The sequence below is a fragment of the Pongo pygmaeus genome, chromosome 1 (genome assembly GCF_028885625.2).
Source record: "Pongo pygmaeus isolate AG05252 chromosome 1, NHGRI_mPonPyg2-v2.0_pri, whole genome shotgun sequence".
Lineage (NCBI taxonomy): Eukaryota > Metazoa > Chordata > Mammalia > Primates > Hominidae > Pongo > Pongo pygmaeus.
Genome location: NC_072373.2, coordinates 145,388,313 through 145,532,491, shown reverse-complemented (window position 1 = coordinate 145,532,491; position 144,179 = coordinate 145,388,313). Strand labels below are relative to the sequence as shown.

Genomic DNA, 144,179 nt, shown 5'->3' with positions numbered 1-144,179 from the left:
TTCAGGAGGAGAGCATGAGCATTTTAAGACCATAGGCTTTCTGATCTGTGACTCAGATCTGTGTTTAAAAGAGGATTTACTCACTTTAAAAAGAAGTCCATAACCCTAGAAGATTCTGATCATGATGGAAGAAGAATTTGCACTGTTCTCACTGATTAGACATGGAAAATCATTAGTTTTGCTTCTAGGGAAGAATTTAAACAATTGAGAAAGCTATGGATTTTGTAGTCACAGCAGGGAGAAAGTGGAGGAAAAACATTTAAACAAGCAAAATTATTGATAAGAAATGGGCCCCTGTCTGGTTTCTATAACTTAGTTCTTCTGACTCATAGATGTTATAAAAAGCACCCTGCCTGAGTCAGAAATTTATTTTGGAGATATTACAGCTGCTCCCTTACTGTTGAAAGGCACTTGTGAAAAAACTGTATATGACTAAAGACTTATATCAGCATTAGAAATGGTCGAGGCCAGGTGTACCCGTTATACTAGCACTTTGGGAGACCAAGGTGGATCACTTGAGGCCAGGAGTTCAAGGCCAGCATGGGCAACATGGCAAAACCTCGTCTCTACAAACAAACACCCCAAAAAAGAAAAATTAGCCAGGCATGGTAGCACACACCTGTAGTCTCAGCTGCTCAAGAGTCTGAGGTGAGAAATTCACTTGAGCCTGGGAGGTCAAGGCTGCAGTGAGCCATGATTGTACCACTGGGCAACAGAGTTAAGACCCTGTCAAAAAAAAAGGAAGGAAGGAAGGAAGGAAAGAGAGAGAGAAATGGTCCAGAAGAAAGGTGAAAGTACAAAACAGAAGTGTGGGCCCTCTGGCTATTACCAATACTCAGAAAACTGCCTGTTCAAGAATTAGGCCAATTCCTGTTATATATCCAAGAGCTTGAACTATAGTCAATGGATATTCTATATTTGTTTAGAATGATTGGTTGAGTGAGGAATTTTTTTAAGAATAAGATTTGTTTATGCTCCCAGGGCTTGACAAGCCCCATTTTTATCTCAGGTCTCTAAACAAATTCTAAATGTAGACACAAACAATGGACAATTCATTATAGTATGCTCCATTATAGTACTTGATACAAAGGTAGATAAATCCTGTTCTAAGGAGCAGACAAACAGACCAGGAAAGTTAAAACATACAGCTCTAGGAATTATACTTTACTTAAGCCTCAATTTAGACAAATTAGACTATGTTAGTTAAGTTAGGAACAATAATATATTCTCATCACATGTGAATCTTCTGTAAGCTGTTTTGAAATAGAAGGTTAATAAAAGCTTAGAGGCCTAAGCATTCAATTCTGTTCTGATATTTTCAACACTTACTAACTATTTTTACTGGAACCTTTCATATGGGGTTTTCTTAAGACATTTTGGTTGTAGTAGAGGTGGTGAAATTAAAGCAAAAAAGAAAAACAAGTTGCTATTTCATTATAGGGGTGGGGACAGAACAAGACTGAAGGGGTAGGGACCGGGGTGAGGAAATGGGGCAGGCAATGACCACTCATTGGGAACATTTTGGTTAAAAAAATACCAATAATAGCACACAAATGGAGTAGGTGGGTAGTGTGACTCGGCAAACTCTGTGTGTTGAAGGTTTGACTTAAAATTATGCCCAACAGGAAGAGCATGGGGCTGGGGCAGGGTTGGGGTGTGGGAGGCAGAGGCATTGTGGGGAAACACTGAAGGCTGAAGATGTCTGGAAGAGGGTGAGTCCCGAGGAAATGAAGTCATGAGATGCAGAGCACGGGTGGAAGCTTCAATCCTGTGATCAGGAAAAAGGAGCAACTTGTGGGGAAAGCCTTGGTCTTAGAGGCTGGGAACCCAGCACAGGCCTGCACTGTTTGCTCAACAGACCACCCAAAACGCACTTGGACTCAACTCAAGTGTCTTCCCTTCTGAAGCTCTGTGCCCTTAGAATCCAGTTTGGACCAGGTAGGGCAGCTCACACCTGTAATCCTAGCACTTTGGGAGGCAGAGGCAGGTAGATTGCTTGAGCCCTGGAGTTCAAGACCAGCCTGGGCAACATGGCGAAACCCCATCTCTACAAAAAATACTAAAAATTAGCCAGGTGTGCTGGCATGTAGTCCCAGCTACTCAGGAGGCTAAGGTGGGAGGGTCACCTGAGTCTGGGGTGGTTGAGGCAGCAGTGAGCCATGATCATGCCACTGCACTTCAGCCTGGGTAAAAGAGCGAGACTCTATCTCAAAAAAAAGTCAATTTATACCACATAGATCTGATCATAAGCTTTTCTCCTTAAGTACTTCACTGCTGTTGTTTGTTTGTTTGTTTTGAGACAGAATCTCACTGTGTCGCCCAGGCTGGAGTGCAGTGGCACAATCTTGGCTCACTGCAGCCTCCACCTCCCAGGTTCAAGCAATTCTCCTGCTTCAGCCTCCCAAGTAACTGGGACTACAGGCACATGTCACCACACCCAGCTAATTTTTGTATTTTTAGTAGAGACAGGGTTTCACCATGTTGGCCAGGATGGTCTCAATCTCCTGACCTCATGATCCTCCCGCCTCGCCCTCCCAAAGTGCTGGGACTAGAGGCGTGAACCACCGTGCCCAGCCCATTGTTTTTAAATTATAAAGTCTAAACCGGCGAGCTAGCATATGAAGCCCAGTTCTGTTTCTCACCATTTTCCTCTAACCAATCCCACTCACTATGCTCTGGCCTCCCAGTGGTTTCAGAGTATGGTCCCTGGACTAGCAACATGAGTATCACCTGAGAACTTGTTTAAAATGCAAAGTTTCAGGCCCTACTTTAGATTTAATGAATCAGACACTCTGGAGGAGGGATCCAGCAATCTGCTTCTTAACAAGGCTTCCAGGGCCTTCAGGTGCAGGCTCAAGTTTGAGAACCACTGGGCAGGTTCTGCTGAACTACTGGCTCTTTCCTACGCAGCACTGTATGACATCTCCATGCGTTTGCACATGCTGTTCTCTCTGACCAAAAGTCTTTTCTCCCTTCCACTCCTTTTTTAAAAAGTTAAATCAAGGATTATTCCCTCTATAATTCATTTCCTGTTCAACTCTTTCTTTCCTGATTATGGTGACTGCCACTGTCACCCTTGCATCCACAGAAACCAGTGAAAATATCTATCATTCATATGCCATGCTTTGTTGTCCTCATGGTTTATGTGTCTGCTTCCTCAAAAGACAGCAAGCTCCCCAAGGTAGTGACCGTATTTGTCCTGGCACAGTGCTGGGGCTCAGAAAATGTTTGTTGAGGTGACATGTTACTGAAAAGCAAAGTGCAGAGAGGGGAGGGAAGAAAAGGGAAAGTGAAGAGTGTGCAAACGATCAACAACTACCACAATTAGAAAAGCTGGCACTGATTGAGTTCTATCTGTGTGCTAGGTTCTGTGCTAATGCTTCGCAGGGACTGTGTCATTTAATCTTCCCAACAATTCTGTAGGTTTGATTATCCTCAATTAACAAGAGATGGAAATTAAGGCATAGAGAAGTTATAGAATGTACCCAAGTTGCCCCTTGGTGTACACAGTAGAGCCAAGATTCACACATACAGTTTTCCTCCAGGGTCTATGCTTTTTTTGTTTTTCTGTTTTTTTGCTTTTTGAGGCAGAGTCTCACTCTGTAGCCCAGGCTAGAGTGCATTGGCATGATCATGGTTCACTGCAGCCTCGACCTCCTGAGCTCAAGGGATCCTCATGCTTCAGTTTCCCAAGAAGGTAGGACAACAGGTGCCACCACACCTGGCTAATCTTTAAATTATTTGCAGAGAAGGGGTCTCACTTTGTTGCCCAGGCTGATCTCAAACTCCTGGCCTCAAGTGATCCTCCTGCCTCTGTCTCCCAAAGTGGTGGTGTTATATGAGATAGAAAGAAATTATTTAGGTAGACAGTTAGGGTAAAGTGAGTCCCAGCAGAAAACTTTCCTTCTAATAAAAAGTAGCTCAGAAATAGCTCCCTTTCTAACCTCATGCAGTTCAAAGAAATCACTTCTAACAAAGAACAGCCTGAAAGATCAGGCTGTAAAAACACAGATAAACAACTCAGGCTTAGAAGGAGATGGGGAGTCTCCTAGGTAATCACCAAATTTCACACTTACACAATGGACCTCGGTAAAAACAGTGGGCCTTAATAAGCACATTCCTTTCCTTTTAGGCACACTAAGATAGGGAAGCTAAAAGTGGACTGGGGGGAGATGCCAGCAGCTGCAGGAAGATGTCTGGGAACAGACACAGAAATTCTCCCTCCCAGATAAGCAAAACAAAGCAGCACAAAGCAGCACAGACTAAGAGTCTGCCTACATGATCAAGGAGTGAGGTGAGAGCTGATAGAAAACTCTGCTCTATGCACATAGCACACCTGGTTCCAACTAAATCTTTGGGCCTCAGTAAGATAAGACACCCCGTCCTCACTAGCCCATTTATAAAAACCCTGACATTTTTACTACAATTTGGCAACCCGCTCAGGATCCCTCTCTGTGACAGAGAGCTGTTCTTTCCTTTTGCCTATTAAACTCCTGCTCCAGTCTCACTCTGTGGGTGTGTGTGTCTGCGACTTCAATTGCCTTGGCCATGAGACCAAGACCCTTGGTATTTACCCCAGACAACGAGGCTGCTTCATTTAGGGGGCCCGTCTGGGATTTGAAGGTGAAATCATTGGAACGGTGAGTAAAGGAGTGGACTCTCTACTTTCATTTCTGCGGCGTCTCGTCCCCAGTTTTTATTCTCTCAAAGAACTATAAAAAAAATTGGTCATCTGTCGGCTAATTAATGAGTCACAAGGGCTAGCCGCCAGTCTTAAAGACTCAGATGTGAAGCTTGCTGGGGAGGACTTAGTCAATCCTCCAGTGCCCTCAGGGTGCTGAGAATGTTGGCTCTGTCCAAACCAGCTTCCTTTCACGGAGAACTTTGCCATCACATGGGGCTGAAATAGGTCCTGGGGCAACTGAGGATTTCTGGCCAGGGCTACACCCTGGTGTTGTCCAAAGGCTTCTGGACTGACACCAGCCTCCGACTGCCCGACTGGGTGTCGGCCACAAGATTGCCAAGCTTTCCTATTGCAAATCTTATTTTCCTCATTTCCTTTCCGAGGTCACCATGTCTCCCATCCCCTCTCTTACACAATGCTGCGGGAATTTTTACAGCCCAGGGAAATAATTCAGTTAGGCAGGCTTAGCAACCACCTTCGCAACCAGGAATGCAGGTCAAGGGGATTGCTGTTTTTGTGACTTTCTACCGACAGGGGGATTTCGTGATCCAGATCTGAAAGACTATTTAACTCCTAATGATAGCACTTCCTGGGGCTGGGTAGAAGGTTATCTCCTCACCAATGAACATCCCTCTCTCCACGTAGGCTGTTTCTTTTCCCATGTGAAGAACCAGCACTACCCAGCCCGACTGGATAGTCCGTCTATGAGGCGAATTAACTTTCTCCTGCTAGGAGGCATGCTGTAGGAGTGGCCTGCCACATGTCAGACTTCCCTCTCTGTCCATATGGAGGCCAAGTTACTGCCTGGTATTTCAAAGCTTGCAGCGCCACCTAGTGGAATAGGAATCCTCTCCATCGGCAACCTCGTCTGCCCTTTGCCAAAAGCCTCTAGCTTTCCACTTTTTCTCCCTTTTACATCCCTCTAAAAGAGATCAAACCTTATGTCCCTCTGAGAGCAGGAGAACTCTGCTTTCAGCAGTGAGGAGAAAAATGTCCTCCAAAACCAAATTTTAGTCTCAATACTCTCTCTATTAGCAGGAAGGCTGCCATTTGACCCTTATATTCTCTTGAGACACCTATTCTGCTTGCAACTAGTATTTCATCTAAATAGAAAGGGGATTTTATGTTTGGAAATTAACTGGAACCACCATCTAAAAATAAATTCTCTAGTCCAGTCCATAATAGCAGAGTACAAAGCTCAGCCCAGTACACCCCCTCCATTAAGGGGCCTTGCTTAAATGCAACTGTCACATAATCTCTCCCGATACCCATCCATCAAGCAGTCACACAGATCACACAAGTCTGAGAGGTCAAAGGGCAATTATCAGGCAAAGGACTAAGGTCACATGGGTAAACGTGACTATCCCCATTACTTAGCTCCTCTGGGACCATGGTTTGAGGGTCACACCTGCAACCATGGGGAGGCACACACTGTGCTGGGACCCAGGGACCAAGGAGAGAGAACAGTCAGGGGGACACTCCCACTGTCGTCCCCTCCACCCTGGGTCACACCAAAAAGAACAAGGAGACTGAGGGATGCCTCACCTCTTGTCTCTTTTCCAGGATGGGTAGCAAGTCATTTTGGCTTGCACTCTGCTGGAGTACATTTTGAACTCCTTTGACACCCAAAATCTGAAGAAAAAGCGGCTCATTTTCTTTTGCACAAGGGTGTGGCCTTCTTACCCTCTCAGGAATGAACAGACCTGGCCAGCTAAAGGGAACCTTAACTTTAATCTTATCCAGCAATTATATCTCTTCTGTAGACGGAAGAGCAAATGGTCCAAGGTTCTCTATGTGCAGGCTTCCTTTGCCCTGCGAGACAACCCAGACCTTTGCAAGCATTGCACAACCAACTCAGCCCTCTTAGCAATCATATCAGGCAGGTCTGTGGAGAGTAGTTCCCCTAAGTCAGAAGAGCAAGTTTTGGAGGAGCCATTAGAGGCAGCTTCTAAGTGCCCCAGTCCTTCCAGTCCCCTTTATCCAGGGCCCCCTCCAGCTGCACCATCAGCTCCTCCAGCTCCACCATCTCCAAAGCTCCCCACTGCCCCTGCTTCATTCCTACCCCTACAAGAAATGCCAGATGGAAGGGGCACCATTAAGGTACTTATTCCCTTCTCATTGCAGGACCTTAGGCAGATAAACGGGCTGATTTCTTGATAACCCTAATAGATATATAGAGGCCTTCCAAAATTTAGCTGAAGTGTTTGACCTCACATGGAGGGATGTTGTGCGTTTCTCAGCCAAACCCTCACTGCAGCTGAAAAGCAGACAGCTCTGCAAGCAGCAGAAAAGTTTGGAGATGAACAACATTTTCCCTATAGTAGACCAAAAGGAAAGGGGAGATAAGGAAGGTGAGGAAATAACAGAAAAACCATTCTCAATAGGGAGAGAGGCTACACCTCTTGACAATCCTGACTGGAATCCCTGTGACCCCATAGATGAATGGAAAAGGAAATACTTTTTAATGTGCATATCAGAGGGCCTAAGAAGGACTAGGACCAAACCTCTTAATTACTCTAAACTGTCCTTATTGAATCAGAAACCAGATAAAAATCTCCCTACCTTTTTGGAAAGGCTGAGAGAAGCTTTAATAAAACACACCTCCCTGTCTTCCAATTCAACAAAAAACAGTTTCATCACTCAGGAAGCCCCTGATATCAAAAGGAAGTTGCTGAAACAGGCCATGTCTGTTTCTAGTTTTTCTCACTCTCAAGTTGAAACTTTGCAGTATGTAAATGACACTCTCCTCTGTGCCCCAATCAAGGAAGTCTCAGGAAGGCACTAAGACTCTCCTCAATTTCTTAGCTAAAAGGGAGTACAGGGTCTCAAAATCTAAAGCTCAGCTCTGTCAAACTTCAGTAAAGTACCTAGGCCTAATCTTATCAGAAGTGTGGGGGATCAGTCAGAGTGGTGAAAAAACTATAGGGAAAGGACGCAAACCTTCTGAAAGGTCGGAAGTTTCTGCAGAGCCCCAGGGGAGAATAGCTGAAGGCAGCTGTTCTATAACCCTGAGGCAGACGGCAAGGAGTAAGTACAAGGGAGTGTGGGGGAATTTGTCTTAAACCGGTTTGTTTACTTATGTTGACTAGGAACTGACCTTGGATCATCCCCGTGTAACATTCCCTGAAAGGGGAACAATAAATGTTAATTACCTGCAGCTTGTGTTGGCTCCAGGTTTTCGGCATTGTGCCTGCACTGAATAAAAGCAAGCAGCTCCAGCTTCTCAGGGCTGCTGTCTGGCCACTAGAGCCAGGCAGTCACCTAGCTGCTCTTACACTGCACACCTGTGTCTGAGTACTCATTTCATCCATCAGCCAGGGTCTGTGGGAAAGACACAGCACAGAAGGAACCAGAGTACCAGGTGAGGAAAAGATTAACCCCGTTTCCTTTAACAGTTAAGAAAATTATTGGGCATTACTGAATTTTGCAAAATGTGGGCATTACTGAATTTTGCAAAATGTGGGCACCTGGGTATGGTGAAATAGCTCATCCTTTATACCAACTCATAAAAGAGACTCAAGCAGCTCCCTAACTGGGGAACCTAAAACACAAAAGCCTTAAACCAGCTAAAGCAAGCCTTGCTTAAAGCACCAGTTCTCAGCCTTCCCATAGGGAAGGTATTTAATCTTTATGTATATCAGAAAGGAAGAAAATAGGCCTAGGAGTTTTGACTAAGACTGGAGGTCCAGCTCTACAGACAATGGGTTAACAATGGGGAATAACTTAACTGTTTAACTCCACACAATATAACAAGCCTACTGTCCTCTAAGGAAAGTCTCTGGCTAACAGACAATTGCCTCCTCAAATATCAAGCTTTGCTGCTAAAGGGATCTGCAGTCCAGCTGAAAACCTGCCGCTTCCTGAGCCCAGCCACTTTCTCCCAGAGAAAACTGGAGAACCTAAACATGATTGTGAACAAGTAGTGGTGCAAACTGGGGGGAAAATGGTAAGAATCACTGTTTATCTTCACTGTAAAGTTTTATTTGTGAAAAAGTATTTTCCTAAAGAGCACTCAGCTTAATTCAAAGTGGATATCAAACCTATGGGTATATTTAAAAGGCCTTTATGTTTTTCTCTTTATAGATCTTGTTTTCCTGGAAAAGGTCTTTTTTTTCTCAGTCCACTGAGAAAACTGTGTCTTACCACTCTTGGTGCATGCATGAAAGACCCTAGAATGACTTCTGGTGGCCTGGGACTCCTTGGGAAAACACAAAAGGTGCCACAAATCCCATTTTGGGAAAAATCTGTTTTCCTCATGGAACCCCTGGAATTAAAGGTGAATAAGTAGTTCTCAAAATCTATCTTTGTCTTCCAGCTTTGCTTGTTTATTAGGCCCTGGAAACTGTATTCCTAGTTCTGTTCTTAAAGGGTCTCACCAGGAGGCTAATAATCCAATTGGGAAATTAGCAAATGAAAAATTTTATAACCACTGGATCTTTTTCTGTTTGTCTGTGTGGTTATATATGTGTTATGTGTGTAATGTCTATTTGAAAAGAGCTCTAATTAATTGGACTAAGAAAAATAAGCACTTAAATAAAATATTTTTAAAGGAAAAGTAAAAGCTGTGGTACCTTTCAGTTCACACAACTTTAATCTTCAAAAATAAAAACAGTCTTAGAAACTATTGGTAAAACACAAATGTCTTCAGGATGTAAAAATGTGATCTAAATTATGCAGGTCAGATACTAGGTTTGATAAATGTTTTAAGGTTGTAACTGCTTTTTTTAGCCTTTAAATATTGTCTACTTGGCTGCTTCACAATTGGTAAGGCCTGGGAACATATGGAAGTAACTATGCCCCTAACGATGCTGAAAGCAGTCAAACTTTATCTGCATCTAGCACATAATTAAAACAACCTACCAGGTTTTACATCAAAGTTAAAAATTGCTAAGTGTTACCATTATGACATGTAATGAGACTACTGAACATGGATTTGCATGCAAGGTGTGTAAAAAAATAGTAAAAGCTGTTTTTAATTAAAGATAAGAAGGCATGGAAATGTACATTTTGCCTAGCAATAAAGGATTGTCTTAAATAAAATAAAGCAGAAGGTTTAAGCAAATTGTAAAAAGATTGTAAAAACTAATCTTGCGAAGGAAACTCTGTGTATGAACATATTAACTAATTTCAAAGGGGTATTATATAGTTTTATAAATTAAGGATTGACATACAAGCACAGGGTTTTCTTAAAATGCTGATCTACTCTTTAGCAAAATTTGTAGAGGGACATAAAAGGTTTGTGTAAATCTCACCTCATGGTCAAACTAGTTAAGATCGAATAGGATTGTCTATAAAGTTTCATTAAAAATCAGGGTTAATATTAATAGCAAACAAATGCAAGGGTGAAATTTAACATTCTCTCTTGAACAGGATTTTCATGTAATAGAAAGGGCTGATGAATGGTTTTTGCTTTTTCAAATTTTTGACTCATAATTTTGGCAAAACAAAAAACTTACAGTAATCTAATATCAAGTGTTTTAAATTTTGAACATATTTAACAGGCTTCCCAAAATCAAACTTTAGTTTCAAGGTTGTCTTTCCTAGCCCCTAGCTTTTGGTTCTGCACAGGGCTCCTGGAACATCCAGAAGAGAGGTAAATAGGATTATTTAACTTGTTTAGGTACATGGAATTGCCAAAATGATGTCTAATACTCTTCAGGTTATATTTTAGGGAATAATATTAACATATGTTCCAAAACTGTATGAAATGTCTAAGGTTCTAGTGTCTGAATAATACATGCTATTAATCACAATTAAGGTTGTTATGTTAGGTTATTGTAAGCCACAGAAATAACCAAATTTGTCAATCATGTTCTTGACTGTAACCACCCTGGACATTTTGTCATTTACAAACAATTATTGTCTTGTTTGAATCTTTTTCTTAAAAAAAAAAAGTTTCTAATCGGCTGTGGAACTTAAATAGGTGCTCTTAAATGCAGGTTTTTGATTAAAAAAATGTATAGGACTCATACAAAGCTGAAATGTTTATGAATAACAAGCAGACCAAGAGTTAATGGAATGGACTGAACTAATAGAAAACTAAAGCAATATTCTTGATTTATGCTTATAACACTGGTGATCCTTATTTTGTTTTTCAGAGTCAAGGAAACTTTCTTAAAAGCCTTTAAGAACTAAGTAAACTATACTCCTGTAAACAAGATTTGGAGCATGTTTGTTTCCCTCTGCCTAGTTCCTCTAGAATTTGGAAACTAGTTATAAGTATTCTTGAAGTACAACTATATAGTTATTTGCATCAGTGCAACAAGAATCCATTTTCTTTTGCAACAAAACACAATTGAAAAAAACTGGTTGTTTTACCAAGGCTTTGACTTCAAGGCTTTGACTTGCAGAGCCAATGAAAGCCCTTTGGAAAAACTGGCTGCATACCTTGTCTACACAGGCTCTGTACAGTGTTCCTGACCTGTGGTGAGTAAAGAATGTCACTTTCTAACAGGCCTGGAAACCCCATGCTCCTGGAACCTCAAGAAGAAAGAAGTTTATCCAACTCACAGGTATTTGAGGGTACAAACTCATGGCTGGGCTTGGTTTCAAAAAGTCCTATCCAAGATTCCTTGTGGAACAGAGTTCTATCAAAACCAATCAAAATACATACAGGTAATTATTCTTGCTGTACTTTTTGCAGATAATCAGGCCAAGTGTAGGACTAAAGTTTATTTTGCAACCAGCTCAGTCCTATCATAAGTTGTTTTTCATAAAAATGAGAACTGGAGAGAGAGAAATTATGTTCCAAACTTACTGTACATCTGTGATATAATTTGGCTCTATGTCCCCACCCAAATCTCATCTTGAATTGTACTCCCAGAATTGTGGGAAAGACCCAGTGGGAGATAATTGAATCATGGGGGCAGTTTTGCCCATACTGTTGTCATGGTAGTAGATAAATCTCATGAGATCTGATGGTTTGATAAAGGGAAACCTGTTTTGCTTGGCTCTCATTTCTCTCTTGCCACCACCATGTAAGACGTGCCTTTTGCCTTCCACCATGATTGTGAGGCCTTCCTAGCCATGTGGAACTGTAAGTCCATTAAACCTCCTTCTTTTGTAAATTGCCCAGTCTCAGGTATGTCTTTATCAGCAGCGTGAAAATGGACTAATACAATCTGTCATTGACTTCTAGTCTCATTAGTTGTTTGCAAGTTCTTGCCAACATTTTAAACTAATCATGCTTATTCCTGTAAACCAATCATCAATCTCCAGCTGTGGCTCCAAGGAGACAGAAAAGAATGGGTAATATAAAAATCTGGAACAATGTTCTAGTTCTGGGCACTTATCCTACAAATCCTGCCAGGTAACCTATAACCCCGAGGTTTCCTTTTCTGGGAGGGAAAGTAAGACCAAGGAAGCTAAACAAAGCCAGGCCCCATACACCCACTTACAGCAGCACAACCCATCTAAATGGCTCACAGATATCAAACAAACTCTGTTGTCATGGTTATGGCCTATAGTGCCTCACTGACAATGGTAATCTTATATATATTTGGACCCTATATTCTAAACCTCCTTGTAAAGTTTCTCTTCTCACCTAGAAACCATCAAGCTTCAGATGGTGCTGCAAATGGAGCCAAAAATGAAACCATCCTTCTACCAGGGACCCTTAGATCGACCCCAGGAGGAGCCCTAGATGCTGTTCCCACACCACGCCCTCTCCAGCGGGAAGTAGCCAGAAGTTGTTGTTGCCCAACTCCCCTAACAGCAGTTAGGGATTCCATTCCTGAGGGGGGAATATGTTATACAAGACAGACAGAATTTATTTAGGTAGACACTTAGGGTAAAGCAAGTCCCCAGCAGAAACTTTTCTTCTAACAAAAAGCAGCTCAGAAATAGCTCCCTTTCTAACCTCATGCAGTTCAAAGAAATCACTTCTCTTCTAACAAAGAACAGCCTGAAAGATCAGGCTGTAAAAACAAACAACTCGGGCACAGAAGGAGAGGGGCAGTCCCCTGGGTAATCACCAAACTTCACACTCCTACAATGGACCCCAGTAAAAACCATGGACCTTAATAAGCACATTCCTTTCCCTTTAGGCACACTAAGATAGGGAAACTAAAAGCGGATTGTGGGGAGATGCCTGCAGCTGCAGGAAGATGTCTGGGAACAGACACAGAGGCTCTCCCTCCCAGATAAGCAAAACAAAGCAGCACAAAGCAGCAAGGACTGAGTCTGCCTATGTGATCAAGGAATGAGGTAAGAACTGATAGAAAACTCTGCTCTATGCACATAGGACACCTGGTCCCAACTAAATCTTCGGGCCTTAGGAAGATAAGACACCCCCTCTTTTTTTTTTTTTTTTTTTTTTTTTTTGTTTGAGACGGAATCTCGCTCTGTCGCCAGGCTGGAGTGCAGTGGCATGATCTCGGCTCACTGCAACCTCCGCCTCCCAGGTTCAAGCAATTCTCCTGCCTCAGCCTTCCCAGTAGCTGGGACTACAGGCACGCGCCAGCACACCCAGCTGATTTTTGTATTTTTAGTAGAGACAGGGTTTCACCATGTTGGTCAGGACAGTCTCGATCTCTTGACCCCGTGATCCACCCGCCTCAGTCTCCCAAAGTGCTAAGATTACAGGTGTGAGCCACCGTGGCTGGCCAACCCTGACATTTTTACTAAAACTTGACAACCTGCTCTGGACCCTTCTCTGTGACAGAGAGCTGTTCTTTCCTTTTGCCTATTAAACTCCTGCTCCAATCTCACTCTGTGTGTGTGTCTGTGACCTCAATTTCCTTGACCGTGAGACCAAGAACCTTGGTATTTACCCCAGACAACGAGGCTCCTTCAGTGAGATTAGAAGCATGAGCTACCACATAGCCAGAGTCTATATACTCTTAACCCTCTGGTCTAAGAGAGGAGGCAGCTTTGGAGCCATTATCAATATTCACGAGTTCGACAAACATTGCCTCAGCAACTCCACCTTGCCAGACTGAGAATACAAATAGAAATGCAGAAAGGGTCAGATGCAATGACAGCTGCTTATATTCCTGTTCTCAAGGAGGGCACATTTTATCAGGAAAGAGAGATCTGTAATCAATAAATATGATTCCTCTAAGAATGTTAACCAAAGATTGTTCAAAGTGCTACTCAGAGCCAGCAGCAACCAGGATGGATTTGCTTTGCTAAGGATGATGTTGGATTTGGATATTGAAAGAGTAGCATAAGCTCACAAAGCAGAGAAAGGAGGAAGGGAGGAAGATAAGATTCAGGGCAGAAGGAAATGCAGAAATGACTTAAAGGAAGCCTTACCATCTTGGCAAGTCTGGCAAAGAATGACTTGTCTCATGAGGCTGGATTGAGAGATGTTTACCAGACACTCTGGATCGACTCACTCAACATCTGTTCCCAGTGTTCTGCCTATTCTACAGATCTAGAAATAAAGCCATATTTCCAGAATTCCTTGAAGCTATGGTTCTGGATGTGATTCTGCCAAACAGATCTACTTTGGAAGGCCTACCAGTCTGTGGTATGCAGTGGCAGAACAGTTATTTAAATTATCACTTGCAGGCCAGGCATGGTGGTTCATGCCTGTAATCCCAGCACTTTGGGAGGCCGAGGAGGGTGGATCACCTGAGGTCAGGAATTTGAGACCAGCCTGGCCAACATGCTGAAACCCCGTCTCTACTAAAAATACAAAAATTAGCCAGGAGTGGTGGCAGATGCCTGTAATCCCAGCTACTCAGGAGGCTGAGGCAGGAGAATCTCTTGAACCCAGGAGCCAGAAGTTGCAGTGAGCCAAGATCGCACCATTGCACTCCAGCCTGGGCAAGAAGACTGAAACTCCATCTCAAAATAAATAAATTATCACTTGTAGTTACCTGGGAGAAAAAGTACCCATGGAAATCAAAATGTTGGAAGGCCAAGTGGCTATGGTAATAAATCTTTATGGCAAGAGTGAAGAATTCAAAGATTGTGGGGTTGGCTAGCTTCTTGAATTCTTATGAACATAAAGAAAAACATAAGCATGGAGTGACCCGTAGCATCCCAGATCTGGTACCAAATTCTGTGTCAATCAGGATTAGGCACAGCAGCAAGGGACAGATACTCAGAATAACAGTGGCTTGACCAAGTTAGAGGTCTATTTCTGTTATGGAAACACCAGGGGTTCAGTCTAGGTCCTGCAGCACAGAAAGCCAATCACTGAGATGATAAGTATTGCCAAGGAAGAAGGCTTTAATCGGGTGCTGCAGCCAAGTTATGAGAGCTCAGTCTCAAATCCATCTCCCTGACTGACTAAATCTAGGGGCTTGCATAGCAGGGAAGATATGTAACAATGTTTAAGAAAACAGGAACTAGGGAGGGCAAGGAGGCATCTGGTGTCAGTTCTCTGATACTTTTTTGAGAGGCCTGAAGGTCCTTTCCTGAGGAGGGAACTCAGATAAAACAAATGCAGATTTCAAGCTAGGGGCCATTTCTATGTTTATCCCAAAACAACTGTTTATGGAACTGTTGGGCCCATTTCATTTCTCACAGAAAATTCCAGAGGTAGGTAGTCAGGCTGTGGCAGTTCTGCTCCATAGTACCTTCCAGCTTGCTGCTTCTCCTTCCCTTGGGTGTGATCCTCATGTTCATAGTCCAAGATGGTAGCCATCATGTCTGTATTCCAGGTTATAGGATGGAGAAGGGAACAAACAAAAAGGGAGGGCAAAGGACATGTGTTTGCTCCCTCCTGAAAAAGTTCTTGGAAACTCTCACATGATACTTCTGTTTACATTCCACTGTACAGAACTTTGTCACCTGGCCACATCTAACTGCAAAAGAGAGTAGGACATGTAATCAACAATCACTATTTTAATCAGGAAGATGAAGAGAATGTAAAATTGGGAGGCAATCATGGGATGCACGGCAGAGCGTATCAGAGGAGGTAGCTGGGATGATAGGCACCAGATGGGAAAGGACTTGATATGACAAGCCAAGGTGTTTGGACTTTATCCTACTGGCAATTAAGAATCATCAGACAGGTTTAAACAGCAGAGAGATATAAACTGAGCTGTTTTACTGCCGTCTCTCTAACAGCTATATGAAAGGGTTCTGGTGAAGTAATACCAAGCCCCAGAGACCTGTTAGAAAGCAGTTACCCCAAAATGACAGTTTCTTCAATAAATGGTGCTGGGGAAGCTGGATATCCACATGCAGAAGAATGAAACTAGACCCCTATTTCTTACCATATACAAAAATCAACTCAAAATGGATTGAAGATGTAAATGGAAGATCTAAAACTATAAAACTACTAGAGTAAAACATAGGGGAAATGCTTCATGACATTGGTCTGGGCAAGAATTTTTTGGATAGACCCTCTAAAGCACAGGCAACAAAAGCAAAAATAGACAAATGGGATTACATTAAACTGTAAAGCTTATGCACAGCAAAGGAAACCATCAACAAAGAGGCAACCTACACAACTGGAAAAAAATGTCTGCAAACTATGCACTGGTGTAATGGGTTAATATTCAGAATATGTAAGAAATTCAATCCCAGCACTTTGGGAGGCTGAGGTGGGTAGATCACTGAGGTTAGGAGATCGAGACCAGCCTGGCCAACGTGGTGAAACCCCATCTACACTAAAAATGCAAAAATTAGCTGGGTGTGGTGGCGGGCACCTGTAATCTCAGCTACTCGGGAGGCTGAGGTAGGAGAATTGCTTGAACCCAGGAGACGGAGGTTGCAGTGAGCCAAGATCACACCACTGTACTCCAGCCTGGGTGACAAGAGCAAGACTCCATCTTAAAAAAAAAAAAAAAAAAAGAAAGAAAAAAGAAACAGAATATGTAAGAAATTCAAACAACTCAATAGCAAAAAAAAAAAAAAAAAAAAGCCCATATAATCCAATTGAAAATGGGAATAAGACCTGAATAGACATTTCTCAAAAGAAGACATACATATATATATACATATATATATATATGAAAAAATGCTCAACATCAGTAATCATTAGGGAAATGCAAATGAAAACCACAATGAGATATCACTGCACCCCAGTCAGAATGGCAAAAAAAAAAGACAAAAAATAACAATTACTGTTCCTCAACAGTATTTGTTGTTGTTCCTCAACAGTATTCTCAACAGATGTGAAGAAAGGGGAACTCATATGCTGTTGGTGGGAATGTAAATTAGCATAGCCACTATGGAAAACAATATGGAAGTTCCTTAAAAAATTAAAAATAGGACTGCCATATGATTCAGCAATTCCACTACTGGATATATATCCAAAGGAATTGAAATCAATAAGTCAAAAGAGATATTGGTACTCCCATGTTCACTGCAGCACTATAGTAAGGGCTTAGCACAACATCCAAGAGATGAAATCAAGCTAAGTATCCATCAGTGCATGAGTGGATAAGGAAAACGTGAGAGATATATATATCTATATATCTATATCCATATATATGCAATACTATTCAGTCATAAAAAGGGACAAAAGCCTGTCATTTGCAACATTGTGGATGAACCTGGAGGACATCACATTAAGTGAAATAAGCCAAGCACAGAAAGACAAATGATCTCACTCACATGTGGAATCTATAAAAGCTGATCTCATAGAAGCAGAGGGTAGAACAATGGTGACCAAAGGCTCCGGAGGGGATGTTACAGTTAGATAGGAAAACTAATTTCTGGTGTTCTATGCATAGTAGGGTGACTATAGCTAATAACAATAACTGCCTTGTGCATTGCAAGATACCTAGGAAAGACCTTGAAAGTTATCACAAAAAAATGATAAAGGTTTGAGGTGATGGACAACTATTCTGATTTGATCATTACATAATATATACATGTATTAAAACATTACACTGTACCCACAGACATGTATACTTATTATCAATTATAAATAAAAATTTTTAATGGAAACAAAAAAGAAAGCAGTTGCCCTAGTCCAGGTAAGAAGTGATGAGAGCCTGAAATAGGGCAGTGACAATGGGATTGAAGCAAGATTGAATGGAAGGGTGAGATATGCTAGGGTAGGAGGGGACAGACTTTGGTGACCATTAGACAATGGAGGTGAAAGAAGAGTGTGGAGTTTAGGCTGACACCAGCGTTTTTGGCTTGAGCAGTTTGGTAAATGACACTGCTACTAACCAAAATAAAGGAATCAGAGAGTAAAGAAGGCTGCCAATAGCAAGCAGAATGTGATTAGTTTGATTTGGAATATGTTGAGTTTAAAGTGCTTGTTGTGTGGAAGATGTTTGGTGAGCAGAGATATACATGTGTCTGGAGCACTGAAGAGAAGTCAGGGCTGGAGGTACCAATTCAGGAGGTGTGTGGCTCTAAGTGACAGCTGCAGCCACAAGTCTGAGATGGCCTAACCTAGAAAAGAATGAAGGAACAGAGTCAAGGATGAAGCCTACGGAAGCACCAATGTTGTGTGAGTCTTCTGCAGAGTCCTTTCTGATGGAAGGTCCTTTGAGAAGCACAGTTCAAGAAATCTGAGGCTGCAAATGCATGCTGTTCCCCCAGACATCCAGGACCTGGATCAAAGTTTTCCATTTCAAGGCAAGATAAAACTGCTAAAGGGTTTTTCTTTCCCTGGTTGAAATACTTTAACACCAACTAATTTCAAGTTTGGAAAGAAAGTCATATTTAAGATTGAAGTTGTTATTTCTACTCTGTAATACAGTAGAGCCTGTGCCCAGAAAACCTCCTGCCTGTCTCATCATCCAGGGAGCTTCCTTGTATTTATTCTACCAGGCCTGCGGGTGGGACAATGTCAGCAGGTTGAGATATGAGCTACGCGTTGCAGGCATTGACAGATCAGGAGAGCTCTCCTACAAACTGCATGCCCTTCTTAATTGCTTTTAAGGCATGGGAAGATGAATGTTGTCCTAGTATCTGCTTCAGTTCTAGAAAAGGTTAAAAAAAATTGTTTGTATATAGTACGCCTTTCATTTCAATTGATTCTTATTGTGCTTCCCCTCAACTCATTTAAGTTGTTGGCTAGTACAACCCACCTTCAAAGCATTGCTTTTTTGAAATTCAATGATTATAATTTGGAAGAGACTTTAGGCCAAAGAGTATGATATCAAAATTCTCAGTTCTTTGGGTGGTCACCAGCAAAGTGCCTTCAACAGACAGGAATCCAAGTAAAAAGACCTTCAATTATAATACCTAGAAAGTACTGTAAAATTCAACAGAAACAAAAACAATCTCATCTAAAATTAAAGTAAATGGTAGTATACCTGTCTAATTTAGAAAGTGTGGTTGCAGGATTAGTATAAGATCCCAGAATTAGTATGAATTCAGCCAAATATCTAACATTTCTCACCTCAATGTTGTTGATACTATTCACTGTACTCAGCGTCATGGCCCTAAAATGTTAAAGACTAGGTCCCAGCAAATAAAGATTCAATTATAATCACTGGGCTGTAGTGACTAAGCCAGGCAAACGGGCAAAATGCAAGTTGGTAACAACATTTTCATTTTGGAAAAATGAAAAATTAAGGAAAATATGGCAAAATATTCTATAAGGTGAATTTCTTTTTTAAGAGACAGTCCTTTATTCTGAGATCATGTCCATTTCTTGTGGTCTACATGTCTTTCTTTTGTAAAAAGAGTAGTGCCAGTAGATGGCAGGTTCCTAACAATTTCATTTGACAAACCAAAAGCTGGCATACCATTGCCAATTCCTAAAGTTGTTTTGGAATTTTACTTGTTGGTGAAATGTTAAAGTCTGAGAATGTCCCTGGAGTAATGGCTCCCTGCTGCTGATCATACTGGCTGATGAAGTAGATACTCTACAGGAACTTACTAGAAATGGTTGATCCACAGGGAATGAAAGGCTTACACAGGGCTCTTGTTTGTTTCCTCCCTCTGTTACCAAAATGTTAAGCATTTTAATTTACCTTTAAAATTGTGATTAAAAAATACATGTATTTAAAATAAGTCACTTACATGTACAAAGTCAAACCAGAACACCCCTGCCCAGCAGCATGCCCAACAGGGGAGTCTCTCAGGCTTTGCACACACGCTTCTCACAAATGCCCCAGTGCAGGCTTTGGTTTAGGGTTCCATGTACTAAGAATACAGCATCAAAGGCTTTTCTGCTGGGAAAGAAAGGAAGAGACTTGTAATGTCTATATAGCTCCCAAAGACAAAAAGACTCTAGGTTGATTAGAACAAGCTTCAAATCAGAACTTGGGTTTTCTGCCTTCAAAAATCAAAGAAAATTTTCAAAATTGCTTTTGAAGACCCAAAAAGAGAAACAATGCGGCCGGGCACAGTGGCTCATGCCTGTAATTCCGGCACTTTGGGAGGCTGAGGCGGGCAGATCACTTGAGGTCAGGAGTTTGAGACCAGCCTGGCTAACATGGTGAAACCCCGTCTCTACTAAAAATACAAACATTAGCTGGGCGTTGTGGTGGGCGCCTGTAGTCCCAGCTACTTCGGACGCTGAGGCAGGAGAATCTCTTGAACCCGGGAGGCAGAGTTTGCACCTAGCCAAGATTGGAGATCATGTTCCTGCACTCCAGCCTGGGCAACAAAGCAAGACTCCATCTCAAAAAACAAAAACAAAAAACAAAACAAAACAGAAAAAAACAAGACAGAAAGAATGCCCCTTTGTAAAGGTTTTTTTAATTCACAGAGACTTGATAGCATCACCATTGTGTTTGTTATTTCCCAGAAGCCAGCATGGAACGTTCTCTGATTAATCTGCTCCTGGAGCTGGTAAAAATACAGGAAATAGCCAAGGGCATTATAATCATTAGTCACTGAGATACAAACCTTCAGTTCTGTTACCCAGGGGACCTAAAGTGCTGCTTGGTGTAGGTGGGAGATGATGAATCTCTCCGTGCACGATAAAAAGACTCAGAGCTGCCACCCGGAGTTAGTCTGTTTATGTAGAATGAGGACAGCCCCAAGAGCAGATGGGATTTAAAAATAGTAACAATTCTCCCCCAACCCCAAATACACCATTTCTGAATGTTGTGGAACATTCAGGAAACAAGAATCATTCATAATTCTACCCCTAGAAGTTACCAATGTTAACATTTTGATTAATACTGTAAACAGAAAAATCAAAGTCTATAAAATATCTCACTGAGGCTTAGTCAAGCCACTATGAGTAACCTCCGCCCCCGGAAAACACACCCAAGAAGCCTTGAGTAAGTGGTCCGGAGGCAGCCTCATGTGTTTGGTTTTATACATTTCAGGAGGGCAGGAGTTACAGGCGAAGATAGAAATCAATACAGGGCACATATACATTAGTTCAGCAGAAAAGGCAGGCTATCTTGAAGCAGGGGGCTTACAGATGTAAGCAGGGGTTTTATAGATTATAGGCAGATTCAGAGATTTTTAAATTTTTCATTAGAGGAGTAAGGCTCTAAAACTTGGAGTCAGCAGAAAGGACTGATTTTTTATTTTTATTTATTTATTTATTTGAGACAGAGTCTTGCTCTGTTGCCTGGCTGGAGTGCAGTAGCACAATCTCGGCTCACTCCAACCTCCGCCTCCCAGGTTCAAGTAATTCTCCTGCCTCGGCCTCCCAGACAGCTGGGACTACAGGCGCTTGCCACCACGCCCAGCTAATTTTTGTATTTTTAGTACAGACGGGGTTTCACCATGTTGGCCAGGATGGTCTCGATCTCTTGACCTCATGATCCGTCCGCCTCGGCCTCCCAAAGTGCTGGGATTACAGGCGTGAGCCACCGCTCCCGGCCGAAAGAACTGATTTTTTAAATATACACGTTATTTGAATTTTTCACAACTACATATTATTATGTATTATCTCCCTCCCTCCCTTCCGTCCTTCCTTCCTTTTTTGCAAAACCAATGCAATCACTCTTGGGGTCTTGGGGGCAATGGGATCACGTCAGGCGCGTGCTGGGTGAACAAGCCGCCTCCGGGCGAGGGTGGAGCTCCAGCGGGGAGGCTCTGGGCGCAGGAGGCTGGCCAAGAGGAGTCCGCGGCAGCCTGGGCCTGCCCCGCGGGCTGCTCTGGGCTACTGGGATCTCACCCCGCGCTCGGCGAGCGGGCCCGCGGCGCTCTCTGCAGGGAAGCGGGTAGAGCGCTGGGCGCTCCAGTATTTGTGGCGGGGTGGGCTTCTGGTTAGGGTAACACCTGCATCCCCGCTTCACAGCGTACAAGATTCCTTCCGCTCTGCGCTGGCTCTCCCGCGGCCCTGGGAGGGCTTCTGTCCTCCACTGGAGAGGACGCTGAGAATCGCCGTTCCTGGCTGAGTGCGAGAACGCACCAGTGCCCGGCTCCATGGCGCCCTCTGCCGGGGACGAGGGGCGGGGCACGCGGGCGGCCGAGCGGGCGGGCAGGGAGGGCCTCAGATCCCCCTATCCCCGCGGGAGGGGCCGCCAGCCTGGGTCAGCCACGCGTGGCTTCCCGAGACTGGGTTATGGCTATTTCTCACCTCCTTGCCTCTGCCTCCTTATTTCCCTCCACCTCTGTGTGTGTGTGTGTGTGTGTGTGTGTGTGTTTCTAAAGCAAAAACAATTATTTTTTTCTATTCTCCAAAGTAACGCTTATTCATTATAAAAATTTTTTTGCGGGGGGGAGAAAACACAGAAAGCATAAAAAAGAAAATGAAATACCTTTAATCTCATCATTCAGAGATAAATACATGTTTAGGGTATTTTCTCCTAGTGCCTTTTTCTATACACAATTATATATCATGATAAGTATATATTTAAACCAACCAGGCAATGCTGTCGAGGAGTTAGGCCCGGTGTCGAATTGGCTCCGTTGAAGATAACACAGAACGGCCAAGGGGCTCCCTGGCCTTAAAAACGGGGCCTTGCTGCTTCTTGGTTTGATAAACTGCTCTGGTTCCCAAGAAAGCTTGTCTTTTCCTCCTCAGCTGGGGGTCGCATAAGCTGAAGTTACCCCTTGGCTGGGGGTAAGTAGGTGGCGGTGGTCAGTGGGTCCCGGGAGGAAGAAAACTTGATCTCAGAGTTCACTTTCATAGCTAGAAGGCTCAGGCCGGACGCGGTGGCTCACGCCTGTAATCTCAGCACTTTGGGAAGCCGAGGGGGGCGGATCACTTGAGGTCAGTAGTTCAAGACCAGCCTGGCCAACATGGTGAAACCTCGTCTCTACTAAAAATACAAAAAATTAGCTGGGCATGATGGCGGGCGCCTGCAATCCCAGCTACTCGGGAGGCTGAGGCAGGAGAATCGCTTGAACCTGGGAGGTGGAGGTTGCAGTGAGCCGAGATCATGCCATTGCACTCCAGCCTGGGCAACAAGAGTGAAACAACGTCTCAAAATACAAAAATAAAAAACTAGAACGCTCAGAGAGAGTATTTCATCGTATGATGGAACTTCAGCCCCCATCCCAACCCCTAGACCCATGCTTCTTCCTGCTGAGTTTCACTGACTAGGTGCCTCCCTCCTAGGCTGTGAGTTCCCGACTGGAGGAACAGTCTGGGCCTTTGCACCTTTTTCCTTCACCTGGCAGAGTGCTGAAGTCTCTTTGGTCACTGTCTTTGTCTTTTTTTTCCTCCACACAAACACTCTTTCATATAGCCATGTTTCTGATTTGCCAATGTCACCCCAGATAAGCACAGAAGCTAAATGAAAACAATGTGTTTGCTTTGCACATGCAGTGTCAAAACAACGCACCCCCATTCCTTCCAGCTAGATTGGGCCCCCTAAGTGACACTCTTCCTTATGGAAATTCTGAACCCGCCTCTCTCTGCAGGATGTGGTTAGAGTTTGGATTACAGTCATTGATTTGGGAGTGGTGTATCTACTTCACTGTTTACATGTAGCATCCTAAGCTCTGCTTCTATCTCTCTCTCGCTCTCTCGCTCTCTCTCTCTCTCTCTCCCCCCTTCTTTCCTCTCTCTGTCTGGTCATCTGCAGCCTGACAGAGGCTGAGGCAGAGAGAAGAGCCTGTAGGAAAAAACCCATCTGTGGTGGTGATGATGATGTGGTGTGGGGAGATACAAAGTCACATTCTCCAATCTTTCTATCCCCATGAAATGAAGTCTCTAGTGAGATCAGCATTGCTCAGCAATGCTTAGTAGAGTATATTTTCCTGTGTGGAAGCATGAGGAAGGGGTGCATTCCCCTTCTGCTTGGTAAAAATAAAGGCATCAGGAAGTATTGGGTTGGTGCAAACATAATTGCAGTGTTTGCCATTAAAAGTAGTGGCCAAAACCACAATTAATTTTACACCAACCTAATACAAGCCAGCACCTGGGTGACACTGGTAAGACTGGTGGACCATGCCTGGTCTGGCCAGTTTGCCTTTTTTATAGAGTCAGCGAGTGGGGTAGAAAGTCTGCAGTATTCAGTTAAAGGCCCAAGTTCTTCTTAGGCTACTTACTAGCTATGTGCTTCTGAGTAAATTACCTAACCTCGCTTAAGCTTAGTTTGCTCATCCCAAAAGGAAATAAAAATATTACCTAAGAGTTATGTTTCCTGATTGCTGTGGGATTCAAATGAGCTAGAAGGAGGGAAGTTGTTGTCTTGAAGCTGCATTAGTAAATTTTCTAAACTTGATAGCATTACACCTCCTTACATTTGATTCTCCCAAGCCTCCTGGGTAGCTTGATGGAGGAGACGTGACAGAGCCTGACTGCACGTAGTGGCAGTAACTCACACTTGCCCAGATTTTGAACTGGAATCATCTTTATTGCAGTTGAAAAACTAGGTTTAGAGAGTTTGAACAACTTGCCCAAAGGAACACAGCTTGGCCATGAAAGGGCCAGTACCAGAATGTAGCACCTAAGACTTTCAGATGGTCCTTCCACCATCTCCAATAGAAGATGGGAAAGGAGTGTTCCTTGGGATTGCCCAGGGCATGACTGTCCCCTTGCAAGGGACACAGAGAAATGGGTGGAAGATGTCAGATTCTTAAGTGTTCACTAGTGGGAGGGTGAGCCCATTATTCTCTATGCACTTAGAATCTTTATCTCTTTAATAATGTTCTTCACATGCCATAACAAAGCTGAATATGCACTTAGAAGCCTTTTGAAAATTTTACAGAGTGAAATTTCAAAATAGACAACTTAATAGGCTGCTTTTATGTTAAATGAGTCACTTAAGATACAAGTTTCCTCTACATTTCTCAGAACTGGTGGGATGATTATCTCTCTCAGGGACTGTTTAGAGAGAGATACTCTGACCTGAACCTCTGTAACTATTAATTGACCAGTTTGATGTGCAACACTTTCTGGTGCAGCTTTATTTACCAGTTTCAAAGACTAAGCTCTGAGCTGAATGGGGACACAGAAGCAGTTTTTAAGACTTGGGTACTTACACTCGACCCCATAGAAGATGGTTATCTAATTCTGACCTGGCTGAGCAACCAGTATGAATTTTTCCATTAAGTCACATAGTTTACATCTTGCCTTGTTCTTTTTTTGGGGGGGCGGGGGTGGTTTCCCTCTTGTTTCCTAGGCTGGAGTGCAATGGCGCAATCTCGGCTCACCACAACCTCCGCCTCCCAGGTTCAAGCAATTCTCCTGCCTCAGCCTCCTGAGTAGCTGGGATTACAGGCACCCACCACCACACCTGGCTAATTTTTTATTTTTGGTAGGGACAGGGTTTATCCATGTTGGTCAGGCTGGTCTCAAACTCCTGACCTCAGGTGATCTGCCTGCCTTGGCCTCCCAAAGAGTTGGGATTACAGGTGTGAGCCACTGTGCCCGGCCACATCTTGCCTTATTCTTGTTTGTGCATTTTTTGGCTGTTTAAAAAGTATACACTCAAACATAAGAGAATTGCATCCCTCCTGTTACTCTAATTTGGCCATGTTATCCTAAAGGGCAAGGGCAGAGTCACCCCTTCTAGGATCAAACTGGACTGCAAGGACACCTATCCTCTGGCCCCCCAACACCCAAATTTCTCTTGGGATACACATGAGTGAAGAAAGATAGGCCCTCCAAGCTTGAAAATAAGAAGCAGGAACATTTAGAGATGACTTTTGAGGACAGGATAAGGTGAAATAACTCACCTAATGTCAGAACTTTCACATTAGGATTTAGTCTTCTCTTTTGCCCAGGTGCAGAGGATGATATACAGCTTTCTCACTGCCCGTGCTAAGTGTTCATTGTGTTCAGGTGTGAGTCTTATAGGCTGTGGCTCCTGTGACTACGAGCACCGCTCAAGGACCAGTTTGGACACTCAGCCACCGGGAATAGAGCTCAAGCCGCCATGCAGTTAATTGCTGTAGCTGAACCAATGTGTCCAGACAAAATGATCTAAGATGATGTTCATGTGCACACAGGCACACACCATGCTGTCCCTGAGGGATAGCCCTTTTGCTGTAGGCTTCTTTGAGAACCCCTTTTCCGAGCTCCCTTTCTCACTGCAGTTGGTGACAGTGGGGGAAGAGAACTTTGTGGGGCACAAGGACATCATGCACATGATCCTGTCCTCAGGGAGAGAAGAAAATGAGGCTCCTAGAGCAAGCCCCGCCAAACTGAGCCAATGCTAGCTCCATTTACCCAGATACTAAGTTAAGCCAATTATATGGTACAATAATTCATCTGAAAATTCACTCTCAGCCTTGGGGAGCTGCGAATAGGATTTCTGCAAAGGTTATTGTTTAAGGAGAGAGCCTTCTTCTCTCCAGTACGTATGAGCAGAGCAAAAGGTAGGTAGGGCCTGGAGGCAGCATTTTCAGAGCTTCTACTATCTCTCCTGCCATCAGCACTACTGCCCCCATTCCCCTCACTTTCCTTTGTAGTTTATTAGGGAAAAAAGGTGTTTCTCAGAAGGTGGATGTACATGCACAGGCAGCTTCCAGAAAGTACTCAATGCAACCCTAATATTCTGATTTGGGGTACCTCACTTCTGACCACCCTCCCCCAGCCAGGGTCAGGCAACAATGGGTTAAGCTAACTATTTTCTGCAGGAATTCCAGGAGAAACACTTTAGACAACTCCTTCCAAACCTCAATGAGGAGAATATCCTGGGACTTCAATGCAGAAGTGATCAATTTCAACCTGCAGGTAAAAAGCTGCTATGGTTTGAATGTGTCCCCTAAAAGTTTTGTGTTGGAAACCTAATCCCTCTGTTCTCATAAATCGATCAATGGTGGCTCCACTCTCATGAATGAATGGATGTCACCATCGTGGGAGTGGCTTTTTTTGTGAAAGCAATCTGTGGCTTTCTTGCCCTCTTACCATGTCATGCCCTCTGCTGTGTTATGATGCAGCAGGAAGGTCCTCACGGATGCCAGTGCCATACTCTTGGACTTCCCAGTTTCCAGAACTGTGAGCTAAATATACTTTTTTTCTTCATAAATTACCCAGTCTGTGGTATTCTGTTATAGCAACAGAAAAGGGACTAAAACAAGAGCCATCCAGTTCTGGAGAAAACCAACACCAGCAATCCATCAGTAGCCTGTGATCCAGGGGTATGTGGGATGTAGAGTTACTTCATTGCCATTACCATGGTCTCTGAGGTGGTGAGCTCTGGGCTCCTACAGGACTACTGCAGTGGGTCATTTCTGTTTCTTGTTTTTTGTTTCGTTTTTATTTAGTGGGTCATTTCTTGATAGCAGTCTTGCATCTCAGGTGAGTGGTTTTTTCCTCCAGTCCTCACCTGGTGATGTTTACACACGTCCTGCATGCTAATAGTTAGACCATACCTATCTGTCTCAAAAAAAAAGAAAAAAAACAACGAATAAACTGCAATTGTGTGGGAATAACAGTAAGGATATGCTTGAATTGGGCCTAAATCACATTAGAAAAATAATGCATTCACAAGCACTAATACTGTATTGTAGTTAATTTCCTGCCACATAGCTGTGGGTGAGAACCACTGGCCTGGTCCATGGGATTGGGTTTCTGCTCAGATGCTGTGAGGACCGGAACCTGAACATCGCCTGAAGTCCTGACCACTTCCATTGCCAACTCCATCTCCTGGTGGAATGAACCCTTTGCCTTGTATTTCCAAATGCAGGTTGGCATCCTACACTGCAGATTGGGTGGGCCACATTGCTAATGCACTTTCAGCGATTTGTTACAGACCTCAAAGCAAATGCAATGAAAATTTCATATTTCCGAGTCCATTTAAATTACAATTAAAGAGCTTCACCTAACCTCCAATTGGAAGTGATTAATTTGGAATGTAATGACATCCTAAATGACAAATATTAAGCCAAGAACCTAATTCTATAAACACCTTCCAAACAATAAATATGTTCAATTAAAATGATACGTTCATGGAAAGATGTTGGTATTAGGCAGAACCTATCTGTGTGAAAGGACATTTTTAAGGACGAAATATGTAAAATCTCATTGCAAGTTGACATTAACCAATTGAGATTTGCAATTAATTTTGATGATAGAGAAAAGTAACTTTAAAACTGATTACTTCTATTTTGTTATGAATTTCATCAATAAGAAAATTGTGGAAATTTGTTTTCTCTCTTGTTATGTAAGTAACTACATTAATATTCTCGATTTTACCTCTCGGTCAGCAAAGCTTAAAATATTTATTATCTGGCTCTTGAGAGAAAAAGCTTGCTAACCCAGCTGTAGTCTAATGTATCCTATGTACCTGGAACTGTGTCTAACATACAGTAGACACTCTGTCAACATTTATTGTATGACTCTGTTCTGATATTCTTATTGTAACAATTTTTCAAGAGGTCTAGAGTTGTAATCTAAACACTGTCAGTGGCACTAGGGTTCACTTTATGTATTTTATTATTTTAAGACATAATCAGCTGGACATAAATCATAAATAACAGCTTTTTAGAAAAACAAACCAAGTATATTTAACGTATACATTGAGCATAAAACATATTCCAGTTTCATAAACTTTAAAATGTTAAAATATTCACACACTTATATATATAGATATATATTAGTGTGTGTATATGTATGTGTATGTATGTATATACATGAACAAAAAATTAGGAAGTCAGATGATATTCCACATGTTCCCTGCAGTTTGGGAATAACCTTTAAGTCCAAGTAAAATAACTATCCCCGAGTCATCTAAGGACAGGAGCTGCAGTGCCAGGAGAATAAGAGTTTGTCTTGTCTCTTATCTAAGCCAAGGAAGAGGCTGTATATTCGATGTGATCGGAGTCCCCTCCACTTCCCAGAACTTGGCTGGGGAGGAAGTACTTATTAATAAATAAGTATATTATATATTATGTTAGAAATGATCATTGCAATAGGAAAAAAGATAAAGCAGAGAAAGGTAAAGGGATATCAGGAATGTCAGGGGTCGGGGGGTTGGTTTGCAATTTGAAGTAGGGTGGTCAGGGTAGGCCTCATTGAAAAGTAGTAAAGACTTGAAGTAGAAAAAATATAAGTGGCTAGTGAAAATGGGAAAAAAAAATCTTCAAGTTCAGGAGTAAAAGAAAAAAAAAGACAGGAAGAACAAGAGAATATTTTATTCATAAAACCAGCAAAGGTAACAACGTAAAAAATACCCAATAGTTCTATTGTGTAGTGCTAGTGGAAGTGTGAATTAATAACATTCTTTCTGAGGATCATTTGACAAAACATAACAAAAGCCTTAAAAATATGCATATTTTTTGGTTTAACAATTCCAGTTTCAGGAATTTATCCTAATCAAACAAATAAGCAAGTATGCAAAGATATATTCTTTAAAAATCTTTATTGTCTAACTAGGAAAAATTAAACAATTATTAACCATTCATGCACTGGACCACCAAGCAACAACTAATAATGATGTAGATCTATATGTTTTGACCTAAAATATCCCCACTAAACGTGTGTGTGTGTGTGTGTGTGTGTGTGTGTGTGTGTGTGTGTGTGAAACCCCCTGGAAACTCTCTGGATACTTGCAGGGTGATTCGCCTATATTTTTAAAGTTTTCTTCATGGAATATGGAAATACCATGGGTCGAAAGCAAATGCCATTTGGGGATAAGACTGCCATGCAAAGGACCTTGGACTTCCTGCAGGAGAGAAGAGGGTCACTGCTAGGACACTCCCCTCATGGTGTCGGTGAACATGGAGCCCTGACACCATGTAGTTTCTGAGGAATAAGCCAACGTTGACATGGTCCTGGCCCACTGGGTGTTGTTCACTCTGTTGATTACTTTTAGAAATTACTTTAGGTAAATGCCATGCTTGACAGTTGGTCTGTAATTTTAAACACAAGCTGCCTTTGGTTTGCTCTGATTATTCCACAATTACAATCACTTTCCGAAAAGTTTGTCTTCCTTAATTTTCCTGTATCAACCAGATGAAGGTGTTCACAGGGGGAAACTCAGAAGAGTGTATTAACAATAGCTCTGTCTACAAGTTGGCCGTTAGACACACTTATAAGGGATCCTGATGATCCAGGAAAGGATCCTGTGCTAACTGATGGGTGCCAAGGGTTCTGGTTTTCACTCTGCCTTACTAGGCCTCTCAGGTTCACAAGTGTTCTCAGAACAAATCCTTCAAGAGCCAATCCTTCAAGATGGATCCCAAATACCTAACTGGGCCAAAATTGTAAAGACAGCCAAGTGGCCAGGCCATTTGCTGACTAGAGCTCATATACTCAGAGTTTCCCTGGAAACCCCCAACCTCAGTTTAACAGTGGGGCTTTCAGAGCTCACCTAAAGCAGCCAATCAGAGCTCATCTGAAAGAACCAATTAGGGCTGAGTTCTATCCACTAATCAGAATGCAGCTGCATCAACCAATCAGAACTAAGCAAATTTAAAGCCTTCATTTGCATAAAATGGACCTGATTGGGAACCTGAGCATGAACTTTTACTATAAAACCAGGATCGTCTCTTTGTTCTCTGGAAAGTAACTGGTTTACACAGAAAGTTTGTGAACTGTTCCTGAATGAAGTCTTTCTTCCAAATTTCTCTTCAGAGAACTTTTGTTCACAGATCCATGCCAGGGTAGCTATGCTTTTATTCGATTCACCCAATGGGGCACATGCCAGCTAAATTAGGCCCCTCCCCTGAAATCTAGCCCAAGATAATGAAATGTGGAGACTAACTTAAAATTAATTATGGGGCGGGGGCAGGCGTGGTGGCTCACACCTGTAATCCCAGCACTTTGTGGGATCCCAAAGGAGCCCAAAGCAAGCAGATTGCTTGAGCCCAAGAGCTTAAAACCAGCTTGAGAAACATAGTGAAACCCCCTCTCTACAAAGAATTTTTAAAAATTAGTTGGGCATGGTAGTTGGCGCCAGTGATCCCACTGGGGTGGTCCCAGGAAGCTGAGGTGGGAGGATCTCTTGAACCTAGGCTAGTTGAGGTTGCAGTGAGCCGAGATCGCACCACTGCACTACAGCCTGCGTGACAGAATGAGACCATGTCTCAAAAATAAAAATAAAATTAATTATGGGGGTAAAGATATCATATCAAACAGTAAACTCCATGAAAAGACTGAAATCAACCTGCTCCCCTGGCAAACCTCTAAATGACAGGCAGGAATAGTGATGCAGTTTGTATTTTGTGAGCTCTGTCCTTTCTACTTCAAAAAGGATTTCCAGTGACGATAGATATGACTTAAAATACCAAAAGGATCAATATTCTAGAGAGTTGGCACATGAAATAGGGAAGGTTGACTTAAGAGGGCTGATTCTCGCTCCCTAACTAGTCCACACCCTTTGAGTGGGCCAATAGAATACAGCAAAGGTGATGGAATGGACATGGTTACATATGTGATGGACATGTCTGTGATTGCCTGCATGAGATTGCATGCATAACGTGGTAGGATGTGTCTTGGAGTCTCTTGTTGCTGGCTTTGGCAAAGCAAGCCGAAATGCATGGGCCACCTCTGTGGGCATAGTCAGGTGGCAAGGAATTGTGGGTGACCTCTAGGATCTGAGGGCAGCTCCCCCACCCCGCCCCACCGCATAGCTAGAAATAAACTGAAGCCCTCCATTCTACAGCTGCAAAGAACCGAATTTTGCAAACAACCTAGGTGAGCTTGGAAGCAGGGTCTTTCCCATGGAGCCTCAGTGGAGACCACAGCCTGGCTGACACCTTGATTGAAGCCTTGTGAGATCCCCCCGAGCAGTGGACCCAGGTAAACTGTGTACAGGCTGCTGACCCACAGGAACTGTGAAATAATAATGTGTTATTATAAGCCTCCAAGTTTGTGGTAACTTGTTGATGCTGCAATAGAAAAGGAATATAGTGAGCTATGGGGAAATGAAAGCTCCAGAAAATGTACAGGTGCATTGAGATAATAAACAGATGGTTAATTAAGTCAACGTCACTATGCTATAGGGAAATGCAGTTTTAATTTTATCTTGGGGTCTTTGACTTTCTTCTCTGTGTTCACATAGCATTTTTTAACATGCTACATCTCACATGGTAACTATTTTAGTGTCTGTTTCACCAAAGTTTCTTAATAATAGCAACCTTATCATGGAAAAGAGGATGGAATTTAATGACAACAAAAAAAGTATTCCTACAAGTACTGCTAGAAAATAAGTTGCTTTCGCTTAATGGAACTAGAGTGTTTTCCCTTTAAATATTCTTTCTGGGTCCACTCGTAGAGCTGTGAAGTCCATTACGAAAGCCTAAGTACCTGTGGCTATTGAGGCCTTGAAAGGTGGCTGGTCTGAACTGAGATGTGCTGTAAGTATAAAATATACACTGGATTTCAAAGATTGAGTATGAAAAAAATGTAAAATCAGTTGGTAATTTTACATTGATTATAGTTTGAAATGATAATAGTTTAGATATATTGGGTTAGATAAAACCTATCATTAAAGTGAATTCCACCTGTTTAATTTTACCTTGTTTAACTTGGCTCATGAAAAATGGAAACTTACCTATGTTGACAGTGTTGCATGTCTGACAACAGGTGATCTAAGTGATCGGGTCCTGGCTGAGCCACAACTACAGTCACTTGGGCATTGGGACCTGGCATTTTCCATGGCAGGTCACCATCGTGCCAGAAGAGCTATTTCTGAAGCAAAGAAGCATCAGTTCAATACAAATCCAGCAACAGCTTTCCATTTAACATCCCAACCTACATTTTTCTCTCTCAGCCTTACATATGTTCTACCATGGTTTAGATGGATACCAGAGTCCTGATCTTTCAGGTGTACTTCTGATCTTAAATATCAATTTTGCCCTATCATTCTGATGAAATACACAGTCTGATGAAATTTTTGAATAAGAACATATATGCTTACTTTTCTATGTCATAGAGCATGTTGGGTTTTTAATAATCTATAGATGAGTTGATTCTATTTTTTCTCTCTTTTTAGCTCCAGGCATTTTTTTAAAGTTTTAATTTTAAAAAGGCACAGAGAAACCTAGATTTTGGAGGCCCAATTCATATTGCATTTCTTGCAGAAAGCCTTTTTAGACTAGTATAACCAGGAGATACTACACTCAAGCTGCTATGAACAATTAACTTTCTGGCAGGTTATACACGACCATTATCACCATCCTCTAAGGACCAAAATGTCAAAGCCAACAGTGGACTTTGGCTGCCAGCAGAAACTTGTTCTAGATATGACAGCTGCCCAGCACTACCGATTATGAGACACACCAATCAGAGTGTGGTTACTGGGTGGTGGTAGCTGGGTGGTAGCTGGGTGGTAGCTGGGTGGTGCTGGTGGTCTCTCCCCAAGCTCTCCAGGGAGCACTACAGGGCTTCCCCACAGGCCCACATTCACCCAACATGGCCGCGAGCGGCCGAGGGACACCACCAATGATGGCAGTACAGACTCATCATTAGGAGTTTGCCAGGGGTCCAGTTTTAGTTCTTCCTCCTAGGATAATTCACCCATTATCTAGAACTAACCTGATTAAAATAATGCTAGTGGCTCTGTCCCTTTTCTTGATATTAATAATGGTAGGGATGAATAAACCTTCATGTCAATTAAATGTAGAAAACAGAAATGAATTCTTCCTGAGGTCCAGCTTAGTCATGTATATGACAGTAAAAAATTTGCCTTCTAATAAGTGCAATATATTGAGTCCTACAATGTATCTCAACTCTGAAACTAATTTTCAATTAGGGTATACTTCCCAATTTCCTGAAAAGCATGCATATGTCAGAAAGGTTCCCAGTATAAAAGTGTATTTTCCCAGATGGCTCATGATGGACCACATGCTCAGCTTGGAGAGAAAGAGGAAATTTACAAAAGCATAAAACATGGTTCTGTTTTTCTCAGGGACCTTAGTTAAGGCAGAAAAATAAACTCATAGCAACTGCAAATGAAAGAACTTTGTACCCACACACCCAAACACCAGGACTGGTGCATTAGTCGCCTAAGAGCCCTTCTTGCCCCCAGATCTGTTTCCCTTAGGTCATTCTCAGAACTGCCAAGTGAATTATTATTTAAAGTGTGAGTCATCTTTTTACTCCTCTGTATTACATCCTTCAGTGTTTCCAGGAAATGCCTTCAGGATAATGCCCAAGCTCCCCTTGAGGGATCAGATTCCAGACTTTCTTGCTGGCCTGGTGTCTGGTCCCCTGCTTTGCCCTTTATGCTACCCAAAACCCCACTGTGAGTGATGCCCTGGGCATATCCCTCCTGGTTCACTCCTACTTATCCTTTAAGATACAGCTCAGTACACACAACCATCCTGCCACTCTCATGAGGGACTGAGGAGTTCCCCTCCGCTGCACTCCCTCCAGGGAGACATCCACTCAAGATACAATCAATTACCTGGGTGTCTGCTTTTATACTGAGTTCATGAGGGCTCAGGACACAGCAGGTGCTCAATAAATATTGGTTAAATTAACTTAATTATTAACTTAAAATTATTAACTTAATTATTAACTTAAAATTAACTTAAATGCAGAGGAACCCCCCTTAAATTTACTAATGACCGCAATACTGCCAGCGTTTTTCTATTTATTGTTTTCTTTATAACATTTGAACTTCCTTGGAATTCTCTCCTTCCTAAGGGTGGCTTTTTTTTTTTTTTTTTTTTTTTTTTTGAGATGGGGTCTTGCTCTGTCATCTGGGCTGGAGTGCAGTGGTGCTATCACCACTCACTGCAGCCTCAACCTGACCTCCTGGGCTCAAGTGATCCCCGCTTCAGCCTTCCGAGTAACTGGGACTACAAGCACACCACCATGCCTAGCTAATTTTTGTATTTTTTATAGAGGGAGGGTTTCACTATGTTGCCCAGGCTTGTCTCAAACTCCTGGGCTCAAGCGATCCGCCTGCCTCAGCCTCCCAAAGTGCTGGGATTACAGACAAGAACCACCATGCCTGGCCTTGATATCTTCTTGATATTGGTTCTCAACTCTCTATCTCTTCACTCCATAAAAGAGCCTTTGCTTCCATATTTGCCTTTTCTTTTTTCTTTTTCTTTTCTCTTCTTTCTTTCTCAAGTAAAGACAGGGTCTCACTCTGTCGGCCAGGCTGTAGTGCAGTGGTGTGATCATAGCTCACTGCTGCCTTGAACTCCTGGGCTCAAGCAAACTTTCTGCCTCAGTTTCCCAAGTAGCTGGGACTATAGGCACATGCCACCGTGCCTGCACATTTGATTTTTGAATGCCAGTGATATCCAAGTCTCTACCTTCTGCTTCTCATTCTACCATCTATCTCTTTTTTGTACCTTGTGTATGCCCCTAGCTTCAGTAGCCACTTATGTATTGGCTCTCAGATCTCAATATCTATCCCAGACCTCTCTGTTGAGCTCCAAACTTATATATCCAATTGCCAACAGTAGGCATTCACATGGGTAGGCACTGCATACCTACCTGAGGACCCCTAATAAAAACCCAAGTTCATCCACACGAACTTGAATGGCTCAGAGACCCTTAAATTCAATATGTCCAGAACAATTCATTATCCCTGTGTCAGGGGTCCCTAAGATCACCCTTAAGCTTGATGAACTCACATGAACTAGAAGGACTCACAGGACTCAGAAAAGCTGTTATACTTGTGGTCATGATTTATTACCGCAAAAGGATACAGATTAAAATCAGCAAAGGGGCAGGCACCTGAGCAAAGTCATGGAGAAAGCAAGCACAAACTTCCAGGTATCCTCTCCCAGTGGAGTCACAGCAATATATGACAATACATGTGAAGTGTTGCCACAGAAGTTCACCCAAGACTTGGTGCTCAGGACTTGTATTGTTTTTATTGGGGGTCATCAGGTAGGTATGCAGTGCCTACCTAGGTAACTGATCTCAGCTACTCAGACTCCAGCCCACAGGCAAAAAAGGCATTCACCATAAATCACATTGTTAGGATAAACTTATCTAGTCACATCAGTACAGCATGGCCCAAGGCCTCAGGCGTGCAAAAGCACTCTTAGCAGGCAGAATGTGTAAGACTCAGAGGTCATTTTCCAGTCCTGAAGACAGACCTTTGCTGGGATTAACACACAGGCAACCCAGGTCTTCTGACTAGACTATTTCCTGCTCAATCCCCTAAAGCTGTTCTTCTGTAAGCCCTTTCATCCACCGCTATCCGAGCCAGAGATTGTTTTACTTAACACTGAATCCAATCAGAGTCTACCTGTAGGACCAGGCCTTCCTCTCAATCACTTCTTGCTTGGATTTCTGCAACCTGGTCTCATGTCCATTTTGCTTTCTTTTCAGCAATTCTCCATATGGAATTAGAATTGTGATAAATGCTATGACAGAAGGCTATGCAGTTAAAGCATTTGTAATAAATGCTTTAATAGAGGGATACTCACAATGCTATGACAAGGAGAGAGAGGGAACACTCTGGGTCACAGTTGTGCTTGACCAAGCACATCACTAAGCCTTCAGGGTAAATTTAACACTTCTTGAATCTGAGACCCTTTTAACCTGGCTCCTCTCTACCCCTTCCATTGGTCTCCCACACCCTTCACTTTGTTCATACAAAGCCATTTGTAATTTCCCTGAAGGTCATTTTGTTTCATACCTCTGACCTTGTATGTTCTGTTCCCTCTATCTGTACTGTTCACTCTTCAATACCTAGCTCAAGCATCCTCTCTGACCTCCTATTCCGTGGGCTAAACATGCTTCTCCCCCTCTTCCCTGCCTCAGAGACCTCCAAAACCTTTATTGGAGCACTTACTCAGGTGCCTTAAGTGGCCCATTGGCTTGTTTCCCCCAGTAGTTTGTTAGTTTCTGAGGACAATGGCCAAGTCACCTTCCATGTTAGAATCCCAGCACCTAGCATAGCAATCCTAATAAGTACTCAATAAATGTTTGCTGAATGAATAGAAGGGAGAAAGTTCAATTCTGAGAGCAGAGTTGTGACTGCCTCCCTACAGAGTCAGAAAAAGCTTTATAGATGTAAGAACCATTTAAGCTGATATTAAGGGAAAATAAAATGTCATCAATTTTTTATTTGCCCATAACCAAAACTTTATTGAAAAACACCAAAATAGGAGATCACTGCTCCATACCTTACAAAATCAAACACACTTACTTATCTTGGTAGATTAACCAGAATTACTGAACTTATGATAAGGCTTTCTGGGACATAACACAAATTCAGGATGTTGTGTGGATCATTAGTGTTGCTTTCTTCTAAATAAACACTCTTTTGTGAGCTTGGTGTTTCGTCCTGTAGGCTGGCACAACACTGTTGAATAACTTACACAAAGATCCACTGTCTGAGAGTAACTACCAAATGGGTTCATTTTGCCCACTGCCTATATAGAACCAATTTATCAATACAGAGGCGTTGTAACAGAGAAAGAGTTTAATTCACACAGAGGCAGCTGAACAGGATACTGGAGTCTTATTGTTACTCAAATCAGCATCCCTGAAAATTTGGAGGCTAGGGTTTTTCAAGGATGGTTTGGCAGGCAAGGGAATGAGTGCTGCTGATTGGTTAGGGGTGCAATCAGAGGGGTGTGCAGAATTTGCTTCTTGGTGGGGCCACAGGACTTGTTGGCAGGTCCAAGTGGAGCCATGGTAGTCAGAGATACAAAAGCCTGAAAAGACATCTCAAAAGACCAATCTTAGTTTCTACAATAGTGATGTTATCTGCAGGAGTAATTGGGGGAAGTTGCAAATCTTGTGACCTCCAGAATAATGGCTTATAATTGTTTAGGTCTACACCTTAGCAGAGTTCGTGCTCCTCTCATCCACCTAACCTGGTGGTCTTTCATTACAAAGGTGGTTTAGTTTGGAGGAAGGGCTGTTATCATTTAAACTATAAATTTCTCCCAAAGTTAGCTTGGCCCAAGCCCAGGAATGACAAAGGCAGTCTGGAGGTTCAAGGCAAGATGGGAATTGGTTAGATCAGATAGATCCCTTTCACTGTCATTGTTTTTTCATTGTTATAATTTTTGCAAAGATGGTTTCATGGGCATGGCTGAAAAACATGGTAGTCTTGTGGCAACTAGGACATGTTATATCCACAAAGTAAGAATTTGAACTTTTCACTGGCCATTCTTTTCTTTTCTTTTTCCAGGGATGGATGCAGTAAATCTCTAGCCAAAGGCATGTTGATCCTTTCGCAAGCTCAGCCTTTCCAGACCTGTCAGGCAACACCCCTAGTGAGCAGCATGCAATCAGGCACTTGCAGGTTAATCAGATCCAGTAGAAAATGTGCTATGATTCCTGGTGTTCACGTGCCTTCTTCACCACGTATTAGCTGTGTGGTGCTGGGCAAGTTTACCTTTCTTTGCATCAGTTTTCTCGTCTATAAAGTGAGTATAACAATAGCTTCTGCATAGAGAGTTATTGGGAAAAGTCAAAGAAATGGCTTATTAAGGCTTAGTATTGTGCCTGCCACAGCAAGGGCTTGATGTATTTTTGATGGTTGTTTTTAATTTTTAAAGTTTCTGTCCCTCAAATAATAATTTGTTACAGATGTGTAGAATCAAGAAAGCTGGCATGGAATTTTGAGAGGCTATCAGCAGTCAGCATATGGTAAGTGGAGGGACAAAAGGCGATCCTTTTCATCAGCTCTGCTTTAATACAACACATATATCCCTAAAAACCATGTTTTGCAGAATTATAGTAAAAATCACAGGACCTATGGGGAAAATGGAGTTAGGTGCACAGCATTAAAAAATTTCATCAGGGCTGGGCATGGTGGCTCACGCCTGTAATCCCAGTACTTTGGGAGGCCCAGGCGGGTGAATCACGAGGTCAGGAGACCAAGACCATCCTGGCTAACATGGTGAAACCCTGTCTCTACTAAAAATACAAAAAAATAGCCAGGTGTGATGGTGGGCACCTGTAGTCCCAGTACTAGGGAGGCTGAGGCAGGAGAATGGCATGAACCTAGGAGGGGGAGCTTTCAGTAAGCCGAGATCACGCCACTGCATTCCAGCCTGGGCGACAGAGCGAGACTCCATCTCAAAAACAAAAACAAAAAAAGTCATCCCTGACTCATTAAAAAATATCCTAATAAAAAATGGTAGCAGAGTTTTATACATGTTAAGTGGTTAAGAAATGCATAAACAATACCATAAACATGATACTTTACCTTGAAAAAAACTGGAAGTTAGCTTGTGGAAGTAGGGGTTGGAAGGGTTGTAGCTTGTATGTTGTGAAGTGGTAGAAGGAGAGTTGTCTGAAATCCCAGGGGAAAATTGTAATGTCAGATAGGGATGAGTATTGTTTATAACATACATGGGAAACTGAGATAGATGGTAGTGTTAGTGGCAGTGAATATCCAAATTACCAATGGGTCTGCAGCAACCTAAATTCTTGCTTCTTCAGAAGAAAGAACTCGACAGAGGGGCTTAAGGCAGAAAAAGAGACTGAGGCAAGTTTCAGAGCAGGAGTGGAACTTTATTAAAAAGCTTTAGAGCAGGAAAGAAAGGAAAGTACACATGGAAGAGACACAAGCAGGCGACTTGAAGGATAAGTGCGACATTTGGCCTTTTGACTTGGGGTTGAATATACTGGCATACTTCCGGGGTCTTGCGTCCCTTTTCCCATAATTCTTCCCTTAGGGTGGGCTGCTTGCATGCACAGTGCCCTCCTTGTGCTTGGGAGGTGAGCATGCACAGTGTGTTTAGGAAGTTGTAGCATGCTCACCTGAGGCTTTCTTCCTTCTTCTAGTGAAATGCCCCTGGGAGGCCATACTCCACCATTTTGTCTCTTAATGCATATGTTCAAGCTCACTCACCCAATTCCTGAGATTTTATTGGAAGCTGATTACCAATTTCAAGTGTTTTTAATCTGTTTGGGAAATTCCCTTTCCCTGATGCCTGCAATCAATTATCACGTTAGTGTGACAACTGTGAACCATCAGGAAATTGCCTCTCCTAGGCCTGGCTGCCAATGATCATTTTTAGAGAGGCAGTGTGGTAACTGCCATACCATTATCTGATGGTCGCCTGACCATCCTGGTGGGTGGTGGGGGAGCCCTCTCCTGCCCGGCTCATGCCTGACTACCTATCTACTGTAACAGTAGACATTTGAGATGTATATTTGTTTTGTGTGTTACTGTTTAGTTTGGATCAGCTGGGCACAGTTTTCTGCATTCACTTAGTGTTTCTCACTAACAGAATCACACATAAGCAAACACAAATTTTGCATTATGCTCAAATTGTTCCCTAATATGTCAACTGCATTGAGACAAACTTGTGCTTTTTTACATGGTGTTTATGAGTGTTATAGGAAAGCTGACTATATTAGGTTAGACCACAACTTGATTCCATCTTTTAGAAACTATACCTGAGGCATGAATTAAAGGAAGTAGCTTTGTAGAGATTAGGGTTTGTGAACCCAAAAATATCTGAGATAGGTATCAATTTAGAAAGTTTATTTTGCCAAAGTTAAGGACAGGCCCATGACATAGCTTCAGGAGGTCCTGATGACATGTGCCCAAAGTGTTCTGGGTGTGACTTGCTTTTACACTTTTTAAGAAGACATAATACATCAATCAATACCTGTAAGAAGTACATTGATTCAATCTGGAAAGGTGAGACAACTTGAAGCAGTGGCTTCCAGGTTAGAGGTAGATTTAAAAATTTTCTGATTGGCAATTTGTTGAATGAGTTAGTTTATTTTATTCTATTTTATTTTATTTTTGAGACAGAGTCTCTCTCTGTCACCCAGGCTGGAGTGCAATGGTGCGATCTCGCCTCACTGCAACCTCCGCCTCCTGGGTTCAAGCGATTCTCCTGCCTCAGCCTCCTGAGTAGCTGAGATTACAGGCACGCACCACCACGCCCAGCTAATTTTTGTATTTTTTTTTAGTAGAGATGGGGTTCCACCATGTTGGTCAGGCTGGTCTCAAACTCCTGACATCGTGATCCACCCACCTCAGCCTCCCAAAGTGCTGGGATTACAGGCGTGAGCCACCACACCCAGCCTGAATGAGTTATTATCTAAAGACTTGGAATCAATACAAAGAAATGTATGGGTTATGATGATAAGGGGCTGTGGAAACCAAAGTTTTATCATTCAGCCTCCAGGTAACAGCCTTCAGGGAGCATAGGTTGTAAATGTCTCTTGTAAGACTTAAGGTCTGTGTTGTTATTAATGCTGGTTAGCTTTTCCTGAATTCCAAGAGGAAGGAGGGTATAATCAGGCATGTCTGACCCTTCCTTCCCAACATGGCCTGAGCTAGTTTTTCAGGTTAACTTTGGAATGCCGTTGGCTGAGAGAAGGGGCCCATTCAAATAGTTGGGGGGCCTTAGGATTTTATTTTGGGTTTACAGGTTCAACAATCAAAACTCAAGTCAGAGTTATGCTTACTTGGACAGGGCTTCCATTATACACAGGGTTATCATTTGTCCCAATTTCCATTGTGGTACAGGCCTAATCATGAATAGCTCCCCATTTCACTATCAAAAGTTTCCCATTTGGATAACAATTTATAGTTACTCAAGCTATAATTAGTGAATCCCAGTTATACAGTGCTTGGGGGTCTGCAAAACAGAAGGCTACCAAGTCCAGAGAAACAGATCATTGAGTCAACAGGAATGTGCACCTTCAGATTTTGGGAAACCACACCACAAGCAACTGTGTCTCCAATGTATACCCCTTTCTGGCCCTCACTGCCAAGGCCAGAACCTGCTTCTGAGATTTACCATAGTCTTTTCGTTCCTTATCAAAGAATTTCAATTAAAAGCATTTATGAGGCCAGGCGTGGCGGCTCATGCCTCTAATCCCAGCACTTTGGGAGGCTGAGGCGGGCAGATCACTTGAGGTCAGGAGTTTGGGACCAGCCTTGCCAACATGGAGAAACCCTGTCTCTACTAAAAATACAAAAATTAACTGGGCATGGTGGTGCATGCATGAAATCCCAGTTACTTAGGAGGTTGAGGCAGAAGAATTGCTTGAACACGGCAGGCAGAGGTTGCAGTGAGCTGAGATCACGCTGCTGCACTCCAGCCTGGGCGACAGAGTAAGACTCTGCCTCCACAACAACAAAAAGCATTTATGAGTTGTTTCCTCAGATATTTGCCCTTGATAAAAATGAAGACAAGTGCTTTGGAAATAAAAAGGCGATGTGATTTTTAAAATTCCAGTTAAAATTTTTCATGGTTTAAGATCAAAATAGCTTCTTTAGAACATATGTGCCAAGGCTTTGTGTGGCTAGTTGTTGGATTTCTAGTTTTCTTTGGGGCATTAACACAGAATCTGAAAAACTATTTGTTTGGAAGAGTTTAATTTCACTGAGATCTAATTTATAGAGATTTTCCTATTTATTTATTTTTTATTTATTTATTTTCGAGACGAAGTCTTGCTCTTGTCCCCCAGGCTGGAGTACAATGGCGTGATCTCGGCTCACTGCAACCTACCCCTTCTGGGTTCAAGCAATTCTCCTGCCTCAGCCTCCCCAGTTGCTGGGATTACAGGCACCTGCCACCACACCCGGCTAATTTTTGTATTTTTAGTAGAGATGGCGTTTCACCATGTTGGCCAGGCTGATTTCAAACTCCTGACCTCAGGTGATCCGCCTGCCTTGGTCTCTCAAAGTGTTGGGATTACAGCCGTGAGCCACCGCACCCAGCCTTCCTTATTATTTAATACCTCTTTGCTTAAAAGGAATAATATTACAAAACCAAATCAACTAGTTATTAAGGTAAAAGATTTTCAAGATAAAAGAAACTAAAAGTGTTTAGAAATTAAACTGATATTCCACAAAAGCTTTATACTCTTGGGTGACTATTTGAAAATTGCATTTCGTTGAGCCTCTTCACTAATTAAAAATGTGAAATACAAGTTTAGTTTGAAATAATAGTTCTGGGCTGAGAATTACAGAAGAAAAAAATCTCAAGGTAGGGTAAATAAATTACAGCATGTTTTAGTCAAGTAAAAACTACACTTAGAGGTTAACAAAACCAGCCATAGTAGTCATGGCTAAGCACTAGCAGAGTCTAATCCTAGGGAACTCAGCTGTCTGATCCTATGCCTGGTTGGGATGAACAATTGACCACCTTGGTTTAGACATCATATATAATAGAAAATTGGATCAAGAGCCAGAATGGAGGGTAGGTTCTTGTTATCAGTTTTAGGGTTCTAGGGAATATGCAAATGTTTACTTTTTTCTAATGAGTACACTGGGCCGGGGTATGGTTTGCTTTAATAGAACACTGTAAAAAGGAATGAAATTGTCATGACAGACCAGAAACAAGAAAATCTATCTAAATGCAGATGCAACAGGGAAACTAGAAAATATCCAGCTGCCCTACATCAGCCATCTTCCTTCTAAAACTGAGTAAAAATATTCACGTTCCTTAATTCTAATTTTTCATGATAAAATCTCTGCAAAAGGTGACTGAACCTTTTGGACAAAATGAAGTATTTCTGGTCACTGTGACTGTAGCTACAGTGGGACACGGCACACAAAATGCCAAGAGTGAACAAAAAGGCAGGACAGAAAAATACAGGCTGGCCAGAGGCGGTGGCTCACGTCTGTAATCCCAACCCTTTGGGAGGCCAAGGCAGGGCGGATCAGTTGAGCCTGGGAGTTCGAGACCAGCCTGTCCAACATGGTAAGACCCCATCTCTATAAAAAATACAAAAAACTAGCCAGGTGTGGTGGCGCACATCTGTAGTCCCAGCTACTTGGAAGCCTGTGGTAGGAAGACTGCTTGAGCCCGGGAGAGCAAGGCTGCAGTGAGGCAAGATGGTGCCACTGCACTCCAGCCTGGGTGACGCTGTCACACACACACACACAAATTACAGGTGATCTAGACATAACTTCTGATTACTCAATGGCCTTTAGAGTATCATAAACTACTAAATTAGCTATTTCAATGAAATCCTTAGTATCTTAATTGCAAAAAGGTAGTGGTCCAACCCTGAATAGATCTGCCATGGTAACCAATCATAAAAAAATGAGGCCAAGTCTTGCACATGGACCAAATGATCACTACTTTTGATGTAGATTATAGGCAGCTAATGGGTGAAGAATTTCACTTAGAAAGCCCTACAAGCAGGCACTGCAGCGCTATGGGAAAAGGTGGAAATTTAGCAAACCTAAGATATGGGTTGCAGTCTGGTTATGTGACCTTGGGTTCATTATTTAACACTTGAGTCTGTTATCAACTCTAAAAATAGGAAGGTTAAGATTCCCTGATAGTTGAAAAATAAGTGTTCTGTGCACTGTAAGATACTTTAATAACTGAGTAAAACTACCATTTGAACATTCAGAAACTTGTATTATAAAAAGGTTAGAAAGTGAGGAGCTTTAAAATACATTCCTTCCAAAAATTAAGAATATTTGCTTTAATAATCAGCACTAAACCCCCCTGCAGAGTAATATGCATGGACGAAATATCTAGCATCAACTACATTCGGTAGCACACTGTAAGTGCTCACCAAATAGCTACATGTTCTATACCTCCCAGTCTTGTTTGCAGTGAGGCTGTAGGTGGAAGGAATGTCTCTTTCAGGTCTGGCCCTTAAAAATATCCTACACCATCTGCTAGTCTGCTCGCTCTCTGATTTGGCGATGTTGGAGACCATGCGTTCCAGATGGCATAGCTAAAAATGGAGGATTTCCCAGTTCACACTGGACATTTCATGAGCATAAATTTTATTAAGCCACACCGACTTAATGTTTAATTGCAGCATAACCTACCCTATCATGATACTCTATATGCAAGGAATTGAGATAGGGTTGGAAACACACATGCATATATTCATGACAAGGTTCTTACCCTCCTGAGAAAGAGGAGTTTTAGGATTCTAACCCCAAATTTATAGTCCATTCATTCCAGTAAAGAAATGTGTTGTTTCATCAGTGTATTTCTCATCAACAAATATTATGTGCTGTTAAGCATTATACTAGGTATATGTATTTCTGAAGCTCAAATATATGAATGAGGTGGATCTTTATCAGGAGCTTCATGTCACTGACATTACAGTACTTCCTGAGCTCTCAGGAATCCATTATTTGTAAATGTTCAAAAAAACCTCAACCAGTCATTTGATTTTATATGTCAAATAATTTAATCAATATCCACCCACTCTAATTTACATCCAGCTTGAAAAACACTGTATTTAGAAAAAGGATTAGAGTAAGCGATTTCATTATCCTTATCTGCATGGACCAAATCTTTGGGAATGCTTTTTCTACTAGATAATAATACACGTTCTTGAAGAGAGAAAATCCTACACTGCTTTGCAGGTCCACATTTTGATTGTAGAAAACAAAATCTAGCGAACAATCATCTGTTACATAGTACTTCACAAAGTAAATAATGGTGAGACTTATAAATGGAAGCCTAGCCATGTTACTGTTAAGAAACGAATGTGGCCTGGAGCAGACCCATCAGTCCATGTTTTATGAACAGACTGAATGTGTCAGTAGCATCCACCATTGTTTATTACAATGTAGGTTTAATAGTTGGTCTTCCACTCAGCTCAGATTCTCAATAGCAGGCAGCGTGCTTATCTGTCTTCGTATCACCAAGGATTGGAAAGCAGTAGTAAGCCTTGACATACAGCAGGTACTTCATAAATGCTTACCAAAAGACTGAAAAAGGACAAAAATAGGGAAAAGTATATTTACTAGACTTCCATAATCCATACTTACTTTAAATCCAATCTAGAAATAACATGACTTATATTAGGCAATATACTTTGAAGATCTGTACAACATCGTAATCACAGCAGGGTCTTGCTAACTCACAAATTTAGCATACATGCTGCAAAAACATCTCTCCTGGAGTCCCAGGGGCTTTCAAATGTTCCACCAGGGGCAGTCAAGACTAGATTCACGGTGCTCTCTTCATCATGCGCATGAAATGTGTTTTCCCATAACACCATATTATCACAAGTCTATGAACAATTCTGGTTAGCTAAGGTAGGCAGTATAGAACTCTTTCCAAATAACAGTATTTCAATTATGCCATGTAAGTAAAAAATTTGCTGTGAACTGTCCTGTGTATCTAATCATTTAATACATTGCTTCTATAAGAAAATACTATTTGTTAAATTTTAGTCATAATTTAATATCATTGTTTCTCATCATAGACTGCAGATGCAAACATTTAATAGTGAACAAAGTGTTTATCTCAATTTTTGACATTTTTATGCTTTGAAAATTCAGAATGGATAAAAACAAATGAAGTACAAAATATTTCAGATTTACATAGTGATAAACAAGAAAGCACTTAAGATTATCAGGAGGACTTACAATAGAAGTACACTCTAGAACCATCATCTATCATGGCTAAATGTGAGATTAGCACAGCTGTATTATTTGTACATTGCAAACACCTAGAAAGAGATGGGAAACAAAATCCTAGGAGTTTTGTGTGTGGAGTCCTGGGTTTTACAACAGACATCATTCCAGCATTCTGAGATTAGGGTGATTGGGGATCATGCTGGAGTTGGAATGTTCAACAAAAGTGATGTTGTTAGGTAAAATGTACAACTTCTGGATCTATGCAGACATTGAAGGTGCAATGAGTCTGGCTTTTACTCTGCTGTTTCTTTCACACTTTAGATTTTAAAGTAAGTCTCAAGGAATTTTTCTTTCCAATTTGAGAACTCAACTCACTTTAAAATGGAAACACACAACAAAAAACAGATGCTGCTTTCTAGAACTCCATTGTCATGAAATACAATATTTGCTAAAATAAGAGATTTACTTTAAAAATTAGAGAGCTTATGTCTTGCAAAGTACACCATAGAAAACCCTGGGGGGGAAATTCTTGCCAAATGTATCCATTAATTCTATTTAAAATTTCTGATTGCCTTTTTTGACCGTGTTATTGCTAAATAGCAAAACAAACAAACAAAAACAAAAACAACAACATAAAAGCCTATATCCCAGCTAGATTTCTTCCTTTAGCATATAGTAGTGTCTTCGATATTTTGTACAATGTGTAGTATTTTAAATAGTAAAGAAGTGACCATGCATCAAGCTGAAGGTAGTGAGTGACTAACGCTCAAGAGCTAGCTCTTTAAAACTGTAAATATGGTTACTATATTATGAGTATATCCACTAATGTCTCATAAGATACTCTTAATGATATCCTATCAGCCCTGAAAAAATGGCTGCTGCTACGCAACTCCAAAGAGTTACATAGTTACGTATAGTGAATGGATAACACAAATAGGTGGTTTTTTTTGTTGTTTTTTTTAATAATATGAATTTAAAATAGCCACAAACAGGGTGAGTGCATGTAAGTGGCTGAACTGCCAGTACAGGGGAAGGTAAATGGGCCTAAACTACGATACCTAGCAAGGGTTGGATCTGTGCAGGCTTCTATATACAGAGACAAGCAGGGTTAGGCACTTAAAGCTTTTTGATGAAAATCCTGGGAAAGAGCTGAGCCTACATTTATTATTATTACTATCAAAACAACAACATACTTTTCATGAAGAAACATGCAATCAGAAACATTACAGAGACTGAAGAGAGCCTAAGAGTTTTCTGAAAATGAAATGACATGTTTTTCCAGAGTATCATCTCAATTATAAAATTTGATGGTTTTACATTATCATATTTCTTCAGTGGTAAATACCTCATTAAAAAATTATTAAAAAATTATTGACAATACAAAGCCCTAGTTAGTATACGATATTACTATACTGGTACCCATCTTGTAAGGAAAATATCACCATCTAGATATCTTAAGTATCTTCTATCATCCAATATCTTAAACCAATTTCTTAAATTGTTTTATTCAAAGGTACTTTTGTTGTCTTGCCCCTATTCCTCTATCATCAATAGTCCTTTTAAAAATTATAATATCCTACATATACAAAATAAAAATCTAATGTCATAAAAATCTCAAAAATGTAATGTTAGTAGTGTTGATTATCTAAAGAACTCAGCTTCATGGAATACCTTTCAATATTTATTGCCCAGATGTATTAAAAAGAATTCTTAAATGTAATGCATCAATGGTCCTAATACATCTGTAAACAGAATACCACTAAAAAAATTTTACTGGCATGAAATACTATACTTATGGTTGTGTGAAACTTTTAAATCTTAAAGCCTCTTAACATAATCATGTATATCTATGTACAAAACATACATAAATTTCACTTTATTTAAAACATATGAAAGAGGTAATTTCAAATCACACTAAACATAATAAATATAGAACTCGCTTTGTTAAAAATCTACAGTATACATTCAAGTAAAGGCTAAACTTCCAATGCCAACTATATTTGAGACAAAATTAAACATTTACAATAATCAGTTTCCTAAAAGTGCTATTTTTAATACCTATAAGAGGAAACTCATTCTAGTGCTTTTGTTTCCATCCAAACATCTATACATTCCTTTATTCACAGAACCAGATGCTTCTGTTACTAAAAATACATATCCAAAGCTTTTATATCCTTTTAAATAGATTTAAGATTTCAACTCTTTGGGGGAAGACAGGGAAGTCCAAACAAACAACTTAGGCCATCTTAAGTTATTAGAGATAATTGACTTTATGACACGCCCTGTTTCAACTTAGATGTGAAATTTGATGAACACGTTAATGAAAAAAATTCCAGTCCACATGTCTAAGGTAAGTCATCTTTTTCTACATGAGAATTTGTGTAGCTCAAGGAGCATCCACTATAGCAACCTTCCTGTGATCCAGGTCTTGACGCCACACTCCATTTTTGACTTGTACATTCTCCTCCAACCTGATTTGGTTTAATTTCTTCAGCAGTTATATTCAGTACATTGATTGAACTGTTGGGAAAAGAAAGGCAGATCTTAGTGACTATCCTCTCCTTCTTTTATACTTTAACCTCATAATGTGGCAATCTTAAAAAAAATTAAGTTCCTTTTAATTCTAAAAATCTAGGCCAAAAATATAATTTAAAATTTTACTTGGAAAAAAAAAAAAAAAAAAAAAAAAAAAAAAAGGCTGGGAGCAGTGGCTCACACTTGTAATCCTAGCACTTTGGGAGGCTGAGGCAGCCGAACTGCTTGAGCCCAGGAATTCAGGACTAGCCTGAGTAACACGGTGAAACCTTGTCTCTACAAAAAATTAGCTGGGAGTAGTAGTGCATGCCTAGTTTAATCATTTGTACAAGGGATTCTGATGACCAAATTACTATAAATTTATTTACCAATACTTATAGTAATTCGGTCATCAGAATCCCTGTACAAATGATCAAACTAAGTTTTTTAAGTAACTTATGCACAAGTCTCCTTGCCTGGAATCTAAGGCACAGCCTTTATATAAAATTCCATTCTACAGTGAAGGCACAGCCTTTATGTAAAATTCCATTCTACAGTGAAGGAACAATGAGGATGTTGTAGAAATTAGCTACAAACACTCCTAATTATTTTGTTATAATATTAATATAAACCGAGATTCAAAATGCTTCAGGAGCAAGAGAACCAAGTTTATCCAATAATTTAAAATGTGAAAAACCAAGTCAGGCTGCACAGCTTCTCTATTAGTTATAAAACTTTTTTCTGTTTGTTTTATTCTTAGAGGCTAGTTAACAATGAATACCTTGAATTCCTTTAAGCTCCAAAATTATTTCTATGCCACTGATGTTGTTTAGTGGAGCACTCAGAAACAAAAAAAGCATGTTTATATTTGTTTACATATATTTTTATTTTTATAGTCTGTCACTAAATGTTTTTAAGTGCTTTACATATATTAACATTTAACTTGCAACAGCCTATGATTTAGGTACTAAATGCTGAACTTTATTAAACATAAAACAATGTCTTCAAGAAATATTTATGTCAAATATTTCACAACTAAAAATGATGTAAAAACCTAAATATTTAAAATATATAAAAACAATTGAGACAACTACGTTATGCTATCTCAGATATAAAATGCGTTATTTGTGAATGGTGGCTACAATTGCGTCTATATCTATACAGATAGTTCTGATTGGTCAAATTTGGAAGTCTGAATAACATTCTATGTAAGAAAATACTATAAGCTTACACATTATCTTTTGATTGTAAAATAAATAAACTTTCACTTCCCATATTCAACTCATCTACTGGTCTAACTTCAAAATAGATCCCAAATCCAAGCATTTCTTCCTTCACATTACGACCCTAGTCCAATTACCATTGTCTTTCATTTCCACTCCAATAGTGCCTCCTAACTGGATTTCCTGGTTTATATTACAGACTCCTACAATCTGTTTTCAATATTATAAACAGTAATCTTTTTAAAACTTAAGACTTTTTTTCACTCTCTTGCTTAAAACTAATGTTTTTTCTATTCCCCTTAGAACAATATTTGACCTGCAAATGCACACTAAAATATTCTGTAAATGAAATCCCAGATGTGTTGGGGCTGGGGTGGAGAGAGCAAGCAGAGTGGGATTATATATGAACAATATTGATCATGAGTTAGTAATTGCTGAATCTGAGTCATAGGTACACATGGGTTCACGATCTTATCCTCTCTGTATATTTGAACTTTTACATCTCTCCATCCTCATCTCACACCTCTAGGTCTTGGTCACCATTGCAAATGAGGTGTGTCCCACCTCAGCGTTCCTACACTTGGCTAGAGTGCTCTTACCTAGCTCTTTTTCATCCCCTCTAACATTTACTTGGAGTCCTAATCCCCCACCTCTTAAAAGTCAACTACAACTTATAATGTGTTCTCCTCCTTCTTTTAAAAGCTTCCTTTCTTGTTTTAAACTCCATCTATTTCATAATTCTCAGCCCAAGGGCCAGCTGGCTTCTTCGACACTTAGTTCCACTCCAGTCTCTAACACAGGCCGAGTTTGCTTCAGCTCTGACTGTTTTCCAAGGCCGTTGTCTCCTACTTTTAATTAAGAGCAAAGAGATTACCACCATACTTTCCAACTTACCCCTCTGATCTTTTCTATTCCTCCCTGTCTTACTAGGAATGTTCTACCTGCTTCTTCTGCTTCGTTTAAAACTAATCTTGGAATTGGCACTGAAGCAGAGTATTGATCTTATCTTAGAAAATGATATAATAACTTGAGATACAGGAAAACACCAAAATGTAGCAATTAAGAGCAACATATGGGTTTCCCAAGGTGGAGAGCCGTGTTTTTTTACACTGTCATCCTTGGGCACAAATCTTTTTCACTCAACAGGAACAAGCTTTTCTCAGTTCTTTGCCCTTCAACAACAATAAAATGGGCATGCCGGAAAAAAATGTTAAGATATGTACTCTACAAAAACTGTCAAAACAATATCCTTCTATTTAATACAATTAAAGTGCTTAAAATATTAACTCCTATAATTAAGACTACATTCTAAATTGTATCTTAAATGTGAAATAAAAAGACACACATCATATGATTTACCTCCAAGAAGACAAGGAACAGATCTACCTGTTCACTATTGTATTTCCAGCATCTAGCACAGTGTCTATATATACTGGACACTCAATATTTGTAGAATGAATAAATCATCTACTAAATTCCTCTCCAAAATCTCTATTGTTGCTAATACTACAGACATGCCACCTTTCCCTTAGCAGTGCAACTTTAGCAATTTTTAGAAATACGTGAAAAGATCACTTATAGACAAATACCTATGTTCAGATATGCAGGAACGTGTCTGGCAAAAGTCTGAAGTGGAAGGTGAAGCAGGAAGAGATTTAGTAAGTTTAGACATGCAAACTGGAGACCCATTAGACACACTGTAAGGCTTCTTTTGTGGTTGCCTCGAGTGCACTATAAGATTGTCCCGATCAGAACCTGTTGTAAAACAAGGAAGAGAAAAAGGCAGTACATATGGTGAGGCATTAAATATAGTGAAGGTAAATCATCAGGATGATTCATCTGCGGTTCTGAGTGAGGTAAGAGATGGAACAAATTCACATTAATATCATTAATCTTCCTATCTTTGTTGCATAGTCCACACGTTTAAAAGGATCTGTTTTTTTTTTTTTTTTTTTTGAGATGGAGTCTTGCTCTGTCGCCCAGGCTGGAGTGCAGTGGCGCGATCTTGCCTCACTGCAAGCTCTACCTCCTGGGTTCACGCCATTCTCCTTCCTCAGCCTCCCGAGTAGCTGGGACTACAGGGGCCCGCCACCATGCCTGGCTAATTTTTTTGTATTTTTAGTACAGACGGGGTTTCACTGTGTTAGCCAGGATGGTCTCGATCTCCTGACTTCGTGATCCACCTGCCTTGGCCTCCCAAAGTGCTGGGATTACAGGCGTGAGCCACCGTGCCCAGCCAAAAGGATCTAGTTTTAAAAATATTTCTAGGCTGGGTGGGGTGGCTCACACCTGTAATCCTAGCACTTTGGGAAGGTAAGTCGGAATGACTGCTTAAGCCAGGAGTTTGAGACCAGCCTGCGTAGTACAGCGAGGGCTTGTCTCTACAAAAAAAAAAATTCTCGATGTAAATTTTCAAAAACTTCACATTATTACAAACTCACAACAAAAGTTACTTTTGGTATGCACAGTCCCCCTCTCATCCTCACTTTGACTACAGTAAATAAAATATTAAAGTTGATTTTTAGGCCAGGAGCAGTGGCTCATGCCTATAATCCCAGCACTTTGGGAGGCTGAGATGGGTGGATCACCTGAGGTCAGGAGTTCAAGACCAGCCTGGCCAATATGGTAAAAACCCGTCTCTACTAAAAATACAAAAATTAGCCAGGCGTGGTGGCACATGCCTGTAATCCCAGCTACTCAGGAGGCTGAGACAAGATAATCGCGTGAAGCCGGGAGGCAGAGGTTGCAGTCAGCCAAGGTCACGTCACTGCACTCCAACCTGGGCGACAGAGCAAGACTCCTTCTCAAAAACAAACAAAAAAAAGTTGACTTTTAGTTATAATTAGAGAGCTCTAATTGGTGATTTCCAAAGTTTTGTATTAATAATATGTAGTATTTTGTAATATGTAAATAATTTTATTTATATGCATATTCAAATTAAAGAGTTTATAAAGTACTCACTTCCTGAGAAGGCACTGAAAAGTTTCACATTTTCTGAGTTCTGGTGGTCAAAGGTAGTCATATTTAAAAACTGCTGCTTTAACCAACTGGCTCTTTCTTCTTCAAATGCCTTTCTCTACCATACACAACCAAAGAAATAATGATCAATATTTCAACATCCACACAGTTGCCATTTCACATGATTGCTCTAGCTATCTTTGTTTGCTCTCTGGCTATCTATTCGTACTTCTTATGTCAAATGAGTTAACCTAAAAAACTAAGAATAATTTCAGCACTCGTCTGTAATCCCAGTATTTTGGGAGGCTGAGGGTTGGTGGAGCACTTGAGCTGAGGAGTTCCAGACCAGCCTAGGCAACACGGCAAAACCCGGTCTCTACACAAAATACAAACATTAGCTGGGCATGGTGGCACAGGACTACAGTCTCAGCTACTTGGGAGGCTGAGGAGGGAGGATGGCTAGAGCCTGGGAAGTTGAAGCTGAAGTGAGCCGAGATAGCACCACTGCACTCCAGCCTAGGTGACACAGCAAGACTGTATCTCAAAAAAAAAAAAAAAAAAAAAAAAAAGAGCCGGGCATAGTGGCTCATGCCTGTAATCCCAGCACTTTGGGAGGACAAGGTGGGCGGATCACAAGGTCAGGAGTTTGAGACCAACCTGGCCAACATGGTGAAACCCCATCTCTACTAAAAACACAAAATTTAGCCGGGCATGGTGGCGCGTGCCTGTAGTCCCAGCTATTTCAGGGGGCTGAGGCAGGAGAATTGCATGAACCCAGGAGGCAGGGGTTGCAGTGAGCTGAGATTGCACCCCTGCACTCCTGCCTGGGCAACAAAGCGAGGCTCCATCTCAAAAAGCAAAACAAGGCCGGGCGCGGTGGCTCACGCCTGTAATCCCAGCACTTTGGGAGGCCAGGGCGGGTGGATCACGAGGTCAGGAGATTGAGACCATCCTGGCTAACATGATGAAACCCCGTCTCTACTAAAAATAAAAAAATAAAAAAAATTAGCCGGGTGTGGTGGCAGGTGCCTGTAGTCCCAGCTACTCAGGAGGCTGAGGCAGGAGAATGGCATGAACCCAGGAGGCAGAGCTTGCAGTGAGCCGAGATCACGCCACTGCACTCTAGCCTGGGCAACAGAGTGAGACTCTATCTCAAAAAAAAAAAAAAAAAAAAAAAGAGCAAAACAAAACCAAAAAAACTAAGAAAAATTTCACTTACGAAAAAATTACGTTTAAAAAACAGAAATCCATCTGTTTCACCTAATAAACCAACCATCACTGTCTTCATATCAATTTTAAGTTCAAATAAACAATGCAAAAAATGGAACAGAATATTAGCATAACTTTTGAACATACAAAACATTATAAAGTTACAAACAAAAGAAAAATAATCTATATTGTAAATTAGTCACTTGAAAAACAGGACCTATGACTTCATCAAGCATTTCTCTCATCCTCTAGCCATCTACCAGTACTGGTAGCCACCACCACTAAACCACAAGAGGGCATAGGCAAATTATGTCAAACCTCCCCCTTCTGAATAGCTGATGAATCCTAAACTAAATTCTCCATCAGCCCTCAGGTCTTGCATGCCTCCCTCCCATCCCTCACTATGCCCACTGTCCCGGTGACCAGACGGAGAAAAATTCTCATGCAGGGAAAGGCACCTGGCAACTGGGAGCAATATGCAAAGTAGCAAGAGTAATTACTCTCTTGAAGTAATGTGGGGAATAAGGGCTTGGAAACAGGTAGGAGACAATGCTGGTGCAAGTGTTGTTCCCTGAAGATAGCTACTGATGAAACAGATGTTCACACTGTGAACTGAGGAAATCCACGTCAGCTACTTAAAACAAGCAACACACAGTCTTTCATTCATAAATATTGATACAGAATCATGCATCACCAAACATTTGAGAAAACTAATATAGAAAAAAGGTCAAGATAAATAGAAAATTGACCATGGATAAGAGATAATTCAAGAGATGAAAGAAATCTTTTTAAAAAATGTAACAAATATTATCAGACAGATTAATAAACATCTGTAAAATAACATCATGCTATATAAAGAAAAGCAAAAATTAAGGACATTAGAAAATTTTAAAGATAAATTCTGAAGCAAAAACTCAGTGGCTAAAGCAAATAATAAAACTGACCCTGAAAAGCCAGTTTCGTGATCTCTAAGATAAAGGTAAGAGAATATCCCAGAATTGAGAACAAAAGTCAACCTGTAGATATATATTCAGAAGGCCAAATGTGTGTCTAACAAAAGTTCCAGAACACAGAGAAGTCAAAGAAGGAAAAAATAAAGAAGAAAATTTCCCTAAATTAAAGAAATACAGAATCTTTAGGATGAAAGGAACTCTCTAGAAGTATCCTGGTAAAATTTCCAAACTTTAAGAAAATACCAAAGCTTCCACAGAGGGAGATAGAAGACAAAACACAGTTATCATCTACAAAGTAACACAGGTATATTACAATCAGGCTTCTCATCAGTAAAACTAAACACTAGGAGAAATGGAATAATTCAAAGTTTTGAGGGAAAAAAATTGGAATCCAAATTCTATACCCAGCCAAACCAATCAAGTATGAATATATTTTTGACTATTCCAGAATTCAGAATGTTTATAGCTCATGCACTATTTATAAAAAAAAATTACTCAAGAATTAGTAATTACTCAATTACTAATACAGCAAATTGAATAGAAACCCAAGAAAGACAGTAACATGAGATATAAGAAACATGGCAGCTGAATCTAATTCAGGAAATCACAAAGGAAGCTACAGAGAAAAAAGAATTCACTAGATAGTGATATAACTCTCTGGGTGGCAAAGTCTTAATAATACAGAATATTTTCTGTGTCCAAACATATTGGTTATAGAATAATATTTACATAATTTTAATATTATCAATTTTCTTTCCTGGTTTTCCAACTTTTAAGTCTCAAGTTTAGACAAAGTACTTATACCTCGATTGTGTTAGAGGACAAACTATGAATGTGATAACAATGAAAAATAATGTCACAAAAATTGCAAAGTAGTACAGCAAGAGAGGTAGAACAAGAGTAACAACAAGAAAGTCCTCAGCTTTCACTGCAGGGATGAACTGATACTGACTGAAGTTGAACAAACACGAAATGGAAGCTTTTTATTATTTCCTTAAAGCAAAAAAAAAGGGCAAGCAGACGAACAAGAGGAACAATATTATGAAGACATGAGATGTGAATGAGGAAGGGTGTATGAAGACATGAGATGTGAATGAGGAAGGGTGTAGGTAGGAGGTACAACAAGGACACAGAACTCCTTATCTTTCATAGCAGGGAATCAATGAACTGATAAACAAGAAAACGTGAAATACATTAAAAGTTAAAATAGTACTTCCTAGACGAATTTCCAACAGATACTTTTTAAACAGCAGTTACCTCTAAGGAATGAAACTGAGGATGAGAAAGGAGGATACTTTCTTACTTTGTAGCTTTTTTTAATGAGTTTTGCTGATTTCTTTTTTTTTAACCTTATTCAGACATTACTGCTACAATTTTTGAAGGGGGACTATGTAGATGACACATTGCTAAGTAAAAAAAGCACGCTATAGAGCGAATATATAACAATGATGGACTGGGGAGAAGAGAACTTAATTTTTTATTATACTTCCTTTTTAAACAGCAAATGTAGTCTTGGTTGCACTGTCTTCTGACACCACACCTACTGACAGTGGATGAATGATGGATACCCAAAAGAGATTTCTTGTGTAAAACACTTAGCAGGAGAAAGCCAATCTGAAAGCAGTAATAAATGCTTATAGCGTTTTTTTTTTTTTTTTTAAGTTCAATTCTCAAATCTGGTAAGGGGAAATGATCCCATTCTATATGCTCAGCCTCCCTTTCATTTCAAATTATTTATGAGATCACCAGTAAATATTTTAGAAAATAAGTAAATAGCAAGAAACAAAAGTAGACCTTAGAAGCATTCTACTGAGGCCCACCCATCCCCAGTATTTTCAAAAGCACTACAATTGTTTAAAATACCTCCAATCCCAGGCGAATAGCGGCTTCTGTAAAGCTTCGTCTCTCCCTCTCAAAATTCTTTTTCTGCTCTTTAAAAAGAGACCATTCTTCTTTGAGGCGTTCCTTTTCTTCCAACAAATAACAGTCTCGTAACAGTGAAGTGGTATCATCATCACATGCAGTAGCGAGCTGCTGCTATTAAAATTTAAAACATAGTAAGTTCCTGAGGGACCTTGCAACACTCCAACGAGTTGAAATGAAAGCAAGGGAAGGCCGGTCAAACTTCAGGGCAGGAATAGAAATTATTAAGAATCAAAAAGTCAAATGAGAATTCTCATTTCCCGAAAGCTACTACCCCAACTAGCAAAGTATGGACTATTTAAGGAGTGGTACACAATGTGTCTGTCAGCAGGGAACACAGACTAGAAAACTGTCAAATACCAGGGCCTTATGAAATAAAGGAATACAAATCTGGTAAGGTTCAGCACAATTCTGGCTTTTCATGGAGAACAGCTTTAAAAGGTAATTCATATTCACCTGTAAAAGCTGTTGCTGAGTTTTAATCATTTCTTTACACTGCTGAATTTCTAACTCGAGTTTTTCAGTTTCTTGTTCATGGTCTTGTCGTGAGATTACATCTTCATCATTAAAACCTTCCAGGTGTACCTTTGAAACTAAGACAAAATCAGTAAGTTGACACAGGTCTTATAGCCACCACTTAGTTTACAGTGTTTTGCACATATCTTTAAAACAAGGGCTCTCAGAACTTTTATCTTTCTAGAATTTTACAGGTTTTCTAAAAAGTAGTTATATCCTTTGACTTTTTAAAATTTCATAAGCTATAACAAAATTAAATTTATATTATTTTAACATTATAAAAAATGTTTAAGAAGCAAAGCAACTACAGGAGTTCATGACAATTACACATTTGTGCAATTTTAAGACTAAATGATATGCTTAAAAACAGAGCTCTATTGCCAACAATTTGTAATCCATATTTATTCAAGATTATGTCCTAATTAAAAACAGACAAAATGGCCATATTCAGAGAAGAGAAAAATAAAATCATGTTTTTTGTTGACACTGCTTCAAAGATCAATGAAGTGTTACAAATCTTGGTCTCAAGTATTAAATTCAACAAATACGAAGTCCAAACATACTTGCTTTTTGCTAATAAACAGCATTGACTCCAATGAACAAAATCTCGTGTATATTCATTTTGGTGCTGTAATAATAATTTTGCTGATTGCTCTTTACTAATACTTAACACAATGGCACTGAGTTCATATTCTGACAATTTAAATTTTTCTTTAAATAGGCTTCATTTACTGAGCAGAAATCTTCATTTTCCTAGTTTAAAAGCATTCAAACTTTACCAAGTAGAAAATATTAAGAATATATTCATCAATGTAGAGCTATGTATAAGGATAATAGTTAAGTGAGAAAAGCACACTGAAGAAAAATATAGGTAATATTCAATTTTTAAAATAAAAAAAAAATAAGTATCTTTCAAATCCATACAGGAAAGTATAGAAAACTATGCACCAAACTGTTAAGTGTTATATGTATGGAATGCAGACCAGGATATTCTACTTTATATACTTCCAAATTAATATTTTGCATTAAACATCTATTATTTTAAAAATAAATTTAAGTGAATTACTAGGAACATAGTAACCTGCAAGCATCTAGAAGTAAGCAAAAGGTTCCTATCAATACTATGATAAATACTTCTTGATTTTTGAGAGTCAGTAAAAGAGACTCAGTTTTCTCTTTTTGGGGGGGAACAGGTGGTGTTTGGTTACATGAATAAGATCTTTAGTGGTGATTTCTGAGATTTTGGTGCACCCATCACCCAAGCAGTGTACACTATACCCAATGTGTAGTCTTTTATCCCGACTCAGTTATCTTAGTTTGATTGTACACTGCATCCAGAGCAGATGGATCCATGATGTCCTCTTTTCAAACATTCACTCTGAGACCAAAGTGTATTTTTCTCAGTGAGGTTCAAACCTCACATCTAAATGTATGTAAAATCTCGGCTGTGCACTGTGGCTCACACCTGTAATCCAGACACTCTGGGGAGGCCAATGCAGGTGAATCACTTGAGGCCAGGAGTTCGAGATAAGCCTGGCCAACACAGCAAAACCCCATCTCTACTAAAAACACACCAAAAAATTAGCTGGCTGTGATGTGCGCCTATAGTCCTAGCTGCTCAGGAGGCTGAGGCAGGAGGAATAACTTGAACCTGGGAGGCGGAGGTTACAGTGAGCCGAGATGGCACCACTACACTCCAGCCTGGGTGACCGAGCAAGGTTCTGTCTCAAAAAGTAAAATAAAATAAAATAAAATAAAATGAAAAAATAAATGTATGCAAAATCTTGCTTTCAAACCACCAAACTGAAGTATAGTACTTTAGCTCTAAGCCTATAATGTGGCTTTCTAAGTGACTAAAAATCAACACCTTACCAAATGTCACAACTCACTTTACATGCATAGAAGCAGTGGTTACCTTGGTTATCAAGTTTTTCTACATGACTTTTCAAAATTCTCCACTGTTTTCTGATGCTGTTTGTAAGCTGCTCTCTCACAGTTTCACAGGAAAGGTCCCACATACTCTCTCTGCTTAGTTCCCCGGCATCTTCTTCAACATCAGAAATAACCTACAAGCAGAGAGAGATGAAGAGGAAAGGCTAATACCTTACAATGGCTTTAGATGCTCAGGCAAGTAGTCTTCAGTGTGATTACCAGAGGGAGCCACATCAAAATCATTTCTGTGCTGTGTCTTATGCATATATGACCCAGTATTCAAATGTCTTGAAAAAAAAAAGAGACTCCTAAATTCAGCTCTCTCTAAACCTGAATTTGAATCCAAATACAGTTAATGACAAGAGTCATGAAGCTGTCTGAGAAGGAGATATCACTATCTGTCTAATGTGTTGGATGTTTTCACGTTATTTAACCCTCAGCTCATTACAATGTGGGAAAACTGAGGCTTAGAGAAGCAGCATTACAACTAAGAGGCAGAACTGATATTTGACATTAGATCAACTTGTTTCTAAGCCTAGGCTGCTTAAAGAAATGCACTTGTGAAATAATCTCTGAAGTATTTAATAAAAGCAACTGTTAATTCTATTCTCCTCATATACTTTTTTATACAACTGGAGATACTTTTCTTTGTATTCCGCCAAAATATGAAATCATAAAGAAGTAGCACACTTTACTGATATATGATCATACAGAATCAAAGCAGGATAAAGAACATGGGAAAACAATACTAAAATGGATATATGTCATAATAACCCACATCTACATTAAGTAGTTCTAATTTGTCATTAATATTCAGGAAGGTAGAGAGATATACTTCACTAATTTGAACAATAAAAATCTTGCTGAGGAAAAAAGGAAGATAAAAGATGAAAAGAAAGAAGGGCTGATTCGACTGCTCGCACATGGAGATCAGCAGGATGAGGGAGCAACTGAGTCTGAAGAACTCTATCAGTAGTTGAGGTCAGCAACGGGCTAGCAGAGGTCAGGGTCTCTGAGGTGGAGCAGACAGGGGAATGGCCCAGGATCCAGCTCATGGTGATTCTAGCCCCTGCCAATCCTCAAAAGCGACTTGCCAGTTAACTCTTCCAAGGAAGCACAACTTCTCTTCTGAACATTTTAAAGCCTATTAGAATACTACCAATCTGTTAGAAAAATTATTGGCCGGGTGGGATGGCTCACGCCTGTATGTAATCCCAGCACTTTGGGAGGCACAGGTGGGTGGATCACGAGGTCAAGAGATTGAGACCATCCTGGCCAACATGGTGAAACCCTGTCTCTACTAAAAATACAAAAATTAGCTGGGCGTGGTGGTGCATGCCTGTACTTCCAGCTACTCAGGAGGCTGAGGCAGGGGAATCACTTGAACCCGGGAGGCGGAGGTTGCAGTGAGCTGAGATGTCACCACAGCACTCCAGCCTGGTGACAGAACGAGACTCCATCTCAAAAAGAAAAGAAAAATGAATAATTATTGCACATTTCTCAGATTGAACAGAACTCTGTAACCACAAAATGAAAATAAAAAATTCGGCTGGGCACAGTGGCTCACGCCTGTAATCCCAACACTCTGTGAGGCCAAGGTGGGATGACTGTTTAAGCCCAGGAGTTCGAGACCAGCCTGGGCAACAAGACCCTGCCTCTAAAAAACCAAAAAACAAAACAACAAATTCATTTTACCTGAATTTTCGGTATATGTTTTACAAGTAAGTAGGTCAAATAATAAATGAAACGTGGATGCTACCTAGGCATTCCAACATTACATCTTATTTCTCTTGCTATAATGCTTCAAAAATCTTTCCCAGAGAAAAGGGAGCTAGAAAAATGGATCTTTTAAAACTAGAATATATATTTAAGAGATCATTGTTCGTCCACTTAAACATGTGAATTATGAAGAATTATACAGGATACTACCCACTGGCTGAGTAATGGGGGTGAGGAGGGTTTAATCACTGAAGAAAGATCTCCCTGACTTACCACATACTTTTGCTAACTGAAATCTGGTGATGAGACATTAAGGATGGACCAAAAACTGAAGATGCTGCAGTAGTAACGGACACTGTGCTAACTTTGAAGAAGTATTAGTGAATGTTAAGAACTGACTAGAAGTGACAGAGTTTGAGATAAAAGGTTAACTACATATAAGAGGTCAAGCAGGCCTCAAAATGGAGAATGTAAAAGATATTCGGGAATTCGAGACCAGCCTGACCGACATGGAGAAACCCCGTCTCTACAAAAAATACAAAATTGGCCGTGCATGGTGGTGCATGCCTGTAATCCCAGCTACTCTGGAGGCTGAGGCAGAAGAATCGCTCGAACCCGAGAGGCGGAGATTGCAGTGAGGTGAGATGGTGCCACTGCACTCCAGCCTGGGCAACAAGAGCAAAACTCCGTCTCAAAAAGGCCAGATGCAGTGAGTGGCTCATGCCTGTAATCCTAGCACTTTGGGAGGCTGACGCGGGTGGATCACGAGGTCAGGAGATTGAGACCATCCTGGCTAACATGGTAAAATCCTGTCTCTACTAAAATACAAAAAAAAAAAAAAAAATTAGCAGGGCATGGTGGCGGCTGCCTATAGTCCCAGTTACTCAGGAGGTTGAGGCAGGGGAATCACTTGAACTCGAGAGGCGGAGGTTGCAGCGAGCCGAGATTGTGCCACTGCACTCCAGCCTGGCAACAGAGCAAGACTCCGTCTCTCAAAAAAAATAAGTAAATAAAAATATTTAGGTAATATTTTTTAAAAAAATGTTAAGGAGAAAAAAAGGTAAGTGCTGGGATGGGCTTATCAGCTGGACTGATCTGTGATACCACAAAATAAATAATCCTCAAATACAGGTTTAAAAAACAAGTTCTGGTATCTTGCTGTTAACTAGCATTTTCCATCAACATTATTTTCAGATTTTTATCACTAATGTGAACTTGCTGAAACCTACGATTTTAATTTATATGTAAAGCAATTAAGTAAAATGAACTTTTCACCATTATGTGATTTTTTTTTCAGACCTCTGCATATATTACTCCCATTCTCTGGAATGCTTTCTCCATGTTTTTTTTAAACTTCAAAAATACTTATTTTCTAAGAAGCAGTGAAAATGTCACTTTCTCTGTGATGCCTTGATTGCCATAACTATTCTGTTCTGCACATTGTACCACCTTATTACAGCACCTAACACATGTAACAATCACTTCTCCACGTCTGTCTCTCCCAAAAAGAGCTTCTTGAGGGAAAAAGTCAAAATCTTTTTAGCCTTTCCTTTCCAGAGACTAGAACATAAAGAACACTCAATAAATTTATAAACTATTTGGTTCCCAAAGTTAACAAAAGTTTCACTCTGTGAAAAGTAGAGTACATAATACTAAAACAATTGAAAGCATATTTGACATAGTGGTTATGATCGTGAGCTTTGGACTGAGAAACTTGGATTCAAATCCTAGCACTGTCATGTGTGATACTGGGCTACTAAGAATTATGCCTTAGTTTCCTTATCTATAAAATGGGGATATTTATAGTATCTAAATCATCAAATTATAATATATGAAATAATCTCATATGTTATGAGGAATATTATAAAATGAGACAATGCTTATAAAGCACTTCTTACAGTGCTTGACATGTATTAATTCCCCTGAAAATCATCTCCAGCATTTTTCAGGGAATGTCTGAAAACATACAGGAACAGTCTTTTCAGTTGTCACAGTAACTGAAAGTAGCATAGCAGTGAGTGTCCTATTCAAAATACCAATAGTGTCCCCATTGAGAACGCCTACCACGTGTTTTAATTATTCTTACTAGCAATCTGAAGACTATATTAGAGAAGAAAGAGCCACTTACAGTTCCTGTACTATCATCTACTCTTTCTCTAGGTTTCTTCTTTTGGGGAGAAAGAAGAGAAATCATTTCCTTTTTCATTTGTTGAAGAACCTTCTTAAGTTCTGCATTTTCCATTAGGATTTGTTTCTGACGATATTCATAATCATTCAAGAGAATTTTATACATTTCATCTTCATTCCTGAGAAAGAAACTGTCAGTATGAAAATGCAGGATAGAAGGAAGTCTGATTACATTTATCAATTTAAACTGGACTTCACCTGGCTTCAGTTTTACCAGTCCTCCAGGAGCCTCTTTTTCCATCAGCTCTCCCGACATAATTCAAAATGTCCATAGCTACAAACATGAACACATAAAATTAATTCTTACCATACATGCTTAAGCGTCTAAAACTCTAATGCACTCTATACACATAAGTGGTGAAAGTGAACCTGGTATATAGGTTAGGATTTGGGCTTAAACAGCCTAATTTTCGAGTTTCTAGTTCCACCACTTGTAAGCAATGAGATCTCAGCACGTTATTTAACTGCCAAGCCTGTTTCTTCTTGGACACTGGGAATAACAAAAGTATCTACCAAAGAGTTGTTGAGAAGACAAAGAAATAACTATTAAAGCACCCAACACGGTAGAGTGAACACAGTATCTGGCGCACAGTAAGTACTTAATAAATGTTACTTTATCATTATTAATTTCATTATCAGGGTTGGCGGATAATGGCCCACAGGCTAGCTGCCTGATTTTGTAAATAAAGCTTTATGGGAACACAGCCACATCTACTTGTTTATATGCTGCATATGGCTACTTTTCCTTTACAATGGCAGAGATAAGTAGGTGCAACAAATAAGTTGTAGATCCCATAAAGCTGAAAATGTTTACTATATGGATCTATACAGAAAAAGTTTGCCATGCCCTGTTAACATTAACATCATTATTTTCATCAAAGGAGCCAGAGCCCCTGATAGTAGTAATATCTTCTGCTGCAGGTGGACATAGAAACATTTGGCATAAGAACGAAATAAGATTAAATTATTGTAATCTTAGAGTTAATAAAATCATTATGAAACTGTCACTTCCGATTGGACCAGGAAACAGCCAGACCCCTATAATGGAAGAGCTCTGTTTCCAGAACTAAATCCTTAATGAACTTCTCTGTGTTACATTTTATACTTTCAGCATTTCATCCTGCTTTTTAATTTTTTTTCCTTCATGAATGAACATGAGGCTAAACTTAAAAACCAATGATTCTCCAAATGAGTAAGATTAACTCAGGATACCTAAAGATTTCCAATCTGAACTGCACATTACTGAATCTTCATTTCTATTTTTCAACAATTTAAAAAATAAAGTATTCAGACACCTCCAACAGCTCTGCCGCAGAATGACAGTGATGTAGTCAACACTAAACTGCTTGCTGACAGCAGGCAGAGTCTACCACATGACAGCCTGAAACGTACGCTCATTGCCTGTTTTTCAAATCTAAGGTAAGACAGTTTAGGGGTGTCATGGTATAATGTATGTTAGAGGACTACCTATAGTCACTTGGAAACTACTCTTCAATAAATAAATACACACACTTCTTGTGCCTCGCATTTATACCAGGCCAGCAAAACTGTATTGTAAAGCTCTACTTCTGTGTTTCTTTGCTTTTTAATTTACACTATCTACTTGAAATTATCCACAGATTGGATGAAATGGCTTAAAGTTTTGAAAAAGACTACTATTAGGCAAAAAGTATACCTTAGACACACACACACGCCTAACTTTTATAGTCCACCCTTTTGACTAGCTGCTCCAAAAATGTACAGCTAAACTTATTTAAAGGAACTCAAACTGACATGAACGATTTGGTCTGATGAAAAATTTTATGAGGTTTACTCTAAAATACTTCTTTTGATACTCGGAAACTGACACTGATTTTTAATATTATCAGTTCTTTGCTATGGAAAATTAGAATGTCCTCTGGCTTAGTTTTCCTCTATGGATTAATTCTACACTGGTCATGTTAAAAAATACATGCAATTAAATAAAGCAAGGCAAAATGACTTATTTTCCACTAACCAGTTGTCTAAATTTTTTTATATAAACAAACACCACCGAAAATCAATTGTATAAAGCATGAAAATAACATTTCATGAGTTACTGTTTTCAATCCTTTTACAATTATTTCTAAGCATAGTATTAGCTTATTTATTCTCTTAGCTGATCTTTGCCAGCTGTTTACCTATTTTCTTATCTTTCTTGTTCATAACAAGTTGATGTAGACGTTCCTTCAGTTTATTATATTCACGCTCTTTTCTCTTCATATCATGATTATACTGAGTAGCTCGACTTGCAATGATATTTTGCAATTTTTGTACCTGAAAAAGGCATTTGCTATTATAAGCCCAGTTACAATTCACAAATTCGAAAGAGAAAAATCCTAAAATTCATCTTCCCATATAGGTTTTAAAATCCTAGGATGATTCTTCCTTATTTGTAACCAGTAAAAACCACTTTTTAAAATATTATATGAATCACATAAAGTTTTTTTAATTCTGAAATTTCCAGAAGTGCTAATTTTCTAAATTATCTCCTATACCTTTTACCTTACATATAGACTCTGATCATTTAAAAACCAGATATTCTTATGGAAGTATTAAAATGATTAAAACTTCATCTGAGATAAACAGAATTCACCTGATCATTTTTAGTGACCTTGTTGTATTACTGACTTACAATCACTTATACTTTTTATTAATCTGTGACAAAGTGAATTAAGCCTGTGACACATGGCAGCAGGTAAGCAGGCTCGTTTTTCTAATTAAAAACAATTCTCAAATACGAGTAAGTCCAAACAGCAGAATAATCCAGTCCAAATATTTGCTGAGTATCTACTATGTGCCAGACACTGCTGTTCAAAATTTAGATCTATATAGTTTCTCAGGCAGCTCCTGATAGAGTATGTCCTATTCTTTTACAAAGCCATTTGCAATCCCCGCTAGGGATTAACATGATTAACTTAATCCCTACCGAAGATGAACTGTATTCAAACCGTTTAAATGTAATCAACAGATCTAGTCAAAATTGTCTGTGAACTCAAGGAAACATGTATAAGCAACCTTACAGTTTAAATACTAATTACCTACTTACTAAATATACTACTAAATAAACAAATATGGTAAAACAAATCTATCTAAACCACTCCAGGGCTCTTTAAAGAAATACACTCCTCAGAAGTCTTTAATTATAGTTAAAACAACATACAAAATACTGAAACTAAGTATTATATTTTTATAGTTATTACATGGTCGGGTTCATACTTTAGAGCAATAAAAACATAATGGTTTCTTCCTACACAAATTAAAAAATAATATTTTGAAATGCATTAGTGCTATAGGTCCAAGTAACCACTAAAGTAGAAATTAGAATTCTGCTAAATAACCACTAAAGCAGAAATTAGAATTGTATCTTTTGTGTCAGAAATTAGATTTTTAATGTGAACTGCTTCTGTGCCCATTTAATGAAGAAGCTGCTTGACTAGATGAACAATGTCAATATTTAAGACAGTGCATGCAAGAAGGGACACCTCAGCTATCACATACAGGTACAGCAGAGAATAAAAGATCTGCATCTAAAGCACTCTTGTGCCTAAGAAAAAGTGACAGTGAACATGAGTCCAGGAAGGGCAGTCCAGGACACTGGCTGTTACCAGCTATGAACTAATATCTAAGCCAAATGGATCCACTGGGGGCAGGGGCTGTGGTGGAGAGGGTTCCTGACCTTCCAGTTAAATACTATACACAAAGGTCTACCATATCAATTTGGGGAAAGATGAATAAATGGTTCTTTCTTTTTTCAAGTAAAGTGGCTCTTATGGTCATCTCATATTACAAAGAAAACAAAAATTCACTTAAACTTCATCTGCAATTACTGACAACTCACCTCATCTTTCTCATTCTTTAGTAGCTGATGCAAATTCCTGTTCTTACATTGTAACTGTCTGTCTCTTTCCTGAAGCCCAATCATTTCCCTCCTGGAGGTTTCCAATTGTTCCTAAAACATTTATATGCAATTTTGCTTAAAATTAATAAAGGATTTAGAATAACTGAATCCTTAAAAGATCAGTAACAAGTAGTTATACATCCTAGTGTTTATTAGTCAAAATCAAATGTTAGTGGCACATGAAGTGTTTATTTAAAGGAATTATTACAAAGCACACTATAAAATTATAACATTTAAACTTACACATCAAATTTTAATTTACATATCCAATTTTGTACATATATACAAAAGTGCTTCAAAATGGATCCCTGGAAAGAGCATCACTCCATGATGCTGCCCCTGAATATTTTTAAAGTTTATTTTTAATACTTTTTAACACTTCTGTATACCACACTTTTGAAGATCTCCTCAAGTACAGCAATGTCATCATCCTTCGAGAGTATACTTGGCTTTGAAAAAGAAGCAAAAGTGATTTGGAGCTAAGTCTGAAGAAAAAGATGGGTGACCAAGCAAAGTGGCAACACGTCAAGTCACAGAAATGGGACTTCTGTGTGACACCACTTCTCCCTGCAAGTGGTAAAGTCTCTGAAGGTACTTCCCAGAGAGGAATGGCAGCAAAGCCAGAATTAGTATGAAACAAGATGCTCCTTTTCAACTTATCGCATCTGAGGAACTGTGCCGAGTTCTGCATGAGGCCACCCATATGGAATATTTTTAAAATTGTACTAATATTTTTATAAAATTCAAAAGCCAATCAAATTATGTCATAACCGACCATAAATAATAACTTGCACAATTTCTGTAAGAATAGATCTCAAGAAGATACAGAAAATGTAGGAGTATAACCTGGATAACCCTAAGGTTGTCAATTTTTGGCACCCTTGTTTTTTGAATGTGTAAAACTTACTACTAGGGTAGATCAGTTGGCATGACATAACTTACAGGCACTAGGCCAGGTGATATGTAGCATATATGTCAAATCAGAAATTCACTCAGCATGATTATCAACACTTTACCTGAACTCAGCATCACCCCTGAACATCTGCACACACCCCTCCTTCCTTCTTAGTGAATCATATCGCCATCCTCAGTAACTCAAGGCAGAGACCTGAATGGGGTCTTGAATCCATGACCCCTAGTCTCCAAATTCAATTTTTCATAAAATCCTACCCATTCTACTTCCTAAGTGTTCGTCAGATCTCAATCTTACTTACTATCCCCATTAGCACTACCTTAGTTCAAGTCCAAAACCTCAGCAAAGGGTCACTAACAGGCATCCTTATCACCAGGGCTTTCTGAGCCCCCTAACTCCATCCCAAATACAAGTCTGCAATTCCCCTATAATTTCTTTACCCCACTGCCAAAATATTTACACATTGTCTTCCTCCTGTTTACAACTCCTCAGTGCTTCCCTGTTTTTGTACAATTCCTTTTACATCATCTGGAGATGAGGCTCCAGCCTTACCTCATACCACTCTTCATACCATCACATACCCATAGCAGCCCCAACAGAGATATTTGTGGTTCCTCTAAAGTGCAGTGATCTCTTATGCTGCTACACATTTACACAAGTCATATACTCTGCCTAGAATGACATTTCCAAACACTAGCAAATTTCTACTCATTCTTCCAATCTCAGATCAGGTGTTACCTCTCCGTGAAGCCTTCCCTTGCTTCCTACCCCAAGAACAATTAATGAAGCAAACAGTTATGTTTCAATATGTCTCCTTTCCCTGGACTGCAATCTCCTCGTGACCTAGGACTGGGGTTTCACTCATCTTTGAAACTCAGTGCCTAGCACATACTCAATAAATTTTGTTCAACAGGTTGGATTAATCATATGCTAGATCTAGAAACCTTTCCAGATAGATTGGCAACTTTCACCATTGAATACACATTTCTGTCCATAGTTGACCCAAAATAACAAGATTCTGGCCCAGGTCAAATCGCATATTAGAAGACATCCTGAACAAACAGTCTCTGCTCTGAGTAGTCCTAATAAATGGGAACACTCCTTGAAGGAAAGGCTCAATAGCCTCAGATCACCAACATATCATAATGATTTACTAGCTACTTGTAAGACATGTGGCCAAGGGTTACAACTCTGGATCAGCCCAATCCTTAATAAGACCTTGCATAGGTCTCTCTGATCTGGATTAAAGTAACATCCATAACTCATAAACTTTCCATAAGCCTGGGGGGCACCAACTACCCTCTCCAATCTACCACAGTTCCCCAGTCAGCCAAGACACATAGCTGGATCATCTCTATCCCTTAGTAAGATGCATAAAAGTCTAAAAACATTATTAAGAGAAAACATACTTTTATCATTGTGTATGAACCAAGAAGACAACATAAGACAGCATTATCAATGACAGGCTGGTAGGCACAGGTTCTCATAAAGAGCAAAGATGTCTCTAAACCAGTCCCCAAGAGTTTCTAGTGTTCCCATGTAGGCCAATTCTATGCCACATCATTACAGCACATTTCCTGCAAGGGGATTTTAAAATATTCTATAGACAGGTCCTATTATTCCCTCACAGAGCTCAAAGATTCAAGATTCTTAGTGGGTTTTTTTTTATTGTTTTCTTGGATGGCGTGGGGTGGGGGAGGATGTACACAAAGAAAAATAAAGAAAAGTAAACGGGCATGGACCAACAGATGAAAAACTAAAAGGAAGCTGATCATCTGACAGTATGCAAATGCAAAGGCTTTGATTTTCACAAATAACAAAACCCAATATAGAATTGTATATTTAGGAAAAAATTGACTTGGATTGATTTATATTACATCCTTAATAATATACAACTATAAGTCCCGACCACCCCATGATTTTGAACACCTTGTTCCCTTCTCCTTGGACAAACATTTTAAAAATAAAAATGAAAACATAAAAGGAAGAAAAAGAAAGAAATCAAAACAGAAACCAGCATCAAATATTCTACATTTTAAAGTTAGTAGGTTCAATGGTCCTGTGAAAAATACTTCCTTTTTTTTAAGAGAAAAGCAAGTTTACTAAAGCATTTTTCTATAGTCTTTTCCAGAGACCCAGGGCTTCTAAGAGAAGTTATCTAGTCTGCTCTAATTACTGAGCCTTAGCTCATTTGGCATCATAGATGCCTCAATAATATTTTTCTTGGAATTAACTTGTGCAGCCTCTTACAATAAGACTTTTAAATGAAGCATATACTTTCTTAACCAAGATTGGATGGGGCGACAGAATTGTTATTTTATTTTCCCAGAGCATAAATATTTCCTAATCTAACTTTTTACAGATTCAGCAAGTCATTAAACAGCTCAAAAAATTAATGCCTTCAATATACTGTAGGTATTAGGAAGCAGATGTGTGTAAATTTTAAGTTCACTTTTACTTACCTGTTTAAAAAGAAAACCCTAAAGCTTAAGAAAACCCGGAAATATTTAATAAAGTCAGTAAAAATTTATAGTACTCAATTATATAATTATGGCATTAAAATACAGATCTGCGATTTCTACCTTAAGTTTTGAGTAGCAGCTCTGTAGATGGTCCATATCACTTCCCAGCTTCAAATTCTGTGTCTCCACATTTTCCTGAGCTAGAAGGTTCTTCCGCTGAAGCACAAGCAGCTCATTCATACAATTTAAAACAGCTACTATATTTAACTCTCTCTTTGTCTCTTTACCTTTGGATTCTTCATATAATGAAGGAAAACCAAAAGTAGTCAATTCCTGGTAGGAGAAAATGTTTTCTTAAAGTTGGTTACAGTTGAGGACACTGGTCAGAGGATACAAACTTTCAGTTAGATAGGAAGAATAAGTTCAATAGATCTATTGTACAACACGGTGACCTCAGCTAATAACTACGTACTATATTCCTGAAATTGCTGAGCGAGTAAATTCTCACCACAAAAAATGATATAAGTATGTGAGGTATGCACACTGAGCCATTTCACAACGTGTATTCTGAAACATGTTGAACATGACAAATATATACACTTTTTGTCAAAAATTAAAAATAAATGTGAATTATTTTAAAAGGTTGGTTACTGGACAACTTAATTAAAAAAAATCAAAAGATAGAAATCTTTTCTTAGAAAAATAGAAAACTATCTTGAAATAGTTAAGAAAATGGTCAATATCCCAAAGGACAAAGAGTTAAGAGGACAGGGATCTTTTAGCCTCTGCTATAAATCTGTGACATGGAGCAAGGCACATGGGTTTCTGCATCCATAAAGTGATGGCTGGACTCTCAGTAGAGGAGCCCCTGGGACAATGAGGAGGCGAAGCGGCTCCAAACAAAAAAGTTAGACTTGCTATCTCTAGATGAGATAATCACCAAGGTTCTCTGAAAATCTAAGTCTCAGGGGCACTACATAACAACAAACTTGTGTTTGACAAATGTTTTTCTCATAATTTTGATACATTCTATTATATAACATGATTTATGCTATTGTTTTTTACAAAAACATGTTACCTGATCAAGATATGAAATACTCTGTTCAATATTATCTTCTGTGCAGAAGGCACTGAAAAAACTGTGCACATTTTTTGATAAAGGTATTGAAGAACATAGCACTTGCTGTGAGTATAAACTTGATGGAGACATCTTTGTTTCTGAGGTATATTGAGAGATAGTTTTGCTTTCTGAAAGAATAAAAGGCACTTATATAAATAATTTAGAAAAACGTATGTAAAGGTAACATAATCTCTATTACTAAAGACTTTGAATTACATATATACACATAAATATAGATATAATTATAATATATACATATATATTTTAAGGTATTTTCAAATTAGGGCAAAGCCTCTTTATGAAAATGATATACCTTTTTTTTTCCAAAAAAGATACAAATACAGTGGTGTTCTCACTAGACATGAAAATAAGTATTTTATAACCATTTGTCTCTCTTTAGTCACATCTTCAACACCTGCAGTAATTATTTTATATTTTCATTGAAAAATTCACCTTTACAGTTTCTGCTTTAGTTTACAATTATTTAGACTTAATTACCTGAAGACAGACCTGGATCTGTAACAGTCATCCAATCTCCCATAGCAATCTCTAGAGCCAGGATACCTGAGGAACTAGTTCAGCAGTTAAACATTTAGTTCACCTGCTGTCACTCTTCTATGTAGGCATCTCCTTAAAAAGCAGATTATAGAATAATAGCATCTAATTTAAAATATGAAAGCCAATATAAACCCAATGCTTAAGAATTAGTTGTATGTGCTTCAGAACAGAAGGATTTTGCAATATCTATTCCCATGCACAGATACAGAACATGGTGTGTGTGTGTATATACATAAAAATATAATTAATATGTAAGGATCAAGGTTAAAGGCTTCCCAAGTTCTACTGAGGTATTCATATTACTTTATATACAAGATACATGGTACATGATTTGACTCAACATACATCTAAGGTATAGCATTGTACTAAGTAATATTTCCATATTATATCCTCTAAAATAAAATACAATTACTCATATAGATGAGAAGATGAAAAACTTCTTCTTGGCCAGCATTTTCATTTTTGTTTGTTTTTACCAACTACATTGGCAAAACTTGTAAATTACAATTCCCAGTGTTGGCAAAGATGTAGAGAAATGAAACTTCCATATACTCTCTCTAGATTATAGCAATTTACACAACTACCAAGAAAGCTGACAATATGTATCGTCTTAAAATATATTTTGATCCAGAAAATCTACTTCTAAAATATTATCCTAATAAAATGATGTATACAAAGATTAATCTAAAATTTGTTATTTACAATATCAAAAAACCAAAAATAATGTGTTTATGTTTCCATAGAAGAATGAGTAAATAAACAATATGTTTATACAGCATTTAAACATAACTGTGTGGAATTAGGATGGCTAACAAACAGCCAAAACTACAAATGAATGGTATGGACTAAGTATAAGACACCTTTTCTGTTTTCATTTATGTTTTCACTTTTTTATAGAGACAATGGAAGAGATAAATATTTCTCCATCATAAGAAAAACAATTCAAATGAAATTGTAAGTGGAAACTGGCAATTGATTTCAAGGTCAGGGGGAAGAGGAGGAAGGGTGAAGACTGCAGGCAGCCTGGGGAACACATGTCAATACTGTGGACAGCTGCTTCTCGGCTACAATAAATTGTGGTCAAGGGGAAAGTGGTTGTGTTGATCTTTGATGTTTTTATGAGATACTGGAACTCTGGATTTTTATGTGAAGTCTCCCAATTTTAAACTGTTAGTAGCTAATTAAAAAAAAAACTCTATGTATTAAGTTATCCTGTGGGAAAGAGGAGTGGCTAGAGAGGGAAATCAGTGAGGCTTCTGGCGTGCCAAAACTTTTTACATCTTGATCTGAGATGTGGTTACACTGGTATACACAAGTTCAGTTCATCAACTTGTACACTTAAGATCTGTGCACCTGACTGTAAGTTATACCTCAAACAACAGCACCATGTAATAAGTCAAATAAAATGTGTCTTTAGGCCAGATCTGGACTGTGGATCAAGAGTTCACAACCATTGTTCTGAATATTTAAGACTGTGGTAAAATATTCAAAATATAGTGTTAAATGAAAATTTAGGCTGGCTGCAGTGGCTCATGCCTGTAATCACAGCACTTTGGGCGGCTGAGGTGGGTGGATCACTTGAGGTCAGGAGTTTGAGACCAGTCTGGCCAACATGGTGAAACCCCCGTCTCTACTGAAAATACAAAACTTAGCCGGCATGGTGGCATGTGTCTGTAAACCCAGCTACTCAAGAGGCTGAGGCAGAAGAATCCCTTGAACCCGGGAGACAGAGGTTACACTGAGCTGAGATCGTGCCACTGCACTCCAGCCTGGGCGACAGAGTGAGACTCCATCTCAAAAAGAAAAAAGAAATTTATATTCATCCAATAAATACTAATTGAGCTCCTACTATGTGCTACTACATTTTCCTAGGCACAGGGGAGGCCATGTTCTCAAGAAGTGAAGTTCATATTCTGATGGAGGTAGAAATAAATACTAAACAAATGAGCAACAACTTAACAGAGTGATAACTAAAAAGAAAATAAAACATGGTAATATGAGAGAGTATTAAGGTAGGGAGAATCTAGATCAGTGAGAAAACCTCCACTGAAACGGTGACATCTGAAGTGAAACCTAAATGATACGGAGTCAGCCACAAGAAAATCAATGACCAGAGCAGCCCAGGTAAAGGAAACAGCAGATACAAAGACGTACGATGGATATTAATGTGTTAACGATGAAAAACAGAGAGAAGGCCAGTATATTTGAAGCACAGTAAGCAAGGCTACAGCGTAGGAAGTTGGATTTCCTCTAAACTGCAATGAAAATCTATTGATGTGCTTCTTGTAGGTAGGAAAGTAGCATGTTTTCTTTTATGCTTTAAGAAAGATTACTGTGGCTACTCTGTGAGTAGACTATAGGCAGACAATTGTAGAAGCTGGAAGAAATCAGGAGGCTACTACAATAGTTCAGGCAAGACGACCAGTGTTAAACTACAGTTCTAACAGTAGAAGCAGAAAACAGGCAGATGAATTAGGGATGTGTTCTGGAGACAGAACCTTCAGGACTCAAAGACAGATTGAAATGTGGGCAAAAAAGAAATCAAGGATGATTTCTAAGTTGTAGAGAAGCACATAATATATACTAAGACAGATGACGTTATGTGTCATATTACATGTTATGATGTTACACACACACACACACACACAGGTGGTAATTCAGTCTGGCAATGGTCTTTTGCCACTTTTCTACTCATGTGCTTGGTAAGGAAGGGCACCTTGAACTATTTTGTTCTTCCCACTGTCCTTAAATGGGTATTAGCAACAGGATGAGAAGGATAAAAACTGTACCAACTAAGAAAGACACTGATTTTACTTCTGGCTTTCTGAGATAATCACTATAAGTTAAACAGAATCCAAGGGACAATAAACCTATTCTAATAGAACTCTGCTTTGGGTAAATTCCTTAACCTCTCTGAGCCATAGTTCCTTCACAGATAAATTACCATAACAATAAGGCATACCTCCTAAGTTTCCCAAGAGATAAGGTATAATGTACTTATCCCAAGAGATAAGTCATAAAGTATTAGCACACTGCTTGGCATAGAAGACACACATAAGCTAATATTAATCATCATCATCATCATCTAGACACAGGGCTATTTGGTATAAATGACAGGCTTCTAAAACCTGTAACAAAATGCACCGCTGCTCTTAATAAAGGTTGAACACATATTCTTAAATGATCTAGAGACAGTTATCTTTATAAAAACACAGTAGGCAGTAAGCTAATTTCATAATCAACTGGTTGGGGGGAAAAAACAAGGTCAGAAGAAAACAGTAATAGGCACCTTTCCAATTTCTTTGTGTTCTTGTTAAGGTATTTGTAAGTAAGACAATAGTGCCTTAAGTGCCTTTTCTCCTCATACAGAAAGAACACCAAAATGTGTCTATTATATATCCATTCTTTAAAACTGTAAATTAAGTCAGTTATTCTCTCTGTGAATTTAGCTCTCCTATGTCTATAGATTAGACAGTGAATTGTTCCCTGCCCTATTAATACCAACAAACTTTGTAAAATGTTTACAATGAAAACCGAAACCCCATTTTGAAGTCCTATGAAACAAAAAACTTAACTAACAGTATATGATTTCACACAATCTAAAAGTTTCCATGAATGCTCTTCTGCTCAATGATGTACCAATTACATGCTAGGAGACTTGTGATAAAAGAAAAGTTACCCGACCAGTTTTTCTAAGAAAGGGGACTTACAACTCTCTATCAATACATACCCTAAAACTAAGCAGTGAATTTAAGTATATCAGCTCAAATACAGCTAAAACTGCCTTGCTGAAGGTTGCAAAGCATTTTTTATGAAGATGTTAAGCTAAGTCAATGTTAATTTCAAAAGCAAAAGAAAAAGGTAACAGAACCATATCTGTTTTGCATAAATATAACACCATCACAAGCCCATTTCAATTTGAAAGCATCAAATGCAACCAGGAAGGACTCCATTACGAAGTTAGGGCAGGAACACACGTTCATATTATAGATTAATCAAATAATAGTAAGCCATTATATAGTGGACACGATTATTCCTCACAACTGGAGTAAGAACAAACTTAGTTATTCTAGCACTGTCACCATAGTTACCTTAGGAGAAAAAAGTAAGCAGTGATTCATGTTTTAGTTCAAGTAATTTGTAACCTAAAATTCTCTCTATCTATTAATATGATTGGTTAGAGTATGTGAAAGGCAAGTAAGTCTTGGGACCCCAAAATCACTAAGCCAAAGGGAAAAGTCAAGCTGGGAACTGCATCAGGCAAAACTGCCTCCCATTTTATTCCTAAATAAAATAGCTACAAAGATTAAAAAGCTACATTTGTACAAAATTCCTTGTGGGCCTCAAGATTTTTACCCTAAAACAGTTCTGTTGGATTTCACTCTTGCAGTGTAAATCGATAGCTTATCTTCCAACGTGTGGGACAAAGGACAGAACTCAAAGTTATCCCTCTGCTTACCTGAGACAAATGCACATCTGATTGCTTCCTATGCCCTATTATTTACATAAAAATGCAGATTCAATGAACCAGACTAAGGCCTAAGTGGCTATTCCTCTACTTCCCTCTCACATGTAAATTGCGTATTCAGTGAAAGGCTGATCAAAGACCCAAAAGAATGCAACCTTTCATCTCATCTACCTGGGTCCTGGAAGCCCCCACCCCCCTTTCCCTTCACTTCAAGTTGTCCCGCCTTTCCAGACTGAACCAATTAATGTACATCTTACACATACTGACTGATGTCTCATGTCTCCCTAAAATGTATAAAACCAAGCTGTGCCCCAACCACCTTGGACACATGTTGTCAGGTCCTCCTGAGGCTGTGTCACAGATGTGTCTTTAACCTTGGCAAAATAAACTTTCTAAATTGAGACCTGTCTCAGATACAGCTACCCAAATTCCGAGATGGATCAAATTCATGAGTGAATTTTATGAGCAAAACTTGAAGATTAAATAATTTAAATATCTTGTAAAAGGCATTTCATTCATTTAAGATTGTCAGGGAACAATCTTGAAATACATCAAAGCAACAGTATAAAGTAATCCATAAATAAGAGACATAGTTTTGTTCATTAGTGGTAGGTAACAGGTATATAGCCATCTAATAAACTTCCTTGTTCAAAGTACTTCTCAACATAGATTCCAATCAATGTCTTTATACTGTAATAGAAAATCTTATAATAATTTTAGTAAAAGCATTACCTTACTACTTTTGCAGTAGTAAGTACTTTTTAAGTATTAGTACTCTGTCTTCCCTATATGTCACTATGGGTTGCAAAGTACCAATGCCATACACTTCAGGTATAAAATAAGAAAGGGAACTCTGGTCTTTTCTGGGTAAAATCATGCAGAGCTTAAATCTATCCTTCCTCATGTCCAAGTGTTTTTTCTCTTTTGCTTTCTGTATTATAGATAGGAACTAGTGCTCAGAGAGATCAACAGGTTTGCCCAAGGTCACATTTCTAATTGGTAGTGAAGCCAGGAAACAAATCTGATTTCAAAACTCTGTGCTCTTTTGCTTTTTTTTTTTTTTTTGAAACGGAGTCTCGCTCTGTCGCCCAGGCTGGAGTACAGTGGCGCAATCTCAGCTCACTGCTACCTCCGCCTCCCGGGTTCAAGCAGTTCTCCTGCCTCAGCCTTCTGAGCAGGTGGGATTACAGGCAGATGCCTAGCTAATTTTTGTATTTTTAGTAGAGATGGTGTTTCACCATGTTGGCCAGGCTGGTCTTGAACTCCTGACTTCAAGTCATCTGCCCGCCTCGGCCTTCCAAAGTGCTGGGATTATAGGCGTGAGCCACCACGCCCAGTCAACTCTGTGCTCTTTTCATTCTATCACTATTCAACCTTTCAACTTTGTACACACAAATCTCTATCGTGCATGCACATCCAACTGAAAACAGAATATAATCAAAATGATTTCCACTGTTTCTTTAAAGACTGTGTTCTTATAATCCACTTTAAATGAGTCCATTCAGAGCATACAATTCTCACTGGAACTCACATACTAATTAAGTTGAGGCACACCTGTAAAATTGGTCTCTGCTTGGACACAAACAATAGCTTTGTTCTTGTTTATACTTCTCTATCGTAAATATTAACACAATATTGAAACTAACTTTATAGACCTTTAGCAAAAACATCTTGTTTTTTCTGGTTAATCACATCTGTTTTTTCCATCAGTAAAGTTCCTTGGCTAGCTCATCTTTTTCCTTCTACCCCAAAGACGAAGAGGTTCTCAATACACAACAATACCTTGTAGAACTCTGGGTAAGCAGTCTCTAGGATGGGTCTCAGTTATTTCTGCCACCTGGTGGACACGCCCTTGGGTTATTCTGTTCCTTGAGTATGGGCTAGATTTACTGACTAGCTTCCGACAAACAGAATATAGCAGAAGTGAAGGGATTTCACTTTCAAAATTAGGTTATAAAAAGGCTGTGGCTTCCATTTAAGGTTGTTTTTTTACTTGTTGCCCTCTTAGATCCCTCTTCCTGGGGAAAACAAGCCATCACGTTGTAAGCAACTCTATGAGAGGTCCGTGTGGCAAGGAACTGATGTCTGAGGTCGGCAGGACCTGAGGCCTGCCAAAAGCCATAGAGGTGAGTTTAGAACTAGATTTTACCTCAGTCAAACCCTGAGATGACTGCAGCCCTGCCCAACACCTTGACAGCCTAGTCAGACACCCTGAGCCAGAGCACCCAGCTAAGCTGTGCTCAGATTCCTGACTCATCTGTTCTAAGCTGGCTGTTAAAGCTGCTAAATTTTGGAGTAATTTGTTATGAAGCAATAGATAACTCATACAAGTTTTTAAGTATGTACATTAAATATATATAAATTTCTTGAGAAATTTCAGAGTCCCTTCTAAAACTTAAACCATAATTTACTGAAATATAACTAAAAATGATGCCATACACTACAAATGCCACTGATCAGGTTTTTAACAATGGTATCATCCAGTATTACAATTAATCATTCTATATTATTATGGTTAGATGCCTTCCCGACTAGTTTATGAACTTCTAGAGGGCAGGGAATGTCTGCATCTTTGTAGCCAACAGTACCTGAAACACAGCAGGTGCTCGGTAAATGTTTACAATATGAACCGAGTCCCACTTGCGGCACACTCACTTCGGCCTCTGTGCCTCCACCTGTGCTTTCTTCTTGCACGTATCTCAAAACTAATGCTTTTGCAAAACAGTGCACAACCGCCGTCCCCGTCACATAACCTTCTCCAACTACTCCAGCCCACAAAGCTCAATCTCTAAGCCCTCCATATACTTACTGGTTTGTTTCATCTTTTCCAGCCACACTCTCAAGTACCACACATTTTACATTTCTGTATCCCCTCCCTCCCACTAAGCTTAAAGGATGGCATAATCAATGAATACTCAAATAACTGATAACAAATTAACATGTTCGTTCTGGCACGTGGAGGTGGAGAAAGGAAAAGAGCAATAGAAAAGTAGCAAAAGAAGAGTCAATCCTTTAGAGAAAAAAATTACTCTCAATTCCCATTTGTCTTGTTCTCTTCACCCCCAAATCTCTGCAACTACAAACTGAAAGAGAGCTCTGCAGAAACACAGTATTCTGATTACAAGATTTCCCTCACAAAGTACGCTACTTTAAGTGTTCTTTTCAAGCTCGCTTGAAATTCAAACTTGAGAAGGTGCAATTGCCTACCTACTCAGAATTCTAAAACAATTTCAGTTGACAGAAAATAATAGCTTTCCATTATAGAGGGACATGGTAACTTTACACCATCTGGGCTTCTAAATATTGCACAGAATTTTTCACAATAGAGCTAACTGAAGTCTTTGCTAAAATCTCACAAAGTTAGAGTTACCACACTGTTGGGTTAAGAAGATAAAACTAGGTGTTGGGTTAAGAAGATAAAACTAAGTGTTGGGTTAAGAAGATAAAACTAAGTCATTTACCATTAGTCCTATTTTACAAATTCAGTCCTAAAACTTAAGAATTTAGTTATCAGTATTGACTCTTAAAAACTAGATATATTACAATTATTTAAAACTGTAATACCACTTTCAACTATGATTTTGTTATAAAGGAGACCATAGCTTTGAATTCCATTAGAAATATCTCTGCACCTTAAAATTGTTCAGATGCGCACATCAGTACAGAAACACATTAAGTCCAACCTCTTAGAAAATCTATTCTTTATGAATTTAAAATCTAAATTATTTCTTCTGAGTTGTGCCATTTTCTAGATATTTTCCACAGAAATAAACTCTTCCTCATAATTTAAATACACATGAATGGTGCAAACTCAAAAATTGATATTAATAATGTGCCTTCCTGATGTTTTGTGGCCAACAGAGGATTTATAGTTGGAAAGTACGGTGCAAACGACGCAAGCCTCAGAGGCCCAGGTCAACAGACTGAGTCATATCTTGACGAAGACACTTATTTCCACGACGCTCTCTTCAAGATGGTTTCCTTACCTGTAAAATGGGGTGATGATAATCTACTTCTTAAGGTTGTGGGTATTTAATGGAATAAGAGGTGGAAAACTAGTACACTATAACTAGGACATAGGGTACTGGTTTAATAACACATGTGCCAGGAGCTTTTCTAAATGCTTTACGTATATAATTAAGTCAATCTTCACAACAACCCTGTTATTTTCTCCTTTTTACAGATAAGGAAATTGAGGCAGAAAGGTTAGGTAATTTGCCCAAGGTCACAGAGCTAGCAAGTGGCAGAGGCAAGATTCCAACCCCCAACCCCACACTGGACTGCAGAGCCCATTCTCTTAACCATCACACCATTGTTGCTTCAGTGGGTGGGGGGCTCAGGAAGCAGCATCTCCTACGACGACTCCTTTAAGAACCAGAAAAGACAGAATTCAATCTATCTCCCAATTGGGCTCAGACTGCATAAAATAGTGTGAACACACAAATTATGGTACAATAATTCATGTGTATCTCTGGGTTGAGGGATGTAATTTCAATGAAGCTCCTGGCCAAAATCTGCCATTAGAAAGCTATCCTCAGCTTGGAAAGCAGGGAGCTACATGCTGTTCTTTAAATTCCTTATATATCTTTGAACTGATCATTGCTGCAGTATGAGAAACAGTACAGTAAAAGAGTTAAAATCCAAAGTCAGACCATCTGGTTCCAAACCCCGGCTTCTCCACTTACAGACTAAATGGTCCTGAACATAAATCTTCTTTGGGCCTCACTTTCCTCATCTGCAAAAGGAGAGTAACAGCAGTTTACCTCAAAAAATTATGTGGTTAAATAGTAAATTTAGTTACCAAATTTCTTTAATAATTTTATTAAATAAACTTATGCATGTAGAGGGCTTAAAAAAAGGTCATGGGTACATGGTAAGTGCTCAATAAATGCTAGCTATTATCAGCTATTTTACTCTTGGAAAGGCTTCCATGATATTTTGTTAAGTAATGTAAAAAAGTTACAAAACCATATCTAACATGAGCTTATTGAGTCCTCAGGAAAAAAAAAAAACCAAATGTCAGTAGATATGTACAGGTATAAATTCTGCTCTATAAACACAAAAGTTTGTATAAGGACAGAAAATTGCAAGGAAAAACCAACTTAAAAAATAGGGAAAAGGCAAGGGCAAGACTTTCATTCTTTTCTTTATGTACTTTCATGCACAAAAATATAATTTTTACTTTATTGTGTCTTCCAAATTTTCTATAAATGAATGTGTTTTTCATATAAACAAAAAAAGTATGTTTTTAAAAGGCAATTATGGTGACGATAAGCAGAGGAAATGGGGATAAACAACACCATTCTCAAACACCAAAACCAATGGCAGAATGGCATGAGTGATAAAAAAATGCATAAAATAAAACAGCAAGCAGTCCTGTTGGGCAAAAACTGGTCAGAAAATTATACAAATGTCCCAGAGTTTTTTAAGATAATCAATTATGTAAGGGAAATAGCACTTTACCAGAGATCAGTAGTTTGTTGTTTTAGAGGGCAATTCCAGCAGTATACAAATATTTGAAATGTGTAAATCTTTCCACTAAACAATTATACTTCTAGGCATATAAGAGAGCAGGCATAATATATATTGAGGACATTGTTGAATTGCAGTATTATTTGAAATGGCAAAAAACTAGAGACAATCTTAATATCCATCATGGACAAACCGTTAAAAACCAACACATATGGTACAGCCAGGCTATTCTGGGATTATTGAAGATTAAAGCACATTTGCATGTATAGCACAAAAAAAGAAGTTACAGGTTAATTAGAACAGTATGATCACCATTTTTTGTTAAATCAAACTACCTATATATATTTAGGGGAAAGTTCTGGAAAAGTTACAAAATGTTACAAATGACACTCCTTGGGATGGAATGTTTGGGTACAGGGAGGGGTAGAAGGGCAGGGCTTTCACCTCTTCCATAGCATATCTTTATATAGCTTGAATGTTATAGGAACATGTATTATTCTGTAAAATTTTTAGCAGCAGAGTATTCAAGCACAATTAAATGAGATAATGTGTGAAAGTACTCTTAGCTCAATCCCAGAAAGTAGCAGCCATGTCCTTGAATGGAAATCTTGACTAAGACAAATCCCACCAATCAGGTACACTTCTAGCACCTGTTCCACATATGTACGCATACCCATGAGCAAGGGTAATGCAGTCTTCATACCTGAGGGAATGTCTGTGGGAACCTGGCCCATCAGGAAGACAGGGAACAGAAATGCAGAGGCCAGACTTTTCCCCAACTATCATCAAGGGTAAAGCCATGGAGTACTGGCAGACCGGGCAAAAGTGGACTCTCCCCCTGGCTTAATGAACAATCCAACCTTGGTAGGAGAAAGAGGGAAATTGACTTTATAACTATTAACACCCTCTTCAAAAACAAATGCTTTTAATCTTTCAACCTTCAATGAACGAAATTACTAAGAAAGTGCATTTCCGCTTCAAGAGAGCAGCTCACAAAGTTAAATACGGTAGAGACTTAATCTATGTACACCATCTGATATTCCATTATACACTGACTTTTTATTGCTAATGTTTTCACCTGTTTTGGACTTGGCTGCCAAATAAACTGTTAGTTTTCCAGGGCGCTGTCACTTCAGGAAAGCTACACAGGGTACTGAAAGAGCACTGGACCGAGCAGCATCAGAGGCCACGGTTCTCAGCAACACTTCTATTATGTACTGAGAAACCTTGAACCGGTCATAATTTCTTTGGGTTTCAATTATGAAGTCAAACTAGATGATCTTTAAAGAATTTCCAGTTCTATTATCTTTTGATTTTTACATTTCTCATAGGACCCCATATGGAACTGAGTACAGCTATTTATATCAAAATTATTTTTTCTTCACTTTTTTTTTTCTTTTGAGATGGAGTCTTGCTCTGCTGCCCAGGCTGGAGTGCAGTGGGGTGTCATCTCGGCTCACTGCAGCCTCTGCCTCCTGGGTTCAAGCAATTCTCCTGCCTCGACTTCCTGAGTAGCTGGGACTACAGGCGCATGCCACTGCACCTGCTAATTTTTCTATTTTTAGTAGAGATGGGGTTTCACCATGTTGGCCAGACTGGTCTCGAATTCCTGGCCTCGTGATCCACCCACCTCGGCCTCCAAAATGCTGGGATTACAGGTGTGAGCCATCACGCACTACCTTTTCTTCACATTTTTATAACAATGTGCACACACTGTCTTTACAACCCAATGTTTAGCAAATGAGATTCCACTTAATTTTAATAACAATAAAATAATTTATTAAGCATGTAGCATTTACTTGGAACAATTCTAAGCATTTTATGTGTACGAACTTATTCAATCTTAAATTATCCAAATACTTTCCCCCATTACAGATACGGAAACTGAAGCCTGGAGTTTTCTTGACCTAGGATACAGAGCTAGAACATGACAAAGCCAAAATTCAAACCCTGGTAGTCTAGCACATTTAACATTACACCCTACTATCTTTAGTACAGGAGAGGGGGAAGGATACAATATTCAAGCTGCTTTTTCTTTTTTTAAGTTTTGGGATACATGTGCAGAACGTGCAGGTTTGCTGCACCTGTCAATCCATCACCTAGGTTTTAAGCCCCGCATGCCTTAGGTATTTGTCCTAATGCTCTTCCTCCCCTCAAGCTGCTTTTTCAAATTAAACAAGTATTCTGTTCTTTACCACCTCACCTGAAACTAAATTATAATCAAATAATTATGCTAATTGAATAACTGGAATGGGAACTACACAAAAGCAGACAAAATATTAAATTCTGTATGTAGCAACTCAAAAAAAATTTGAAAAATCTAGCAAATACATTGCCAGGCTTTCCCTGCACTGCCATCCCTTCTCTTTGTGCTTCTAGAACACTTAACATGAACTGTATTACAGCACAGATCTAACAGGAATAAAATTTCTCTCCCACCACAACTGAGTTCTTGTTTGGCAGGCTTGTCAGCATATTCTTTGTACCCCACTTCGGTAACAGGCATCATCACTCACCCAAGGTTGGAGCCCAGTCAAGATTGCTGAATGAATGTCCAAGTTCAAGGATGTATTAGTGTAAGGTTTGCTGCTGTTTTAGTATGATAGACAAGTCAACACTTTGGCCATGTTGCAATTTAGAAGGGCTTTCAATGTAATCTTGATTGGTAACAGCTCAGAGAAGGAGCAAGGTGATTCAGGGTATGAATCAAGAGCATGGCAATTTAGAAACAGTGCATCAGTTTCAAATTCTTCCAATGTACACACAGGAATAGCAGCAATCATATTCTTAGAAGATTATTAACAAAAAAAAAAAAGAGGCACTTTTAGAAGTCTATCAACTTTTAAGGTTAAAAGTCAGCTATGAAGTCCAAATCAAATTTTAAAATTACTATTTATTGGGTATTTCACTCCTCAAATAATGAAATGGTAATAGCATCTACTAAAGGCATTGGAAATAACAAAGAAACCAAACATAATTAATAAATCTACTCATCATTTTTTCAATGATTTAGCCCATATTCAATTATTGGTTATAGTTCTCAATGTGTGGTCCTGGGACCAGCAGCATCAACATCACCTGGGAACTCGTTAAAAATGCAAATTATCAAGTGCCACTCCCGACCTACAGATTCAGAAAATTTAGTGGTGGGAGAACCTCCATGTAATTCTGACACAAAGTTTGAGAATCACTGCTGTGTTCTATAGAATGTGGTTCAGTATAAATTAGTATTCTATTTATATGCACTTTCAATTAGAGAACACCAAAAAGGAATTCTTATCTAAGGGTCCTACAAAATGGATTCCAAGAATGATGTAAAAGTGTTCCAAAGCATTAAATGGAGGCTGAAAATAACAGTCCTAGGGAATGCCTGGCTAAGCAGCTTATTAAACCTTGGAGGATGGGGGGAAACTCTGAAAAATAAATAGTTCATCAGCTGAATATTCATTTATCCTATTCACATACTCTACAGCCCAGCAAGTCCACTCCTAGTGAAACCCAAGAGAAACTCTTGCCTACGTATGCCAGGAGGTGTGCACATATACAGCAGCATTCTTCACAATAGTGAGTAGCACAAGAGTATTACCCTGGAAACAACCCATATACCACCAACAGGAGAATGGATAAATTATGCCATATGCACAAAATGGAATATTATGCAGTAATCAGAAAACTTCAGTGACACATAATATAAATTTCAGTATTATAAAATGAAAAAATTTTCAGAAGATAGGGCATGTAATATACACAGTTTTAAATTATGTGATGCAATAAAACTATAATTTAAAAGACACCGAGAGAATGATGAATATAGGATTCAGAAAATAGCTGCCTCAGGTGAGGGACAGAGGAAAAAGGAATGGAGGGGCCCACAGGGTTATGCACAGGGTTAGGTGGTACTTACTGTATTATTAAAACTATAAATGGACCAATTAAACAAATGTGTCATGAGCCAAGGAATATAAACTAATTCTTTACACCTGAAGTCCTTTAAAATGCTTTAAATACATATATATAATATTTCTCAAATATTTCAAACAATTCTAAATTCTACCCAGTCAGTTTGGCTGTGGAGGCACCGAGAGCCCTGGGTCCTTGGCCTTACTGCCAACTCAGGGGTTAAAATGTTTTGGGTCCCAAAACCCAAAGCCAATGACCCTCTTCCTTTAAAAGTACAAGAACAGGCAATTTGGGCTAGAGTTTCAGAGGATCTATGAAGCCATCCATTTGCAAAGGATCCATGGATGGCAAGTTAATAACTCCTGTACTGGCTAGTTATGTGGAACTGGTAGGAGAGAAGCTGACGACGAACTCAAGAGCACCTAATGCATGCCAGATGGGGCTCCATTAGCTGTTATCACTTAATCCTCACACTAGCCCTAGGAAGGAGTAAAGACAGCACTGGTTTATTGATGGAAGAAACTGAGGCAATAGATTAGGTAAGTTACAGTTACAAACCTGGAAGACAGAAATAAAATCCAGCTATTTAACCTGGAAAGACTAAAAACTGGCTATTTATGATTCCAAAGCCTCACAGGCCTGGTTTCCTCCTGACATTCAACAAACATGCTGAGCAAATGATATCAATTCTCTGAGCCTATCGCCTCATTATAAAACAACATGGCTAATGATGGGTTGCACTTACAGATTATTTCTATGATGTTGGCTTGCTTTTATAGTCTAGATCCTATGCAGGGGGATATTCCTAAAATTCGGCTATAGAATAGAAAATAAAATCGAAGGCTATAGAATAGAGAATAAAATAAAATAAAATAGATAGGAAAGCACAACCAGATTACAATTAACAGGCAAATGAAAAGTATAGGCAGTGGCTGGAACCCATCTTGAATTTTAAGTATCTACTTTACACTATTTAGGCTCTATATACGATTTTAAAATTATTTAGTCCTACAATTCTTTCAGAACAATAATTCTCTACAAATCTCCTCCAAACTTAATGCTTGCAAAATAAGTTCTATTTGTAGCACCGTGGCACAAAAATATATTCTCAGTGCTGACTGTATGCCAAGAACTACACATGAAGTAATTTAAATACTTTTTTGCTTTTTATCTTAATTTTTAAAATTTTTTTACAAAAAGCATACAATACTTTTATAATCTGAAAAAAAAATCTTTGAGACAGATATTATAGTGGACTGGGCAATTAATGGTCAGGGACCAGCTGGCTGACTTAGTCAGTGACTGAGGATAGCGAAGAACAGGTAAGAAATAACTCAGGACATGGTGACAAGTACACAAAAGGGAGGCATCTACTCTCTCATGTAAAAACCTGTCTTTGGCACTTGACAGATAATAGTGTCATTTAGATAAAGGGAACAGAGTAAAGTTACTAAAACTGGGTTTGGGCAAATGTGTGGAGATAAATGAGCTTTGTGTAGCTCACTGGGTTTGAAGATGCCCTCATGAGACATTCACATGGGGATCAACTCTAGGCCTAGAACTCACAAGACATCAGAGCACATTTAGATAGACGAATTCATAAAGAAAAAAGGGGCAGGAGAACAAACCCCGAAGAACATCAACATAAGTGAGTGAAGGAGACCCGGACACAAGAGATACAAACAGATGGGGGAAGCGGACTTCAGGAAAGCCAAGGGAGAAGGGTTTTAAAGAGAAAGGGTGATACACAGCAGCAAATGCCATAGAATGGGCAGGTTTTGAATTTAAAAAACGTGTTGAATTTGGTGATTAGTGACTTAATGACAAAGCTGAGGGGTAAAAATGAAAATCAGACTTCAGAAAGATGATCACCAAATAAGAAAAGGAAAATCACTTGTTCAAGAATCTTAGTTTAAAAGAATGTTAGTTTCTCTGAATGTAGAGGCTCTACTAGATGCTCATGGATGGATCTAGCATGACAAAAAAAAAAAAAATCCTGTCTTTAAAATCTGTTCTTACACAATTACAGCATTTTTATATCAAGTAGAAATAGTAAGTGCTCAGTAAGTATGAGCTATTTTTCCTGGCATTGTTCTGGATAATAATCTATTTTTCTCATCACACCCCTACGAAGCAGGTATTGTTATTATCCTTCACAAATGCGACAACCAGGGCACAAGATCACATAGCTAGTAGTATGGTAGATCAAACCGAAAATGTGACTCAAGAGAATATGAGAAAAGTATATGTGTGAAGCAAGAGTTAAAAGATGAGAACCGTAGTTAAGATTGCTCTGAATGTTTAACTGCTTGTAGTTTAATTTCTATTTAAAAACTTATTTTTGCTAATTTGAAAGACTATTTCTTCTCTCATCTCAGAATCCTGCATTGCTAGAGTCTGACATTTTTATGTCTGACACCCAGATTCTGTACTGCATTATAACTGTGTTATTTCTCCTACTGAACTGCAGGTTGCTTGAAAATGGGGAAGTATCTTATTTAATTTGTATCCCTATTCTTCCAGTCTTAAAAGTAGAAGATACTTAAGAAAGGTTTGTTGTATAATTATTTCTGCTTTTCCAGAGTTTCTGAGGGCTTCAGCAAAATATACTTCAAGTCTAATTGCTGTGTGGGATTCCTGTCTTTCAGATATTATTTGGACTATACTCAATACATTTTGGATCACTCAAATTACTGATTTTGGTGGAAATATCCTTCTAAAGTAAAAATCAAATATAATTTCCCTTCATAAAACCTTCTGAACGTTCCCGGTAACCTACTGGTCAATGTTCACAGCACTGTTCTACAGCCTTATTAATATGGCAACCCCACCCTGGTCCAACTCTACCAAGCCACCTGTAACTCAACTGTACACTGCTGCAGAATGCACCAGCTGCTTGATGAACTCCACTGCCTCTGCCAGACACAGCTGAAATTCTCCTTCTTTTTGAAAGCCTTCCTGTATTTGTTTTTTGTGAGGTTTTTTTGCTCCCTCACTCACTATGCTGATAATTTCCAAAATACAAATTCCTCAAGGCAACACTCATCTTTTTAGCCTCAGGTCAGGCAAGTAGCAGCTTACTAAGCGTTTAATGAATGTTTATTGAAAGAATTATTAAAGAATAATTCAGTTAATCTGCTGGTACTACACAAAACATTGGCCCACAATTAAAAGGCAAGATTCTAGGATGTTTTTCATTACTAATAATGAATGGTGCATTTGTCTATTCTATCTCATCCCATAAACTCATGAATTCAAGATAACTTGTACCTTCACTACTAGCTAACCATATCACCATTACCAAAGCCACAAAACAAACCCACATCGTATCAAAACCTCTGCATCATGAGCAAATGGTGAAACCAATAAGGCATATTCTCAGCTATTGTAAAAGATATGGAAAAAATAACTTAAAAATCTTTGAAATCGATCCAATTTAAGCATGTTAAATGAATTAAAATCACACAATTTTGGGGCGGTGTCTTTTCATGTACCTAATTTCTCTAGGGGCATATGACATAGAAGGCACTCAAATGCCTACTTTATAAAACCGGTGTCACGGCCTGCTTTGGCCAAAAAGCAGACTGTCAAGTACTAGGAGATCCCAAGTATATAATTGGACACTGTGCTGGACTTGAGGTCTTTAGCAAACAATTTCAGCATAACATTTTAATTTTCTCATATATCTGCCTCATTATGTTTAGAACATAATGTGCTTTAACAAGTCTTGTCACAAGGCACAATGTGTTATGAAGAGATATCCACATTTCATCCTAGAATAACTTAAGTCTTCACAGTTATCTTCAAGCTGCCTCACCCATGTTACGTAATCCATGAGCTTTTTATCTTCCCTGTACAGTTGGGGAAAGAGAAGGCAAGGAAGAGTACAAAATGACTTGGTCTAAGAGGTTCAGCCAGTCACTAAAAGAGCCTTCGTTTTAATTATCAGTTCCTAACCCTCTTCTCAAAGAACCGTTGTTTGAGAAACTTTCATTGACAGCAGGCAGAACAGAGTGTTAAATTAGCTATTAGCTTTCCTTACTTGTTTAGTGTGAATGAATAACCTAAGCTTCCTAAGCCTGTAGGTTGACAGTTTTAGGATAAGAAATTTGATGGATCAAGTTTTGCCGACTGGATCCAAATTCATAAATCTACCTCTAACTTCTAAATTTCAAGATAGCTTGACGTAAACTTTAAAGGCATTTCTTTTCTCTCCAAATTTCTAATTCTTTACAAATTTTATTCACTCTCCTAAATGAGTCAACTCATACCAACCTTTCTAGTTCAAGATCAAACTGTAGGACTACCAGAATTTTCTTCTACCCCACAGTAAGCCAAACCCCCATGAACCATGAAAGGTTCCATGACATCCACCACCCACAGCTAACTTTACACCTTGACTCTAATCTGAACTGTTAGGGAGCCCAGGAAGTTCAAGAAGCCTCCACCCTTACACTTCTAAATCACCTTCTTTTCTAATCCTCAACCTATTACAGCGTCCAGAAAAGAGAAATCTCAATTCTCTCAGATTCAAGAACTTTATCAGCGTTGCTAGTAATGGCAGTTTGGCATTTACAACTATGGGCCCTGAATCTGGGCAATAATCTAAAGATTCCCGCATTATACGTGCAGACAGCAAATTAGTATACTCTACGTCCTGGGCCCAAGCGATCTGCCTAACTGAGCAATTAGCATAGGCTCAAAAAATGTGCAGGGAGCTCACAATTCAGTTTACTGTCGTTGACTATAAAATTCTAAACCAAAACATTTTCATGATAAAATTCTAAACCAAAGTATTTTCACACATGCCTGCCTCTTGGATGATGTAAATTCTTCCCCTAGACTTTTTACTAGACCACTATCGGGGTTCTCTTCCACTGCAGCGGCCACCCAATAACTCGTTTTAAAGACTACCTCTTGCGGCTGCACTAGCAAATCGCCAAACCCCGCATGCCCCACGGCCGCTGCTGAGACTCTGCAGCCCCAAATCGGCCATCCCCTCCTCCCCCACGTCTCCGCGCTGCTCGTCCCCCCACGCCGGGCGCCAACCTTGCTCCATCCCAGAGAGGGTTTGGGGCTCCCCGGGTCAGAGGGCTCCGCGGGCGCAGCTCCGTGAACGCCAGCGAGAGCGGTCCCGGGGCCAGCACCTACCTCCCATCTCCTCCTCCAGGCGCGGCCCGGGTCGACGCTCGCCCGCACCCTGCAACAGCCCCAACAGCCCCAACAGCCCCAACAGCCGCGCGGAGCCTCCCGCCGAGCAGCGGGGCGCTGAGCCAGGTGCCGGCTCTCACCTCCGCCCGCGCCCGCCCCTTGCCGGCGTCCACCCCCGCCCGCCCCTCCCTGGCGGGGCGCGTCACAATCCCCGACGCGAGGCGCTGCTGCTCACCGTCACGGCCCCCGGGAGCGGCGGGGAATCACCGCTCGGCGTCCTAGCCCGGCTCCCGCAGCCCGAGGGCCAGCAGCGCCTCGCAGCGCCTCCCGCCCGAGGCCCCTCCTCCGCCGCGGGCTCCCGCCTTCCCCGCCCCTTGCAGCCCCCTCCCGGCCTCCGCAGGTTTCCGAGGTTCCCACCCCGCCCCCGCGCGCCGGCGCCGCAGGCCCCGCCGCCTCCCATTGGCTCCGCCAGTTGCTAGGCGATGAACAACCGTGGCCTGCATTGGTCGGGTGGGGGCCTCGGTAGTCTCCTCCTCACCTCCAAAAAAACTCGGAAAAAAAGAAGACCTTATCCCTGGAGTCCGCGCGCGCTGCGGGCGCAGCTGCGGCTGTGGCACCTGTTACGCCCAGTGATTCACCCGGCCGTTGCCTGCTCCCCACCCCCTTCTGACGCCTGCAGCGTCCGGGGCCGGGGCTCTGCAGAGACCGGGGTCGTGGCTACTGTAGAGCACGTTTTCCGAGCCCCACTGAACCCCAACCCAACACCCAGCCTAGCAGCAAAAGTGAAGCTTCCAGGAGAGCCACGTGCGTTTGCCAAAGTGGAGAAATAAACTGCCGGCACCTAGAATTAGGTCAGGCCCAAGGGACGGGAGGTTCAAGCGTCGGGAGTCGTGGATGCAAACAATCCAGCTGGGAGAAAGTTACATGTAAAATAAGGGCGAAGAAATGGATCTGGGCAGAAGACCGCGGGCAAAGGAAAGACTAAGAAATGGCATTCATGAACTCAGTTTATACACCCACTCGACAAAGTATGTGCGATGAAAATGTAAGCCTGCTGCACCCATGGCCAGGGTCAGGCTGTCTCCTCCCTGGTTTCATGGCAGCCTAAAATTCACTGGGGAAGAAAAGAAAAGAGGCCAGAGAAAGAAAGGAGATCAGATGGAGAAATCGCAGGCATATAGGTTATACAAAGATGTTCTTTGATTTTTGTTTTGTTTAGTTTTGGTGAAGCCAAGGGATTTATTCGAAAGGGGAAAAACAGGTTTGGTGTTTTAAGGAGACTCCTGAGAGCACTTTGAAACCAAAACAGTATGAGTGAAGATACTAACACTGAAAAACAAGAGCGGGAGGAATGTCCACCTCCCAGTTTGCATGCACGTATCCCCAGTTCTGGATGAAAGATCAAGGCCAGAAGAAGCAGAAGCAGCACGACACGGTGACAACTTCAGGGCCCAACGAAATCCTCCTCTTTTCCTTTGGCCTAACCAATCAGAGGCCCGTCTAGCTGCTGTTGAGCCCAGGTGGCCTTACCATTAACAGTTATATTTTTAAAAGGTTTGAACCAAGCTTAGTTGAGCTCTGGGAAGTTTAGCTCCGACCTCAGCAACCCCGGGAAGGAATAAGATCTGCCTGAATAAACCAGCGGTCTCAATCTTTTGGTCTCAAGACTGCTTTCCACTTGTAAAATTATTGAGAGCCCCAAGAACTTTTGTTTATGTGAGTTACAGCTATTAATATTAAAACAGAAATTTAAAAATAGCTATTTTTTTAATAATGAATAAAAATTAAAATGTCAAATAGCACATTTTAATTATAAATACGTATTTTCAAAAAATTAGTAAAAAGAATGGTGTTACTTTAAAATTTTGCCCATATCTTTAATGTCTTGCTTAATAGAAGGCATTTGGATTTTCATGTCTGTTTGTGCATTCAATCTGTTGTGTTATTTCAGGTAGCCTCTGGAAAACTCTACTGTGCACTCATAATGAGAGGGAAAAAGGCAAATAATATCTTAGTATTATAACAAAAATAGTTTTGACTTTGCAGACTCCCTGGAAGGGTCTTGGAAACTTGCTTCCCCAAGGTTCAGCAGATCTTTGAGAACCACTGGTCTAAACCTCTTGGTACTCTGTCCCTCTTTGTTAACCAATAACTGGTTGAGGGGCTAAAAAAATGACCTAATTCTGCTCAGTCCATAATGGGGAGTGGGGGATGAGGAGCTTCAGGGGAAGGATTTTATCCTGACAGCCTAAGGACAAGTTTTTTCCTTCTTGCCTTGGACATCCTCCAGTGAGCCAGACATGTTTGGAGCTGTGGCAGCATATTCTGCAACCACAAGAAAAAAGCAAGAAAAATACATGCATACCTCGTTTTATACTTCAATTTATTGCACTTTACAGGCACTGTGTTTTTTTTTTAAATAAATTAAAAGTTTGTTGCTCAACCCTGCATTGAGCAAGTCTAGTGGCACCATTTTTTCTAAGAGCATGTGTTCACTTGGTGTCTCTGTCACATTTTGGTAATTTTTGAAATATTTCAGACTTTTCCGTTAAATATGTTATGGTGATCTGTGATGTCACTATTGTATTATTTTGGGGTGCCACAAACTGCCCAATTAATGGGCTTATAATTGGGCTTATAATGACTTATAAGTCAGCCAATTCAATGTATGTGTTGACTGCTCCCCTGACTGGCTGATCATCTCTCTCCCTCTCCTTGGGCCTCCCTACTCCCTAAGACACAGCAATATTAAAATTAGGCCAATAAATAACCCTACAATGGCCTCTAAGTGTTCAAGTGAAGGGAAGAGTCACATATCTCTCACTTTAAATCAAAGGCTAGAAATGATTAAGCTTAGTGAGGAGGGCATCTTGAAAGCTGAGATAGGCATCTTGAAAGCTAGACCTATTGTTCCAGTTAGCCAAGTTATAAATGCACAGAAAAAGTTCCTGAAAGAAATTAAAAGTCCTCCTCCCTTGAACACAGGCATGAAAAGAAAGTGAAACTGCCTTATTGCTGATAAGTAGAAAGTTTGAGTAGTCTGGATAAGTGATCAAACCAGCCACAGCATTCCTTTAAGCAAAAGCCTATCCAGAGCAAGGCCCTAATTCTTCAGTTCTTTGAAGGCTGAGAGAAATGAGGAAGCTTCATTTAAAAAGTGTGAGGCTAGCAGAGTTTGGTTCATGAGGTTTAAGGAAAGAAGCCATCTCCGTCACATGAGAAGTGCAAAGTGAAGCAGCAAGTGCTGATGTAGAAGCTGCAGCAAGTTATCTAGAGATCTAGAAGTTATCTAGAAGATCTAATTGATGAAGGTGGCTACACTAAACAGATTTTCAGTGTAGACCAAAAGAAAGCCTTCTGCTAGAAGAATATGCCACATAGAACTTTTCTAGCTAAAGAGGAGAAGTCCCTGCCTGGCTTCAAAGGACAGGCTGACTCTTGTTAGGGGCTAATGCAACTGCTGACTTTTTATTTTTATTTTTTATTTTTTGACACAGGGTCTCAATGTGTTGCTCAGGCTGAAGTGCAGTGGTGTGATCATGGCTCACTGCAGCCTCAAGTGATCCTCGAGCAATCCTCCCACCTTAGCCTCCCAAGTAGCTGGGACTACAGGCACACACCACCATGCCCAGCTAATTTTTGTATTTTTTGTAGAGACAGGGTTTTACCATGTTGCCCAGGCTGGTCTCAAACTCCTGAGCTCAAATGCTCCACCTCCCTCAGCCTCCCAAAGTGCTGTGAGCCACTGTGCCTGGCCCCGGCTACTGACTTGAAGTTGGAGGTAGTGCTCATTTGCCATTCCAAAGACCCTAGGGCCCTTGAGAAATATCTAAATTGACTTTGCCTGTGTTCTATCAATGGAACAACAAGGCCTGGCTGACAGCACATCTGTTCACAGCATGGTTAGTGAATATTTTAAGTCCACTGTTGAGACCTATGACTCAGAAAAAAAGATTACTTTCAAAATCTCACTGCTCGTTGATAATGCACCTGGTTACCCAAGAGCTTTGGCTGCTAACACAAGATCTATTCTGCAGCCCAGGGATAAAGGAGTAATTTTGGCTTTCAAGTCTTATTTGAGAAATACATTTCATAAGGCTGTATCTTCCATAGATAGTGATTCCTCTGATGGAACTGGGCAAAGTAAATTGAAAACCTGGAAAGGATTCACCATTCTAGATGCCATTAAGAACATTCATGGGCATGGAAGGAGGTCAAAATATATCAGCATTAAGAGGAGTTTGGAAGAAGTTGATTAAAGCCCTCATATATGACTTTGAGGAGTTCAAGACTTAAGTGGAAGAAATAACTGGAGATGTGGTAGACATAGCAAGAAAACTAGAACTAGAAGTGGAGCCTGAAGTGTGACTGAATTGCTTCAATCTCATGATAAAACTTGAACAGATGAAGAGCTACTTCGTGTGGATGAACAAAGAAAGTGGTATCTTGAGGGGGAAATCTACTCCTGGTGAAGATGCTGTGAACGTTGTTCAAATGACAACAAAGGATTTAGAATATTCCATAAACTTAAACTGATAAGCAGCACGGTTTCAGAGGATTGACTCCAATTTTGAAAGAAGCTGTACTGTCGGTAAAATGCTATCAGACAACGTTGCATGATACAAAAATATTTTGTGAAAGGAAGAGTCAATCGATGTGGCGAACTTCGTTGCATTGTTTTAAGAAGTTGCCACAGCCACCCCAACCCTCCGCAGCTACCATCCTGATCAGTCAGCAGCCATCAACATCAAGGCAAGACCCTCCACTAGCAGAAAGATTATAACTCGCTGAAGGCTTCAAGATTTTTTTAGATTGTTAGCATTTTTTAGCAATGAAGTATTTTCCAATTAAAATATGTACACTGTTTTTAAAGACAATGCTGTTGCATACTAACAGAATAGTATAGTATAAAATAACTTTTATGTGGACTGGGAAGCCAAAATACTATGTGACACCCTTTATTGTGATATTTGCTTCATTGCTGTGGTCTGGAACCGAACCTGCACTACCTCTAAGGTGTGCCTGTACAGAAAAGGCAACCCCAAGCCAAGATGTTACTGAGTGGCTACATTAGCCTACCGTGGCTCTGTATATCTCTACACTGCATATCATGTGAGACAGTAAATGGCCTATTGCTTAAGCCATTGTAGGCTTAAGCCTAAGAACATTTTTAGCCCAGGACTAAAAGAAATTGGGCTTGATAGAACTTTACTATGGTAAGTGTATTAGGCCATTCTTGCATTGCTGTAAAGAAATACCTGAGACTGGGTAGTTTATGAAGAAAAGAAGTTGAATTGACTCATGGTTCTGCAGGCTGTGTGGGAAGCATGACACTAGCATCTGCTTCTAGGGAGGCCTCGGGAATCTCCAGTCATGGCAGTAGGTAAAGTGGGAACAGGCACCTCATATGGCGAAAGTAGAAGCAAGAAAGAAAGACAGCAAGGTGCCACACACTTTTAAGCAGCCAGATCTCATGAGGAGTCACTATTCTCATGGAGGACATCCCCAAGGGGATGATGTTAAACCATTCATGAGAAACCACCCCCATGATCCAATCACCTCCCACCAGGCCCCACCTCCAATACTGTGAATTACAATTCAACATAATATTCGGGCAGGGACACATATCCGAACTATATCAGAAAGGAAAGATAAGGTATGAAAATTTTATTTTTAAAATGCTTACTTTGCTTTCCACTTTTTTTTAGCAAAATTAAAGGGATGTGACTATGAAATGCTGCTGTTGTTGTTTTCCAAAACATATCAAAACTTCCACCCTTGCTCCTCTGTAGTCTATTTATATCACAGTGGGCAGAGTAATTCCCTTAAAATGTGAGATCCTGTCACTTCTCTTCTTTGGCTCCCCTAACTCAATGTTAAAGCTAAAGTGCTAACCATGGCTGCAAGGCTCTTACAACCTCACCTTCACCACCTTACCTCTCTGACTCCGTGTCCTACAATCTGTCAACCATTCAACTAAGCACTTAACCAACCACTGGCCACCTCACTGTTCCTCAACTTTGCCAAGCACATTCCTGCCTCAGGACCTCTGTTTGAATGTTCATCCCCTTAGCATCTGTATTACTTACGTCTTCCCTTTAGAATCTGCTCAAATGTCGCCATCTTGGTAAGGGCCAACCTGACAACATTGTTTAAAATCGGAACTCCCTTCCAGCTTTCCAAATTTCTCGTACTTTGCTCCTATACAATCTTAAACCATGATAGATCCTTTACTTATTTTGATTGTTTATTTGGTCTGTCTCCCTCCACTAGAATATAAACTCAGCAGGAAAATAAATTTCCTCTACTTGGTTCTTTAATGTATCCCCAGTGCCTGAAACAGTGCCTGATGCTTTGTGGTTGGTACTCAATAATTATTTGGTGACTAAATTTATAAATTCAAATAAATGTTTTTCATTTCAAAATAAGCACTTTATTAGGCTGTATACATATTCCAATGTATACATATTCAAAAGGTATCACATCATTATTTACTGAATTTGTTGAAAATAATGCTTTCCTTTGAGTGGAGTTGCAAGATTAAAAAAAAATAAAATAATTATTTTTTAAGAATAAATCTGATTTCTGGGACAATCCAAAAGTCATGCAAGAGCCAAATCTGATGAACACATTCTGGAGCAAAATGTTAAAATCCCAAACCTGTTTTCCTGCTAAGTTACTGCATTTGAGTGGGTAAGGAAAGGTAAAAAAACACAATGTGTTTGATTTTTCTAAGAGGCAGTAAACCAACTCTGAGCATAATTTCAAAGAAGAGTACTAAAAATGTACACCAATAACTAGTTGCAGAATAAGTACTATATGTCACCATTTTTGTTTTTAAAAATAGAAATATTTATTTCTATATGCCTGTGTGTATGTGTGAATGAATTTCTTCCAACTTGTCTGAAGACTTCCATTTTTGCCCCCATTACATTAGAGGCATCTTTCAAAAGTGAAAATCAAATTATGATTCCCCTTCCCCATTTAAGAACCTTCAATGGCCTCTCATTGTATTTAGTAACTTCCCACCTAGCCCTCCCTGGCATGATCTGACCCCTGTTCCCCATCCTCCTTTCAGAACTCTCACTTTGGCCACAAAGTGCCAACCATAGAGGCAGCCTTTTCAGTTCCCTTGGCTCTTTGTACTTCCCATTCAGTCTGCCTAGAAGGCTCTTCCCATAAAGATTCAAGACTGATTCTTTTTTTTAATCATTCAGATCCCACCTCCATATATAAAGAAACCTTCTGAGGCTTGGTTTTATTTATGTTTTATTTGTTTCCTTGCTGTGATCTTTCTCCTTCAACTAAAACATAAGCCCTCTGAAGGGAGGGTCCTTGTTGGTCATGTTTGCCTCTGTAGCCCCAGCTCCTCAGTGCCTGAGATAATGATGAGATTGAGGGCCAAAAAGATGAAGAGCTGACACCTCATCAGAAACCACGGAGGCCAGAGCCTATGGAATGACGTATTCAAGATGCTGAAAAAAAAAAAAAAGTTAACCAAGACCTTCTAGCAAAACCATACCTCAAGAACAAAGGAGACATTAACACATCTCCAGATAAACAAAAACAGAATTTGTTGGTAACAGACCTGCCCTACAAGAGCTTCTCATGCGAGTCAATCAGGCTGAAATGAAAGGACACTAAGCAGTAACTTGAACCCATACAAAGAACTAAAGAGCACAGGTAAAGATAACTACACAGGTAAATATTAAAAAGGCTGGGCATGACAGCTGATGCCTGTAATCCAAGCGCTTTGAAAGGCCGAGGCAGGAGGATTGCTTGAGCCCAGGAGTTTGAGGCTACAGTGAGCTATGATTGTGCACTGCATTCCAGCCTGGGCAACAGAGCAACGCCCTGTATCAAAATAACAACCACAGTAATAATAATAGTGAGATTGGGAGGAAGGCAGAAAGGAGCAAAGGAACATTTGTCTTACATTTTATTAACTTGTTATATGAATTTTTATAAGTATGTAGTATAGTGATCTTAAAATATTTTAATTTTGCTGTAATAAATAGGCTCTGATTTTAATATGCATTAAGCTAATGACCCACTCTTTATTCTACTCATATGTTTTCCTCAGGAACAAGCGTTTCAAATACCCCAGCCAGCATTCAGGCCACAGTGCTTCTACTGACATGCATATTCAGATTTGGATAATAATGGGCCAACTTATAAAGGCTTTCTTCTGTAATGCATACCATCTGGGTTATTTCAATAGGAGCAACAATTTCTGGATCTGGTAGAGAACATTTCCTGTTAGGGCCTTATGCTGTAACAGATGAGAATATGGGCTGAGTCACCTCTGCTTAACGGCCCCACTTTTATTAATTCTGTGTTCTGGCCAGGACTACTTTTCCAGAAATAACAGAATGGATAAACAAAGTCTTTCTGAATACTGTGCTAGGCCCTTTCATATCCATGGCTTCATTTTATTAGCAAGACCAACTTAAGGCTGATTGTAATTTACTACAAAACAGTGTGGGGCAGAGTCCAAGGGCCAATAGACTTCAGAGTCTTCTCAGTGGGCTAGAATTATCAGGGAGTACTCCATGGAAGAGAAAAATCTAGACCAGGACCTTGGGGCACTCTTGACTCTGCAAGCTTCACAATAGTTCTGTGAGTTAAAAAAGCTTCGAGACCAGACTGCCAGCTCTGCTTTCTGACTTCTAAAACATGGCCTTAAACTTAGCTGGGATTGAGTGACTCCTCTGACTATCTTAGTGAATTTCTGCATCATGCTGCATTTCCAAAGATGATTCATTTCTAGCTAATCCCTTTGGATTTGGGCCAGTAGTAGTAGTAGTTGAAATGACAGTATGTGCCACTTACAAAGTGCTGGCTGAGTTTGCAGGAAAAACAGACCACTGCTGTTCACTCTTCCTCCCACCTCCAGCCAGGTGAAAATCTCCAGAAAAGGAAACTGTCCCTCCTCCGTCCTGCCATTTCCCCACCCCACTACCACCCAACCCTGTCATACACAAACACACAGATCAGCAGACAAATGCCTGGGTGTTCCATTCTCCTGGGTGTTACATTCTTAGTACTTGAGTTTTTGACTGATCTGCTGAGTGTTTTGCCCCATGATTTCTTCTAAAAGGACTCTTTTTGAGTAAGAACACCTGATGAATTTTATCAAGAGCTAACACATTAGTTCCCAACTCTCCAAATGTCCCAAAAGTGATTTATTAGTTTTAAATATGACATGTGAAATTTGATTATGCATAAATTAAACAGTTGATAAGGTATTATCATAGAAAGATGGTCAGGTACCAAAGAGAGTAGTTTTCAAACTGTATTTCCAAGAGAGAAGTATATCACCTTTAGTAAATGCAGTGTGCACATATGCAAAGCATGGGTACACACACACACACACACAAATGTGCGCACACATGATAGGTAATTGTTTTAAGGATTTAGGTGGACTGTCCAAAATTCTGATATAACATTTCAACCATGTTAACCCAAGTTCTTGACATAAACTCATCTTCATCAGTATCCAACAATACCAAGTATCATATAACTTTCATAGATTTACTGAAAACTTGTGGGGTCTCATCACACATCCTATAACATTTCACTTTTTAAAAAATCACCAGCAAACATACCACTTCTTGGGTCTCTCCAACTATTTTGTGTTTGCTCAATTCCCTCTTCCTTTCCAGTATACACACACACACATACACACACACACACACACACACAGAGCTAACCTTGCTGACTCCAGAGTCAGCCTCTAAACCTTTCTCACACGAGCAATTTAGCTCAGTCTACTCTTCTAAAGTTGCAAATTTAAACCCAGAGTCTTATTCAGCCAACAAAGTTTGCTCTAAAAAAAATGCAGGACTATAATTGACCCAAAATGTCTTCCAGTTATACTGAAGTCTCTTTAAAAACTACAGAACACAAAGATCCAGCATTAATTTGAATAATCTTAATTGATTTCGTTCTATACCTAAGCACCTTTTTATTTCACATAGTTCTAGTTTCCCTCTTCCTGTTTAAAATTGATCTCACTGGTTTAATAAATATTTATTGATTACTGTGTGTCAAGCACTGAGGAATATAAGGAAAGAAAAGATCTCTGCCCAAAACAGGAACTCAGTCTCCTAGGACAGAGTAGTGAAAGTGTAAGTATTGCAGAGAAGAAGTAGAGTGTGCCATGTGCACATAAGTCAGACTGCCTAGACAAATCAGCTCAGCCACCTGGGTCCATGTTGATAGCACTGAGCTCCCGAACCAACCTGGGGCCACCTTCCTCTGGGCATTCTGTTCAGTAAACAATAAATGCTTTGAGTTCTAAAACACTACTAGGTTGTCTGTTACTTGCAGCCAAAAGCATCCCTGATAGTACACTGAAAAAAGGACATTCATGAAGGGACCTGAGGCTATGATATTTCATTTCATTGTACAAATATGCTTAAGGTCACAGATGGAAACAGTCAAGTGAGCAAAAAAAGTCGGTGAGAAATGAAGTATACAAGTTATTACAGAGCACTGCATGAATGGAAAAATTAAATAAGAAACAGGAAATACGTGGGGCTCTATATGCTTTATATTATCAACATACATCTAAGATATGAACATTTTTCTGAATCATATATTCTTTCTTTGCTAATTAGGCCAGACAAATTAAAATATATTGATAAATACAACTTTTCACAGAATGATTTTTTCCTTTCTGAACTTTTCAGGCCACAGCACTATGTTTTCATGCTAGTACTTGCTTTATGTAATAGATATTTTCCAGGAAAAGTCATGTGTAAATAATGTACTTATAAATCAAATCATATTCTAAATGTACTAGCGAAGCTAGATGTTTAAAAGAAAACTATGGTCTAAGTCTTTTTGCATGATGAATAACACCTTTGTAGAGCACACAGTCTCTTTATCATTTATCTATTCTATAAGATCATATTTTAATACGCTGGATTTCCTTTCTTTCCTTACCTATTATTTAAAATCAGACTTTTGTGCAATTATTTTAATATAGAGTTTTCTGTAATGCGAATCACACTACAGAAGGCTAAGATGTTGCAAACAGTTCATATGTTTTTAATCTGTAATTCTCAATTTAATTTTTATCTTGTTTATAAATTTCCATTTGCTTTCATTATTTATATTTCACTAGGCAAAGTTTCTTTTTCTGCATTCTCAGTGAAGAAGAAATCTGAAGGCTTGATTCCTGATGGATTACACTTTCTGCTTTGTAAACCTTTATCAATAATGTCATCAAGTAATTGCTCAAATTGAAATGTAGCGGAATAGAATCCTCTATGTACTGAATAAAACACCCACATAAAATTTTAGATTTGAAAATCTTTGATGTCAATTAAAATATAATATGTTTTTAAATAACAGTTTAAGACTTAAATCTTATATAAGTCTGCCTGTTCCTTTAAGAAACGAAATCACGTCCTGCTTGCTGGGCTCTCCTGGATTTATTTTATCTTAGCAGCTGTTGCTGAAGTTGATGTTATTCAGATGCGGGTTTTTAAGCTCTTTGTTGTGTTTTTCAGCTTACTGTATATGCTATCAAACATAAAACCCAGACTTAGAATGAGGTGGGGAGGGGGACAGCTAGAAATGCTGGAAAAAATAAAATAATATTGGGAAAAGGACCTCTAATTTTCATTTAATAAAACTGTTGAACATGATCTGCTTGAAGCCCCAGTAAAAGCTGCAAGGCAAAACCCCTGAACCTCTAAGCACCAAAAGTTGGATGATATATTTAGTAGTAAGTGTGTGTGTGTGGGGGGGGGGGGTGGGGGTTGGAGAGAAGTATCTGAAATGAAATAATGGAAATTTCTGTAGTTATAAAAGGTAAGGAAAGAACACAGTGAACACTTTTGCTACTTTGGAAATAAGCATACTATAAATTTTGCTTAACATATGCTACTTTGATCTAGCAAGAATAATTTTACAACTTATACGCTTCATATCATTTATTTTTGTTTCATTTATTTTTCAAGAGGCAGGATAACACAGTCCTTAACAGTGGAAACTCTGGGTAAGAATATTGGCTCTGCCACATACTTATGGTGGAACCTTATACCTTTTTGTTTAGTTTACAAATTAAAGCAGTTAGCTTAGGTAATAGCAAAGTACATATCAAACTTATGTGGGGGTTATTGTCCTAATTTTTATGTCATATATAATCATTTCCTTGTACTAATGTGATGATTTATTGCATGATTACTAATTGTCAAGCACTGCTCTAAGTGCTTTACATATTAGCTCATTTAATCGTCACAACAACCTTCTTAGGTATCATTATTGCTTTGATTTCCAGATGAGGAATTTAACAGGGAGAGGTTAAATAATTTGCACAAGATTATATATATAGTTAGTTAATTTCAGAGCTAGGATTTACCGAGCTCTCCTCTTAGCCACCGTGTCATTACCAATCTGTTTAGGACTGCTTAATCTCTTTTGCTCTCTGTCATTTTTATTCAAAAGATGATGATTAAGAAACGGACATCTTCAAACTGGGATAAACCTGCACTTCCCCGCAGCTCCCAACTCCCAGCCCCTCCCCCAAGATACATGAAGACTCTCCTCCAGTGGTGCAGAGCTGGATAGTTTCAAGAGAATCAATTCCATGTCCTTGATCCTTTTCTACGCTTTCCTAAAACCGATCTGCCTGAGTATGTGCATGTGGTCTCCATTCCATTCCCCTTTCACAATGGCCATTTCCCACTTGGCAAAAAGTCATTCTTCTCACAGATCCCACATCTTACTATGGTGTATTGTCCCAGGTGCACACAATATGGCAAAGTAGAAGCCTGTGCGGGCATTGAGAAAGAGAACGCCTATGATGACTGGGGAGCAAAATTGCCACCTGATAGAGCATTAGAAATAATGTAAATAATCTATCCTTGCATGATATTTGGCATATAATTGAAAGGAATTCACAGAATTGAGTAACACTGCTACAACAAGTTTCTCCCATTCCCATCTACTCAATTTCTGTGAACAAAGTACCTCAGCATTTATATCTACAAAGACACAGTCAAACACATGAATACAATTGGGGAGGAGCTTTGTTTCCTTCTAGCTATAAATAATATTCATCCATCACTACCTTGGAAAAGAAAAAGTTCCTTCCATATAATCAATGCATACCCTTTTATTTTTTGTTAAATATACTTGTTAATTTATAATATAGTTACTGTTTGATCAATTGTATATTACTAATAATTATAAGGATAACTCCACCCAGAGATACTTTTAACACCTCCATCTTTAGATTCACAAGAAAGTAAAATTATATAAATATGTAGTTATAATGTCTGTTGTAAAGAATGACATACTGATCAATAAAAATTTTTCAAGCATGAAAATATCAACATGATGACATTCTGTGGGGAAAATGCAGTGAAAATATGAGTTCAAGAAGAAAAGGGAACAATGCAAATTTTCTGACTGTGAAAGAAGAACTAGTTCATGTATATTTAAAATGAATAATGTTGGGTAACAAATCACCGTGGGATTTAGATTCTTCAGGATAAATTTAAAAGAGTGAGCTAACAGCTTTATTTTAAAATATCATGAATTGCAATATGCTGGAAATAACACCCTTTGCAAACTTGTGATGAAAAATTATACTGTAGGTGGCAATAAAAAATGTGGAAGGGATGCAAGGTTTTCCAAGGTTTCTCAGAGCAGCATGTGGGCAAAAATGTTTGAAGACCACTGATCTTGAAGACCACAGAAGATCTCCACAGGATGCTTAAAATCTAGTCCAGATAATTATTAACACAAACATTTTACATAGAAAAACATAGATCCCACGTGAAATAAGATGCTATTGGTTTCTGCTTTGAATGCCCAAGGAATTCAGCCAAATGCTTACAAATGAGAACTGGGCTTTGAGCTGTGGCAATCACTTTTTCCTGTGCTATCCTTTTATCTCTTCAGTCACTGTGTATAGCTATGTCTGCCACATTGTGAGTTTCTGGAACACAATAACACAAACACAGCCTTTAAGATAAAGAAAAGTGCCACAAGATTTCCATGTGAATTCCCTGTCATTATAAGCCTGGCCTGTAAGCTATGTGAGATATATGTTTTCCTAACTCCAGTTTAGGACCCAAGACCTGATACATGAAATTGTTCCTTGGAGGTTAAACTGGCAGTTTACTGGAATTGGAAATTTCCTGACAATCCAGAGCCCTGGGACAAAATAAGTAGATATAATAGGCATCATGTCTGCTATCTTAGAGTGACCATCTTATAACTTACCCTAGTACAAAAATTGGACTCTGGAAAGTTTGGGTTCTCATTTAATGCTGCTAACTAGTTGTGAAATCATTAGTAAATAACTCTGGGCTTCATTTTCGTTTTCTGTGAAATAAATGTGAATACTTACATTTATTTTGCTTCCCTTCTGCACAGAAACTATTTGTTCACGAATTCAACAAATCTGTATAGCCCTTCCTCTGTACTGGCACCGTTCAAGGGGCTGGAGATTCCAAATTGAGTTAGACAAAGTCTCTTCCTTCAAGGAGCCTCTGGGCTGTGAGGATGGTAGGACTGCTTGCTTGTTTGCAGACACTTAATAATATAAAGTGATAAACGCTGCCACCGACCTGTGTGGAGGGCATGATGGTAGCTCAGTGGAGATGAGCATCAAGGTAGAGAAGACTACAGAGGAGGAAACACTTGACTCTATCTTTCTAGGGGTCTGTTAAATGCTTAAATTTTTTTTCAATTGCATTGCTTAAAAAAATGAATACATTCATAGAGTATAAAATTCAAAATGTACAAAAGGACATGCTGTGAGAAGCTTCTCTTCTACTCCTTACCAAGCTGCCCAGTTTCTCTTCTCAGGAACAACCAGGAGTGTCTGTTTCTTGTATATTCTTTCAGGGACCTGAATTATTTCTTAAAAGATGTATACAAGATACTCAAGTGAAAAAGAGGAAGCTGAGCATTGCAGACAAAGAGAACAGCGTGACACTGTTGGGGAGTAGGACCCATGAGGCTGAAGGCAGTGAGAGAGTCCTCTCCAGGAGGGGCCTTACCATGCTAAGGAATTTGGATCTGATCCTGAAGCATTAGGAAAGCCATTAGTGGATTTAGAGCAGAGGATCTGCCTGATGAAATTAATGATTTACAAGGAACACTCTGGCAGAAATGTGGAGAATGGACTGGAGAGAGGCGAGATCAATGAGAGAGACCAGTTAGGAGGCAATTGTAATAGTCCAAGGAAGAACTAATGAGGACTTAAATCAAGATAGAATCGGTGTGGATTGGAAGGGGGGCCAACTCTGGTTGTTAAGGAATAAGGATGAACAGCATTTTTGGATCAATTGGATTCCAGTGAATTTAATTCCTGTTCTCTCCTTATCTAAGAATTGCCTAAGAGACACGTGCCAAGAATAATCAGAATTAATTGCCCTCTCCCTTTAAGCAGTCACCAAGGCACCCAGTCTTGTCTTAAATATCCATCTCAGTGACCTTGTCACTGATGAAGCCTCCCAGGTCAAATTTCATCACTCAAATCTCTATTCCCCTTTGTCATCAGAAAAACCCCTCCAACCACACGCCTCTCTAAACAGTCCCTTCACCTTGCAGCTCGAAGGGAAACTTTCCCCTGAGCACTCAGAATTCCCCGCAGTGGTGGCCACTTTTCTCTCACCTGTCACTTCCCACTGGGCCAGTTGTGATGCAGATGTCTTCCCTACTCCTCACTGTCACTTCCAAACTGCTGTCCCTTCCTTGCCCTCCCCATCGGGTCCTTTGCCACTCATGCCATCAACCTGCTCCTCCCTACAGGCCTCCTGGCTGTAGACCTCCCCTGTCCTCCTGATCACTACCACACATTTCTTCAGCCACCATCCTCCATGGTTAGCTGCAGACCTTGTCATTTATAACAATTGCATTCTCTCACTTATATTAGTTTCAAGCATCTCATTTGCATATTTTCAGCTCATGCTTGTACCTCAGCTCAAAAAATTCTTTTACTCCACTAGGTAACTTGTTCATGTGACTCCTGACCCTGAAGGGGACAGGAGTTTAAGTGATGAAATAAGGTCACTGAGATAAATATTTAAGACAAGACCGGGTGCCCTGGTGGCTGCTTAAAGGGAAGGGGACAATTAATTCTGATTATTCCTGGCACTTGATTCTTAGGTAATTCTTAGGTAAGGAGAGAACAGGAATTAAATTCACTGGAATCCAATTGATCCAAAAATGATTTTCACTGTTTATCTCCATCCTTCAAAACCCATTCCCTCCTTTCCTGGCTTAGATTCCATGGTCCTTTACATAATCACTCCTTTAAATATGCTCTTACCTTTCTTGGCCCTGTAATATCCCATTATATTATTCTGAAAAAAGTCCCAACTCTGGTAATAGTTCCATCTCTACCTTCTGTGCTGTGCTCCTTCTCCTGAGAATCTAAATGTGTCTCAGGAGAAACATGGTTACGCTGACCTCAAACATTAAGTCGGCCCTCAATGTGCTTGGTGATCCTTCAGCATTTTCCTAGTCAATGTATTCTTTGACTCTCCCAGACTATTTCATTCCTCTTCCAAACTGCATCACCCTCCTCATCAGTTATGAATCTTATTTCTCTCAGAAATATATAAGCAACAGAAGAGGCTCTTAGCAACACATCTACCCCCTTCTTTCCTCTCTTCCTCTATCCACACTCTGCTTTTCCTTCTGTTGCAATGGATGAGCTGCTCACCTTTCTGCCTAAAACCATCAACTTCACTTGTGCACAGGATGCCACCTCTTTATCTCACTCCCATTGTTACCTATTGCTTTCCTATATTGTATGTTCAAATTTTTCTCTCTCAGTTGAATCATTCCCACTAGCAAATGAACATCATTTAAAAAAAGCCTACCTTAACTCCAAAGCTCCTCCAACTACCACATCATTTTTCTGCTTCTCTTCATAGAAAAACTCCTTAAAAGATTGTCAATGCTCAGTGACTCCACTTCTTTACTAATTAGGCTTACATTCCACCATGGAAACCTCTTTTGTCGAGTTCATGTTACCAAATCAAATGGTCAGTCATAGGTCCTCATCTTCTCATCTTACTCAGTGAGTGACACAGTTGAAACAATTTTTTTCACTTGATTTACATACCCCAGCAATCTCCTGTTTTCCTCTTTTCTCATTGGCCATTCTTCTGTTTCTCTTGCTCATTCTTATTCTTTGACCACTAAAGTTTGGAGTATACAGTAGACATACTCTAAGGTGAGGCTCAATGAATCATGCCTTGTATAATACACACCCCTTGAGTGTAAGTAGAACTTGTGTCTTGCTTCTAGCCAATAAAATATGGCAACAGGGGAGGGACTTTGCAGATATAATTAAGGTCCCAAATCAGTTGAATTTGAGTTGACTAAAAGGAGATTATCCTGAGTGGGGCCTGACCGTAATTCTTTTCTAAGAATGGTAGCCTAAATTCTTTTTAGGCATAAGCTCAGGGGTTATTTTTATGGTAGGATGGGAGATGGGTGAGGGTAAGCTGGGATAGAGAGTTTGAAGAAGTGATAAGGGTTTAGAATAGCTGTTGTAAAGAATGAGTTTCACAAGAATGCCAAGTCCTTATAGCAGTGGTCTACATGGAATATCTGGCATCCTCTAAGTAGTTAAAATTCCGAGGCTTTTACTGAATAAAGGATATACAGTAAAGAAAGTAATAAGTGGTGGCTTAATTAAATACATGTTATCAAATTCCTCATCTTGAACCATTTTAAAGGTTGTAGGTTATGTCCTTTAACTTGGCAAATAAACTAAACCCTTATATACAATTTATTTTTATAACATAAACCTTTCTATTGCAGTTTATTTTTCACTGTGATCCTTCCAGCCCTGATGGTATCCAAAGTACCTATCCTTCAAGCTTGGACTTGAAGGCAAACAAGGCTTGGATATTGAAGGCAGAGGAAAAAGGAACTTGGAGCAGTGAGAGGAGCATGAATAAAGGCTGGTAGTGACAGCTCTGCTTGCGTTAGTCAGAATTCCTTCTGTTGTAGGTGTCAGGAATTCAACTTAAACCAACTTAAGCAAAAATTGAAATTGAACTTCAAAACTGGGAATACTAGAGATGGATCTGGCCTTAGGCATGATTGGATTTAGGATTTCAAACAGTGTCACTGGGACCCCCTGCAGTAGGACTGCCCTTACACTCTGGCAAGCAAGGCCCCTCTGCTGAGCCCTGAGCCTCAGGGAGTCCTGTCACTTGGACCTCCTTTGACACATTTTCAAGTCTTCCTTTGAACTAGCAGTGCCAATGGGGCAGAGTACCCTGGGCTAAGACCAGATACCATATGCATCCCAGCTGCTGGAAGCATCTTCATCAAAATGTTTTAAGTCCTCTCTGTGACTGGGATTGACCAGGGCCAGTAAAGTTACCTGAACCTGGATCAGGACCCAAACAGGCCCCTTTCCCTGTTTTGGGCTTTTGGGGTGGTCTCAAACCTGCTATCCTGTGTGTGGAGTCAAACAGATGCCCCAAGAAGCTCCAGGACTCATACTCCTAGGGTCATCCTCAGGTTCTGAGGCTGGGCCCCAGTTCCAGGAAGGCTGCCTGATGAGAATCATTACCATTGGCCAGAGTGTTAATTCTTTTGTGGGATTGTGTGAGATTGGGATGCCAGAATGATGCTGACACACTGATTTTGGATGACGCTTAGCCACTTCAGACAAGGTGAGTTCAGGTCTTTGGGGTACTAACAACTCAAGTTAACCCTTAGTTTGAGCTGCACATGTGGGTCCTTGGGTCACCTGTTGTCCATCCAAGTTTCAGCCACAGTGCTGCTTTCAGGTTATAGTACTCGAGGGTGGCTTGGTGATGGCAGACATCCTTTACCTTGTGCCCCCACCACTGGCACCCAGGGCAGTCATCCCATCCTCTCTGCTGACTCCATACTTTGGGTCAGGCAATCCTCCAGGGTGGCCATGCCTCTTCTCTGAGTACTTTTGAGATAATTACCATGCAAAGCCATTGGATCATTCGGATCAATGTCCACACTTGCCCCAAGTTGATAAGGGCTGTGCTCTTCTAAGTCAGTCTTAAGCTGTGCTAGACTAAGGACATGCATTCCTTGTGAAAACGAGACCACACTTATCTTCTACTCCACGAGTTCATTGCCTATCCCCTGCTGTCAGAAGTATATGGAGGACATGGGTGTGGTCAAGATAGAAAGAAGTCACATTCTACAGATGGAGTGATTATGTCCAAAAGAACTCAAGAGAAAATGTAGTTGAAATACGTGCTGTTATGTTTATGCTTTAAAGTTACAAATGGTAAGTTTAACACGAGAAGAAAAACAAGTGATCATTCATATTTTCCTGCATACACTGGATAAGACTTGTGTTCGTGGCCATCATGCATGAAGCACAGTAACCACCTCTGAGAGAGTCATTGGAAGTCACTCTTCGTGTGTGGCACCATGGATGATGCAGCTTAATAAGCAATAATGCAATTAGCATTAAGTAAATTGTATTGGGAAACTCGCAGGGGCCAGAACATCTATATCCTTCCAGTACAAATGAGGTTCTAAAGAGCCATGACAGTGTGAGTAATGAGAGCACGGTCACCTTTTTCTCATGGTAGAAGATGTACTGTTAGTGAGCAACAGTGCATTCAGAAATAACAAAGATGAAGCCATGATTCCTGAACCTAAGCAGAAAAGATGGTATGTGGACACAACAAAGACTCTTCATGTAAACAGATTGGACCATAAACGAAGACAAAAGTACCTCTTCTCTAGCCAGTATTCTAAATCTTCAGCAATAAACTTCTATACCTTACATGGGCCCAAGAATTTTGTAAAACATGTTTGGATCCAGTTATTTATATAAACAAGGGTCCTGCAAAAATTCTTTGCCTGAATTCTCTGTCTCCATCTCTTACATGTGCCTCCTTTGGTACATTTGGCCTCATTCTGTCCTGCAGACAAGATTTCTCCATAAGGCAGGGAGTGTGGATGCAAGTGTGGCTCTTGGGTTACATCTTAATGAGAGATGAGAATGATATCTATTCCAGAAAATTCTGGAAGACACTGATTGTTTCATTGGAGGGGATGTGCCCACTCCTTGAATCAATTATTGTGTCTGGAGGAATGTGATCAACAACTAACCTAGCTTGGATCACCTACTAAAATCCTCTGCCAGAGGCAGCATTAACATACTTGATAGTCCCACCAGAACCACATGGAGTAAAGGAGGAGCAGTTGAGGGACTAGTGCTGTTTCCAAAGTAAAAGGGATGCAGGACAAAGGAAAACAACAGATGCACCTACTAAAGTTCCTAACGTGGAATAGGAACCTGGAAAAGTGGGTGGCAGACGAATCCCAGAAGACATGATTTTAGTATATTTAGATTACAATGTATTTCATAACTAAAGTGGAGTTGGTGAAATAAATTAAAATGCCCTGTCCAATCATCTATAAAGTTCATAAAATAATGTTAAGCAAAGGCTCTATAAAGCAAAACTTAGGAAATGATAAAAGCAGTCTAAGTTTTATGTTCCAAATTGGCAACACATGAGACACCTACCCAAATCAGAACAATATGATTAATACTCTTTGCTTTTCATTTTTATAAGAAATAAACTATTAAATTCACCTTCACACTTTCCTGAAAACCCAGTTTAGAAAATCAAACACACAAATGCGTTCAAAGTTATTCAAACAAGCATGGCCTTAAGAAGCAAAAATAAGTATTTGAAGTTTTTATCTATACAGAAAGTTTTGCTATATCATTTATTTAGTGTAAGACTAATTGTTGATAATAAAATGTCTTTTTAAAAAAACTATGCATAAAAAGCAAAATAAACAAAATAAATAACACAGGAAACTCTGTAAACCCTGTTGAAGGTTTTGAGAGGCTAAGTTTTCAGAACTGCTGTTTGCATTTCTAAAATATGATGAACTATTTATAATCCCAACATTTCCAGAATTCAGCATATTTAAATGCTGCTAACTGACTTTACAAGCCAAGAGATTTAAGCTAGAACTGCAAGCAACATGGATAGAATAGTCAAACGCAGACCAGATGGCTCTTTAATGCAAGTGAAGTAGGCTGGTGGTAATGAAGTGTTATCTAAGGATTGGGGAAAAAAAAACACACACTTCAAAAATATCTCTCTTATTCAAGAGTTTTGGTGCCTGAAACTCCACCTTTAGCAAATGGGGAAGGGAAAGGACATATGTTGCTTTTTGCCTGCCCAGCATCTATTCCTCCTACTGGTAACAAATCCAGTTTTGTTTTTCCTTAGGAAAGCTCCTTTCTCCAGCTCTTCTTCTCTTTTTCTTTTTTCTTTTTTTAAAGAAACTGTGTTGCCGAGGCTGGTCTTGAACTCCTGGCCTCAAACCATTCTCTCACTTTGGCCTCCCGAAGTGCTGGGATTACAGGCCTAAGTCACTGCATTTGGCCCTTCCAGCTTTTCTTGAAGCAATTAAGTGTAGTTAATTCTGATGCTAAATTTGGAAGTGGGCATCATGAGAGGTAGTCTTGACCAATCAGAGAACTGCATCTTTCTGGCCTCAGCAAATGGCTAATGGACAGACATATAACCTGATGAGCTCCTGTTGTGGGATTATGGATGGAGGGACTGAGAAAGAGACAGTACTCCTTCCCTGGGAAAGCTAGCAGCAAGAGTGATATAAGCTTGTTTTGCCAGGGCTGTTCCCCCTTCTCCCCACCACTCACTTAGATGAACCACTGTGGTGATGGGATTGGGGAACGCCTTTGTAGGCTTCTGCCTAGGCCTTAGAGTCAACCAACATGGCTCCCCAGTGACATTTTCTAGCCCTCTTAGATAACTAAGGATGATTCATTGACGTCTGTAAAGCACTAACTTCCATGTTTTCCAAACAAATCCTAAAATACATGTTTCAGGAGAACCGTGTTACCCTATCTAAATGTGTGGTATTAATATTGCTGCTAATCCTCACACAAGAGGGAAAAAGAGATATCCATTTGTAAGGAATCACTGGAATTTCCTTATTTGCATCAGTCCTCTTGGAAAGAAGCTAAATGGACATTCATATTTTCCCATTACAAAAGTAGAATATAAATACTGAATTTACTGTATATACAGTAAAGAAGTTCTGTATACTGGAAAGGTCTCAGAGTATTGTAATCAACAAGGACCTATGAAACAAATCCATTTTGTTCCATCTTGGAAGTCTTCCATAGTGACTGACAAAGCCAACAGTGGGAAGAAAGGCACGGTAAGATTATTTCTCTGAGTTTATGTCTCTTCTCCCTCATTTCCCAATCTGGCAAGGTTCTAGAAGAAACCATCTACAGTGTGAGGGGAGATGGCTTAACAGTGGGCCCATCTTATAAATGTTTAGGAGTAGAATGACATGAGTTTGTGCATATGTTTTGCTACTTCCGTTCCTACCTTCCCCCAAATCGCTTACTGTACACTTCCATTGAGATAGAGGATACTGTGTGACAGATAGTGCCCTAGGCCTCATGGATATAGCAACAAAAAAGACAGATAAAATTCTTATCTGGTAGAACTTATACTTTCCGTTGAATGCTACAGGGAGAAAACAAACAAATCAACCAACAAGGCAAATTCAGGTGGTGATCATAGTATGAAGAAAGTGAAATAAGGTGTGTGATAAAGAATGATGACCATGTGGGATACTTCAGGTAGGGTGGTCATTATAAAATTTCAGGGCAGAGCACTCCAGGCAGAGGGTACAGCAAGGGCAAAGGCCCAGAAGCCAGAACAAACTTGGCGTGTTCAGGGCATGGGAGAAGATCAGTGAGGGAGTATGTAGCGGTTTCCCATTGCTGCTCAAATCATCAGAAACTTAGTAGCTTAAGATAACACACATTTGGGCAGGGCGTGGTGGCTCACGCCTGTAATCCCAGCATCTAATCCTCCTTTGGGAGGCTGAGGCGGGTGGATCATGAGGTCAGGAGGTCAAGACCAACCTGCCCAGTATGGTGAAACCTTGTTTCTACTACAAATACAAAAATTAGCTGGGCGTGGCCGGGCACAGTGGCTCACGCCTGTAATCCCAGCACTTTGGGAGGCCGAGGCGGGTGGATCACGAGGTCAGGAGATCAAGACCATCCTGGCTAACATGGTGAAACCCCGTCTTTACTAAAAAATATAAAAAATTAGCCGGGCGTGGTGGTGGGCGCCCGTAGTCCCAGCTACGCGGGAGGCTGAGGCAGGCGAATGGCGTGAACCCGGGAGGCAGAGCTTGCAGTGAGCCGAGATTGCATCACTGCACTCCAGCCTGGGCAACAGAGCAAGACTCCGTCTCAAAAAAAAAAAAAAAAATTAGCTGGGCATGGTGGAGGGTGCCTGTAATTCCAGCTACTTGGGAGACTGAGGCACAGAATTGCTTGAACCCGGTAGGTAGAGGTTGCAATGAGCTGAGATCATGACACTGCACTCCAGCCTGGGCGACAGAGCAAGACTCTATCTCAAAATAAATAAATAAATAAAAATATAAAAATTTAAAAATAACACACATTTATTATCTTACAGTTCTGGAAATCAGAAGTCCAAAATGGGTTTCCCCGGGCTGAATTCAAGGTGTCAGCAGGGCCATGCTCCCTCCAGAGGCTCTAGGGAGAATCCCCTTTCTTGCCTTTCCTAGCATCTACAAGCCACCTGCATTCCTTGCCTTTGGCCCATTCCTCCATCATCAAAACCAGCAGTGTTGCAGCTTCAAATTTCTGTGACTGCCCCCTCTATTCCCTCTTCTTCTCCTCAGAAGGACCCCTGTGGCTACACTGGGCCCATTCAGATAATCCAGGATAATCTCCCCACCTCAAGTTCCTTAATTTAAACAAATCTGCCCCTTTTGCCATGTAAAGTAACAGGTTCCAGGAATTAGAATGTGGACATTTTGGGGAGGCTATTATTCTAACTACCACAGAGTATGAGGGAGAAAAGTGGTGGGGAGTTTGAGCTTTAGTCGGCTAAGTGAGAGGGGAAGCCATCAGGGCAGGGACTTGATCTGCTATACATTTTTAACACAATCACTCTGAACATAGTGTGGATAATGGAAGTGGTGATGCCAATGAGGGAGCAAGGAGACCAATTAGGAGGCTTTTGCTGCGGATTCAAGGGAGAGATGATGGGGGCCTACCCTTTGGGAGAGCTGCTTGGCTTCTCTGTGGCTCAGAAGACTTATCATAAAATAAAGTTAATATTGCAGGGCAGTATTGAGTTAGCAACAATCCATGTAAAAGATTCAGTGTGGTACTTAATTCCAAATAGTGCTTAAGAAATGATAGCTATTATTTTTATTATGCTTTAAAAGTTACGTTCTAATGAAGAATTTGAGCATTTAAGAAGTAGAAGAAATCTTCAGAATTAAGAAAATGAAACCCAGAGAGGAAAAGCAACTTGCCTAAGGATACCTCGTAGTTAGCAGACAGCGATCAAACAGAGCATCACAGACAAGTAAGGAGAAAGGGCCACTTTCTGTCCTTACAGTAACCAGGAAAGGAAATTCAGAGCTCAGCGGGAAGGGACTCGGGGAGGCTGATACCATGTAGCCATTAAGCAAAAGACTTGTGGTAGGGAGGGATGTACAGACGGCACCCAAAGACCTAGTTTTAAATCCTATTACTTATTGGATATGTGATTTGGAGCAAGTCATTTAATCGCCCTTTACCTCATTAATTTCTCTTAAAAATGGGCACGACAGCACACTCCCCAGGTTGTCATGAAGTTAAAATGAGAAAATATAAGATAGAGCGTTTTGTAAACTGCCAAGGCTATGAAGTTAATTATTATTATGTCTCTCCTCCCAGTAGCCTACTTTCCATTCCCTCAAACCTTTAAAGGCATGGGGACATGCTTCTTTTTTCAGTTGTGTAGCAAATCTCCTCTTTTCACAGGATTTTTTCCTGAGTGACAGCCTTCTGATGCTCCTGTCTAGATAATGGTTCCAGTTGTGTTCACCAGTTTCTGCTTCTGAGTACATCATTATTTCCCTTCAAAAGCTGACATCCAAATGCAAAATATGCTTTCTCCAGTAATATGGTTCTGGGTTTTCATTTCTCCAAGTTTTTTTTTTTTGCTTGCAAATTCATTTATTATAATGGAACTCAGAGGCAATAAAAATAACTGTACTGTTCAAAAAGATAGATTTGAAGCTATATGCAACTGGGAATTATTTATAGCAAAGTCAGTTTAAGGATGTATTTAGCTAACTAGCATATCTATGTCTTACACAATAGAGTTTGGAGAGGTCTTAGAGAGCATTAGAGATGACAGAGTTTTCAGGCCAAATAAATGGATATAAGCCAGTGCTGCTGTCACCCGAAAGGCCAAAGCTAAAATAGTAATATTGCCTTTCACTGTTCACACACATGAGCTACAATAATGCCAGCTTGTGGATGGCTGATCTGATTAGTAAACCGCAACTACCTGCTCTGAATACAACATGGCACTCTCCCTGCTCCACCTGTTTGTTTTCAAGAGTTCACAGCTGTGAGTATATCAAATGCTGTCTAGCATTAGGCCCACCTTGTTTCTCCCAGGGGAGGGTCCACAGGTCTGTCTTCTCTATGGAGGCCTGAATGGAGCTAAGTCAGCCATTCAATACATCTAATCAGATGAAAGTCTGTTCCCTGAGGGATGACCTCAATCCCACAGTGAATGAAGAAGGGATCAGCATATCATGGATCCCAGGGCACTAGGCATTGTCTGGTAAATAAAAAGAAATTAGAAACACAGGGGTAGGACACAAAAGCCAAGACAGATAAATGTTTTATGTATGCTAATGTTTATCTTTGTTTAAATAAAGGTTTTTGAGACAAGTGGTGAGTCCCTGTGAATAAATGTCTGGTTAGACTACAGTGTGGGATGGAAAGGGAGAATGCTTGTTCAACAGAACCTGTGAGATTTAGATTTCATAGGTGAAAGCTCTAGAATCATTAAAAATAAAGCAGACTTCCTCCTACCACCAAACCTGTGTTGTACAACTGGTCTTGTTTTTAGGCAGGGCTCCATTATATTGCAGGCATATGTACAGCTGAAAGGATGAAGAAAACAGACAAAAAAAACATGAGACTAAAGATTAGCAGTAACTACAGGAATCAACACTGGCCAGGGGAGGATGCTAAATGATACATGAAGATCAACAAAACTCAGAATGTAGAAAATTTTGCAGGACAGATGACCTAGATTTTTCAATAAATAAAATGCAAGAAAAAAATTAAAAGATGAAAGGAAACCTATAGAATAAAAGAGACACAAGAGACATACCAATCAAATGCAATATGTGGATCAAGTCTGGATCTTGACTTGAAAAAATTAGTGTTAAAAAATCCGTGAGACAACTCAAAATGGATTAAAGATTTAGAAATGTAAGGCCTGAAACTATAAAACTCCTAGAAAAAAAAAATAGGGAAAAACTACTTGATATTAGTCTGAGCAATGATTTTTTGGATATGATAGCAAAAGTACAGGCAACAAAAACAGAAATAAACAAGCGTAACTACACCAAACTAAAAAGCTTCTGCACAGCAAAAGAAACAATAAACAAAATGAAAAAGCAACCTACAGAATGGGATAAAATATTTGTAAACTCTATATCTGACAAGTGGTAAATATTGAAAACATAAGGAATGTATCCAACTCAATAGCAAAAAAACAAATAGACCAATTAAAAAATGGGCAAAAGATGGCCAGGCGCGGTAGCTCACGCCTGTAATCCTAGCACTTTGGGAGGCCGAGGTGCACGGATCACGATGTCAGGAGATCAAGACCATCCTGGCTAACTCGGTGAAACCCCGTCTCTACTAAAAAATACAAAAAAATTCGCCAGACGTGGTGGCGGGTGCCTGTAGTCCCAGCTACTCGGCAGGCTGAGGCAGAAGAATGGCATGAACCCAGAAGGCGGAGCTTGCAGTTAGCTGAGATTGCGCCACTGCACTCCAGCCTGGGCGACAGAGCGAGACTCCATCTCAAACAAACAAACAAAAAAAAGGGGCAAAAGATCATAATAGACATTTTTCTAAAGAAGACATACTAATGACCAGCATGTGTATGAAAAGGTGCTCAACATTACTAACCATCAGGGAAATGCAAATTATAACCACAATGACATATCACCTCACATCTGTTAGGATGGTTATTATAAAAAAAGACAAAAGATAACATGTGTTGACAATGGTGTACGGAAAATAAAACCCATTTACATCAGTGGTGGGAATGTAAGCTATGGTAGTTATGGAAAACAGTATGGAAGTTCCACAAAAAATTAAAAATAGAACTACCATATGATCCAGCAATTCCACTACCAGGTGTATATCCAAAGGATATGAAATCAGTATCTGGAAGAGACATCTGCACCCACAAGTTCATTGCAGCATAATTCACAATAGCCAAAATATGGAAAATCCTAACTGTCCATCTACAGATGAATCAATAAAGAAAATACAGTACACATGATCAGTGGAATATTATTCAGCCAGAAGGAAAAGAAAATTTTGCCATCTGTGACAACACGGATAAACTTGGAGGACATTATACTAAGTAAAATACGTTGGACACGAAAAGACTAATACTGTATGATCTTGCTTATATGTGGAATCTATAGTCAAGCCCACAGAAGCAGAGAGTTGAATGGTGGTTGCCAGGGACTGGAAGTTGGGGAAAATAGGAAGATGTTGGTCAAAGGGTAAAAACTTTCAGTTATAAGATGAGTAAGTTCTGAGAATATAATGTACAGCATGGTGAATATAGTTAATAATAGTGTATTTTATACTAGAAATTTGCTAAGAAAATAGATCTGCAGTGTTCTTACTATTCCCCCCAAAATGGTAACTATGTGAGATGATGGATGTGTTAGTTAAATCGACTGTATTAATCACTTCATGATACATACATATATCAAATGATCACATTATACACCTTAAATATATACAATGTTTGTAAATTATACCTCAGTAAAGCTGGGGAAAGAAATTCATGAGAACTTTGGGAAGATTTGAATACTGGATATTTGACAAAATTAAGCCATATTTCTTAGAGACATATATTGAATATTTATAGATACAATGATATAATGTTCAGGATTTGGTTTAAAATATGAAACATGATTGTCCATAGTTGATCATTATTAAGGCTGGGAGATGGATACGCGGGGATTGTTTATACTACCCTCCTTACTTCTGTATATGGTTAAAATTTTACATAATAAAAATTTTTTAAGTGATCAGGCTTTGAATAATAAAACAGAAATTAGAAATACTTTATAGTATTTTTAAGTATTTTTGAATAAGGATACTACGAATGTCAAATCAAAGTTTATGAACACAGAAGCTCTTTTCTAAATGAGTTAATACACATAGAGCACTTAAGATGCTGGGTCCACTACATGCTGAGTGCTCAGGAAGGTTAATCATTGTTATTATTTTCTTTAATGTAATGCATCTAAATCTTGATCTACAAACACAAGTATATAAGAAACGAAGCTTTATTTTTCTGCAATTGGACATAATCCTTTTTTCAATCCCACTTTCTCTTAGTGTGGTAGAAAAAAACCTCAGTCAATTCCAGGATTCTCCTGAACTTTTACCTGTAATTGTATCTAAATTGCAAGAGGCTCCTAAAGCTCCAAGTGTTGGACTTGGAGGTATGCGGGGAAGTCTATCTGATCCTCAAAGTCTTCTGTTCGCATTTGCCATCTGCTGAGACATCCGTTGTCCCACATGACCCACTCACCTGCGTGTTCTCCCTTTCCCCCATCTTTGGGTTGGATGGGTCTGTAATCTACTTCTAGGCCAATCTCTGACCCTGGGGAGTCTTCTGCTCCTGTCACAGTGATGCTTCCATGAGATACTCCAGGGTCATTTCTTCTCTGCGTTTTCCCCACTCTCTGAGGCTCCATCTGGGAAACAAGACACTGATTTCTACTTCTTTTGAACCTCACAAACATAGGCTAGATTTTGCCCTTTCGTTTCCCTCCACTGCTTCCAGTCCAGGCTGAGCCCAGAGAACTGGAGCAGGGCCTCCTTTCTTTCAGACCCAACAACAATGATTTCTCACGTACCTTCCATTTTCCCTCAACACTACGTTCTCTTCCATCCTGGGAAGCCCTTGTTCTTATTCAGCTGTTTTCCCTCACCTATTTTTCTGAGCCCTTTAAAAACCCAAACACTAGGAAAAAGGTGCCTTTTTCTCTGCTTTCTCTTATTATATCCCTTCTTCAAGGCAATGATTAGAAAAAGAGTAGCTGACTACAAGGGGAAAGGAAATGATGGGGGAATATGTCCTTAAAATATTTCAGTTATTCCTCCTTCCATTCCAACAATGCATGAGTGGAAAAAAGTACACAGCTGAGTTACTTAACCTTATTCAAACTCCCATAATTAGTTTAGACAGCCTGGCCATGTTTCAGAACGTCCGGAATGAAGATCATATTGAAGGTCTCCCCTCACTCAGCCCCTGAAAGAACAGATAAAATCTCCATCGTAGGTTTACAGCTACAAAGATTTCCACTTCAAAATTTTCCAAAAACACATCAATTCAATTCCAGTAGAACTCATAAAAGCTAGCAAGCTTAGACCAAGAAAAATGTGGCCAGATAACATTCACCAGCTGCTGCACTTTGAGTTTTAGTTGAAGCGTTCAAGTTTTCAGTAAAGTCCCCCCTCCCTCCATTCGTGCCTTTTTAAAAGACGAAATAGAAGCTAGTGAAAGTAAATTTTAATGCGTTTAGTTCTGGATTGTCCCATCTTGCTGCACATTTGGATCTCATGTCATGCTAGCAGTTGCATTCATTTTTCCATTCATGCATTCACTAAATATTTAGTGAGTATGTGTTAGGACTGTGCTGAGAACTCACAGTCACAACTAAGTATGCGGCAGTTTGCTTCTTCTTAAATATATTTTGGGCTTGTTTCCCAATCCAACTTGACCAGTCTATGGAAATGAATTTGAAAAACCATTAAACTATTAAATGCTCTGGCCAGAAACATTAATTATTACGGGCTAAGAAATATGTCATCAGAAAACATGTGATTAAGAAAAAAAAAGCATTAATAGTGGCTTTCAGCTGAACAGGCAGAGAGTGGAATGAAAAGGCCTTTTATTAATGTGTAACTGTGCGAATGAAGCACGGTGGTGAGAGTGCTTTGTGCCATCTGAGTATCAGGTTAAATGCCACTGCATTATTGCTGGTCTAATGAATTTTAAAAGTATCGTTCTAAAGCAAATCTAGTGAGCAACAAAGATAAGGAAATTCTGCTGCCACAGCTGAAAACATTGCCACCACCAAGGCACTTTCTAAACCAACATATGCTCAGAATGGATTACACTTTGCACCCATTGGAAACTCCCTCCTCAAAACAAACATCTCTTTGAACTTGCAGTTCTTAACCCAAGTTAAAGACTAAGAAAAAAAGCACTAATTGTAATCTAACAGTTCGGGGACCAAAAGGCCAGGTGTTCGCCTTAGTTCACAGTGTCATGCATAGTTCACTGAAAGTTAACTATTCGATGTTACATTTTTTCCCTTACATATCCTGTATTTTTTCCTCCAAAATCAAAAGCTGAAACTCTCTTTGTTAAATTTCTATTAATTAGTAATAATTATGGGGCCTACTGCCAGCTGAATCAGATCATTGGCTAAAAAGAAAGGTTCCCTTATAGAAGTTGCTGGGTTGTTTTATTATTTATAGAATAGTTAAGGGGTCAAAGGCCATATGAAATCTAAATAAAGTGGGTATTCAGATGAGCTCCCATCTGGAGATTAGTGACTTTGAAAACGCAATATATAAAAGAGAAATAAGAAGAAATATCCTTTCTCAAATACTTAACCAGCAGTTACAGTATAAGGATGAACACTTCTATTTAAATCACACTTTGTGATATAAGCCATGTCTGTGCAAATCTACATGGGAAGTGGTAAAAATGAAGAAAGAAACAGTTTCTTCAACTAAGAGCCGTAAAATACCTCACTATGGTATTTGTAAGTTATCAGGAACCATGACTCTCAGTCTGCACCAATAGAAACCAGACTTTCTTTTTTTCTTTTCTTTTTTTTTTTTTTGAGGCGGAGTCTCACTCTGTCGCCCAGGCTGGAGTGCAGTGGCGCGATCTCTGCTCACTGCAAGCTCCGCCTCCCAGGTTCACGCCATTCTCCTGCCTCAGCCTCCTGAGTAGCTGGGACTACAGGCGCCCGCCACCACACCGGCTAATTTTTTGTATTTTTAGTAGAGACGGGGTTTCACCGTGTTAGCCAGGATGGTCTCGATCTCCTGACCTCGTGATCCGCCCGCCTCGGCCTCCCAAAGTGCTGGGATTACAGGCGTGAGCCACCGCACCCTGCCAGAAACCAGACTTTCTGATAGAAGAGAGGTTTGCTGACTCAGAGTCTTCTAGTCTCCCTCAAATTAGGCCCTCTGCCTCAAAGTCCCAGGGCTTCATCTACAGATCAAACTGGTAATTCTTAGGTAACACTGTACAAAGGGTTAGTAATAAAGGGTGAGCTGATTATAGCCTCAAATCCAATGCACGTTATTTGACAAAGGATATTGAAGGATAGTAGGTAGTGCAGAGGGTCAGTAGTGGAGGCTATCCTTGTAGAGTCAGAAGCAAAGCTCAAACCACGCGATAGGGGCCACTCTGGAGAAGACCCCATAGCTCATACTAATAGGAATAGGACTAGATGCCAAGAGCTCTGCCATGACTGCTCTTTAAACAGGGATGTTTCCAACCCCACATTCACCAATAGATCCTTTCTTCACCATACCTACATTTCATTTTACTCACTTCTAAATAAGAGTTGTGCAGTGTGAAACCCACATATCTGAGATAGGTCTCAGTCAATTTTAGGAAGTTTATTTACCAAGGTTCAGAAATGCGCCCATGACCTAGCCTCAGGAGATCCTAACAACATGTGTCCAAGGTCGGGGCACAGCTTGGTTTTATACATTTTAGGGAGACATGAGACATCAATCAATATATGTAAGACGTACATTGGTTCAGACCAGAAAGGTGGGAAAACTTGAAGTGGGGAGGGGGCTTCCAGGTCATAGGTAGATAAGAGACAAATGGTTGCACTCTTTTGAGTTTCTGATTAGCCTCTTCAAAGGAAGCAATCAGATATGTATTTATCTCAGTGAGCAGAAGGGATGACTTTGAGTTCTGTCTGTCTTTTGTCAACAAGGAAGTTCCTTGTGGACAAATAGTGAGGGAGGTCTGTAGCTTTTTTATCTTAGTAGCTGTCTTTATTAGGGATAGAATGGGAGGCAGGTTTGCCCTAAGCAGTTCCAGCTTGACTCTTCCCTTTGGCTTAGTGATTTTGGGGTCACAAGATTTATTTTCCTTTCATAGCAGATAGGGCTGAATCAGGGTCACATGCCTGTACCCCAGCTACAAGGAAGAATAATTTGATGAAGAGGAAATCAGTATGGAAATTCTACAAACAGTGAGTGAAAGGATACTAGGTGATCACAAACCCGAATAATGCTGACTTTAGTCTACCCCTTGACTGTTCAAAGGTAATATTCAGCTCTCCTTCTATACCAGCATTTCCCAACTCTTCATTTTAAGAGCCAAGGACATGCTCCTCTTCTTCATGTCATACCCTTTTCCTAGCAAGAGTCAGGATTTGATCACAACTACTTCCCCCAATTCATACTCAATTATCCCCTCTTCTCTTGCCACCATTAAATAACCACATGCTCTCTGTTTTTGTGGGGTTGATAATCCCTCATTGAAACAGCGGTTATTTATTGTTTTGATTGTTACTATATTGAGCTTTGGGAGGGATGGGGTGTGACGATTAATTTTGTCAGCTTGGATAGGATAAGGTGGCTAATTTTCTGGTCAAATACCAATCTAGATGTTGTTATGAAAGTATTTTTTTTAGATGTGGTTAACATTTAAACCAGTAGACTCTGAGTAAAGCAGCTTACTCCGTAATGTGGTGAGCCTCATCCAATCACTTGAAGGCTTTGAAGAGAAATGACAGAAGTCCCTCGAGGAAGAAGGAATTCTGCTTCCAGATTGCCTTCAGACTCAAGATTGCAACATCAACTCTTCCCTGGGGCTTTATCCTGCTGGCCTACAGGATGAAATCTGGCCAACTCCCATGATTGTGTGAGGCAATTCCTTAAAATAAATGTCTCTCTCTTTTTAGCTCATTGGTTCTGTTTCTCTGGAGAACCCTAATACAAGGGAGAAGGGAGGTTGAAGGAGATATTAATAAGTTCCTGGTGGGGAAGTTTCAAGACATAATTTAAAAATAAATATTTTTAAGTGTCCTTTTGTATTTTTTCACTTTAGCCATTCTATTGTTCCAGCTTTCTTTAAAAGTTTGGCTAAAAATTTTGATATATCTCTTTCCCCATGCATACCCTTTGCTGGAAAAAAGGGCTGGGTTGTAATTCAAGATTGTAGCCACTGGCTTGAATCTCTCCCAAAGTTTCTTGGGCTCTAGGCTTCCTCGGGGTTCAGTGACCTAGTAGAAAATTATTCTCTCTCTCAGGAAATAAATCTAACAGTCTCCACTTTTCTCCTTATGTCAAGGGTGACTCACTAGAATGTAAGAGACGACCAGATACATTATCATTCATTTATTCCTTTTGTTCCTTCATTTCTTACTGTGCAAGAAATGTAAAGAATAAATGTAAGACGTGTAAGGCTTGTAAACCCAGAGGTTAATACGGCTCAGTATCCTAACAGCCGTGTGTTCAAGAAGCACAGCCAGGGGGAATTATACTGTTTTTGGAATTTCTCTAAGAACCTCAAATGGACCCTAACATATATTAACACCTCTTCGAGCCACTCCCCACTACCCCCACCCCACCGTGGCTCCAGTGGCTCCCTCCTCAGAGTAACCCTCAAAAGGCCTCTATCCTGTAGCACGTTATCTCTATGCACTTTTAAGCTCTTACTCCAGCACTCATCGTTTGTTACTATGCAAATATATGACAAGAGGTGGGACAACTCCCAAAGAGATTTAGGCTTGGCCAAGGAATCAGCATTGAGCTCCTAGAGGATTCTGATGGGGAGGTGGGGACAGTCCATGAAGAGTGGAGGGAATTGCACTTAAGACAAGTACCAGTGAAGTACCAATAAATCAGTCTCCCTCCCCTTCTCATCTACTAGCTAATCTCTCAATTCCATCCCTCTCTTCCTATTTTCCACCACAAAAGTCCAAAGAACAAGTTCATCAACAACAGAAATCCCCTCAGTGGGTGGAGAGAGCAGAGAAAGAAAAGGCAGAAATCAAATTCACTATAGCAGGAAGAAAAGAAGTTAAGCATGCAAAAACCTGGGGTATGGGCTGGTAGATGGTGCGAAAATTCAAATAGTAAGCATTTTTGTCTGGTCTCCATTCATTTGTTCATTCTTTTTGCTTTCTTAAAAAAAAAAAAAAATAAGATGCTGTCGTGTTCCAAGGCAGTGGCCTAGGTATTGAGAATTCAGGAATAAATTAAGAGCACAGTCCACGCCCTCATTAACCTCCCTGCGGGTTCCCTACCACCCAGCCTGGCTGCACCTACTGCGCTTGGGGTGTTTAGCTCAGAATCGCAGAATTGCGCCCCCTGGCTGTTCCCTTTTGCAACAGCGGACACTGGGAGCAGATGACGCTCCCAGCAGCGCTCTGCTAATGGTAGCAGCTTCCCAAATCCCTGGTCCCAGGGCCTGTTCCTGTCAGCAGTTCTCTTAAGGCACCTGTTGACTCTGCACTTTGAGAAATCAATTCCTCTTTAGTGTCAGGGCTGGGCGTTTCGGCATCACCTCCTAGGACACTGCTCACAGTATGTGCTGCCAAAAGGCAACAGCAATGCAGATCAGACCCTTTCCAAAGGTCCTTGCTCAAAGACACTGGAACCGGTTGCTCAACTTCAGTACTGTGCAGACGCTTTTACATCCCCTACAACCCCCAGGAGCGTGCCTGCAAAATCCAAGCGAGAAATACTTTAAGTAACCCCTAAATCGATTGAAGTATGCATCAAGTAGCTATTATGGGAAAAGAGAAGTTTTATTTATATACAGTACATAAAATAATTTCCTTTTACATTACTATTAAAATGAAGATAGAAAAAAATGTGGAGAGTTCAAGGGTCACCCAGAATATACCCATGGCCCCAAGATTGACCCTATATTCGAGGAGGTGAACCTCACTCCACCCTACAGCATTTCATTCCTAGCCATCTCCTGCTGGGCACTCCTGAAGCAAAAGGTGGAGAACTCATGTAACTATGGCTTACAGCAAGCTTGTCCAACTCATTGCCTGTGAGCCACAGGAGGCCCAGGACGGCTTTGAATGTGGCCCAACACATATTTGTAAACTTTCTTAAAACATTATGAGACTTTTTTTGTGACTTTTTTAAAGCTAATCAGCTATTGTTAATTTTATGTGCTCTACAAATGTAGAACAGGGAAGCCAAGAAACCAGACATCTCTGGTTTAGAGTGAACTTTCACGCCCGAAAAGAGTCCTCTCAGGACTGATGTGTGCAAAGGTAGGTAACCAGAGAATTGGCAAAAGTGGAGCTTTTCTTTTTTGTTAATTCCCTTCCCCCAACCTCAGAGGGCACAAGGACACTAGACAAATCAAGTCCGAGAAAATATCTCATCGTTCTCCAGCTTATGAGTGGCAGACACTGCTAGCAGCCTACCTAGTAGGCTCTATAGATACCTAGCAGTATCTATTATTCATTACTAAGAGATTCTCCATTTTGTTCAAGGTAACAATGTACTCAACTACATTTCCCTTGTAGCTAAGGCTGACTATGGTACAGGGTTTTAGCCTTAATCTAGGGTTACAAGCAGTGCTGCTGATCAGGGCTTCTGGAAAGCTCTTTAAAGGGCTTAGGTTTAGGAAGTTTTTGCCCTTCACCCTACTCCTTCTTTGGCATGTGGAAGCCATATGATATGGTTTGGATTTGTGTCCCACCCAAATCTCATTGAATTGTAATCCCCAGTGTTGGAGGAGGGGCCTGGTGGCAGGTGATTGGATCATGGGGATGGACTTCCCCCTTGCTGTTCTTGTGACAGTGAGTGAGTTCTCATGAGATCTGGTTGTTTAAAAGTGTGTAGCACCTTCACCTTTCCCTTCTGTCTCTCTTCCTCCTTCTCCAGCCATGTAGGATGTGCCTGCTTCCCCTTCACCTTCTGCCATGATTGTAAGTTTCCTGAGGCCTCCTCAGCCATGCTTCCTGTACAATCTGCATAACTGTGAGCCAATTAAACTTCTTTTCTTTATAAATTGCCCAGTCTCAGGTAGTTCTTTATAGCAATGCAAAAACTGCCTAATACAATATAGTAGAAGTGGAACTGCTGTCACTTACCAGGGTGTGGCTGTGAGCCTGAAAGCCACATGCTGAGGGTGGTAGGGCACTGAGCCCGAGTCCCTGGTACTATATGGATCCTTTCTATGGCCCCAATCGAAATAAGCTATTTCAACAAAACTTGCATGTTATCCTCACAGTGGTATTTCAAGTAATATTTCTGTGAGATGATTCTGAAGCACGTTGAGTTTTCCCTCCTTTGAGACTTACAAATATTTGGGGCAAATTTGTTATTTTTCTTCTCTATCAAAATGAAAAACAGATCCATATTTCCTGTATCTTACAGTTTTGTTGACATAAAGTAGAATTGATAGTCTAATATATCTAAAGTGGATCATACTGCTTTGTTTTCGTTTATGGGTTTGGATTTAGTCAGGACTCTCCAGAGAAACACAACAAATAGAATGTGGATTTATATAGGAGATTTATTATAAAGAATTGGCTCTTGCAATTATGGAGGCTGGCAGGTCTAAAATCTATACTGTGGGCCAGCAGGGGGGAGACCCGGAAGAGCCAATGTTGCAGTTCCAGGAGCCTAGAGAATTTCCTCTTGGTTGAGGAGGCTGGTCTTTTAATTCTACTCAGGCCCTCATCTGACTGGATGAGGCCCACCCACATTATGGAGGGTGCTCTGCTTATTCAAAGTTCACTGATTTAAATGTTAATCTTATCCAAAAACACCTTATGAGTTGATACATAAAATTAACTATCTTTATTTTTTAGCGCAGACTGGCTCAGGGATAAATGGAATGTACATTTGCAGCCTTGCCAAATCCCTGGAATTATTTTTTCTCTTTAAGAATGAAAACAATATCTAAAACTCATAGCTACCTCTTAATAATAATTATATCACTCTTTGCTTTAAGGAAAATTAACAGAGATTTCTGAAAGTGCCAGTAAAAACTGCATTTATTGAAATTCCCCACTTACCTCAAACCTTGCCAAAATTTCCCTAAATTCCAGAAAGACCAGAGTTTTAAATTGTTACAAACTAAGAGTAAGAATATTCACTATGAAATACAGCAGGGTGCTCCAAGATTTAATTCTGCGCCAGAGGCTTGACATTCTAACTGTGAAATTCAGTAACACACCTCCATTTTCCTTCTCAAAATAATACCTTAAATTACCATGTATTTTCTGCCTCTGAGCTCTCAAGTATCCTGGGGGTTTTTGTCATTAGTATATGATCTGGCTAGTCTACCCAAAGAAGCATAATCATGTATTCAAACATCTTTCAAATCCCACCTATTCTACAAAGGATTTGGGACATCTTACGAAAATATTTATGATATGAAAAAAATTTTTAAATAGGACACTTTTTTTAAACTTCTGTTTTGGTTCAGGAGTACACATGCAGATTTGTTATATAGGTAAATTGCGTGTTGCAGGGGTTTGGTGTATAGACTATTTCATCAACCAGGTAATAAGCATGGTACCCAATAGGTAATTTTCCAATCCTCATCCTCCTTCCACTCTCCATCCTTAAGTAAGCCCCAGTGTCTATTGTTCCCTTCTTTGTATACATATATACTTGATGTTTAGCTCCCACTTACAAGTAAGAATATGTGGTATTTGGTTTTCTGTTCCTGTGTTAGTTTGCTTAGGATAATAGCCTACAGCTTCATCCATGTTGCTACAAAGAACATGATCTCATTCTTTTTTATGGCGATGAAGTATTCCATGGTATATTTGGACCACATTTTCTTTATCCAGTCTACTCTTGATGGGCATTTAGAATGATTCCATGTCTTTGCTATTGTGAATAGTGCTGCAATGAACACACGCTTGCATGTGTCTTTATGGTAGAATGATTCATATTCCTTTGTGTATATATTCCATAATGGGATTGCTGGGTCAAATGGTAACTGTTTTAAGTTCTGTCAGAAATCACCAAACTGTTTTCCACAATGGCTGAACAAATTTACATTCCCACTAGCAGTGTATAAGCTTCCCCTTTTCTCCACAGCCTTGCCAGCATCTGTTATTTTTTGACTTTTTAATAGTAGCCGTTCTGATTGGTGTGAGATGGCATCTCATTGTGGTTTTGATTTGCATTTCTCTAATGATTAGTGATGGTGACCATTTTTTTCATATGCTTGCTGGCTGCATGTATGTTTTCTTTTGAAAAGTGTTTGTTCGTGTCCTTTACCCACTTTTAATGGGGTCTTGTTTTTCTTGTAAATTTAAGTTCCTTATAGATGCTGGATATTAGACCTTTGTCAGATAGATAGTTTGCAAACATTTTCTCCCATTCTGTAGGTTGTCTGTTTACTTTGCTGATGGTTTCTTTTACTGTGCAGAAGCTCTTATGTTTAATTAGATCCTATTTGTCAATTTTTGCTTTTGTTGCAATTGCTTTTGGCGTCTTCGTCATGAAATCTTTGCCTGTTCCTATGACCAGAATGATATTGCCTGGGTTGCTTTCCAGGGTTTTTACAGTTTGGGGTTTTATATTTAAGTCTTTAATCCATCTTGAGTTAATTTTTGTATATTGTGTAAGGAAGGGGTCCAGTTTCAATCTTCTGCATATGGCTAGCCAGTTATCCCAGAACCATTTATTGAATAGGAAGTCCTTTCCTTATTGTTTGTTTTTATCAGCTTTGCTGAAGATTAGATGGTTGGAGGTGTGCAGCGTTATTTCTGTGCTCTCATGTTCAATTGGCCTGTGCATCTGTTTTTGTACCAGTACCACACTGTTTTGGTTACTAGCCTTGTAGTATAGTTTTAAGTCAGGTAATGTGATGCCTCCAGCTCTGTTCTTTTTGCTTAGGATTGCCCTGTCTATTTGGGCTCTTTTTTTGGTTCCACACGGAGTTTAGAATAGTTTCTTTCTAATTATGTGAAGAATGTCATTGGTAGTTTGATAGGAATAGCATTGAATCTATAAGTTGCTTTGAGCAGTATTGCCATTTTAACAATATTATTCTTATTCAGGAGCATGGAATGTTTTTTCATTTGTTTTGTATCTCTTGTTTCTTTGAGCAGTATTTTGTAATTCTCATTGTAGAGGTCTTTCACCTCCCTGGTTAGCTGTATTCCTAGGTATTTTATTCTTTTTGTGGCTATCATGAATGAGATTGCATTTTTTTATTTGGCTCTCAGCTTGGATGTTGGTGTATAGGAGTGCTACTGATTTTTGTACACTGATTTTGTATCCTGAAATTTTGCTGAAGTTGTTTATCAGATCAAGGAGCTTTGGGGCAGAGACTATGGGGTTTTCTAGGTATAGAATCGTATCATCTGCAAACAGGAATAGTTTGATTTACTCTCTTCCTATTCAAATGGCTTTTATTTCTTTTTCTTGCCTGATTTCTCTGGCCAGGACTTCCAGTACTATATTGAATAGGACTGGTGAGAGAGGGCATCCTTGTCTTGTTCTGGCTTTCAAGGGGAATGCTTCCAGCTTTTGCCCATTCAATATTATGTTGACTATGGGTTTGTCATATGTAGTTATTATTTTGAGATACGTTCCTTCAATGCTAGTTTGTTGAGCATTTTTAACATGAAGGGATGTTGAATTTTCTCAAAAGTCTTTTCTGCATGTATTGAGATAATAATGTAATTTTTGTTTTTAGTTCTGTTTATGTGATGCTTCACATTTATTGATTTGTATATGTTGAACCAACCTTGCATTGCAGGGATAAAGCCTACTTGATTGTAGTGGATTAGCTTTTTAGTGTGCTGCTGGATTCGGTTTTCACAACCTCTACCCCCTAGGTTCAAGCAATTCTCCTGCCTCAGCCTCCTGAGTAGCTGGGATTATAGGCACCCACCACCACACCCAGCTAATTTTTATATTTTTAGTAGAGACAGGATTCGCCATGTTAGCCAGGCTGGTCTCAAACTCCTGACCTCAGGTGATCCACCTGCCTCAGCCTCCCAAAGTGCTAGGATTACAGGCATGAGCCACCCACTCACAGCCTGTATTTGGTTTTCTAGTATTTTGTTTTATTGTGTCTCTGCCAGATTTTGGTATCAGTATGATGCTGGACTCATATAATTAGGGAGGAGTCCTTCTTTTTCAATGTTTTGAAATAGTTTCAGTAGGATTGGTGCCAGCTCTTCTTTATACATCTGGTAGTGTTTGGCTGTGAATCTGTCTGGTCCTGTGCTTTCTTTGGTTGGCAGGCTTTTTATTACTGATTCCATTTTGAAACCCATTATTGGTCTCTTCAGGGATTCAATTTCTTCCTGGTTCAGTCTTGGGAGGTTTTATGTGTCCAGGAATTTATTCATTTCTTCTAGGTTTTCTAGCTTGTGTGCAAAGAAGTGTTGATGGTAGTCTCTGAAGGTTTTTTGTATTTCTGTTGGGTCAGTGGTAACATCCCCTTTGTCATTTCTGATTGTTTTTATTTGAATCTTCTGTCCTTTTTTTCTTTGTTAGTCTAGCTGGTAGTCTATACATTTTATTAAATTTTTCAAAAAAAAAACCTCCTGGATTTGTTGATGTTCTGAATGGTTTTTCACATCTCAATTTCCTTTAGTTCAGCTTTGATTTTGGTTATTTCTTTTCTTCTTCTAGCTTTGGGGTTGGTTTGTTCTTGTTTCTCTAGTTCCTCTAGTCCTCTCTAGTTCATCTAGTGATGTTAGGCTGTTAATTTGAGATCTTTCTAACTTTTTGATGTGGGCGTTTGTGCTACAAACTTCCCTCTTAACACTGCCTTAGCTGTGTCCCAGAGATTCTGGTATGTTGTATCTTTGTACTCATTGGTTTCAAAGAATTTCTTGATTCCTGCCTTTATTTCATTATTTACTCAAAAGCCATTCAGGAGCAGGTTGTTTAATTTCCATGGAATATGGTTTTGAGTGATTTTTCTTAGTATTGATTTCCATTTTTATTGCACGGTGGTCTGAGAGTGTGGTTGTTGTGATTTTTGTTTTGTTTTGTTTTTTTTAATTTGCTGAGAATTGTTTTATATCTGATTGTGTGGTCAATTTTAGAGCATGTGCCATGTACAGATAAGAAGAATGTATATTCTGTTGTCTTTAGGTGGAGTGGTCTGTAGATATGTATTAGACCAATTTGGTCACGTGTTGAGTTCAGATCCTGAATATCTTTGTTAGTTTTCTGTTTTGATGATCTGTCAGTGGGGTATTGGAGTCTCCCACTATTATTGTGTGGTTATCTAAGTCTCTTTGTAGGTCTCTAAGAACTTGCTTTATGAATCTGGGTGCTCCTGTGTTGGGTGCATGTATATTTAGGATAGTTAGTTCTTCTTGTTGAATTGAGCCTTTTACCATTATGTAATGCTCTTCTTTGTCTTTTTTTATCTTGTTGGTTTAAAGTATGCTCTGTCTAAAATTAGAATAACAATCCCTACTTTTTTCTGTTTTTCATTTGCTTGGTAAATCTTTCTCCATCCCTTTACTTCAAGCCTATCTCATTGCAAGTGAGATGGGTCTTTTAAAGACAGCATAACATTGGGTCTTGCTTCTTTATCCAACTTGCCTCTCTGTGCCTTTTATTTGGGGATATTTAGCCCATTTACATGCAAGGTTGGTATTGATATGTGTGGATTTGTTCCTGTCATATGTTGTTAGCTGGTTATTATGAAGACATGTTTGTGTGGTTGCTTTATAGTATCACTGGTCTATGTACTTAAATGTGTTTTTGTAGTGGCTGGTATTTAGCATTCCCTTCAGGACCTCTTGTAAGGCAGATCTAGTGGTAACACAATCTTCTAGCATTTGCTTATCTGAAAATGATCTTACTTCTCTTTTATTTATGAAGCTTAGTTTAGCTGGATATGAAATCTTTGCTGGAAATTTCTTTTTTTTTTCTTTTTTTTTTTTTGAGACGGAGTCTTACTCTGTCACCCAGGCTGGAGTGCAGTGGCACGATCTCAGCTCACTGCAAGCTCCACCTCCCAGGTTCACACCATTCTCCTGCCTCAGCCTCCTGAGTAGCTGGGACTACAGGCACCCACCACCATGCCCGGCTAATTTTTTTTTTTTGTATTTTTAGTAGAGACAGGGTTTTACCATGTTAGCCAGGATGGTCTTGATCTCCTGACCTTGTGATCCACTCACCTCGGCTTCCCAAAGTGCTGGGATTACAGGCGTGAGCCACCGTGCCCAGCTGGAAATTCTTTTTTTAAAGAATGCTGAATATTTTTCCCCAATCTCTTCTGGCTTATAAGGTTTCTGCTGAAAGATCTGCTGTTAGCCTAATGGGATTCCCTTTGTAGGTAACTTACTCCTCCTCTCTAGCTGCCTTTAACATTTTTCTTTCATTTGAACCTTGGAGAATCTGATAACTATGTGTCTTGGGGATGGTCTTTTTGTATAGTATTTCACAGGGGTTCCCTACAAAAAAATAGGACACTCTTAAGGGTAGGGGGAAAATAAAATCAGAGGGAAGATTAGCAAGCAAAATGAAACCCACATATTTTTACATATTTGCTAGAGGTGACCACAATTTTGGCTCCAATATTTCTGTTTGTTTTTTGTTTTGGCTTTGGTTCCAATACTTCTAGTGGTCAAAGGAAAGTGAGAAACCCAAGCAGTTATAGGATTCAGAATTTTCTATAAGATTAAGTAAAAGGGAAAAGAAGTGTTCTACAGAAGAACAGTTTTACTTGATTTTGAGTTTCCTAAAGATATGAAATGTTATGGATAATATACTTCATAATGTTCCTACTGAAATATGCACGTTTATGATTTTCACACCACTGCTTATGATAGGGTATCTTAAAGTGGGCCAATTCTGTAGAAAAATATTCTACAAGGGAACAAAATGTATGTCACTCTCTAAAGCTTAATCTAGGGGCAAAATTTGATCCTAGAATTGTGGTTTTTTTAAATTGTACATGTTGGAAACTCTTGAATTTCAGAGGATGCTTCTAAGGCTGCCCTGGTTTTGGGAGCAGGGCTGAGCCTGAGGAAGCTAGGCTGTTGTTATCATCTGTTATCCCATCAATACATTTCTAGATTCAATTTGCTAATATTTTTTGTTGAGGATTTTTTCATCTATACTTACCAGGGATTTTTTTTGTCTTGATGGAGTCTCACTCTGTTGCCCAGGCTGGAGTGCAGTGGCACAGTCTCAGCTCACTGCAACCTCCACCTCCTGGGTTCAAGAGATTCTCCCACCTCAGCCTCCCAAGGAGCTGGGAGTACAGGCATGTACCACTACACCCGGCTAATTTTTGTATTTTTAGTAGAGATAGAGTTTTGCCATGTTGGCCAGGCTAGTCTCAAACTGATGGACTCAAGTGATCTGCCCACCTTGGCCTCCCAAAGTGCTTGGATTACAGTTGGGAGCCACCACACCTGGCCTTATCAGGGATATTGGTCCATAAATGTCTTTGCTTGGAACGTCTTTGCCTGGATGATGCTGACTTTATACAATGAGTTTGGAAATGTTCCTTCCTCTTGCATTTTCTGGACAAGATTGTGTGAAGTGACTATTATTTCTTCCTTAAATATTTGATAGAATGCCTCATATTTCTCCCTTTTATATGCAAGTCTCACCTGGGTAGCATTGCCAGATAAAATAAAGAATTTCCAGTTAAAATTGAATTTTAGATAAGCAAAAAATAGTTTAAAATATAGTTGTCCTATGCAGTAGTTTAGATGTACTTATACTAATAAGTACATCTTGTTATTAATATTATGAATGAAATATTATTCATTATCTGAAATTAAAATTTAACTTACCCACAAGAATAAAAAGCACGTGTTCACACAAAAGCTTGTACATGAGTGTTCATAGTAGTGTTATTCATAATAGCCAAAAGGTGGAAACAATCCAAATGTCTGTCAACTGAGGAATGGATAAACAAAATGTGTTCTACCCATATGTATTAGTCAGGGTTTTCCAGAGAAACAGAACCAATAGACATAAAATGTATATGCATATGCAGACTTATTACGAAGAATAATTGACTCATGCAATTAAGGAGGCTGAGAGATCCCATGATCTGCCATCTACAAGCTGGAGCCCAGGAAAGCTGGGCATACAATTCAGCCCAAGTCCAAAGGCCTGAAAACTAGGGGAACCAATAATGTATATTTTAGTCCAAAGGCAGGAGAAGATGAGATGAGATGTTCCAGCTCAAGCAATAAGGCAGAAAAAAGGAGGAAATTCCTCCTCCCTCCACCTTTTTGTTCTATTCAGGCCTCAGTGGATTAGATGATGCCCACTCACATTAGGGAGGGCCATCTCCTTTACTGAGTCCACTGACCCAAATGCTAAACTCATCTGGAAATATCCCCACAGACATACCCAGAAATATTTGGCCATCCTCTAATCTAGTCACATTGACACATGAAAATTGTCCTATGATAAAATGGAATATTATCAGCCATAGGAAATAACGAAGCACTGATTCATACGATAACATGAGTGAATCTTGAAAACGTTATACTAAGTGAAAGAAGCCAGACATAAAAGGTCACATATAGAATGATTTCATTTACACGAAGTGTCCAGAATAGGCAAATTCATGAAGACAGAAAATAGCTTAGTGTGGTCAGGGGCTGGAGGAAGGAGAGAATGAGGTATAGAGGGTAGGGGGTATAGGGTTTCTTTTTGGGGTGATAAAGTATTTTGGAATTAGATAATGGTGATGGCCGCACAACTTTCTAAGTATACTGAAAACCACTGCTTGGCACACTTTCAATGGGTGAATTTTATAGTATGTGAATTATATATCAATTAAAAATATGTATGTAATAAAATATTTTTCTTCCTGTATTATTATCTAAACCTGGATGCATCTGATTGGTGAAAGCCGTTACGTATCTCTGCATTCTAGCTGCAAAGGAGTCTGGGAAATGTTGCTGCTGGACTCCCAGTGTGGAAAACTTTTGAAATGTGGAGAGACTGTATAAAATGTGTTCAGCCTGTAATGCCAGCACTTTGGGAGGCTGAGGTGGATTGCTTGAAGCCAAGGGTTCAAGACCAGCCTGGGCAACAAAGTGAGACCCCATCTCTACAAAAAACAAACAAAAATTAGCTGGAAGTGGTGGTGTGTGTCTGTAGTCCTAGCTACTGGGGAGCGTGAAGCAGGAGAATCACTTGTGCCCAGGAGTTGGAGGCTGCAGTGAGCTATTGTGGTGTCACTGCACTCCAACCTGTGCCACAGAATAAGACCTTATCTCTGAAAATAAAGAAATTAATTAAATGTGTTGAACATCCTCAAATGGTGGATATTTACTCCAGATTCTGAAGTTGAATACCTAGATTTGAATGCTGTCTCCATCACTTACCAGTTGGATAGCTAGAGAAGGTGATTTAACCATCTGCCTCAGTTCTCTCATGTATAAAATCTGTCAGTACAGGTACTGTAATTGTTTCCTAACCCATCTCCCTGTTTCCTTCTGTCTTCTTCCTGCATTCTTTGTTCAACAGAGAGGCCAGAGTGATCCTTTTAAGGCATAAGTTAGATTGTATCACTTCTTTGGTTAAAACTCTTCAGTGGTTTCTCAGATTACTCAGAGTAAATGGACAGGGACTCAAACTGGAGAAATTTTAGGGAGTGGAATCAAAGAGGAGCAAGACAGGAACAATACAGATAAAGGAAAGTTAGCTACAAATAAAAGGGTGGCAGGAAACAGAGCTAAGAAATCTCAGGAAGCAAACCATCATGTTTTCTAAACTCTACATGAAAAAACAAACACACAAACAGAAGAAGCAGCTCTGTGATGTTAGAAAAGCTCTCTCTAACTTATTTCAAATAAAAATGAGCAATAGAAAGGAATCAAGATCAAACACCATACAGTTATGATAAATACAAAGACAGTAAGTAACAATTACACCTGCAGTCAATAAAGCAGACAAGAAAGATAGTGCCTTTAAATAAATCAAAACTGTTATTTCAAAACAAGCTAAAATACATTAAGAAAATAATATAAAACATGAGAGAGCAAGATAAACCAGAATTAGCAAAACACAGAAATGAGATGACAGAACTCAAGAACTCAGTACAAGGAATACAAGAAAAAATTATTTTAGATATGAAGTTTATAGGAAGGACATCAGCAAATAAACACAATAAATAATGTCTTAAAAGAAGCAGAAGGTGAGAAAGAGAAAAATGTTAAAAATCAGAAGCTATAAAGGAAAGTACAAACACTACTGACGAGAGGCAGAAACAGATCTGTACATATAATGGGAGCCACTGAGGAAGAAAACCAATGCAAGAGAAGAGAACAAATAACAAAAACTATAATTCAAGAAAAAACATTGAAATAAGAAATGATTTTAAAGTACATAATGAAAAAGCACACCATTTACCTGACAATATCAATCCAAGATGACCAGCATGGCATGCTCCAGTAAAATTACTGGACTTTAAAGTAAAAGAAAAAAATCCTTTGGACATCCAAGCAAAAAAGAGGAAGTACCTTATAAAGGAAAGGCAATCTGATTATTTTCAGACCTTTCAATAACCACACCTCATGCCATAAGAAAATTGAGTAACATATTTAAGGTAAAAAAAGAAAGAAAAGTAAGCCAAGAATTTAATATTCAGCAACACAAATTTCAGTATAAAAGGCACAAACTGTTATGAACACACAAAAATCCCAGAGAACACTGTTCCCCTGAGCTCTTACTGAGGAATTAACTCGATGTGTGTGAGACAGCCTAAATGATCTGAGAAGTATCAACATATGACTAGGTGGTGAGCACTGAAGGTGTAGAATTAAGACTAAAGAAGAGCTAAGAGGGAGAGAGCATTGTATGTCATGGCTGTATTCTCTGATAGTGTAGATACAGAACAACTTTATATAATACAATATAAAGAAAGAAAGAAGAATAGGGATAACAGATATAAAAAAGTTTAACTGTTTTCAGTAATCATAATGAGTAGTGATAGTGTTAGTACTGTCATTCTGAGCCAGCTGTGTATGTAATGTGGAATAAAGCAAACGAGTAAGCATGGCATTTTCTAATTCTATCATCCTTGAGAACCAGAAATCTTACCAGGGAAGAAAAGAGGTTTGAAATCTGTAGTCTTGGTATTTGAATGGAAAACATCAGTGTGAATACTGAAGTATTTTATTTTTAAGAAACAATGTATGTGTGTGTATGTCAACACTGAAAAGTTTCAGGCACAATGAACTACCCAGGTACCCATCAACACCCCTAATGCCCAGATTGTGACCTTGAAATATTATCACCTACTTAAAAAAAAAAACCTAGGGCTTCTTGTTTTTGTAGAACTGGATGATTTCAGGTACGGGGCAGGCAATGTCCAAAATGAGCCTGAAACATCTCATGATTGCAGATGGCAAGAAAGCTGTCAAAGACTGTAGGGTCATGTCAGAAAGACTCGGAGCCAACTTGCAAAGGTTCCCACTAGTCAAAAACAAAGATAGTGTGAGATTTAGTGATGATGATAACTACAATGGGAGAAGGAGGAAGTTCTTACTATTTTTAAGTCACAGCACGTCGAGGGATTTGTAGAGCGGTTGACAAAATTCTTTTCCCTAGATCTGGGTGGTGATTACAACGGCGTTTGGCTGATAATACTTCACTAAGCTATATAGTTATTTTGTGTGGTCTTCAGTGTTTTTGTTTTATTTCACAATAAAAAGTTACTAAAAGTTACTGTTGATTGAATGACATGATTTAAACCTTCTGGGCCTTTGTTTCTTTGCCTGGGCAATGAAATAGCTTCTCATGTTCACTCTGGAACTTTACTTTATATTTCAAATAATGTTGTTCATCTAGTAGTGATTTGTCCTGGTTATGGGAAATGACTGCGTGCATTTCAGTTCTCCAGGCCAGTGCTTAAATCGTGTTTAGGGAGTGGAGGCAGTAGAGAGGACTGGCTTAATTTTGACAATAATTGCCTCTATGCTTTCCTTTTCTCTTTACAACTGTCTAAGAAACACACTTTCTCACCAGGACCCCATCAAGGACGAGGTGGAAGGTATAAGGATGGGCTTCTCTGAGGCCGTAAAATATCCTTGCTCCGCCTCTTCCTTTCTCTCAGGAGGATGTATGTTTACAATCACCAATCACACTATCCTGCTTAAGCTGAAATCGTCACACAGCCAAAATCTGCTGAGAACTCTCGTGGGATTCAAGGTTCAACAATACTTTCAGCCCAAATAAAGGAGAGCTCCGGCTAGTGATGATGCGTGGCTAGGTCCGGGCCCACCGATGGCGGAGCCGTTGTGGATGCGGAAAGCTCAGAAGGGCCAGGGCAGCACGAGAGGCTGGAGAGCCACAGTGGACTGGCTTTGCCCTGGCTGATAATAGTCTGCTGTGTCCCTAAGTCGTGGCTTAGAACGTAGACAAAAGAAATTACAAAGGGAATTATGAGGGAGCTTGAAACCACTCACCTGGTTTAGGAACATTTACATCCCTTATTTCTCTTTCTTCTTCTTTTAAATGCATATTTATTCCTCTCATATATAAAATTTTAGTCTCTTTATTATTTATTATAATATTTTATGGCTTTCTTAACCATAATATTGTAATATATTAAAATATATATTTAAATTATTTTTTATTTTTAATATATTAAAATATATTTATTTTAAAATATACTATAAAATATATTTATTTTAATATATTAAAATATATTTTAATATGTTGTTAAAATATATTTGTTTTTAACGTGTTAAAATACATGCTTAAGATATATTCATATTTAAATATAAAAGGAGGAAAGAAATTTTAAATTTAATTTTCATTTTAATTTTTATTGCATTTTACATATATATCAGTGACTGAAATTTTTAAAACAAAAAAAAAAACAAGTGTTTATCAAAGATAGTTTGAGAAGCGCTGAACTAGACTACATTAAAATTAAGAGATTGTATTCATTATAAGCCTCTTAAAGAGTGAAAAAGCAAGCCACTAAATGGGAGAAAATACTTGCAACACAAAACAAAGGACTAGTATATAAAATACTTGAAGAATTCATTCAAATTAATTTAAAAATGGGCAAAAAACGAAAACCTTGAATGGTCACTGCACATAAGAGGAAGTCCCAATGGTCAATGAGCACTTGAAAGAGTTTAATTCATCAAGGAAATAAAAATTAAAACCACAGTGAAAAACCTCACACTCAGATCAGCAAAAATTTAAGCCTGACAATTCCGAATGTTGGTTGAGGGCGCAGAAGCTCTCATATATTGCTCCTAATAGTTTTTAAGTCAGTGAAAAAAATCGCTTTAGAAAATTCTCTGACATATGTATCTACGAAAGCTTAATATACCTATGCCTTATGAGCCAGCAACTCCACTCCCAGACATGCCACAGGTATTTGACATGGTAAGTCAAATGGCAGATGCAAAAATTCTCAGAGCAGCATTATTTGTTTCAGACTGAAACAACTCAAACGTACTATCACCTGAAGAACAAATGAATTGTAGTATATTCACAACATGGAGCGCTAAACAGGAATGAAAATGAACAGCTTTGCATGACAACACAGACGAACCTCCCGTGCATACTCAGTTGTCATAGGAATTCATCACGGTTCTACCAGAGAAGCAGCAGGATGTTTCAGTGCACAGACTGGTTTATAAATTCAGATATATCTTGCTGCCAGAATGTTCTCGTTCAGAGACTCAGCTTCATCTTGGAGCTGAGGTGTTATGAAGAGGAGGTGCATGTTGAAGTCACCGATGAATTCTGGGGCTGGGGGAAATTTCAGATTCTGACTTAGAGTGTATGGCATGAAAGTCAGAGGTTAAGACCAGAACTAAAACCACCAGACCCCTCTGCTGGAGTTCTTGCACTGACACTGATAGGACTGAGAGTGGATGAGACAGAAAGTCTTCCTGCTGTTAGAATTCCCAAGGGGCTAGGCAGAGGGGAGCTGCAGGAAACTAAGGCCCTGGGACAATGGGATTGTCAGAAGCAGATCATGTGCCCAGCATCACTTCCCAAAGGTGCCATCTCCTAATGTCAGTGCACTGGGGATGAGGGTGCAGCATGTGAATCTGGAGGACATAAACATTCAGTCTATAGCAATACGAGACTAATTTATAAAGCTGGGAAATTTACCCATGTTTCACCCTTCTCTGTCAGCACAAATAATGAAGAGTTAGCAAAGCTGGCTCAGAAATGAAAGCTTTTGTCATTCACACAGTTACTGTTTTCCTGCCCTCGGAATTACTACCTATCTTACTGTAAGAGGCATAGAACTCACATTCCCACAGAAAGCCTCTCCTGCTGGGCCCCACTATAGAGGAAAAAGCTTCAAATTTTGCTTAAAAACTGTATGTGGGAAAAAGGTTCTATTTGGCAACCATATGAAACAAAATGCAAAATGTTATATTTAATTACAAAAGTGAGAATTAACTTTCAGTTGTATCCTCTGTGTTTCCCTGAGGGTTGCAGCTTGCTGCTTTTTGTAGCTCATGTCTATGTGTGATTCACTATTGAGAATAAGCGTCTCTCTAACTCAGAAACAGAATGAATAGTCTGCTGTAAATCCTGTTGGTTCACAGTTTGAAAGCTTTTTTTGTGCAGATATTAATACTAATTTGTGGCTTTAAAAAACTTCTTCCACTACACCAATGTTCCAGTCCAATATCCCCCATGGAGGGCTTTGTCTACTATATTACTCACCCCCTTAATACCAAGCCTTACCTGACAGCAAGAAACACAGTCCACCTTTGAATATGCTAGAACGCAAGAAGAAAGCAGTCTCTCTTCTGAGTTAGAAAAAGAAAGTTATGCTTTTGAAGAGGAAAATGTATATATATATATATATTTATAAATAATTGATTTTTACACTGTATTTTTTTTTAGACGAAGTCTCACTCTGTCACTCAGGCTGGAGTGCAATGGTGTCATAGTGACTCACTGCAGTCTCAAACTCCTGGGCTCTAGTGATCCTCCTGCCTCAGCCTCCCACGTAGCTGGGACTACAGGTGTGCACTAGCACACCCTGCTAATCGTTTGATTTTTTGTGGAGACGGGATCTTACTTTGTTGCCCAGGCTGGTCTTGAACTCCTGGTCTCAAGTGATTCTCCACCCTCAGCCTCCCAAAGTGCTGGAATTATAGGTGTGAGCCATCATGCCTGGCCTACACTGTATCTATTAATTTTATCAATCAAAATGAATTAGGAATCTATTTAGTACAGATACCATGCTAGGGAGTTGGAGACATGAACAAAATATGGTCCCCAACTTCAAAGTTCTAAATTGTCTGGCGAGGGTGAGTACTTGGCTACTGTGGAGTGATGCGATATAGAATTTTTTACTCATCTTTTCAAATTCCACATTTGTATCTAGACCCATCACTCATGTGAGCATCAGTCTCTTCTTTTAGATTATGAGAAGGGAAAGCACGAACTTAAATTTCCATCCTCTTGCTCCAGCCAGCTACATCCATGAATCATTTTCCTGAGGTATGTTTGTCTAAAGAAGAGCAAATGCAGAAAAGTGGCACCCATTTGGTAGTGGCCCCATGTTCATGGGCAAGTCAGCATGTGGCCATTTGACTACAATGAAGGAAAGCATTGGGATTTACAGCCATAATCACTTTCTGAGGAGGATGGTACTTGTTACGTGAAAGGTCTTTTCAGCAGAGCTCTTTCCTGGGAGCTGAGTTTAGACACAGGAGCTGCAGTAAGCTTAATTAATTTGCATAACAGACTGAGAAGAATTAGGAATTCTCTGTGCAAAATTGTGGGGGATGAGATGAAGAGGCAAGTAGAGAGGCCAAGGAGGAAGGAGTTGGAGGATGGGGAAGAGAAGTAAAAAGAGGCTCGGATGCTACACAGGGTGAAATGGCCAGGAAACCACCCTCAGTGGTGGAATGGCCAAAAGGTTGCTGTCTGAGAGTCCGTTTGAAGTAGTTGTGTGGTGCAATGAAGGACCCCTCTGTCCCGAAATCTTCCCTGCCCTGCAGTAAAGTCTGCTACTCATGCCCATGACTTGGGTGAACGGGTATTGGAGTGCATGGCAGACAGAATAATAGCTCCCAAATGTGTCCTAAGCCCTGGAACCGGTGATTATGTTAGATGGCTTTGCAGGTGTGATTAAATTAAAGATCGAGAAGTGGGGAGATTACCCTGGATTACCTGGGTGGGCCTGATGTCATCATAAGGGTCCTCAAAAGTGGAAGGGGAGGCCGAATAAAAGCATTTGAGGGAGATATGACTTCAGAAGAAACGCACAGGGAGATGCAACGTTGCTGGCTTTGAGGATGGAGGAAAGGTGGGGGGCAACTCCAGCCCTGGGAAAAGGCAAGGAAACAAATTCTCCCATGGACCCCGCAGAAGGGAAAGCAGCCCTGTGACACTTACATTTTAGCCCTGAGAGGCTCCCGTTGGACTTTTGACCTCCAGAACTGTAAGCTAATAAATCTGTGTTTTAAAGCCACTGCGTTTATGGTAATTTGTTACAGCAGCAGTAGAAAACTAATACAGGGTGTAAATCAGGGAGAAGAGCTGAGTGCACAGGAAAATCTAAGTATGATTTAGGGACAGTCATTAGGCCAGAAGGTTGCCATGGGGGGCATAATAGAATTTAAAGTCGGGAAGGTCAGTTTGAGTCAGACTGTGGGGAGCCTTACATGAAAGATGAATGAGTTGAGTCACTATCTTTGGGCCATGGAAAGCCACTGAAAAGTTCAAGGGTGACGTGACATAAGAAACAGAATTTCAGAAAGGAAGACCAGGGGCGCTGTCTGTAAGGATGCCCATGGCTGCCTGGGGAGACAGAGTAATGGCCCCCAAAGTTGTCCTAAGCCCTGAAATCTGTGATTATGTTAGATGACTTTGCAGGCGTGATTGAATTAAGGATGTTGAAGTGGGGAGATTAGCTTGGGTTACCTG

The 144,179-nt window shown here is 39.7% G+C and overlaps 1 protein-coding gene and 1 pseudogene across 18 annotated transcripts; both read right to left on the bottom strand.

Moving 5' to 3' along the window:
- Positions 1–37,009: 37,009 nt before the first annotated feature.
- On the bottom strand, positions 37,010–37,950 carry LOC129016840 (small ribosomal subunit protein eS27-like; annotated as a pseudogene).
- A 6,899-nt stretch (positions 37,951–44,849) lies between these two features.
- On the bottom strand, positions 44,850–92,009 carry SSX2IP (SSX family member 2 interacting protein). 18 transcript variants are annotated; one of them, XM_054478431.2, is made up of 16 exons: positions 82,803–82,954; positions 81,313–81,362; positions 72,100–72,231; positions 71,560–71,729; positions 70,602–70,814; positions 67,047–67,157; positions 65,347–65,482; positions 63,386–63,461; positions 63,129–63,306; positions 59,265–59,415; positions 57,290–57,426; positions 56,774–56,947; positions 52,752–52,866; positions 51,380–51,545; positions 48,464–48,573; positions 44,850–45,399 (listed from the first exon to the last, which is right to left on the bottom strand). In XM_054478431.2, exons 3-16 carry the CDS (start codon positions 72,140–72,142, stop codon positions 45,389–45,391), a joined length of 1,791 nt encoding a protein of 596 aa, XP_054334406.1. In that variant the 5' UTR covers positions 72,143–72,231; positions 81,313–81,362; positions 82,803–82,954; the 3' UTR covers positions 44,850–45,388. The 18 variants fall into 18 exon arrangements, with proteins under 18 accessions (XP_054334406.1, XP_054334398.1, XP_054334391.1 ...); XM_054478423.2 differs by lacking the exons at positions 81,313–81,362; positions 82,803–82,954 and adding an exon at positions 91,386–91,518; XM_054478416.2 differs by lacking the exons at positions 81,313–81,362; positions 82,803–82,954 and adding an exon at positions 91,386–91,518 and having other exon boundaries at positions 44,850–45,402; positions 48,471–48,573.
- Between the last annotated feature and the right edge of the window lie 52,170 nt (positions 92,010–144,179).

What these genes read in the sequence shown, in the direction of transcription:
- SSX2IP (XM_054478345.2), bottom strand. Translation starts at nt 72,142, where the DNA reads ATGGGAGATTGGATGACTGTTACAGATCCAGGTCTGTCTTCAG. An exon ending in GTATTTCATATCTTGATCAG is followed by an intron (nt 70,815 to 71,559) that starts GTAACATGTTTT and finishes TTCTCCTACCAG; the next exon opens with GAATTGACTACTTTTGGTTT. An exon ending in CTATTCGCCTGGGATTGGAG is followed by an intron (nt 52,867 to 56,773) that starts GTATTTTAAACA and finishes TGTGTATGGTAG; the next exon opens with AGAAAGGCATTTGAAGAAGA.